The sequence below is a fragment of the Mesocricetus auratus genome, unplaced genomic scaffold, assembly GCF_017639785.1.
Source record: "Mesocricetus auratus isolate SY011 unplaced genomic scaffold, BCM_Maur_2.0 Super-Scaffold_100011, whole genome shotgun sequence".
Taxonomy (NCBI): Eukaryota; Metazoa; Chordata; class Mammalia; order Rodentia; family Cricetidae; genus Mesocricetus; species Mesocricetus auratus.
In genome coordinates, this window is record NW_024429195.1 from 58,356,794 (window position 1) to 58,500,972 (window position 144,179).

General features: G+C 43.9%; 2 protein-coding genes and 2 non-coding genes across 7 annotated transcripts; 1 reads left to right on the forward strand and 3 right to left on the reverse strand.

Annotated features, from left to right (window-relative positions):
* Positions 1-41,293: 41,293 nt before the first annotated feature.
* On the reverse strand, positions 41,294-45,332 carry Phlda1 (pleckstrin homology like domain family A member 1). The gene is made up of 2 exons (XM_005068065.3): positions 44,054-45,332; positions 41,294-43,674 (listed from the first exon to the last, which is right to left on the reverse strand). Exon 1 carries the CDS (start codon positions 45,302-45,304, stop codon positions 44,081-44,083), a length of 1,224 nt encoding a protein of 407 aa, XP_005068122.1. The 5' UTR covers positions 45,305-45,332; the 3' UTR covers positions 41,294-43,674; positions 44,054-44,080.
* Positions 45,333-51,988: 6,656 nt separating this feature from the next.
* Nap1l1 (nucleosome assembly protein 1 like 1) lies at positions 51,989-77,347 on the reverse strand. 4 transcript variants are annotated; one of them, XM_021225996.2, is made up of 16 exons: positions 77,220-77,347; positions 70,436-70,472; positions 66,532-66,617; positions 65,327-65,429; positions 59,476-59,617; positions 59,188-59,268; positions 58,606-58,734; positions 57,533-57,604; positions 56,942-57,081; positions 56,467-56,612; positions 56,354-56,373; positions 55,632-55,754; positions 55,179-55,208; positions 54,623-54,673; positions 53,934-54,005; positions 51,989-53,310 (listed from the first exon to the last, which is right to left on the reverse strand). In XM_021225996.2, the coding sequence occupies exons 2-15, from the start codon at positions 70,450-70,452 to the stop codon at positions 53,970-53,972; spliced, it is 1,176 nt and encodes a 391-aa protein (XP_021081655.1). In that variant the 5' UTR covers positions 70,453-70,472; positions 77,220-77,347; the 3' UTR covers positions 51,989-53,310; positions 53,934-53,969. The 4 variants fall into 4 exon arrangements, with proteins under 4 accessions (XP_021081655.1, XP_040610830.1, XP_012967350.1 ...); XM_040754896.1 differs by lacking the exon at positions 77,220-77,347 and adding an exon at positions 71,095-71,108 and having other exon boundaries at positions 51,989-54,005; XM_005068063.4 differs by lacking the exons at positions 51,989-53,310; positions 53,934-54,005; positions 54,623-54,673 and adding an exon at positions 54,854-54,949.
* LOC121143381 lies at positions 70,118-70,261 on the reverse strand. Its single transcript, XR_005880584.1, has one exon. It is a non-coding gene; the product is annotated as a small nucleolar RNA SNORA48 (small nucleolar RNA).
* Positions 77,348-109,660: 32,313 nt separating the features above from the next.
* LOC121143425 lies at positions 109,661-109,764 on the forward strand. Its single transcript, XR_005880614.1, has one exon. It is a non-coding gene; the product is annotated as a U6 spliceosomal RNA (small nuclear RNA).
* The last annotated feature ends 34,415 nt before the right edge of the window (positions 109,765-144,179 follow it).

The window sequence follows — 144,179 nt, forward strand, 5'->3', positions numbered from 1 at the left end:
GTGGCACGTGTATCTCCAAGTCCTGTCTCCGCCCCATCAATTTAGGTAGAACTCTGGGGTCCCAACTCTAGTGATTGCACGGCTCTACTGGGTCATGCTCTAATTCTTCACCTCCATTCACGGTGGAATGTCCGTATGCTTTCTGGGGCTCTCCTTAACCTGACCTGACATATGCAGACAAGTCTGGAAAAGGTGCCTGCCTTGGAGTAGCACACACTGTCCTCAGCCTGCACATCCCTCCTTGCCCCTGACTGCCTCTGAGGTTCCCAGTGCCTGGTACTTTATTCTTCGGAGAATAAGCACTGCTCTCCCCTTTCAGCCCACAGCTCTCCCCATGGGAGAGAAGAGATCCATTAGTCACCAGAGAGGGCTTTGTTTAACCCACTCTAAATCAACGTGCCTGTCACACCTGGGTAAATTCTGTTATCTGGGATGCTAGGAGAGTAATGGTTGCTGTTTCCACAGCAATCTTCCTTCCATTTTCATTTGTCCAGGCTCCAACTTTGAGCCACACACAAGACCTTAGCTCAAACTAACTGGCAGTCTCCTGGAGTCAGAGATCCGTGCCACAATCAGCTTCCTATCCAGGCACTGGTGTGGTGCCCCCGCACAAAAGTCACTGAGAAGGAAAAGGGCTTGGGCACAGAGCCTTCTTGACAGCCTGCCTGGCCACACCTTTGGCAAGCAATCCCCCCAAATGTGGGTATTTCCAGCCTGCTGCAAACTTACTGCCAGGCCCTGAAGCTATCTGAGAGCGGGACTCTGCCAGGCGAGGAAGACAACACTAAATAGGCCTTGCCTTTTGCGGCAACTGGGTACTAAAAATGTGATTTCACTCTTTATTTAGCCCAAGGTGTGTTTATTATTAGATTCTTGAGAAGTCTTGCCTTTCACGGTAGCCCATCCTTGTAGCTGTACTTTCAAGGTTCTCCGTAGCCACGATGGGGCTGGCACAGCCTTTATACATACACACAGGATGGTGGTTGGGATAATTATGCCACCTGTTTAAAATAAATAGGGGGGATATGAATTTGGAAAACACAGTCGGAAACAAGAATTTGGTGCTGGATTCCATTTAGTCCCTTGTCCTACTTATCTGGATATTTTAAAATAACAAAATACTAAAGAACAATTATTTCTTTTACCACCTAAACCTCAAATATACAGTTTAATAAGCCTGAGGCCATTGCTCATTACAGATGCTCAACATATATTGCAGTATTGCCAGGAGAACTATGACAGAAATACAGGTGGTCAGATTCCAAGACAGGAAGCGGCACCGTGAAGGATGACCATTCACTGGCACAGGTTGAGAAGACAGATCAGGCAGGAGTTCCGTCTTGGAATAAAAAGATCCAGGCTAATTCTGCTGGTGGTCAGGCACAAGCGTTAGACCACTCACCTCTTCATCTGGAGCTTGGTTTCCTCTGACAGGGTGGCCGGGGGATGCTTCCATTTCTAAAGGAGAGGCAACGCTGTCTTGGATCTATGAAAATGGTTCATGGCTCACCCTAGGTCAAGACACAAAGCCACAGCATTTTCCCAGTGACTTGGAGACGAAACTGACATCACAAGAAGCTAATTCGAGAATGTGCGTCCAGTGTCGATACCGCTGTGAGGATGGAGGTGACAGTGTCTGTTCTCAGGTTGGGCTCCATCACTCAGCAAAATCCACAGCATGGTCTTACTGTCAAGTTTTATATACAATTATCAGCATTATTATTATTTCTATTGATGACCAACACAGGCAACTTTTTTCATAGCACTTAAAATTACATAATTGTGTTTTCAAAGTTCATGAATTAAAAAAAAAGAAGGGTTGACAAGATGGCCCATCATGTGAAGGCACTTGCCACCAAGACTGAGGAGCTGAGTTCAGTCTCTGGATCCCACATGGTAGGAGAGAGCTGACTCCCCAGATTTGTCCTCTGACCTCCACGTGTGCATCATGGTATATAAGCATATATTTTACACACACACACACTCAATAAACAAACCTAGCAACTTCTTAAAAATAAAGACTCCAAAAATGAAACAAATTGTACTGTAAGGCCCTCAAAGGAGTAGGGGAGAAAGGAAAGGAAATGACGTATCTTGAGGCCCTTTATCCTAAAGATTCCCAAGTCAAAGCCAGTGTTTCAAGCATAAAAATGTGTGCATCCTAGGACCCACACGGAGGGCAGCCTTACATTGGTATGCACTGTTAAATACTGCCAGGGCCTAAGACAGCACCTGCCAATATACGCTTTAAGAAATGTTAATCAAAGGATGGCCACAGAAATTGTTTTCTCAGGAAGGAGATCAAGGGAGTATTTTTTCATGGAAAGGTAGCAATAATACAGTCATTTCCTCATGTCACATAGGTGCAGCCCAGCCTGGAGTAAGAAGGAGACAGAATCCTCCTGGCCTCTGTGGGTTGCTACCGGCCACTGTCGCCTGCTGCCTCCTCCGAAAATGCCCCTTAGCATTGTGCAGTCAGTCTCACTTGATGAATGGAAACTGCTGGCCCCGGTTCCTGGCCCTTGTGACAGGCTCAGTCTCATCCAGGTTCCACTTTTAGTGTGATGCAGATGTTACTCTCCTAAACTTAAGGACACAGACTGGGACAATTCATAATCGCCTCTGAAAATATGCTTGACGTGCTTGGTAAATACCACCTCCAGACACACTCCAAAATTAAATCCCTGCCTCGTTTGTTTCCTGAACACTTCTTCAACAGAGCAAAGCACAAAAGCCTTTCCTCTGCCTGCCATCCTCTCCTGGGGAAACACTGGCCACAGGAGCCACATGGGGGAATGCCACAGGGGTACGACCCACACAGAGGGCAGCCTTACATCGGGTCCGAGGTAGACAGGTGTTTTACCAACTTGAACTCCACTGTTGTTATCACGGTGATCTCACTTCGAACTACCTTCCTTGTTTCTTAATTAGATTTTCTTACATTCTGCTCAAAATGCAGAGCTACAGACAGTGGGCGCCAGGTCAGAGGCAGCCAGGCCTGTCAGAAAACACAGAAACTGGCCTGTGATCAAACACAGCACTTCAAAGACTGATGGTCTCCCCACCCACTCCTGCCCTCACCCCTGCAGGAAAGGAGTAAGGGAGAAAGGAAAGGAAATGACATATCTTGAGGCCCTTTATCCTAAAGATTCCCAAGTCACAGCCAGTGTTTCAAGCATAAAAATGTGTGGATCCTAGGACTTTCTACCAACAAACCCAAGAGCATATTTTCTGTCAAACAGAAATAAGAACTCCTGAAAAAGAATAAAAAGCAAAGTGGTTATGAAGGAACTCCAGGGTCCTCAGACAGATGACCACAGAGGAGCCTGGCTCCCTTCAGGGTGGTGTCACATGCCTTTAATCCCAGCACTGGAAGGCAGAGGCCAGCCTGGTCTACACAGCAAGTTCCAGGACAGTCAGGGCTACACAGAGAAATACTGTTTTGAAAAGAGGAGGGGGAGAGGAGAGGAGGCGGGAGAGGAAGAGGAGGAGGATGAAATGAAGAGGAAAGAGGGAGGAGGGGAAGGTGGTTAGATTTTGAGCTCTCCTTTGAACTCCTGGTGTCTGGTTTTGTCATCCTCTTATAGTTTCCGAAGCTCCCTGAGTGTCAGTGGCCTTGCTTACACAGCAGACAGCAAACCATGATCCCATAGCATTGTGGCATATCTATAAAATACTGTGAACTGTCTTCCCATACCAAATCTGCGTGGGCGAACGCAAAGCAAAGAAGTCACAGAAGTAAAGGTGACTAAGAACCAGGTCCTATGTCCTGTCTCACTTGCCCTCTCTTCCTAGTTCAGCAGAGAATACACCAGACCAAAGATCTAAACGCCCCTCCAGTGAGCTCCGGTGAAGAAAAAATACACAGAAATAGAAAGCAGGAAGTTGTGGGGAGTCCAGAAGTAGTAAATGGGCCCTTTTCACCACTAAGTTCTGCAGATTTTAGACACTACTTGCCACTGACATTAAAGAGAAGAGCTAGAATAAGAGTGTCTGAGTCTTCCTACCCAGAGTTATTTAACTCTCCTTGCAGCTTAGAAACCACAGAGCTCATGACAAGCTAGGACCACTCAAGTGTCTTGCTTGGACCCCTGCAAGTATCATGCCTGCCTCACCTCCTCGATGTCATCATTGTAAACGCATGTCTTAGCAGTAGTCCTGTTAGTTCATGGCTGGAGACATGGGTTAACAGTCCTGAGCAATTCTGAGATGAGGAAAGAACTCTACATACACACAGGGCTAGCCCCATGTCACCCCTGTGGTCATTACTTAACACAAATGAATTACACGGTGTAGCCCATAGAAGATAAGAGGTGCTATTGCTCTAAAAATAATAACAACCTGGAACACAGAGATGATAACAAAGGCAAGGAAGTGACAGCCACAAAAGTCAGGCTACGGATACCTCAAGGGGTGGCAGGGATGTGTCTGGAAGGCAAACAAGGGAAGGGCCTCTGGGCTGGCCCTGTTTCATTTCTTGATGGAGGGTGTTCACTTGGTAATTACGTCTTGTGTGTGCATTTCTGTTTTCTGTTTACATATTGGATTTCATAATTTTCAAAGACAAAAACAGTAGCCTCCCTTCATTGAGAAATATATAGATCTTAGCTCTAGTCATTCAAACATCACCTTCCTTAGTTGATATCTGCTTCCCCCATCCCCCACCCATACATTGTTATGTTATGTTATGTTCTGGAAGGTGGATTTCTGAGGAGCCATGACTACACTGCTCCTAATAGTTTAGTCTCAACAACATATTAGAGAATATTTTATTTCATATTGTGTGTATGTGTATCCACGTGCATGCATATGTGTTCCCGTGTTCACATGTGCACCTGTGTGCCTGTGGTGTGTGTGCATGTGTGTATGTGTGTGTATGCGTGTGTGTATGTGTATGTGTGTGTATGTGTGTGTGCCTCTGTGTGTGTGTGTGTGTGTAAGCCAATGTCATCCTCAGGTATCATTCTTCAGGTACCATGCACCTTCTTATCGTTTTCTAAGATTTATTTTAAATTATGTGAGCATATCTCTGCACAGGTGTGTTCATATGTAGGGTAGGTACCTGGAGAGACAGAGATAGGGTGTTAGATGTCCTGGAATTGAAGTTACAGCCAATTATAAACCACCCCAAGTCAGTGCTTAAATCCTCTGCAAGGGCAGTGCAGCTTTTAAGCACGGAGCTGTCTCTCCAGCCCCATCTTGTTTTATGAGACAGTTTCTCATTGGCCTGTAGCTTGCAGATTAGACTAGCCTGGCTCACCAGCTACTCCCAGGGATCACTCTTTCTCTGTCTCTTGGCACTGAGATTACAAGTATTAGCCAGACAGCACATTTGGCTTTCAGGGAGGGGGCAGTTTGAGACCGGGTTTTATCTGTAGCCCTGGTTGTCATGAAACTCACTCTGCAGACCAGGCTGGCCTTGAACTCAGAGATCCACCTGCCTCTGCCTCCCACTTGCTGGGTATAAAGGCATGCACCATCACTGCCCAGCCACATCTGGTTTTTTGTTTTGTTTTGCTTTGTTTTGTTGTTTTTTGAGACAGGGTTTCTTTCTTTGTGTAGCCTCGGCTGTCCTAGAACTCACTCAGTAAGCCAGGCTAGCCTTGAACTCAGATCTGACTGCCTCTGGCTCCCAAGTGCTGGGATCAAAGGCACGTGCCACCACTGCCAAGCCACATCTGGGCTTTCGTTGTTGCTGTTGCTTTGTAGGCTCTGGGGATTGGATTCGGGCCCTCATGCTTATGTGGCATGCGCTTGACTTATTGAGCTATTCCTCTAGCCCCTGGAAATTATTTTCACATGAGAGAATACTTGGGGTATATTTTACATGTCTGACAATTAATTCTGGAGTCAGAATCAAGGAGGCAACCCAAGATAATAAGAAACTTCTCCAAGCATGGAAGGCTGCCATCACAAATCAAAGAGAGGGGGCCCAGATGGGCTTATGAAACCATGGGAGGAAAAGACAAAGCAGCAAGGCGCTCATAAGAGCTCCGTTGTTCCGACTGAGGGCACAGTGGAGCCTTGGGGCTCGTGTAAAGGAGCCCCCCTCCCCCATATTTGGGCATCTGAGTGACTCATCTAGGCTGCAATCCACTGCGTGCAGCAAAAAGGAAATGAATCATAGAAGTCTCTGGCCTTCGCCCTTGTCATTCTGCACAGGGAAACCACCCACAGACGGTCTCCACAGTGCTGGAGAAGGGGCAGCCAAACGAGACACACGCAGAAATGATGTAAATTCATTGGCAGGGAGAGCTGGAGACTCAGGTCAGGAGAGACTAGCTCCGGGCTTGCAAACACAAACATTCATTTTATGATACAGAAAACAGAGCCTATATGCTGGCACGGACAACAGTTATGAGTTGCCCAGTGTCCTAATGACTCGTGCAGTAATCTGAACTTCTCACACTCCTAGCGGGGTGGGAATGGGGGCAGCACAGAGAACAGTGACCTTTCAATTTCCATCTCCCGGCTGGCATTTCGAGAATTTGCTTGGCTTGCTTAGAGGAAGTCCACTGAACTAACGCCAGCGCGCAAGTGGGAAGGCATCTGGCGGAGTGATTTACAGCCTCAGAAGATGGAATCCCAGGACCTTTCCTCCTTAAAGGCCAAGGGCTTCCAGTAGCCAGGCAGGGACACTAGTGCCATCTCAAGAGGAATCCAACGCGTGTGGCTTTGAACAAAAGCAGAATGTGTATGTCTTCCAGACGCTAATAGAAAAGCTAAATACAGATCGTCCAAAACCAGACCGAGAATAGACAGAGTGAAGACCGGAAGGACAATCTTTAAACTGTGGCTTCACCGCCTGTGTGCTCGCTTCCTGTGTGGCATGCTTACGTGAGTCCATGAGTCTGTGGCGGTGAAAGCGCTCTGCTTCACGCTTCAACTTAGAGAATGGCTAACGACATGCTGGAATTCAGAAGTCCTCCCTTCACCCCAAAGTTGATTTTTTTTTAAATGTAACATCTCATCTGGGTCTCCAAATGGCATCTCGGCTCCCTAAACTCCTTGGTATAAAAGACGACACTGTCCTTCGTATAAAGCAGCATGCTGTGTCTTCTTCCCTTCGCTAGGACTGGGTATACCTCGTGGTTACAGGAGCGGGAGTTGGGCATTCCTATGTCCCAATAGCTCAGTTCTCAGCTTTCTTCTGTGCTGGGAACAGCGGCACTGGCTATTAGATGATGCTCTGCCATTTCTCCAAAAGGAAGCCTGGAAACGGCCTTTGATACATCCCTCTTCTATCCCCACGGCCCTCTCTGAGTATTTCCGCCTTTCCTCTTACTCCTCTGGTAGCAGGCCACTTGCTTGAGACAGAAAGGAGAGAGTCGCTTCCAGTTAGGCAGGTAGCATACTGGTCTTCTTCCTCAATGTTTATTGCTGGTAATGGCAATTATTCAGTCTCCGGTCACGGTTCAGAATTACAGTATGTTCTTGTCAGCAACCAGAGGGACTGGTCCAGTTTCCCAGTGTTTCCCCTTAGCAGCGTCAGGAGTTCCTTGAATTTCTCTGAGATCTCAACTCAGGCAAATCAAGATTCATGACTTTTATGCACAAAAGAACCGCAGAACTAGCCAGTGCAAGGCAGAATTGAGGTTTAACAAAGATTATTTTATATTTTACTTTGGGTTTTGTTTTGCTGTTCGTCTGTTTGTTTTTTCAAGACAGGGTTTAGCTTTGACTGTCCTGGAACTCACTCAGTAGACCAAGCTGGCCTTGAACTCAGATCTGACTGCCTCTGGCTCCTGAGGCCTGGGATCAAAGGCACGTGCCACCACTGCCAAGCCACAGCTGGGCTTTTGTTGTTGTTGTTGATTCCCTCCCAATGACCTGATAAAATTACCCTGCCTGTCTTCTGCCATGCCTCCTTGGCTCACAGCTCAGTGACAATGGGGACTCAAGACCAGTAGCCCGCTCCTCTGCCCATGGCCCTCTACCCTACTCCTGTCAATGTTTTCTAATATGAAAATTGCCACTGGGGTGCTTGCTAATACATACAAAGCCTTGGGTTCCATTGCCAGCACTCTATACACAGGGTATGGTGGCACATACCTGCAACCCAAGTACTCAGGAGGTGGAGGCAGGAGGGATAGGAGGTCAAGGTCACCCTCGCCTGCATATTGAGTTCAGAACAAACTGGAGTATGTGAAACCCTGGATTGAAAAGAACAATTTTAAGTAATTCTCATCTATTCAACTTTTATTGGACACCAGGTCTTCTGCTGGTTTTTTTTGTTTGTTTGTTTGTTTTTGTTTTTACAAGCATCAGCCTTCCAAATCTCATGGTAATCATATTAGGTAAATACTATTTATTATCCCTCCTAATAGATGGGTAATCACGAGTTGCTCTTTACATAACTTGTCCCAAATCAGCCCCATTAGTGAAGAAACCAGAATTCAAGCCCAGGGCTATTCACCTTCAGACTCCAAGCTTTTAAGCACACACTGTGGGACCAACCCAGGGACTAGAAGCAGATGTGGTAGCCATGGGTTTGTATATTTGTTGCCACCTCCATTTCTGTCCCCTTTCCTTGTTTCTGAGTACATACTAATCATAGCAGAACGTAGATGGGACAAATAAAAGCCTTGTTCCCATTGTGAGAGCCAAAGTTACATTGTAAGTTTTAATCACTATGCCTAAGAGAGCCTTGAAACAAAAGTGCCTGTGTTCTGCAAGCCCCTTGCCCAAGGACAGATAGATAGCTCCTGAAATGCTATGGTTTTGGGGACATAACAAGCCACATGCTTTCATTCCCTAAACAAGTTTGTTTGACCCATTTGCACCTGGGCAGGAAGTACATAGGCGGGAAATACGTCAGGATGTATGCTTGCCCCTGATTAGACCTGATGGAAAATGTGAATTGTGAATTTGGCTTTCTTAAGTCCCTGAAAAAAAAAGTGACTAGGACCATTTCCTGGAAACCCAGGTATGGGCCTGGCCAGAGCCCATCTACTTGGCCAGTAATCAATTAAAGCTTGCTTCAGATTCGGCTTTAAACTGTGATAGTGGTCTTATTCTCGACCACCGGGATTAACAGCATGTCATCTATACATTTTAAAAAATTTTTCTTTTGTATAAACAATGAAAAAGGAAGAAAGACAGCAGCAAACATCCTAGCAGCTTCTAGCCTATTCCTTATTCCCCAATATGGGAAATGTGACCTTTGAGTGCAAATTGACCTTTCAAGCTTGACCAATAAACATCTCACCAAGCACACAGTGGGAGGGGCCAATTTAGCTCTGCTTCTCACTTAGAGTTCACCTTCTGATCTTCAGTTATGGACATAGTCAGGACAATGATGCCATCTCACACCAGCATTTCAACTTGAACAACCAGTGAACAGTGTTCCTAGCCGGCCCTAAAAGCTGCAACAGTCACCATCTAGAAAGCCCAAGGTACCAAACAGTCTGTGTTTAATAAGCACATGCTCTCCACAGTGGGGTGCTGCACAGGACAGCTGGCGTTTTTTTATTCAGGGTGTCATCGTATTCACTTCTGAACAGTTAGGGCTGGGTTACAACACAATGATTAGCATGGCACATTTCTGCAAGGAAGTTCCCCATATCCCATTCCCCATGCATAGAAAAGGAAAAATCCCTGAGATATCAGGAGGTGAAGAGCAGAGGGGGTCCTTCACTGAACACTCACGGGGCAACATGCCAAGGTAAGTCATGTGGCAGGCGTAAAGAAAAGTCTACTCTCTGATCCAGAATTATTACAAAAGCAGAACCAAGTGACTTGAGGCCCCTAGGCCTCCTACATTCAGATGGCTGGGTCAAGTGATCCCTTTCCAGATCAACACCAATGGGAGAGTCCTGAGGAACATTTGATAGTCTCGACACAGATTCTGATGGTGACTGTTACACATCTCACTCCCCTGGAGATCACAGACACCACAAAAGGACACCACAGCTTGTCCACATGAAGTTTCATCATTAGGAATGTTTACGATTTCCTCCTGAGTGAGACTGAAAACCCACAGACACACAGTGAGCGTTGAGCAACAAACCATTCTGAGCTGTGTCAGTAAGAGTCAGACTGACACGCGAAACAAATTTCACCATAGAACAAGTCATAAGAGATAAAACAGGTGGGGCGGTAAGGGTAGTAACCCAGCGAGAGAAGACCAAGGAGTGAGCAGCCCACACAGAACCTACAGAGGAGGAGAGAACACAGGCGCTTGACCGGAAATCAAGGAAGCTGTGGGGAAATTCGAAAGTGCCTGGAGGAGGTTTTAGTGGGCGGCAGAGACACACGGCTGACATCCTGCCCTCTGAGCTCTCAATGGAAGAACCAAGAGCCTCTCCGGACCCCGAGGAAGGGAGGGGTTCCTGGACCAGAAGGCCGTGTCCGGTAGCCTCAGGTAGGACCAGCCTCTCTGACATCACATCGCTGAGCCAACGGTGGTGATTGTACACAGTAACACGATGAAAAGGGTTTGTTTCACTTCTCCGTGGGAAGACTTTATTTTCTTCTGAGGTAATCTGTAGCGAAGGTAACTCCCGCGCTCTCGTTTTATGAGGAGACAGAGCAAGTACAACTTAACGTTGCCACACCACGCAAGAGTGGGGGAGGGGAAGGGCAGGGGTGGCATGGAGTGACCTGAAACCCTGGAGAGGTAGCATCCAGATCAGATCTTCCACAGACTGAGAGCTCTGGGGACCCGTCTGCCTTCAGAGACAAGAGAACAAGGAGCTGCCCCTCCTTGTCTCCCAAGTGGGCTCAGCCCTCAGTCTCCCCGTGCTGGATAAAGAACTTTACTTTCTTCCTCACGGCCTTACGTCACATCCCTCATCCTAACTTCCGTTTTCTTTTCAACGTGGATACAATGGTGGAATTTCTGGCTATTCTACTTAGAAAAACAAACAAAAAAGACCATGAATTTCCAGCTTGATGTTTCCACTTAGCTATTAAATATCTCTGACTTATGTCAAATGTGAACGTGTATTCTGATACTTTCCCACTATCACCAAATTGGAAGAAAAAAAAAAACAGCCCACTCAATCTGAAGCGCCCCCGTTTCATTGATCAGCAATTCCATCCTTCTCCAGACTCAACGCTTTGCTTATGGTACACACCCAGCCCACGAGAAAATGCAGCTGGTGCGCATTAGGATGTACCCGGACCGTCGCATCCTTTAGGATGTACCCAGACCTCCTACCCCCTCGCTATCTCTCTGGAATCGTTGCGATAGCCTCCTGCGTGATCTTCCTTGTGCACCACACACCACAGCAGAGCTAGTGCTGCTTCCAGACTGCAAGGGCCGGTCAGCTCAGACTCTCCAGTGATGTCAGCCAGGGGAGAAGCTCAAGTTCTTTCTTTAATTTTAGCTAAAAAGAACATGCTTATCTTGTACGTCTGTGCGCATGCTCCCCCACACATGTAGGAGTCCGAAATATCTTGCATGATGAGTTTCTTCCTCCCATCACATGGGTTGCAGGCATCAAAATGAGATCATCAGCTTGGGGGTGAGCATCTGTAACTACTGAGCCATCTCACCAGCCCTCATGTTCCCACTGTGGCCTAAAAGGCCCCCCACATTCACTCCACCGCTCTGGGCCCCTCCCACCTCATCTCTTTCCCTTTCCTGCTTCCTTCCTCCAGCCCAGCCATTTTCCTCCTTTCAATCCCCTACCTCTGTGAGATGTATCTAACTTTGCCAGGCTGAGGGGATAAGAACACAGACACCGTACATTTTTAGTGTGAACATGTTCTAAGTATTACATGATGCTTACGTTAACAATTCTGTATTGCTTATGGGAAATTCATCTTTAACTGGGCACCCTGTATTTTATCTGGCAAGACCTAGCCTCCCCCGACCTCTGGGCCTTTTGCACTAGACCTGTTTCTGCTTCGTGGAATGACCTTCTTACATTTATGTGATCTATCCTCTCATCTCCTCAAATCATCTGCTCCAACATCACCTTCTTGATGAAAAAAATAAACCAGATCCCCCTCTCTCTAAATATGTTTCTCCAATTATGTATGTGCTCTGGATCTTGGCCAGCCGAGGGGTAGAAGTAAACCCTGGAAGGGCAGGATTGGGTTTCTGTCCATCTGCTTTGTATGTTGCTATAAATCCTAGAGCTTTATATGATAGTAGCAAAACATCAGCGAAATGTTTGTTGAATGACTGACTGACTGACTGAATGGGAAAGGCAGCTGGAGCTTTTCATTAAATCTCTAATAACAAACTGCCCTGTTACATTATTTTAATCTGTAGTCTCGAACCATTTTGCAATGACTTTACAACAGAGTAGCTCCAGATGTCATTTTTGTTTACTGACAATAAGAATTGTCTCATTTGTTATTAATTTTTAATATCTTAAACCCAAAACTACATAAAAGGCATATAATTAACATACTTTAATGCTTTTTTATGTACAAAATACTTTCACTGCATGAATCTGTGATAAGGCCTCAGATTTCACAGACTCAGATCTGAGGGAAACAACTAGTTTTCACAATGGAAAAATGTGGGTCCCATGATAATAATTGTATTTGTGAAGACAGTAACGCTCAACTCAAAATAATTATGCAAAGTTCATAGGATATCCACCTTACTCCAAACATCCTCTTGAGCATCCGGCCGAGACAGTTGATATTGTGATAAACAGCCTGTGAAACAATCTGTAGAGGCTACAGATCTGTAGATGTCATATGTGTACATGTGTGTCTATCGGGTGTACATGGCTTTCAGAGACAAATTCCCTGCACTGCATCCTGAGTTAAGCAAACCCAATTAACTACTGAACCGATGATTTATGATCATTGGTCTGTCTGTATCTCTCAAAGCATGAGGGAAGTGTGCATTTCTCTGAGGTGTTTATATCAAAACCCAAGGGAGTGTTCAGACTGAGAAACTACAGACCTTATCTCTGGTCATATGCGGGGGAAGTTGAGACACTTAAATCATGCACATACTGTAAGCCAGAGTGTGTAAGTGCTCCTGGGGTGGACTCAGAACACAGCTGTGCCTCAGACCAGACCAGCAGTGTCTCGGCCTTGGCCTCAAAATGGAATCGCCCAGGGTGGTGATGATTTCTGATCCATTTGTAGCTCAGCTTCCAATACAGTTCATGGGGTGATGGGGTACTCTCAGACCCCCAGATTGTCTTTAAAGCTCCCCAGATGAGTCTAATGAACTCTAACCTGAAATTGCTATTTCTACGTCTAAAAACAAAAAGGAAAATTGCAGAGTGAGATAGCAATTTCCAGGTTTTAGGATAGATCTCTTCTCCAGAATACAGTCACATGGATGAGATTTGAAGGAGAAAAAAAAAAAAAAAGAACACCTCAGATTTTTATCTAAAACCAATGTGTACTATTTAAGGGGAAAAATAATCCGGCTTTAATATAAACAAAGAAAGCTTCAGTTCAGCTGCCCTGGGGAACTCCCCAGTTTAATGCAGCAGTGATTCTCACACAGAAACAATAAGTGACAATGTGAGCTTTATTCACACCAAACACACCAGTAGACTTCAAAGGAAAAAAATCAACATTTACAGTTTAATTACTATTTATTCTTCATATTCAAATCAGCTTTCTTTGACTCCCCTACCCCCACTCCACCAAAAGCTTGGAGGGGGATTTAATCATTTGATCTAATTTTTCCCCAAACAATAGAAAGTTATCATTATGACAACAACGCCGAACTAAAATAAGTAAACAGATGCTGAAGAAATTACATGAAGGATAATTGCTTTGGACATTTTTCAAAACCACTTGTAAGATAAAACAATTCGTTTTAGGGATAGTAATTTAGGGGTTAAAGGGACTAATTTATATTTCTCTAAAATTTAGTGTGTGTTCTCAAGCGTGTATGTGTGTGTGTGTGCGTACGTGTGTGTGTGTGTGTGTGTGTGTGTGTGTGTGTGCTCGAGAGCTCTCAAATTCCAACCTCTGAAGGCCACAGGACAACTTGCAGGAGTCGGCTATCTCCTCCCACTAAGGTTTCCAGGTTTGAACTCAGGTGGTCAGGATTTTATGGCAAATACTTGTACCTGCGGAGCCAGCCCACTGGCCATTCTGTTTTGTTTCACTGAGACAAGATTTCACTATGTGGCTTAGGCTGGCCAACCTCAAGCTCAGAATCCTCTTGCCTCTGCCTCCTATGTGCTGGGACCACAGGCATGTGCCTCTACGGGCACACACACCCCTTCGGGAGGAGTGGGGGATACTAAGTCTTCAAAGTCATAGCCCATTTCAATTCCAAGTTCTCTGCAGTTGCACATGGGGTGGCACTCCCATCGTAGACAGTGCCAATGATGTCTGTCTGGACACTCAGCTGCCTTCTCAGTACACCCTGGAGGTTAACGGCAGCGGTACCCAACACATACCTACCCCTGCAGAAATGCTTCACCTTTGTCAGTGATATTTGTTGGTCATGCCCACACAAGTCACTCTAACTTTGTTAATTGCGACATTTGAAAAATGCAAGCCCTGCCCCCACACTCATCTAAAAGAAGCCTTAGACCTTCTTGTGGTCATGATGCTTGGGGTGCATGACCCGTCATACAAGGCCCAAACGGTAGAGGTAGTCTCTTAAGCTATGCAAGGTATGCCATTGCAAACATTGATTTTACAACAATAGCAACACTTGAGTTGGTGCTCTTCTTTCAACAACCTACCCAACAGGACATGTTCACATTGAACCTAAGTCAACTTCCCGCAATGTCAAGAGGCAATCCAGGCAATCTTTATCTCAGCCCCTCTCCAGACTCTTTGACATTACTTTCCTTCTTAATCACCTTCAGCCATTGGTAAATACACTGCTTTCTCCAAATCAAACAGAAATCTCCCAGCTAGCAAGTCAGGCCAGCAGACTTGTAAGTGAAGGAAACATTATTTATGCCACAAGGCAGTACATCGTGACCCTCAACCCCAGCTTCCAAGAAAGCAAACCGAACAACCAGAAATGGTGTCAAGTTGATCGCAGAATGAATTTCAAGGACCCAGTTACCGGTCTTGTCATTTACCAAAAGCACTGGAGTGTAGTCATTGAGCGCTGTGCAAATACAGTCTCCTTCTGCACTAGGACTCCGTTCTCTACGCTGAGTGCTTGGCACTGTAAAGAAATTCTGCACATAACAGACCCTGATAAAATGGCATGAATCTAAGGCTCGAGCACTTCTCTTCCCTGAAGAAGGCAATTGCCACTAAGAAAGAAAGAAAAAAAGCAAAACCCCCAAAAACTTCTGTTTTGAAATCGCCAATGCACAGAAAACTAAAGTAAGAACCTTTGTGGATTTCTGAATCATAAACCCCAACTCTCTCCACTCAGTCTGTCCTCACATAATGCACAATTTACCTCACTACTTGTCCTCTCCCAACCCCGCCCTGCCAGGGCTTCCTCAACCACTCTTACCCCCTCCAGTCACCCCCCCACTACACACGCTTACCCCTGCCTGAATGGCCTTACCCATTGTCTTCTGCCCACCTGGAACTGTCCAGACCTCCATGGATTCCCGAAGCAAATACAGCTGCAAGTGCTGTGTTTTCACCCTCAGCACTTCCTGGCTTGGGTATGCTATGACTCTCAGTGTCCCTTTATCCACTACCACAGTGGCCACTGCTTCACTTGACCCTGAAACAGAATTTGCTAGAATAACCGAATGAAGAAAAAACTTTCTCTTTTCATCCATGCTTTTTGAGCAAGGAAGCTCTTTACTCCAAGAGACAATTTCACCAGCAAATTTTTTTAATATGTCTGGGTCTTAGGATTGTGATTATACACATACTTTGGGCATTTCTGAACATGCAGTCCGGGGGCCTTACACATAATCACACTGCTGTCCAACTGTCACCACCATCCATCTCAACTTTCCACCCTCACAAACTACAATTTGAACCCATTGGCTAGTACTCCACACTCCTCCCAGGTCCACTATCCTACAGAACCTTAGTTCTGTGGATCTGAGTGCCCGAGGGCATTCACATGGAATGATTCATGCAATTTTTGTCCTTTTGTCTGGCTGATTTCACTTAATATGTCTTTGGGGTTTATCCATATGGTAGCACATGTCAGAATTTCATTTCTTTTTAAACCTAAATAATACCCCAATGTATATGAATACCACATTCTGTGTATTCATTCAATCGCCACAGTTGAGTGGCTCCTACCTTTTGCCCGTTTTGAATATTACTGGGAATACTAGAGCATGAACATCCATTTTAGTCCCTGATTTCAGTTCTAAGGAATGGCTGTGGTGACTCTGTGTTTAATTTTTAAAGGGACTGGCATGCTTTTGTCATTGTGACCAAACTTTAATACATTTATAGTAACACATGCATTCATTTTTAGATTATAGAAAGACATAAAGAAGTTAAAACATGGGTGCTGACTCACTGATACCCTACTACTTTAAAGCAAGTCTTAAGTTCACTCAAAGTTACCAAGGGACGGTAAAAGCAGAACCTGACCATGAACTCTGAACTTACCTCAGAGCTTTGGGCTTTGGGGCCTTTGAGCTCCGAACAGTCTTGCATGCTTTTCTTTGGTCTCCATTCTCTCTTCCTTCCTTTCTTTCTCTTTTATTTTAAGAAAGCAACTTTGAGGCAAATTATCAAAAGGAATTCATTTGCCCTTTGAAGTTTCTGCTCAATAACCTCGGCTTCCCATCTCCCCGGGAGTCGGATAGGATTCCCAACATTTATTAAAACAAAAAATGTTGAGACGTTTCCATAGCAGCTTGCCATTGAGTGCTCATGAATGGGCCTTTTTAAACGTCGAGGAGTATTCTCTTTCCCTCCCTCCCCCCCGTTATCTGTCACTCTGATCAATCCTGCATCTGCCCACCATTAATTGAGTGCAATCTGAAATACTCGCCACACTGACTGTGTTCCGCTCAGCCTTGGTGCAGGAGGAAGGGGTGCTGATTAAATCACAGTTGGTACTCAGCTGGAACCTCAGAAGCCAAGTGAGGCAAAACACTAAAGCAATGGCCCCCAACCTTCCCTGCCACCTCTGACACAGTTCCTCAAGTTGTGGTGACCCCCAGCCATAAAACTATTTTTGTTGCTACCTCATAACTGTAATCTGGCTACCATTGTGGACCATAATTCACATATATGTGTTTTCCGATAGTCTTAGGTGACCCCTGTGAAAGGGTCGTTGGACCCCCAAAGGGGTCGCAATGTACAGGTTGAGAACCACTATACTAAAGCCATGTACAGGTTGAGAACCACTATACTAAAGCCATGCAAAGGCTTTCAGCACTCCCATCTCAAGTCACCTCTTCCTCAACTCACTTCAGTCATGAAGGTCATGTCACAACACACGGCTTGCAATTCCAGTCCATACTACTATTTCCTTATTTTGTGTGTTCGCATTGAGTCATCCCAGCTACAGTGTAAACTCATAGAAGACTCCAAATAGTGTGGGTTTTGGTTTTGGGTTTTTTGTTGTTGTTGTTGTTTGGTTGGTTTTTTGGGGGGTTGGTTTTTCAAGACAGAGTTTCTCTGTGTAGTTTTGCAGACCAGGCTGACCTGCAACTCACAGAGATCCACCTGCCTCTGCCTCTGCCTCCCAAGTGCTGGGACTAAAGGTGTGCACCACCACCACCACCACGCGGCCGATATTGTGGGATTTTATTCTTAGTTGTAGCATGACGCAGTATTCACTTGATGGTCCAGAGAAAATAGCTGCCGGGAGCTAGAGAGATGGCTCAAAGGTTAAGAGCACTGGCTGCTCAAGAGGACTGGGTTGAATTCCCAGCGCCTACATGGCTGCTCATTCCAATTGTAACCCCAGTTCCTGACACCCTCCTCGTGCCTCCATAGCAACCAAGCATGCATGCAGTGCACATACAGATATGCAGGGGAAAATACCCATGCACATAAAATAAAATTTAAACATAAAAATGGAAACTAGCTGTCTAACTCTTTGATGGCTTGAGGGTCATAATGGCTGGCATTGTGGCTGTGCCATAAGTCATTAAGCAACAGTCTCTCTCTCTCCCTTGGTTCAAATAAATCATACTTGAATTTCACACTTCCGTCAAGTCCTGACTCAGCCCAGCGTCTAGTGACGAAGCCAGGGCAAAGGTACGAATGCCTCATGTTCTCTTCTCCCTTCATTCTGTTGCAGTCTTGAAGCTATTAAGTAGATTGCACCCTGTCTTGAAATCGTCAAACAAAAAACCTGCAGAGGGAGAGGGGTTGACAGCGTCACCAGCAATTCTGCGGTGAGGGATTGGTCTTATGTGAAGAACAAGTCCTTTTTGATCCTGTTTCTACACAAGTCAAGCCAGAGGGAAACAGGAAATGTCCGAGAGGATGTGATTTCAGCACTGGGAATCTGAATGGGAACTGTACACATCTCATGGCAACATGCTTGCCCTCAGCTGGTGAGAAGCCCATCATAGAAAGTAGTTGGAATTCTACCCACAGGGGATAATGACAGAGGTGACAGCAGTGACAAAAGCACCACAGCCAAGCATTGCGCTAATACCATGCAATTTTTCTAAGTCTCTTATAAAACTTCTGCCGGTTAGTGATTATGTCGTCTGCTTTCTAAGTGAGGCTGTTTCAACTGACTATCATGCCAACATAATGTAGGATGATTTCCTGGAAAAATACACATGGCAATCTGACTCCTAAAGTAAAATTCAGCAAATACACATGCATGCATACACACACACACACACACTATATATATATATATATGTATATATGTATATATGTATATATAATCACACATGTGTATAATCATTGTTGGGGCATTTTCTCTTTCCAGCTTTTGCTTTTTCTTCAGGTGTTCTGTACAGTTTTATGTCAATTTGACACAAGCTAAAGTCATCTGAGATGAGGGACCCTCAATTAAGCAAATAGCATCATAAGATCAGGCCGCAGGCAAGACTGTATGGCATTTTCTTAATTAGTGACTGATGGGGGAGGGCCCAGCCATGGTGGGTGGTGCCATCCCTGGGCTAGTGGCCCTGGGTTCTATAAGAAAGCAGGCTGAGCAAGCCATGGGGGCCAAGCCAGTAAGCAACACTCCTCCATGGCCTCTGTGTCAGCTCCTGCCTCCAGGTTCCTATCTTGTTTGAATTCCTGTCCTGACTTCCTTTGATAATGAACAGTGATGTGGAAGGGTAAGCTAAATAAATCCTTTCCTCCCCAAGTTGCCTTGTTTGTGGTGTTTTATCACAGCAACATTAACCCTAACTAAGACATACGGGAAAAGTTGAGAGCCAGGTCACCCCTGCCCCGCACCCCCAAGCCTCTGCTTAATGGCATCCCAACAGTGCACATGAAGTACCATGAAAAATACCATCCAACTGAAGCAGGACTATATTATTCATGCAAATCATGTGCCTATTGTTTGGAACAACTGCTAAACCAACTGGGTCACCAGGAAAATAGGGACAAACTGAAAATCTACTGGCAAATTAGATTGTCCATCCTACTTCAAGTACCTCTACTAGCAGTGGTACTTGAAGAGAGTGGCCACCCATTTGAAGTACTGGATGAGTAAGGGATTCTCTAAAGCTAGGCCAGTTGTTATAATTTACAGATACTAAAAGGTTAGCTCTAGATACACAGTCCTACAAACAGGAATGATTTCAAAGAGATGTGTGAGGGCCAAGAAAATCAAGACACAGAATATTTGTAATCAAGGAAAACCTGTTCCCTATTTAGTTAATCTTGTCCCAACCTGGATCTATCCCTACAGTTTGTTTCTCCCAAATGTTCCACCAGAGCAATCAAATCTGTGGGCCCTGAGTCAGGTTTTTGTCAGTCACCCACACTGCCACAGGGGTCAGTGGTCCTCTGGTTTTGACTGAGAAGCAGTTTCAATGGCATTGTACTCTCTGTACATCTCTTCACCGGTGGCAAACATGGAGCCCCTCCACTTTCCAGTGATCAGGAATAGATGGAAACAGACACATGCAGGTTACGTAAGCAAACCTCGTAGTTCTTCTTTGGGTCATGTGGAACATCTGGTCTATGGGAAACTACCAACTGGGATTTCAAAGTATCTGCCCTTTCTTGCATTCACATAAGTAACAGGATGTTACTGTTCCAATAACTCTTGTTCTTGCTAGTACCAGAAAGTTGGTCTAATAGGCATCTTGCTACTGTTTCAACTTTCACATGCATAATGACTAATGATGTTGAATATCTCTTTGAATACTTATCTGCTGTCTGTAAATCATTGGAGGTAGATGTTAGTTTAAGCTTTTTCTTTTCTTTTTTTATTTTTCAGTTTAAATTTAGATTAGAAACAAGGCTGATTCACAAGTCAGTTCCAGGTCCCTCTCCCTTTCCCTCCCCTCCTCCCGTGCCCTCCCCCTAACCCTAGTTTAAGCTTTTAATCTATGTGTTATTGAGTGTTTTATTCGTTATCCTCTTGCATTATTGGGGGAAGAATGGTGTATGTGCAGTTGTTCACGTGCCATGGAGGTCAGGGATCCAATCCAGATCCTTAGCCTTGCAAAGCCAACACCTTTATTCCTGAGCCATCTCATCATTAACTACGAAGCAGGACTTCCAGATTTCAGTTTTCTAACAAAGTCCCTTTGTCCGACCCAGGATCTCATATTGCATTCACCGTGACTCCCTAGACTCCTGTGTTCCTCCATGCCCCTGCTTTTTCTGCCCTTGACACTTGAATAATACTGCAAAGTTATTTTGTCAGATATTCCCCAGTTTAGTTTAGTCTGTTTCCCTATGGCTAGAACTAGCCTATGTTGGATGAGACACACAGCAGAGATATGCCCTTCTCTGTTACAACAGCTCCTGGGTTTCGTTTGTTTGTTCGAGACAGGGATTCTCTGTGTAGCCCTAGCTGTCCTGAAACTCACTGTGTAGACCAGGCTGGCCTCAAACTCAGAGGTTCGCCTGCCTCCATCTCCCAAGTGTTGGGATTAAAGGGGTGCACCACCACCGCCCAACAATCGGCTCCATTTGCAAGATGCAGATTCTAAACTCACTAACGGCTACAGAGCGAGTGAGCAGCGACCCTTGCATGAGAACACAAGTTTGTTCTCTGCCAGTCGCTGCCTTTGCCCTGGAGCAGGACAAGAGAGAGCATTTAGCCCCGGGTTTTGTGGCAGCCAGCGTGGGAGACCTTGCAATGTCAGACAGACAAGTTGGGGCTCTATTCTGTGCGAATCCGGGAATATTTAAAAGATCTTGAGCTGGCGAATAAGAATTCAAAAGTGACGTTTGGAGGTGATTAACCTGCCCACAAATTTAAAAATGGGCTGGAAAAGGGATGGGCTGGTAGGGAGGAAACCAGGCAGGCTCTAATGAGGTGGTGTAAATGTGAGGTAACGGAGGCCAGTTTTCTTTCAGGTTTATAGGTGTGGCCGAGAGAGCGTTCACATCAGGACCAACATTAGTTTTGCTTTGTTTTTTAAGGATAATATTTGTGTTATATGACTCAGATTCTCTGCATTCAGGTTCAAGTATTTATATTTTCAATTTATTCCCTGGTCCCCACTCAGCACATTAATTAAGTGTAATCAGGTCTCAGTGTCTGTGAGGGTACGGTGTGGGGTCTCATCACAAGAACTCAATTTCCTTATGTAACTGTATATAACATTTGCACACGGCATACCCATAACCTGGGTTTACTTAAAATCAAACCTGTGCTCCTTATGCTTCACACTACAGTGTAAATGTTACTTGGGTTGTACTGTATCGTTTAGGAACCATAACAAGAAAAATAAGTACATCGAAATTACAGGCAAATTTTGCATATATTTTCAAGCTACGACTACTTGAGTCAATAGATGTGGTCATGGAATGCTAACTGAAACTGCAAACACGAGCGAATAGAAGGTCATGGCAGTCAGGAACTGGGCAACTCCTGCCAAGGACCCAATGTTTAATATTTTGGGATCTGCAGTTTCTGTTGTTAAAAGAAGTAATATAATTTGAAGGGACCAATACAAAAGAAAAAAAAGTGGGAATCCTTATCCAAAATTACTAAAAAATTAACACAGGAGATCGTTACACCAAGAACAGACCTTTTGAAACTTGGACTCTGTAGACCCACACAGGTCACACAAAAAAATGGATGGGCAGGTTGTCGGCAGCATTGAGCCGGGAGTGTTGTCTGCCAACCCCTCGAGCAGACCATCTGTTAGCATGTAGGCGTGTTCCCTACAGTTCAGAAAGCAAGGGGGAAGCCAATAAGCAATAGGGGGGAGGGAGCTCTGCAAAATAAGTTTGTTCATTTGCCAAACAAACCCAGCTCACCATCTTGCTTAGTGAATGGTTAAGTAAAAATTTGGGGGTGGGTATTGTTCTTCGTCCTTTTAAGACAGGGTCTCATGTAGCTCAAGGTGGTCTCAGAGTTATTATGTAACCAAGAATGACCTTGAATTCCTGATCCTCCTGCCTCCACCCTCCAAGAGTTGGGAATGCATGTGTGTAGCACCATACCTGGGGGCCAAGTAAATTTTTTAAAGTTGAAATTCATACTTAGTGCAAGAATATGGCTGGGTGGTGTTGAACGGCGAGACAAGCAGGGACATTAGACATCAAAGAACCTCCCACACCTCAGGGCCTCACTGGCACAAGCCTTACTCCAGATTTATCAGGTGTAGACAGTCACCTGACTTAAGTCTACTTCAAAGAGATCTGTAGCCTACGAAATTCCATAAGATCATACAAAAGATAAAGACAGTCCGGGGTGTTTGCAAAAGAAATCAGATAGATACGATATTCCAGCCTGTTCTAACAGAAATTAGGGACATGAAGCAGCATCCAGCTAGTCACATGTACCATCTCCCTTAAGTAGCACTCTAGCCATGCACCGAGTGTGTTACTGTCCAACGTCGTAGTCACTATCTCCTACTATGAAGAATTCCAGCCTCAGTCTGTCTCTACACTAACACAATTAGTACATTAAAAGAGAGGAAGAGAGAAGCATAATACAGATAAGTGCAATAATATTTAAACCAAGTACCCAACACATGGGTGCTCAAAATTATTAGCTCTGTTCTCTCTAATGATAAAAAGCTACACAAATCCAAGAATTTAAAGACAAACTTTAGTAGTTTATCACAGGAATCTTTTCTTTTTCTAAGGTTTCCTGGCATTTTCTTTTTTCTGGTCCTAATTGTTCTGGTGCCCATGGCCATGACTGTTCTAGAAAAACATATGCTGCACAGTTGTATATGTAAAACCTGATTGCCTCTAAATTAATAATAACAAGGAGGCAGTCCTCGGAGCTGTGGGGGAGCTGGGGCACACCACGGTCCCCCAACATTTGTAACAATTTATTTAGTCATTAATATCTTTAAGTCATCATATTAAAGATGCCTGCAGGGGAAGGACAATAAAACTCACCATGCACAGCCACTTGGGGCCATGGCCATGTGAGACCAAGTTGGTTTTTTTCCCCTTGATTCTTGGGCTCTGGGAATGTGGAATCCGTCCACGGCTTCAGGATCCCCGAGGGAAGACTTCGGAGACACACTGAGCAGCCTGGGGGCTGCCATATCCAGTTTGGACACCTCGTGCCAAACATGGGAAGTCACAGTGCAAATCCTTTCCCCCTACTGGTCCCTTCTCCTTACCCACCGAAAGTGTCGTGTTCGGGGTTGGAGAGATGGCCCCGTGGTTAAGAGCACTTGCTGTTCTTGCAGAGAACCCATGTTCAGTTCCCAGCACCCACGTGGTAGCTCACAACCGTCTGTAACTCTGTTTCCAAGGCATTTGACACCACCTTCTAGCCTCCTTGGGCACCATTCCTGAGTGTGGTACACAGACATCCATACACATAAAGGTAAATCTTTAAAAATTACCCTGTTCTTACACTCATCTTCTTTCCACTAGACTCTCCATCCATTTGCTTCAGCTCCTGATTCTCATATTGACGGGTACCTATAGGCCAAGCATTTTGACCACCTCAGTTAATCTTCAGGTAACCGGTGAAGTGTGCACTATTCTAACCCACTGTATGGAGGAAGGAATCTGACCTCAGAAAAAGTGAGTTATGACCTGCAATCATAACATAACCCTCCCTCCTCTTCCAGTCCTCTAGTTTACTGCTCTATTTGGCACTCAATCCACTATGATTTTATTAGAACATGTCTGTCTACCTCAACAGGTGTGAAGTGAATCTTCTAGATTGAGAGTGGAGTCTCTCTTACAGTGGTTGTCAGAGCTAACGAGGCAGTGGGCTAATCCACATCGCCAATTCTCATTGAGTTAATTCTCTTCAACTAAGTAAATACTTGGCTTGAATTTCATAAGTCGGTGGGAATCCTATAGTGTTTGGTGTTGGGGGGTCGGGAACCCAACCCTGACTTTAGCTATCTCCCCTAAGAATGGCTGTCTATAATCTAGACCAAGGGTTTCTTACAGCAATGAGTCAATAGTGAGGACTTGGTTGATGGACTTTGTAAGGAACAGCTTTCTAACCAATTGCCCTTTTTTCTATGTCAAAGAAAATAAGCACAATGGCACAGAGAGACATTGAAGTATTTCCCCCCAACAGCTGCCCTCTGCAGGGGTTAGCAGAGCCGCCTTCTCCAGTCATCAGTGTCCTCAGCCGCTGTCACGCCCCACCTGCCTTCTGTCCGAATCAGATGAAACTGAGTCACTTCCAGCCACACTGATGGGTCCCACTGTTCCGTGAATGCAGTTCAGTGAGTTACTGCAAGAATTTGTCTTTTAACACTTTTATCCTGTCTGACTGGGGAGCAAAGACCTAGTAATTGAATTTCGTGTAGTCCCCTGACAGGTTGGGAGCTAATAATAGGAAAGGCCTCTGCAAGACATCGCCGATCATATTTATTAGCTTATTATTTATTCATCAGGGCATTGGCTGTTTAATTCAAGTTCTTAATCACGAGTCCTATCAAAATTCATGGAAAGCAGAAATTATTCAATCAATGTTGGATGAAATGCATCAGTGGAAGACAAGGTGACAGAGCATAAACAGTGATCCACCGTCCCTCAAATACTCGAGTATTCATATGCACACACATGCAATACATGCATCCACACAGACACCAACCATACATGAGTATGTGTCCCCACACAATGCATGGATACACAGATATTCCAAAGCAGACACCATACACTCACATATATGTGCATGTATACACAAAAAATGATCACACAGTCACCACCACATACACACATGCATGGATATACACAGAAACCACAGCCACAAGTCACACACATCCATCGTCACATATGCAAATGTGAGTACATGCATATGACTACCTCCCTACATGTGAGCACACGCATTCCCCATAGCTTCCTAGGGGCCAGCTCAGGAATAATGTCTTGAGAGAAGTGGTCCCTGAGTTCTCCCTCAAGTCTCCCTCCGTCACTGGTTGGAGTGAGGCAGGGTTACCCACAACCTCTCTGGGGTCTCCAGGTGTCTCCTCCAGTCCCCATACTGTTCCAGACACCCAAGCACACATGTTGTATTTCAGCAGCTCCTCGATTCCCTCTGGTCACTGCTGGATGCTCTAGCCCTTCGTCTTCAATAAGACAGCATCACCCGGTCTACCCTCACCTCCGGTGAAGCCGTCTCTGGCAGGATGCGCAAAGTCACTGTAATTAACTGGGAGCTGCAGCATCCTTCGCAATAAAACCAGCGTGTCCCAAGTCAATAAAAAGCAGAACAATAACAGGTGGTATATTGGGCCCTTACCAGGTGTCAAGACTTTAATCCTTGCAGCAATTCATTAAGCTAGGCATTGATATTGTAGTGCCTTTGTTATAGATGACAAACTGTCTGGAGGCATTAAATTACTCACGGTGACACAGCAGGCAAGCTGGAACTAAAAATCTATGAAATCCGAAAGCAAAATAGGTACTCTTACTGCCAATGCAGCGGTTCTCCTGAGTATATCCTATTATCCATTAGATTAGAATATTGGATTCCAAGGACCCCATGAAGCCTGATTTTACCACAAGCCATGTTGGGCAAGTTATTTAACCTATCATCTCATCTTTAAAATTCAGATAACAACTAATTTGCAGATTCAGGTTAGGAATTAAAATAGTAAGATATATGAAGTTTCCTATTTCCACAGGGTCTAACATCACAAAGCAGTCAACAATGTCTCCCACACATTGTAGCCTTCATCCATTAATGAGATGTCAGGGAAAAATGCTTTCAATTCACATCTGTGTCCCAAGAAAAGAAGATCAGCCTGCTGGCCAAATCATCCCATTTAAAAACAAAGCAGGGCATTTCCACCCCAGAGACATCCCAGTTAGGCAGCTGTCTGCAGACTCACTCCGGAAAAGCTGGAGGGAAGCACACTGTCCATCTGTCCAGGCTGCCCCCTCCATGTTACCCAGTGGCACCTCAAAGACAGGCCCCCATTCAACGCGTCAGCCCTCCTCTTCTTGCTTAGATCGGGGACACTCTGTACAGAACATGATTGGCACATGGCACGTGCCGGGCTCACGGTTCTTGGTCCCTAGTAGATATGGTCCAGACATCAATGGTTTCCTTTCTGTCCAATCAGCACAGAATTCTAAAAATATAAAAATAATTTGTATTTGGGGTTACACATTCAGCATACCAGTACAATGCTTGCCTAGCATGCTTAAGGCCTTGAATTTAATCCCAATGATGACAAAAAAAAAAAAAGGAAGGGGGAAGATTGCAGTGTGTGTGTGTGTGTGTATGTGTGTGTGTGTATGTGTATGTGTGTGTGTGAGATGAGCCAAGATAATAAATAATTAAAACAGTTCCTATTGTTGAACTTCAATTACTTGATAATTGCTTTAAAGCAACTTTTAATCTAGCATACAAAGCCAGCTGTCTCAATTCTTAATATCCCTTTAAAAGCCTAGACAAGTCAGGCTTAACACCTGCTGGAATACGGTACCGTTGCTTGGCACAAGAATAGATTCCGTGTGAAATATAATGAGCAAATTTCAGGTAAGCAAATGCAAACGGACTGTCAGTCTGTTTAAATTCCCTTCCAGTGTGACATTCTTACTTAGTTTGACTGAAATGGTATAATACTCCACTGTATCATAAATTATGGCTTTAAAAAAATGGTTTCATAGAAGTAGTGAACATAAAATATTCACCTGTAGTCTTTTTTTATTCTTTTGGGGCCCACCACCCAAATCCCAAATACACACACACACACACACACACACACACACACACACACACACACACACACGGAGACTTATTCTAAGGAATGCCTGGCCTTAGCTTGGCCTGTTTCTACACTGCTTTTCTAATTTAAATTATCCCGTTTCTCTTTAACTACATTTTGCCTGGATTTTTCCTTTTCTTACTTCTGTGTATCTTTCTTTCACTCTTATTCCATCACTGGTTGTGTGACTGGTGTCCCCTGTCTTCTTTTCTCCATCCTCACCCCTCCTCTGTCTGGAAGCCCCACCTATCTTTTCTCCTGCCTCTGCTATTGGCCACTCAGCTCTTTATTAGACCAATCAAGTGTTTTACACAGGCAAAGTGCACAGCTTTACAGAGTTAAACAAATGCAACATGAAAGAATGCAACACATCTTTGCATCATTAAACAAATATTCCACAGCAAAAAAAAAAAAATGGATGTAGCACATCTTAAACTAATATTCCACAACATTAACTCAATGCCAAGCTTAGAGCAAGCACTCAGTAGCCAGGAGTTACTTATGGGTTTCAGGAGTACTGGAAGTGGTGGTAGGGCCCCCTGTGCCAACCACTAAACATATACATGGCATGCATGTACAATGTCAAAATAAGCTTTAGCCGTGGGTCAGGATTTGTGGTTTCTATTTTACAGAGGAGGAGACATGCAATGACATCAAGTCTGGTGTATCAGACCAGAGAGCTGAGTATTTGGAACTCGGGCTACCTAATGCCCAAGTTCACACATGCCTCACCCTGGGAGTCCAAGCTATGCTGAATTGGGTTAACTGGGAAATTAGCAAGGTCGCATCAGGACCCTGAGCACCAGGGATCTGCTTTCTGTGGATATAAAAGGAGACCTGTAACCTGGCCATCCAGACCTCTCCACCCCTTTGTCCCTCTTCCTCACATCCCTGCATCTCCCTTCTTGCCAACCCTGGATGATAATCTAGTTGAGAGATAGAGGACACTTGGGATGGGGAGTCAGGAGACTGGGACTCAACGCAGCCCCAAGTAAAGAACACGTGTGTTTCCTTGGTTCAACTTGCAAAGCCCTGGCACAAGAGATGCTATGAGTTGCCAAAAGCCGGGAGGGCATTTTCCTATTTGCTGAGACCGATGCTCATGCATATAGATCTCGATTCTTTGAAGTTTGATCTGCTTTGTTTACAATTATGCCCGAGTCATTAGCCAGCAGGGACTTTGGGAGTAGAATGTTCTGGGAATACTTCCTGTCAGGTTTTTCCCAGCCCCTCTGGAATGCCTCTGAGATCCACTTTGTATCTCTGGGGTGGTCTGATGTGCCCAAAGGGACTTTGCCTTTATCCTCGAAAGGGTTCCCAGCAATCAGCCTCAAAAATAACTGAGGGCTTAGCAAGACCTTACTGAAACAGTGTCTGATTTAGCTTAAAAAACACAAGTCTGGCCTGGTTTCTATGAGTTACTCGTAAAGATTTATTTTGCTTCTTGCTTGTCAAGTTATATGTCAGTGTTTGTGCTTATTTTGTAAACTCTGGGAATCGGGCTAGGGCCGTAAGATGTCTCTATCTGGGGAGCCTTTAAGCATCTGAGGAGAAATAGCAAAAGGTATAAATCCTGAGGGACAGACATGGGAAGCTCACCACTGAACCAAGAGGAGGCAGATCCTGCCTTAGCTTCTCAGAAGAGGAGGTGAGAAAGGACTAGAGTTAATTACTAGAGTGCCTGAGGCAAGAGCTGTTGAGACCAGGCCCTGTGTAGGAATCCATACTGAAGGATACTTTAAGACAGGGTCTCAATGAATACAGTCAAGCCCAAAGGAAGCCTCTGTGGGAGACGCTGAACTTCAAAGCCCTCAGGGGTTACAAAAGCGTCAAACAGACACCTCTATCCAGGACTCAGTAGCAGTCAAGGCTGATAACAAAGATTTGATTAAAAAGACAGGAAGGTCAAGCAAGGAGGGGGAGAGAGGGGGGATAGAAGAGACTTATGGGAAGGGACAGCTCAAACTAAGGGGTTTCTGAGGGGTTGTATGGAAACCTGATACAGTAGAAGTTTCTTAAAATATGTGCATGTGTGAAGGTGATCCGAATGAAATTGCCAAATCTTGGGGAAGACAGGGCACCAACTGGGCATCTCTCATCACCAAATGAAACTTCCAATATGGGGAATGGGTTGCATAATAATCAATTTTTGACCAGCCGGCTCCCAGGGGAATCCAGACGATTACCAAGGCTATTGGTGGCTCTCCACAAACTCCCCCAGCTGCTCCCTCTCCATGTGTGTGTGTGTGTGTGTGTGTGTGTGTGTGTGTGTGTGTTCCTACCTTTCTCTCATCCAGGTCCAGTCTGTTACTTTCTCTTTCTGCTCTGGACTCTTCCACACTCTCCCTCTCCCTGTCTCTCATATCTATAATAAAAATCTTCCCCTTAGCCACACTATGGAGAGAGACCATGTTGTCAGTTTATGCAATAATGTTAAGTAGGAACATTTTTTTTAAAACCTTGTAGGTCCTTTGCATATATATTATAGCTTCCAGGTTTTATGCGTTCATGGGATTCCCGTGTGTGTAAATGGGTGTGTCTCTGCATCTATACGAATTCCTGGTGCTTTTTCTTTGGCTCTTTTCCTTGTTTGGTTGTTTTGTCCTATTCTGACTTGGTTTTGTTTTATCTTATTTTATTAATATTCTTAGATTCCTAACAGTAGACAGAGGGAGGGTGGAGCTCAATAGGAGGGAAGGTGGACAGAAACGGGGAGGAATAGGGGGAGGGGGGATGTAATCAGATTATATATTGCATGGAAAAAAATCTTTTTGTTTGTTTTCCGAGACAGTGTTTCTCTGTGTAACAGTCCTGGCTGTCCTGGAACTCATTGAGATCCACCTGCCTCTGCCTCCCAAGTGCTGGGTGTGCCATCACCGACAGGCAAAAAAAAAAAATCTATTTTCAATAAAAGAACAAGTGGCAAGTGAGTGGACTCTTGAGCCTCAGCTTCTGAGGTTTTTTTTTTTTTGGTTTTTGGTTTTTGTTTTTTTTAGCTCTTTCTGCTCATGTAGGTGCAGAGGTCGCCCTCATCCATGGGCTGGGCAGTCCTGCATCTGTTGGTCACAGGCAGCTTGCTTCACTGGTTTCTCTCAATTAGAAATGCCAGTAAGGGGCACTGGGATGGGGAGATATGTTCCTGAATTCCCCAGGCAGCGCCCTTGAAGAATGGAGTCCATTTCGCTCCTTATAAAGGCATGTGCTCTTCTCCAATGAATGGCAAATGAACCCAGTGTTCCTGTTTTCCCACTTGGTTTGCATCGTTCATGGGAAAGGCTGCTTTGTCAGAGGTTCTCAAAGTATTTGTGAAGTAGCGGTCTGGGAATGGGGCTCAGTGGTCTGAGAACCGGGCTCAGCAGCCTCCAAGATGTCCCGTAGCTCCACACTTGGCACCCATCCCCTCCCATTCTGCTCCCAAGGGGCTGGGAGCCTGTCAGCCCTCTATCTGGAAAAGCAGGGTACCCGGGGCTGCTTTAGCTGTCTCCATAGATGTTTTATGGTGTCACTACCTTCTGCTCCCGGGCGACCTCTGTAAGTTTCTACATTCTCTGCAACACAAGAGAGCAGACCTATCTGAAGGGCCTGGAGTGCTGGGGAAGACGTTAACCGTGTTGCTGAAGTTTCTTGATTATTCTCTCAACTGTTACCGTCTCTGGCTCCACACCGAAGTAAAAGCACGCACAGCTCATGGAATCTTCAGCTAATAGGAGATCCAACTGCAACCCACGGTATGCCTAAATTCAGTCATTTAGAAGCACCTGTTTTTCACTCTGGGCCGCAGTGTGGGAAATAATTCTAGACCACATTAGAATGTTTCAGCTTCACTGGTTTGCATTCTATTGCTGTGATAAAACGTGACCAAAAGCAGCTCTGAGAAGAAAGGGTATGTTTGGCTCGCTCATCCCAACCACAGTGCATCACGAAGGGGAGTAAGGGCAGAGAGAGACCCAAGGCAGAAGCTGATGCAGACGCCATGGAGGAGTGCTACCTACTTACCGGCTAGCTCGATTCCTTTCTTATACACCACTGGACCCCAGTGGACTGGACCCTTCCACATCAATCACTAAGCAAGAAAATGCCTTACAGACTTGCCCAAACTTATGAAGCGTTAATAATAAGAACCAAAGGAAAGTCAGGTAGGCGGTAGTGACACACGCCTTTAATCCCAGCACTCAGGGAGGCAGAAGCAGGTGGATCTTTGTGAGTTCAAGGCCAGCCTAGTCTGTAGAGCGAGTTCCAGGACAGCCAGAGCTACACAGAAAAACCTTGTTGGCTCTAAAAACTAGAAAATAAAAAAGAAGAGCCAATATTTAGAGTTCTATTCTCCCTGGTTTTTGTTTTATAGTACACTTTGTTTTGTTAATGTGTGGAAGGGACAAATAATTTTTGTTACTGTGTTTTTTAAAAAATAAAATGTCATCTTTATGCAGAAAAAATAATGTATAGAATAAAATCATGAGGAGTCTGGCAAAACAGACTGGAAACACCAACAGTCGCACCCTGTCAAATGTCTTTAGCAGCCTTATAATTACTGTCACCTTCCTTTATGGAACATTCACTAGGAGCAGACTAAGCATTGTGTTGCTTTGTTTGAAGTCATCTCCAAGACAGCTGCTGCTGAGCGGTACGATTACCTTGTCTCTCACTGGGGGTCTAGGATCCAGGCAGCCATCATCTAAGGGACAGCAGCTTTTCCAAGTCAAATCAAATCACAGCAAACATCTCTTAAGGAATTCATGTCTGTAAAAAATAAAATAAAATACACAAATGCTCTACTGAATCTGGTTGTTTCCTTTCCAGTAACTCTTGTGAGGGGAGAAATGTTGAATTCTTTCTAATGGCATTACTGAGGTCTAATGGATGCATTAAAATCCATTCGTGTTCGGCACATACAACTGGACAATTGTAGAGTAAATGCTTCATGACCCTGTCCTCTAGAGCAGACACCACTGCTAGACAGTAATTACTAGAAATCAGTTGTTTAGAAACCACTACCTAGTCCGTTGTTAGAACCAAAACCTTTAGAGGTAGCTTCCATCCTAGGAAAAGATTTGTTTTTTCCTCTGACAAAAGGGCAACGTCACGGATGCTTCGGAAAGCAGGAGTTGAGGAAGTCTTCAGGAAAGTTCCTTCCTCTCTGTCTCCTTCCCAGGCCTTTGGTGACCCTGTCCTTCCTCTGCAGCTGGAGGGTGACTGAGTCCTCCCACCCACCTTGCAGCTCAGGAACTTCCAATCGCACTCTTCCTACGTCCGTCCCTCTTTTTAATTCTCAAATGCACGTTGTCTCTCATCCAGCTCTATGTGCTAATTTCTAGCTGGTGAACTCAAAATAAAAATAGGCAGTTTACAGACCTACCTATGAGGACATGGAAATAACAGTGGACTGCATTTCAGGGACTAAAGGAAAACTAGGCCAAAAATACTTCAGACCTTGCATAAGAAAGGATTTTAATAGAGCAAACTTTTGAAAAATAAATAAAAATAGGGGCTTTACGTATCAAGTTAAATGCATATGACTAAGACTGTCCCCAATTATGCCTCTGACACAGCCATCAGCTGGTTGAGGACACTGACAACTAGCTACTCTCACAAAAGCTGTCCCACAGACCTATTTTACAGTCATTTGGTTGCGTTGGCTATTCTGTGTGAAAGCCACATTGAAATCAAAGTGTTTTCCCAGGCTCTTGGCGTGCCCGGGTCAAGAACACTGACAATCTGCTGTCACAGAGAAAACCTGTCAGCATTGCCCCCTGTCACAAGGCCCAGTCATCACTCCAACAAGAACAAGCAGGCAACCTGCTGCCTTGTGACAAGTGCTGTGACTCTTGGGGAGGGAGCCAAGAGCGATGAATGAAACCCCAGGAAAGGTCATTGTTTGCCAGAGGAAATATGGCATCGCCTGCAGCACATACATAATTCTGAATCAAAAAGTGGGTTACTGCAAACCCAAGGACAATACACTTCCCGGGGACCCATCTCCGAGTTCTGAACTCTGCTCTAGCTTGAGCCCTTCAGTCAAAGGAGAGAGGAAATATTTGGGGTTATTAATGTTTTAGGTAGGGGAGTTGTTTTGTTTTTTAAGTTTTTTTCCTCCCCCCTCCCTCTCCCCTCCCTTCCTTCCTTCCCTAATTCAGTTAAAGACAGGGCCTCACTATATAGCCCCAGCTGACCTCAAACTCACAGATTCTCCTGCTTCCGGCTCCTGAGTGCATAGGCTGCAGCACCCAGCTGAGGAAAGTGTTTCTGAAGATTAACTTTGGTGCTATGTGCACGGACGGCATTCATCTAGCTCTTCAGAAGGGGCCGCCGCAAGAGCTGTCATGGAGATCTTATAGGTGCCCTTAGAGCTATGAGGCTCAACAAACCTTTTTTTTGTCGGAGGGTGTAGCTCAGGGGTAGAGTGTTTTCCTAGCACTCTCAGTTAAATCACAGCCACCAAAACTAAACACAAAAATAAGCAAAACCTGAAAGCCCCCTATCAGGCACCATTTTTCCCAACCCCCAGAGAAGCAAGGAAATCTGGTCAGCTCCCTCCTCAAGTAACAGAGTAAACAAAGCACAATAATGATTTTTAAACCCCACACATAATTCCAAGACCTCAGGGTGACTAACAACACTGAAACAGTCCATGAATGTTTTATAAGGCATAAGATAAAATAAATTCCAAATGGCCTTCTAAGCAAATTGTTTTCAATGAAAAAAAATTAAAGAATATAGTCTAAAAAATCACATTTAAAACATGTCTATTGGCCCAGCAGTGGTAGTTCGCGCCTTTAATCCCACCACTTGGGAGGCAAAGGCAGGCAGATCTCTGAATTCAAAGGCCTACACAGAGAAAGCCTGCCTCAGAAAACCAAAAGTAACTAGCTAAACAAAGAAAATATGTCTATCCTAAAAATATGCTTTTGATTTCTTTTGTGAATTGGCCCCATGTCTGAGGTTTTTTTCACCCTGGGAGATTATATTTGAAATGATTGAATCACCACAAAAGCTGTAGAGTTAAAGAGATTGTTTTTCAATATTTATAAAGACCTTGAAGGCTTCATGAAATTAAAATAAAAATCCACACTCTGGAGGGAAAATTCTTTTTGATGAATCTTTATCTGCATGCTGAAAATGAATCTAAAAGCTTTGAGTGATTCTGTGGAAGAATAATTGTGGAAGAATACTCGCCATCAGGACCAGTGACACGCTCAGAATATAGGTTCTTACCTTGCAACTTTAGTGACCCAAGCTCAACCCCTGAAATGCCCATGAAGGTGGAGGAAGAGATTTGACACTAGGAAGTTGCAAGCACACACACACACACACACACACACACATTACACACACACACACACACACACACACATTAATTTTTAAAAACTCGCCTTCAATTTACATAAATTTTCCCTCCATCCTTACAGAGTTGAACAGCTGAAAGACCATATGTGAGAGCCAAGAGGGTTTCGTTCCAGTGCATGTCCTGTCTGACTTGAACTGCTGCTCTGCATGGGTAACAGGTACCTCGATGCTTCATTTCCTCCTCTGTAAAGGAACATGGGCTGGATGATGCTTTGTCTCAACTCCCAAAATGTCATTATGGTTCTTACTTCAAACTCAGCACTTATTCGGGTCAAGGAAAGGTAACAACTGCCTAACATTTTATATTAAAAACAAGATAAATATAAACCAGGGTCCACCTGTAGAGACCATCATGAAACTCAGGCCACCCAGTAGTTCCCTGACACTAGTCACAGGCATCCGAAATTTCATGTAAACCTCTGGCAATAGTTACCATCACTCTACTCTATAAGCCTGTATGCTGTAGGAAGTACCACATTCATTCTCAAAGCTACAATACAACTCGGATAGTAATAGCCACCTTTGTAGGTCTCCTTTGTCGTTAGTATCTAAGTGTGAGTCACAGAATCATTCTGCTACTGAGAAGAGCCATTCCCTCCAGCAAGTCTTGAAATTTCACCACCGGAAATTACATGAGACCTGCACCTAATGAATGTTTAGAGTCAATAGCACCAACCCTCAAAGCAGGGTGCTTAGACCTATGAAGAAGGCAGCTCTTTCCAGTGCTGTCCCGAGCTCTAAGATGCAAATTGCACACCATAAAGTTGGCCTGCCTACTTTCTGGGCCATGAAAATTACTGGGAGGAAAGGTAGGGGGAAAATAACATTACACCCAACACACACACACACACACACACACACACACACACACACACACCACACGCGTGAGCCCCAAAGTGTATAGATTTAGGGTCACTTGGAAGAATATTTACTACCTGTAGTCAACATTTATAGAATGCACAGAGAGAGCCAGACACAGAGACGCAGAGAGACAAAGACACAGAGGGAGGCTTCTTTGGCCTAAGTGAATCATGAAGTCCGTCTGCCCTTCTGAGGTAATGAGTCAGCCCTGGCAGGAGCCACACTCCTGACTAACTGGCTAGAAGCTGCAAAACTCAGACTATACAGTGAATGAACCACCGCTTCAGCAGAACTGACCTGAATGAACCACCAGCTTTAGGAGAAAGCCAGCAGAGGACAGTGACATCATAAAAACTTGAAAACTTGGAGACGCCTTTCCTGTTTCTTTCTAAGTGCTAGCTGAATGATGGGGGAAATGTCTTTCTGTATATGTTTCTCTTATTGACTCATGAATAAAATACTGTTGGCCAATAAGGCAGGAAGGTAGGTGGGGCTAGGAGGAGGAGAATTCTGGGAAAGATAGGCACACAGCCTGCCACAGAGTCGCTGGAGGAGTAACGCCATGCTGGGCATTACCGGGTAAGCCACAGCCTCGTGGAAACACATAGATTGATAGAAATGGGTTAATAATTAAGACAGAGCTAGCCAATAAGAAGCCCTAATCATCAGCCAACAGTTTCATAATTAATATAGCATCTGTGTGTTCATTTGGGGCTGAAAGGTGGTGGCAGAACCAGGCTGCCGGGACAAAGAACCTCTCGTTACCCCTAAATAACTGTCTGGTGGCTCTGGAAGCACAGGATGTCTGCTCTTAAGGATAGAGGGATAGATTGACACCCTCTATTGTAAATGACTTTGGCAGGGCTTGTGAGCACACAACATGATCGCACTGGCTATTTTTTCAAGTTTCCATTTCTGGAGTCAAACTAAACACAAAATGCTTCAGGTGAATGGTCCCGCAGGGATCACACTTTTTCTGTTACAGAAGCAGTGAATCTGACTTTATCTGGGGACAGCACAGCGGAATTTTTGTCCTCAGGTCCCCACTCACTTTGTAGGTGAGTAAGGCTCAAGTTCCACGGCACCCATGCCACAACCCTAACTTCCACGGCCTTCCTCTGTTGGTGAAATAAGCAAAACTACCCTGCTGAAAAGACACGGACTGCGGGCAGCTTGGCCCCTCATCCTTGGCATGACCCACTTAAAAAAGAGGAAGGGCTTATTTGGCTTGTGTGTCAGTCCCCAGTAGCCTGGTCTCTCCACTTTTGGACCTGTTCACATAGCATCTGGGAAGCAGGAGCCAGAGAGAGGAGGGGTCAGGGCAGGAAAGTGTTCTGCTGTGAAGGGCACGCCTGCGCAGTATAGAAGAACTATCAGCATATTTAGGATCTAGCTACCAGCTGTGAAAACCAAAAATGCCTCCAAACATTGCTGAGTGTTTCCTGCAGAACAAAAACCATTCCAAGTTAAGACTAACCCTTTCAAGGTCAAGCCTACCACAATGTTACAGACTCCTTTCCCAGAACCACAGCCTATGTACAGAAAGCTAGTGATGGGTGTGACAGACTCGGTCACACATGGGATTCCTTGAGAATCCCAGGCTCTGAGACTACGATATGTCACCCAGAAATCGGGTGGGAGGCACAGGATTTTTGAGAAGAACAAGGGAAGCAGGATTAGGCAGAGTTGAACGACAGTGCCAACTCACTGCAGAGAGAGGCCCCAGCCAGTTCCACATGGGGACCTGGGGTTAGACGGCCCTTCAGAGCTGGGTTGACTGGAGACGACGGGGCCTTGCCCTATTTCCTTCCCCATACACTGCTATCTAGACACGGGCGACACCCAGGGAGGGTGTATGTTCTCAAGGAAGGTGACATTCCATGAGGGCAGTTCCGGGGAGCATGACAGCTGCAAACACTGTAGTGTCGGCCTCTGTCTAACTGGCCATCTGGGTGGAGTCCAGCAGTCATAGAAATGGGTGTCATTGATTATATAACCGTGGACTGTAAAACACATAAGTACATAGATGAAGGGTGGAAAACAATATCAAAATAGGCATTCCGCTGATAGCGCTGCGGAAGGTGAGGAGGCGGTTCAGGACTTCCCATGATGAGCCAGGCGCCTTCATGGTAGAAGAGCAGAGCTGACGTCTACAAACTGTCCACTGACCTCCGGTGCCTGCTGTGTGCACTGCCTCTGCATAATAAGCAAATAAATGTAATAAAATTTAAAATATAGCACTCTGAATAATTGATCTTTCTCTTGTTTTCAAAGTCCGATGTGACGGTTTACACCTGCACTCCCAGCGTGTCAGAGGACAAGACAAGAATTGCAGATTCAAGGCCAGTCTGGGCTACATGGTGAGGTCCTGTCTCCACAACGGAATGTTACTTACGTTTTCATCATTTTTCCTGCCGTTACATGAAAAGTGCTACGACCTCAAGAAATGTAGCTCATGGTTTCATAATACTTCATTACATATTCTCATGGCTGTATCAAGTCCAACCCCGTGCTACCTGGCCTTAAATACAGGAAACTCCCTTTTGTAGAAATGCTAGGCAGTTAAAGCACTTTAAACACACAAAAAAAAATCTCTGTAACTCTCAGGTAAGCACTTTATTAAGTCCATTTTACAGAAAATTTGGTTGAGTCAAGTTCTATATAGTAGGTAAATGGCAGAACTAAGGCTTGAATCCATGACTCCCCAATCCTAGCTCACACCAACCCTGTTTGATAACCTATATCCATCTATTTCAAGTAACCTTCAGGTTTCTTCTCCAGATCACTAATGTACCTTCTGATTCAAGTTCTTAGGAAAAACAGTAGAAAAAGCTGCCAGTGTTAAGACTATGCTATGGGAGTTTAAAAATGCCTTTGGAGATCTACTTGAAAGGTTTTTGGTATTTAAAAGCATTTAGATGCCAATGGAGATTGGAGGCCTTCAGCTGTCAACTCCAAACATGATGCTTTTAAAGGTACCTATTTGAAGGATGACTTCCTAGTCAAAGCTTTATTCTTCCTAGAAATGTAAGGCTCAAAGACATAAATTGCTTTCGAGATAATTCCCTAGGCACCAGGAAATTATCTGGGGAAAAAATAAATTCAGCTCAAATTCATTAGCACTTTCCTCCATTTCTCCTCTTAAGTAGAAATACAGTTTATTGAGAAAGAATGCACACAACCCCCCCCAGGACCCCACCCCCAGAACTGGAGTGGGCTAGCGAGGCCAGGGTAAAGCCCCAAAACCTAATTAGCATTTGGAAAGTTAATTATTTCACCAAAAGATGAATGAATTTCTAGATTCAAACTTCTCAATCTTTAAAAAAAATATCTAATCTTAACCTCACTCTTTCATCCAAGGATGATTGTGGCTTTTATAAGCCAAACTCTTCGGAGGCCGTGTCACACAGGAACTCTGTTGCCCCATGTACATGCCAGGCACTAAGGCCTTCCAAGACGCATGCCATCTCAAGATAATTAATTTGAAAGGGAAAGCACTTTCCAAGCATGAAAAATAACTCCTCTCTACACATTCACACAAATTCTGACCATGTTCTTAGGTTCACAACCCAGTTGGTACAACAAGACCGTGCTTGCTTTAGGAAACCTGGTATTTCCATGTTTCGAAAACTTGAATTACATGGCAGGCCACAGAAAGGTAACCATCAGTAGAGTTATCTTTAAAAAAGACCTGCTTCCCCACTGCCCACCAGTCACTATCTGGCTGGTTTCTTGGCACTGAGGAGGACACGTCTAAAGTTGAGATCCTTCCTCTGATGGAGAAAAAAGCCTGCTAAAGTGATCAAACCTTGGACTTTGTATATGTCAGTCCGATAATCTACCACTGGCTTCCACTTCCAGGCCTAAGTATGCCCTCCATGCCCTCTTTTCTCTTTGGTGAATAACTTGCTGACAAAGTCTCAGATATCTTTGGCACCCAATCTTGTACATTGGTTGCATATTCAAACTGCAGATAAAAAAAAAAGTCACTTTTCAGAACTAGGTCAAGAATTTAAAAATTAGAGCTGTTTGTGTAGCTCAGTTGGGAAAGTGCAAGGCCCTGCGTTAGTTCTCCAGCACTGAATAAACGGTAGTGCACACCTGTGATCCCAGCACCCAGAAGTGAAAACAAAAGATCCAGAAGTTCAAGGTCATCCTTGGGTACATATCAAATGTGGGGCCAGCCTGGACTATGTGAGCCTCCGGTCTCAGTATCTAGAGCAGTGGTTCTCAACTTTCCCAATGCTGCAACCCTTTAATACAGTTCCTCATGTTGTGGTGACCCCCAAACACAAAATTATTTTTGTTGCTACTTCATAACTCTAATTTTGCTACTGTTATCAATCATAATGAAAATGTCTGTGTTTTCCAATGATCTTAGGTGACTCCGATGAAAGGGTGATTGGGTTGAGAACCACTGATCTAGATCTATCATTCCCCCACTTAAAATTTATTCTGCTGGGGGTATTTCTTCATTGAGAAAAACCCAAGTAGCTTGACAGTAACATGAAAAGAAATAAACCAGCGCTCACAGGCTGCACTATCAGCGGTGGAATCGCTCAATGTCCATTCAAATCTCAGATCCTTTCAGCCCTGCTCTAAGTACGGTTTGTTAACACCTTCCTCAAATAAATCACATCCCCCTCCCTGAGGATAGAAACAAATGATGCACAAATGATGCATTTGAAACACAGGCTGACCGTACTTACTCTGTATCAGATTTAAAATCAGGACTTCAGAGAGAAAAAAATGAGCTAACACAGACAAGGCCTTCCCAATTTCAGCCGGCCTTGCTGACATTGTGTACATCCAGAGGAAACTCCTTTAAAATGCTCTGCTTTAGCCAGGAGGTGGTGGCTCACGCCTTTAATCCCAGGACTCGGGATGCAGAGGCAGGGGATTTCTGTGAGTCAAAGCCGCCCTGGTCTGCAGAGTGAGTTCTAGGACAACCTCCAAAGCAATACAGAGAAACCCTGTCTTGAAAAACCAAAACAACAACAACAACAACAACAACAACAAAAACATGCGCTGCTGCTTTCCTTTTCCTTTTAACCATCAGTGGGAAAAATATATGAATTGAAACAAGAAAGCCAATTTGATTCGTCCAGGATTAGAGAGTCCTTGTTTGATAAAGTTGGGCCTTGGGAAAGCACCTCATGCACATTTATTCTTTGCCTTCGGGACACAGCAGATCCAAATGGATTTCTCCTGAAAAAGGACAACTAAGGAAGGTCTTGGCACCCAGCCCGGCATGTCTCAGGAAACCTGAGAGCAAATAAAGGCAACACTTAGTGAGGCCAGAGAGACCACCTCCTGCGTGCTGAGGGTTTACCATCCTTCCCTCCAGCTGAGTTACTGGGCTGACTGTGCTGGAGGTGACTGCCAACACAAATTCAAGGACAAGGGTTCAATTTCCAGATGGAACACTCCTTTTCGTTTTTCAGTTTTTTATATTTTGTTGGTTTCCAGGGTGGGTTTCTTTTTCTTTTTTTCTTTTTTTCAAGGCAAGGTTTCTCTGTGTAGCTTTGAAGCCTGTCCTGAAATTCCCTTTGTAGACCAGGCTGGCCCCAAACTCACTGAGATCCACCTGTCTCTGCCTCCGGAGTGAGTGCTGGGATTAAAGGCATTGGATATCTTTTTTAATTGAACTTCCAGGCAGGTTTCCCATGCCTCAGGTGACGTGTATCATTTTCTTCCCAGGTAGAATGAAGCCATCAAGTGCACTTGTGTTTTGTTGAGCATGCTTGGTCCCCCTCTCCTCAGGAAAAAAGGGACTAATTTCAGAGTATTAAAACAATTTAAAGAAGCTGGATGTGGTAGCGCACACCTTTAGTCCCAGCACTCAAAAGGCAGAGGCAAGTGGATCTCTGTGAGTTTGAGGCCAGCCTGATCTACAGAGGGAGTTCCAGGATAGCCAGGGCTACACAGAGAAACCCTTTCTTGAAACACAAAATGAAACCCATTTAAAGAAACTTACTTTCCCAATCTTTGAGATTTCACAGTTTAATGTCAAGAGAAACTTTTGGAGCATGTCATTGCAGATACAAGAGACCACAGTTCTGTTGATCCTATATCAAGAGCCATGGCTATTGTAAGAAAGAAAATATTCTAGCAACCAAGATGGGGCCTGGGCATGTTTTCTTGTTTTTGGTTTTTCAATGAGATGACCTAGTTTTATATATGTAATCCAACAAGAGACATGTCTTTAAAAACAAAAAAAAACAAACAAACAAAAAAGCTACATCAATCTTAATGTTCACCTCATTTGAGATGGGCTTTATATGCTGACGATACATAAATTAGAAGGAAGTACCGCAGCTGGAAAGAGCTGTGGGTTAACTGGGTTATGTGATCTGCATGTATAAACTACAGTACTACCTGGGGGCATGCTATCCAAACACAGAATTAGCTCCAAGGAAGGCAAATCAAGCCTGGAATACATGTCAAGATGGTCTCTCAGGGCTGTCCTACATACACAGTGCGATTTACACCTTTGGCAGAACATTTTCACAACTACAGATTAGACAGCCCTGAAAGCAGAACTGTCAGGTTTTCCCCCTGGGAGTTCCAATTTTCCCCTGCAACTTTTCTACTAAATTATGACTTTCAGATGGCAGCATTCACCTCACCAAATCTTCTTTCTGTCCTCAGTTCTGAGAAACAGCATTCCAATGTGGATGCTGGAAAAACACTGACCAAGACACTGTGAAAAGGTCAGGGCAAGAGACCAGTTAGCAGAGCTGGACAGCTAGGAAGTGATTTTCAGCCCCGAGAGACTTCGGGGCTGCGCTGCTTTTGTAGATCTTACTCATCTCTTGAATTTTACACAGAGGAGGCCTTGTTCTACCTTTCAAAGCACATCCTCTCCCTTTACCCTCTCAGCAGCCTGAATGAGGAGTCGTGAAAATGAGCGTTTGTTTTCTTACTGACAAATCTAGAAGCTATAGTTCTCAAGCTTCCTAATGTTGCAATCCTTTATTTAACACAGTTCCTCCTGCAGTGGTAACCCCCCCAACCACAAAATTATTTTCACTGCTACTTCATTACTCTGATTTTGCTACTACTGTGAATCATAATGTAAATATCTGATATGGAGGATGTCTGATGTGCCACCCCTGCAAATGGCCAGTCAACCCCAAGGGGTCACCATCCGCAGGTTGAGAACCATCCACCTAGAGCGTGCCCAGTCCTTCCTTCTTGACTGAACTAAACAATCTGACCTAATACATGGAAGGTCTGGATTTCTCCGGGCCATAAAGAGAAAAGAGTTGACATCTCTGCTCAGGATTATTTTCAAGATGAGGAATGTTATGACTCCTAGTCCTTTGGTGTATTCACAAATCATTTTCAGTGTGTATCCATGACACGGTAAAAGGCTAAGAAAATGAGGCTCAAGCCAAGTAGACAGAGCTCTTGGTGAAAGGTATGGCATTCTGAACAGGGGTAGAAATGCCTCAAGTTAAGTGGCAACCTCCTACATTTATAAATAAAAACATGGGTGCTTTACCAATTACAATGAAAACGGCTTTCTTGGTGCTAGGATTGAATCCCAGAGGCCTGTCACTCTACCAGAGTCCAGCTCTCATTCCATAAAGATTCGTTAAACTTTCTAACACAGTCGCTACAAGTTCCGATTACCACATTACCAAGCCAGTCGCCGTGCCCCCTCAGGCAGTATTTAAATATTTTGACATCCAGTTTCATTCCTACTGTTTCCTTTTTAGAAAAGCATGGTCTTAACTATCAGGTTCTCATAATTATACATTCTGACCCTTTAGCTTAAAAAAAAAAGAAGAAAAGGAAAAGAACCTTCCATACAAACTACACATCTATGAAAGAGACCTAAACAAGTAAAAGTAATGTCAGAATTTAATTTCAACCTCTTCAAATACAATGAAAGAGTCGACTTTCTGAGAACGCCCTAAGGATAAGGAGTCAATTTTTAGTGTTCGCCCCTCCACCACCCTTTTTCTTTTCCAAGATTAGGGCTTACCAGGAAATAGGCTTTTGAAAATAAAATTTCATGGGGGTGGGGGATGGCCTACATTCAGAAATGTCTTAGAATAGGCATAAAAAACTAATAAATAATCATAAACCAAAATACATTAAAATAAAATTACAGTACATAAATTGCTCCTACAAGGTCCATTACGTTAGACGATCCTTTCAAAGGTTCATAAATAAAGTCGTCTTGACTCAAAATCGCTTCCTGCACGGTGATGAAGATTATGCAGAAAACTAAGAGGAACCGCAAGGCGGGAGATGTCCACAAACTACTTGTGCTGGCGCGGGAGGGGGAGGCTGTTGTTTTGGATCCAAGTGAACACAATAGCAATGCATTTGTCCCACTTTCCGAAGTCCTCGAAACCTGGAAAGAAAGGACACAGAATGAAATGGGTGGCTCAGAAGTCAAGACCCAGTTCCCTCCCTGGCAGTCCAAAGGGCAGAGTGTCCAGAAAGCAGACACACAGTTAATTAGTACGAGGGTATGCGGCACTGAGCAGGGGCGATCGCGGTGGTGGGAAGGTGGTCCATCCACCGTGCCCAGCTCCCTGGCCGAGCTCCTGTCCTTCCCTTCCCGCATGGCCTATACTAGCTCCAGTTTGCCCATCTTCTTGCCACCTTTCCAGAAACTTGCAAGGATTTTTCATTTTGCCTCGAGAGCGGAACCGGTGAACAGGCTTTCCTCCAGTTCCCAACAACCATGCTGACACGTTTCTAGGTGTCCCAAGTTGCCAGGACCTTACCTTGAGTGGCCCTGGGTGCCGCCCTCTTCAGGCAGAGTTGGAGGTGCTGCGGAGAAGCCGGTGGCCGTGCGGCACGGAGTGAGGAGGCTGGTGCGCGTGTTGGAGTTGATGTGGATGGTGCGGATGCGGGTGCGGGTGTGCGTGAGGGTGAGGGTGAGGATGAGGATGCGGATGCGGATGTGGGTAGGAGTGGAGCTGTTGGGGCTGAGGCTTGGGCTGCGGTTGAGGCTTGGGCTGCGGTTGAGGCTGCATCTGCGGTTGAGGCTGGATCTGCGGCTGGGGCTGGGGCTGGGACTGGGGCTGGGGCTGGAGCTGGGGCTGGGGCTGGGGCTGGATCTGCTGCGGAGGTTGCTGCTGGACCAGGTGCTGCTGCTTCTGCCGCGTAGACTTGACTGCCAGTATGGCCTGACGGTTTTTGTACTGCACCATCTGCAACGTGATCTCCGCGTTCCAGCCCTGGTCCTGGGGGCACCGAAAGTCGATCTCTTTGCCCTCCGCCATCACCACAGTGAAGTACATGTACTTGCCCTTGCGCTCCACGCAGTCTACAGTCTTCATATTGGAAAAGTGCAATTCCTTGAGCTTGACTGGCGGCTCAAGCCCGGCGACGGTGGGACCACTAGGTTGGGACGGTTCAGCTGTGCCCTGCCCGGGCTGCTGCTGCTGCTGTTGATGTTGCAGCTGCTTGGGCGGGATGAGCAGCAGCCCTTCCTCGGTGAGGATGCAGCACTTTTTCTTCCAGAGCTGCAGCAGCCCGTCGCTGCGCTTCTCCAGCACTCCTTCCTTCAGCGCCTTGCAGCCGCTGCTCTCCAGCATCCTTCCGGCATAAGGGGTGCTGCTGCTCGGCTCGGCCTTTCGGCTTCCAGACGCCCGGGCTGGGGGCAGCAGCAACAGCCGTGCGCCGTCCTCACCCCAGCGGCTTCCGCGGCCGCCCGCCCGGAGAGCGCAGAGGAAGCTGACTCGCAGGAGGCAGAGCGGTGGTGGCGGCGGCGGTGGCGGCTCGGGATCCCGGCAGAGGGACAGCCGCGTCCTGACGCGCCACAAGATCCCGGAGCCGTGAGCAGGCTGCTCTCTGCCGTCCTCCCACGAGCGCTCACTGAAGGGCACTGGCCGGGCCCCCTCGCGGCGCTTTTCAATGGGCCACCCTCCCCACCCCCGAGTGACACCCAGCGGAAAAGGCGGCTCCTGGCGCCCGCGCCGCGGGGGAAAACCCAGCTCCGAGAGGCGCTCGGCAGCCGGCGTCCGCCTCATTAACTTGGGGCCTTCCCAGAGCCCGCCGAGGACACGCCCCCGCCCTGGCTCCGCCCCTGCTGCCCCCCCCGCTCCCCTGGGCGCTCTGGCTCCGCCCCAGGTATCCACGCCCCCTGTCCTGGCTCCGCCCTCTCTCCGCGCTCCGGCTCCGCCCCCGCCGCCCACGGCCTTCCGCGCTGACTCTGAGCTCCGGAAACGCCTGGCGGCCGGCTCCACGCGGTCGGTCGCCGAGGTCGCCGCGACTGCCAGGCGACAAATGCCTACGCCCAGAGGGCGCCGAAGGGCCATCCCTACGACCCCGCCTTTCCTTGGCGGGTGGGCTCTCCGCTGCCGGCCGTGCCTGGGGAGCAAGCCCTAGGATTAGCGCCGGGCGGGTTCGGCGGTGTGACTTTCCGAAGCTGTGTCAACAACTCAGGGAACGAAGCCCAAGAGTGCTTCGTATTTTTCTCAGTCACTAAAACAGTAACGCTACCGGTTTGATGTAGTGGCCGGGAAAGAAGAGTGGACTCACTCCAGGTATAATCTTTTCCCACCCCGGGCACAGGCAATAGCCAGATTCACCTCCCCTGCCCGCCAAGTTGTCAGGCTTTTTATGTGCTTTGTATGTATGTACGCACGCACGCATGCATGCATACATGTGGACGAAAATCATTAGTCAGCCGATTCCCTGGTGCTGGAATTTAGGTCGTGAGCCCTGCGGGTTCTGGGAATTGAACCAGTGTCCTCTACAAGTGGTGCTCTAACAGCGGAACCATCCACCTGTCTGGTCCCTTGGGCTTCCTTCCGGATCGAACCTTGCCCTCGGCATCAGTAGCAGCGTAGTTGCCAGTATTACAGCACACATAAGCCTCGGCAGGAGTCGTACAAACACTATTGGAACCTCCCATTTTTGTATTAAACACTTCAGAGATGCCGCTTCCTGGTAAGGCAGAAGAAAAGGCAGAGATCTATCCTTTGTTTACTTTCACCATAAGGGTAGGACGGAATAGTGGGGCTGGTCAGACAGGGCTGCTGCCATGCCACAGGAATCAAGAACACAAGCGAAGATAAAGTACTCCTTTGTGCACCATGCTAAGAAATCAAAACCTAATTTGAATTTCTAGCAGTAATGCCTTAACAGGATTCCAACCTTCCAAAGCACAATGGCTGATCAGATGGGCCAGTTCCAAACCAATCTTGGGTCCTAAATAGCTGTATTTCAGGGCCTTTCAATACTTTTTCTTGTAGACCAGGTTGGTCTCGAACTCAGAGATCTGCCTGCCTCTTATTCAATAAAAAATTAGAACTGCATAAATATTTCTAACGCAATTACACAGACAATATCTGTGTATATGAATAGATTTGTAATTCTGACTACTAAACTTGTTTTTCCCCTGCCTCTGTAGAACAAGTGAGCATTACAGTTCCTACACCAGAGGTTCAGCATTTTAGCAGAATGGCGCCCTCTTGTTATCTGTAAAGAACACTTCCAATCTATAATTAAGTCCCTGAAGCCAGGTGTGTTTGACAAAAACATGAAAACAAACCAGACTCAGTTTACTAGAATATAAAACACTCCCTACATTACTTCCAAATACATCCACCTAATTCTGACTAGACTTTCATAAACGTACACTAGCTGCAATGAACTTAATTATTGGAAATTTAAGTTTCAGAACTTTGTAGATTGAAATTCTGCTGTTTATTTCAAGAGTCATATTATCAACCTCACGGGCTATAGCGGTCTTTTTTCTTTGAAGTTAATGTCCCAGAGATAATCAAGCAATCATTAAATGGATAAAATGACTCCTTGGACATAGTTTACTAAAGGCTTATGGCACAATAGCTCTTGTCTAGATGCCCGAGCTATGGGACTACACTTTAGTCGAAATCTCTACTTAGGACACTCATTTAAGGACTCCAAGTATCCTACCTAAATGTCACCCAAACAGTTCCAGTCAGGGGAGGGATGGAGGGATGGGTGGGTGGGTGGATGAATGCATCACCGCCTTGTATACTGATCTGTAAGTGGTCTGGACAGCACAAATATTCAGAGGTGTCCACAACGGTGGGATGTGGACTACTGCTCCAAAGTCGTGCTCTGCCATAAACTCAGACATGCTTTCCAGTTTCCTGTGTACGTCAGTATGCCTCTAAAGTATTTAGATGTGCTGTAAAGACTGCAAATGTGTTAAGCACACGTGCCTTGTACCGATCTTACCCCTATCAACACCTAGCTATCACATTTAGTCAGACCCCATTTTATCCAAACAACCTCTGGAGCTTATTACCCCACCATCCTGACCCCGGGAACTACCCTCTGGGCAACTCCCCAATTTTAAACAAGTCTTGCAGTTACTTTCAGTTTTGCTCACACCACCACCTCAGTATAGCCTTGTCACTCTGAATCTGGAATCAGCACAGCTACCTTAATTTTTCCTACGGTACGCACTACCTTCCAGCAGTGATGAGTTCACTGTGCCCATCGTTAGTTTTCTTTACTGGAAATGTGTCAAGGCATGTTCACAGGGCACGGTGCTGCACACCTTTAACAGCTGTAAAGATGGTGTCTCGAAGTAAAACTCCAAGATGTCACACCACATGCACGTGGTGTTTTCAAAGTGAACTGTAACGAACGCTAAGCTGGCTCTTGGGAGACAGGCTCCAAATCTACAGACCCTGACAACACGGTCAGGGGTAAGGGTGCTGGCCTCAAGCTATTGTACCTACTGGTGCCACCTCTACCACAAGCACACCAAGACAAGCATTATCTTTAACCTTAGTGTATAAAACAAATTGCCCCAGCCATATTTCTCAGCCATTTCCTAATTTAAGAGGAAAAAACTCACAATTCTTAAATTTACAATTTCTAAGTCAATTTTCAAATCTACTTCTCATGCTTTTTGCACTATTAGCTGGTGAACTGATGCCCCCTAGTGACCACCTAGCATAGCACAGCTGAATGCCGCGCTTCAGTTAAGGGCTATAATTGCAACTTCACCTTACAGTACCTAATTGAAGGTCTAGGATTGCTCCTAGCACACCACAGAGCACTGTAAGGAACAAACAGTGCACCCACCTTTCCCCCCCCCACACACTCCTTTTCTTAGGCTGGGCACGGGACTAGGGCCTTGTAAAGGCACAGCAGACACCATCTAGACCTGGTCCTCCCATTACTAGGGAATAGGAAAACGACCTTTAATTACCCTCTAACCCTCACTGCAATTCCTAACTCAACACCTACCTGCACCTGACCTTTAGTTTCCACTCCTTCCACGGTGTGAATGTGTGTGTGTATGTGTGTGTTAAGTGCTAGTGCAGCCCAGAAGGGACCATCCATACCAACTGGAATGTTAACTCCACCCACGCTGAAGGCTCACTTCACTGCCTCTCCAAAGCAGCCTACATTTTCCCTGAGCTTTGAGCTTACTCCCGTCAAAGTGCACCCTTTTAATTCCAGGACTCCTGGAGGGACGCAGGCAGATCTGTGAGTGAACCAGCCTGGTCTACAGTGTGGTCCACATAGTAACTTTCTAAATAAAGATAAAAGTAGTAGTTAATCTCACCAGATACCCAAGGTTTAATAGATTCTATTTCACTAGATACACAAGGAGCTGTTTAAGTCTTCAATCTAAATGACAATTGTCATTGTAAATTCTTTTCAAATTAATACCATCAGATTCTGCTCTAAATGGCAAGCATGTGTCTAAACAACCAACCTCCCCATAATGCTGGAAACACCATATACTGAGTTCCAAACCACACCCCAAGACACATAGGCATCTAAGACAGGCTTAAAGTCCAGGAGCCCAGTCCAACAGCAGGCTGAAGACAGAATAGTAAAACTGACTTCATTTTCCTTATCGTCTTTGGGTACTACCAAACCAAAGAAAACGCAAAGAAGCAGGTTTTCTAAAGTTAGCTGATTTTGAAATTGAGGATAGCAACCATGAAAAACTTTCAGGAGTGCCATTGGTTTGGCTTTATTACCCAGTCTATTAGCATTTATGCTTACTTAGGCACCCGTTACTTAGAAGACTTTTGAAAGCACTAAGTAAACATTTAAAAGTCACATCTTGTTTTACATGTACATTGCTGTTTGTTTTTCAAGACAAGGTTTCTCAGTGTAGCCCTGGCTTTCCTGGAATTCACTTTGTAAATTGGGCTGGCCACCAACTCCCAGGAACCCAGGCATGCACCACCACCACCCTGCAAACTGGGATGGTTGTTTTCAAGGTGGGGATTCTGTGTAGCCATGGCCGTCCTGGAACTAACTCTATGCCAGCCTGGAACTACACATCCACCTGCCTCTCCCTAAGGGCTAGGATTAAATGGGTGGTCACCAGCATCCAGCTATTTTTCTTAATACAGGCCCATGGTCGAGGTTTAATCATGTCACCCACTTATGAATTATTCGTATACCTGGGCATTAAAAACTTTCTGGTGTGACTGCATTACTTCGGAGCTGGTTACCAGGATTGCAGTTTTAATTTTTAAAAAAATCTTTCCCATTTCATTCATATTATCCCTAAAGAGGTACTAAACTAGATGCCTCACCAACTACTACTTATTGGGGAGGGTGAGGGGGATCAGCTGTTCTACCTTTCCTATTAAAAATCCTTAAGTCAACCCAATAAAGTTGACCCACCACCGGGGCTGCTTTTTTGTTTCATTTGTTTTTTATGATACGCTTATGAGTGATGTCTGTATGGCTGGTTCCTGAATCTCCCTTGAACAGCAGTTATGTAAGTCACCAGAGTAGAAAGTGAACCCAGGTCTTCTGCAGTCCACCCCCATCACTTTTGAGAAGCCAGGGAGACCTAGGAGCCTAGAATTTACATATAAAACCAAGAGCACATAGGCACTACCAAACCCGAGATGTAATGAGAATACTTTCATATTAGGAAAATACAGCTAGCCATTACAGCACACCATGCTCAACTTTGTCAAGTGCTTCAGGAAAAAAAACAAAGACTGTATGCAAATGAGAACACAAAATGTCAGGAAAATGTCAAAGGAATCTATTAACTTCAAAGCCAGGGAGACTATCTCAAATTCTTTCTAAGCTGGAATTTACAGCCTCTATTTGCTAAGTCTCCTTGTGCAGCGTGGGCTCAAAATCCCTGAGTTACAGGGCAGTCTAGCAGTCACACGCGACCTACCACTTTTCTGCTGCACTCCCACTCGGATCTTTGACCTCCCCAATCTCCTATTGAGCCTCGAGCCTTCCCTCGCCTGTCACAGTCCGTGCCCCATCCTCACAATCCCAGCCCCAAGTTTTTATCCTGGCAGAAACTATTTTACCAACCCACAGCCATAAATAAACCTGCTGGGCTTGTCACTTGCATTTTTGATTAGTCGTTCCCAATTCCTTTTCAGTTCAGTTAAAAATGTAGTTTGAAAGCACTGCCTGTATTTTAAGCGCTTAACCATGAGCTTTATTTGAAATTTAAAGTCTATTAATGACTCACTTCCTGTTAAGTTTCCACATTGTTGTGCCCAATTTCTCTTTTGATATTAATTTGTCAAAATTCTAGATAAGATGTCAACATGAAAACAGGCACACAGCACGTGTTTTAAAAAAATCAGGAGAATTGATGCAAGCATCTTGAATTTCTACACCAAGTTTCATTTTTCTAAAAATGTGTACCTAATGAACCTTAGTCTAAGAACTTGCTTTGTTTTTAATCCAGGTTATAGTTTAACGTCTGGATTTATAAACCAGTACATATAACATCTGTTAATATCAGAATTACTTTGCCACTGCCAGATACATGTAGTTTTAGAAATGTGGTTTTAAGTGATTACCAAACACTGTTAAAACAAAATTGAGTTTATAATTATCAAGGATATATACAATGCAGATTAGAAGAAAACTGGAGATACATCTGTTTTCCAAAGTCCTTATAAATTATGCTTCTTCTGAATTATATATTCCATAAAGTCAAAACTAAGGCTAAAGGTCTTATTAGACTAACCAGTAAAAAATTAACTATAATCTTAATGCAAGCTTAGACTTAATTTCTGCACATCAAGAGTTTTCATTAACAGTTCATTTGTCATTAGTTTTTAAAGGTAATAGCCTGCAACTCAAATGACCCCAAATTCATACTGTCTTACCAACAGTAACATATTTTTAATTCAGCAACCTCAAAGCTTTTTAATCACCCAACATCTTAGCTAAACTAAGCATGAACTGAGGATCTCCCAAAGCTGATGTCTCCTTATGTGAATTTGTGAGGTAAGAGTTAGGAATCCCATTTTTCTGTTACCAAACCCCCACATTCCCTGACAGAAGTTACTACTGCTCCAGACAATGGAGGAAACTGAAGGGGCAGCTCAACCACCAGCAGAGACTGCTCTCTACCTATCAGATCTGAAAGATCATTGTCTTCCAAATTACTTTCTCAAAAGTTTGTACAGAATTGTACAGGGCTTACATCATGTCTTGGAGGGAAAATAATGAGAACATCTTGATACACCACATGAGTGGGATAGTTTAAGTACTGAGATTGAAAATCTGAAATGTCCAGAAAAAAAAAAAACATAGACAATGAGAAATAAGCAATGGAATTTCTTCTGCTCTTTGCATCACAAACATGGCTAAGGTTATCTTAAAATTAATTTTAACAGGCCACACAACAGCAGCTCTCCAATCTTCAAAGAAATCATGTTTAGTTGTAAAAACTTCAAATATCACCAGTGTATTTTATAAAATTAGATCCAATTTTATTGAGGATTTCAAATTACACATTTCAAACTTCTAGAATGGAGTAGAACCATTTGGGGGGCAACCAAATGTCATAATGAACACTGACGTCCACATGTCCGTCCACAAAGCACATTCCCAGTGTACAGGAACCACCAGCTACCTGATCACTTTGGCAATAGCTACTTCCTAAAGGAGGGAGGGAAAGACTGTGCTAGTTAAGCTCACTGAAAGGAGTCTATCTTTAAGTTACAAACTTTAATGGTCAAGAAAACAAGCTTGTGTTTAGATGAACTGTGATTACAGAAAATAGCATAATCATCTAAGAGAAAGCAATCAATCATTTTCAAAATAAAGGAAATACTATAACAGGTTAAGGATTTCCAGTAGTTAAATCTTAGGAAGAGGTTAAGATGTGTTCACATCCTAAGACCTCAACACTAAAATTTCACAAAAAGAAAAAAAAAATCTCAATGTAAAATAAATTTTATTAACAGCAGGAATGATAGACTGTCTGCCAAGCACAATCCATTTAATATACCCTGTGAAGAAAAGTTCCTTCCCCAAACGAACAGTAATTAGCCTGAGGTATTTTAAAAGTGGCTCTGCTCTCAGCATCTAAAACTTAGGTCACCCTCCCTCTGCAATGGCCTCATTACCATTATGGGGTTTATTAAAATGTGGTCACTTCAAACGCCTGAAAGGGGGGGACACTAAAAAGACAGTCTTTAAATTAATTCTCCAGTTTAATTATCCAAGCTCTTAAGTGTGAATATAATGCTGAACATCACACTTGTGGTACAGAGGCCTGATTTTTTTTGAGCATTTATAGTAAGACTAAGAAAGTTTGTGAGATTTACTCCAATATGCCTGTGAGGTAGTTAAATTAACAGTACTACCCATTCCTAATTGTCCACAGTAAACAGAAGCATGGCTGAGGGACACACTACTCATCTTTGGACACTAAGCATTAGAATAAACAGACGTCAAAGATACTTAGTTCTAAACAAATGGAATTTAACCTTTCTGTTTAAAAAAACAAGTATCGCACATTATTTGTTACTCCTTTTTAAAAGCACACGCCTATTACCTCTTGCAAAGTTGCTCACTATGGAAAACTAGGCATCCCTGAACTCAAGCTAACCCTCCGCAACAGCCTCAATCAGTACAAACTGAGACATCACCCTGTGAGGGCTAAAACTGTATGAAGTTTTTATTTTAGGCTATAAAACAAAAGTAGGCAAACAAACAAGAGAAAAACTCAAAATAGATTCAAATGATGTAATTCCATCCTTTCCAGGAAAGCAGAAGGTAGGCCCTACCATAAAGAAAAGATTTAATTAATGGAGGTTAATTTTCAAAGTACATTTAAATACTATCAGATTAACTTCTGAAAAAAATAAAAAAACCCTAGGGTTTTTTCATCTTGCTATGATAACTAATAACCATGAGTTGACTTCTGTTACAATTATGTCATCTGAAATAGAAAACTCCCTTAGTAATCTGTTACTAGGTTTGATCTTACTGGAAATTCTTAGCCACAATTTTCCTTTCTCCAACGTGTCAGTCACTGAATCGCCTAACATAATGGATGCCATTAGAGGATACAGGCCGACTTCAACCTGCTCTACCAGCTGCAAATAATTTTGGTTCTTGAGGAAAGAAACAGCTACAGCAAACAACGTGTTCAACAGTTGATTTCCGTACTTGTATTCCAACAGGTACATGACAAACCATCCACAAGAACCAAACTGCGGCATCAATAACATGCACTAGAGAGGATTTCTGCATTCAACACATCTGACAGAACTAGAGTTAGGATGCTAGGCAGAACGGATTGGTCTTTCAAATAGCAATTTCCTTTCCTTTAAAAACTTACTGATTCTACCAAGAAAATACAAGACATAGGCTGTAAGCAATGAGTCGTATTTAGGCTATTACAGGGTAGGCCGTCCTCAAGGCCACAGACATCCTGCTTCACTGCTGCTTGCACTCTGCTGGGTTCTGATCCTTCTGTTAAAGGAAAACAACAGGTCAATCTATCTTCTACCTACTTTACATTACTCAAATAATTAATTAGCACAGTATTTCAAGTCTTATAAGATTATGTTAAGAACAAGTGATATGGGATAGTGACAAATTAATGTTAACAAATCAGTGAAGTATACAATAAAGCTTTGGCTGAGATAAATTTTAAAGCTACCAACATGTTGGGCATTTATTTCCAAAGCTATTCTGTTTATATTTAGCTACCTTCTACTATTTCACAGCATGTGGTTGATAAATGAAATAAAGCAAATCCTAAATTTCAAATGAACCCTGCAAATTATTACAGACCCAAGGAGAAGTAGCTTCTATTAACCCTAAAATTCACAAGAACTGCATATACTACAACACTTTTTAGGGACTAAATAACAGTAATGATGGCTGGGAGAATCCAACACACAGCACTACTCTTGAATCCAAACAAAGCACTCCTGAACTCAGATCTCCTTTATTACTCACTCTCCTTTGGGTGGAAACAACCCGAGCAACACAGTTCTAATCCTTAAAAAGTCAAACCCCAAATGATGAGCAATGAAAGGCAACTCTTACTGCAAAAGGAAAGAAACAACACTGGCTTCGCTCACCTTGGGGTCATAGTCAGGGTCATTTTCCTCATCTCCTTCTTCTTCCCCTTCCTATATTAAAGTTCAAAATGCATCCATGAAGTAGGTACATATTAGGAAAAATTGGCTCATAATTTATGGAAATTTTAGGACAAGTTACTCTAAGGGTCAACAGACTTTCATGATTACACAGTTTGTTGATAATACAATTTAATTTGAAAGCTTCTAACATGAAAAATTTCCCAACACAACTTGAGACATCCAGACAGGTTTTATTGAAAAGATTTACTGCAGCCAACGTTGGAAAAGTTTACTGCAGCTTTTGACTTCTTCAAAGAGCTGATAACCCTGCAGCAGAACAAAATTATTTGAAATAAAAAAAAAAAATGTTGCTGAGTTTTGCAATTTATTTATTGAAACCTTATACATACATTGTTTGGCTGTAGAATTCTAAAATCGTATTTTCCAAAATTTATCCCAAATCACAGAATGATTATAGCAAAGGAATACATTAATCATTCAATGTGCTCCTCAATGTGTTATACAGTGAATTATTTGCTCATTTGGTAAACATTACCTCATCAGCTTCTTCCCCTTCTTCATCATACTGAAAAGAGAAAGACAAGCACAAGTGTGAATGAGTAACAAGTATTTTATCAGGTGGCACCTTCATCGCTGTGAAGTTAAAAAAAGCAACTAGAAAAATTCCCCAGCTCTGTGCTAGCTCTCGCCCAATCATTTAAGACTTCAAAGGATCTATACTGCCTATATAAACATGACCATTCTAGTTGCTTCATGCATCAAAATAGATCCAATGGTAACCAAGTTTCATCAACTCAATAATAAAATAAACGTAAGTGTAAAAGAATCCAAATATCCTAAAGACTTTTAATGATTAGTGGAATTACCATACCAATGTCTTTTATGTCCTACTTCTTTTGTTTTTCACAAAACTCTAACCCGTTTCTTAGCATGTTGACCATGGTACCCTCCACCAACAATGCACGGCAGGATTCATACTCATACTCACATCATCGTCATCATCTTCAATAGCCTCTCCCGTAAAGTACAACACTGATCTTGGGATTATCCGCTCCCGTAAAAAGTGACCAATTTCAAAGTCTGCAGCCAGTATGGCTTCGGCATCATCATCCTAAGAAGAAAATTGTCGTGAGACTTAACCTTGTTCTCCCATCACTTAAGAACAAACTTCTATACATGTAGATCAAGGGCTGGCTGTGCCAGCAGGCCAACATATACACAAAGAAAAAATCACACTAAATAAAAAAATAGAACTACTTATTACATAGGACGTTTGGTAAAGAGTAAGAGGCAAAAGCAACATTGCTACATGAGGGCAATTTTCTGTTGGAAATAATGAAAACGGCTGGTAAGATAGCTCAGCAGGTAAGACTCAATGGTTAACAGCACTGGCTGCTCTTGGGTTCAGTTCTCAGGATCCACAAAGCCGTGCACAACCAGTTCAAGCGGAGCCTATGTCCTCTTCTGACCCAGGAAGCTGTCAGTCACACAAATGGAACACATACACTGGAAAACTCATACACATAAAGCAGTAACAAGGAATCTTCAGCAGGCATGGCGGTACACGCCTTTAATCCCAGCACCTGGGAAACAGGCAGTGGATCTGTGAGACCAAGGCCAGTCTGATGCAAATAATTGAGTTCTAGGCCAGCCATATTGTAATTTAAGGTCTAGCTCTTTATTGTATACTAAAGTGAATAAACAACTTACCAGGTCTCCATTCTCAGGAACTGCAAAAATAAGAAAAGAAATCCAAATGTGAAAAAAAAAATAAAGTTTACACAAACAACCATGGATACAACCAAAACTAAGACACTGCTTACCTTCAGGAGGGGCAAAAAAATTAAAGAAAGAATCATTGGAAACTGTTTTAGTCACAGTTCGAACTGTCCCACGTCCCTTGTGTTTCTGCTTCTTTTTAATGGTTTTCAAAGTAACATTCTTTCCTTTTTTCCAATCTATCTGGCACCTTAGGAAACAAAGTATATACATTTTATGATATTTTAACATATATGACTGCTAATGTCAAACTAAAATTGTAGAGGACAATTGGCTTAAATAGCAGGAAAACTTTCTAAAAGTTTAAAATCTATATATTTACAACAGCGATAACACATGCTCTAAAGTAAATACTATATTCTTTCCCAGATATACAGGTATTATAGCTAGACCCAGAGGAAAAAACGGCAAATATGCAATGTCTGGCAATGTACCAATCTAACAGGATACACAAAGGGAATGAAATACTGTAAGCTCTGCCTACAATTAAACACAAACACAGCAGTACGATTAACTCACCCTGTACAACCCATAATCTCTGGTCCATCAAAAGAGAAGGGATCAGAATCATCTGGTTCTGACCTCATCCTGTACGTCTTTGTTAACACTTCATTAGTGAAATATTCATTGGGTTCAAAGTGAAATTCTAAGATAAAACTCTTAAGAGAAAACAAAGTGAGGCATTAGTGAACAGTCTGCCTGTGGATTGCAAGCATGCATCGCAGTCCAATGTTGACCTCATGCTGAAATACAGCCTAACAAGAACAGAAGAGAAACCCTAGTGTTCCCTTCTTCCCATCTCCTTACAGACCCTCACCTCAACACACGCAAAGACTACCTTTATTCATAGCTCTGCCCACAGTTGGCACAGGGGGAGTTATTACCTCATCTCTCTCCACTGAGGCCCTGTAGCTCCCACCTACCTCAAGTCCTTCCAGACACTCTTAACACACCGTCACCTTATTATTCTATCCACTAATGTCTAGGATCAATTAACTGCATACAATCACAACCACTCAAACCAAACAAGCACATTTAGGGAACACTAACTCGATTATCTTCTGTTTAAACTTATCTATAAACAGTACAAAAGTAGAAGTTTTTTTTTACCATAGGTTGGCCAGCATCTGAGAACTTCACTTTAATGTCTTTCAAGTGCTTCAGAATAGGTTCATCATGTTCCTTCAAATTAAAATAAAACTTATTATCTAATTTGGCATATCAGGGTCAATGTTCTGTCACTAATGACTAAAGGCAGTGTCTGTTCAGTGAAATTTTGTGTAGAAATTATGAACCATAAAACTTCACCAGATTGCCTGCGGTGGTGGCACACGCCTTTAACCCTAGCACTCGGGAGGCAGAGGCCGGTGATCTCTGTGAGTTGGAGACCAAGCTTGGTCACCCGAGCAAGTTCCAGGACAGGCTCCAAAACAGTAGAGAAACCCTGTCTCGAAAAAAACAAAAAAAAACTTCACCAGATTATAGCTTATGAAGCTATCTCATGCTGACTGACCAATTCTTTACAAATGTTTCCTGATTTTATCTGCTGTCTCTTCAAACTGTCCCCTTCTACTCTGGTAAAGCAGAAATGCAGTGTGCACTCACTGTTGACCCTCAGCAATCACAAGATAGGGAGGGCAATCAGTACAACAGAAGGCAACGGCTCAAGAGGCGGGAGGCAGTTTCCCAAATGTTAACATCTCTGCTGCTTTCCAGGTAATAAGATGTTTGTGAATGAGTTACATAGTTGGTTTTTGTTGAGACAGTTTCTCTGTAGAGCTTTGAAACCTGTCCTGGAACTCACTCTGTAGACCAGGCTGGCTTTGCGATCCACCTGCCTCTGCCTCCCACATACTAGGACTAAAGGCATGTGCTCCCCCCAACCCCCTACTCCACACATAGCTTTATATTTAAAGGTGTAAATTTCCCCTAGATTAACAAATTTCAAGCTGAAAAAAATGTAAGGCAATATAAATGAAACACCGATATTTTCTCAACAACCCTACACACCTTGATACAAAAGCACAGAAAAACAGGAAGGCATAGTAAATTATGAGAAAGAACCAATGGTTAATGTTCTATTTCATTACTAAAGTTTTAAAATGTTTCGATTAACCAGAGCCAAACTTTCTATGTAAAACTATAAATAAGTCAACTGATGGATTTTTTCTGAATTAAATTACCTGAACCATATCACTGAGCAAATCAACATTCTTAAAAACTGTCAACCAAAACTCAGGAATTCCTTTAGGGTCTTCTTTTTCTTCATCCTTTTTCTCGTCTTCAATCTTGGCCTTCTCTTTCAATTCCTCCTTGAAAAATGACAGCAAACATAGAAAACGTTAAGAACCACCAGGCAGATCAAGGGCTGTAGGTACATCGGAAGCAGAACGAGCACACAAGCGTAACTGTCCAATGTTCAGCCCGACACTTCCCGCCAGAATGGACTGACTGACTCCTCTCTAAAAGCAGCACCGCCTGTCACTGCTGTGGCCCTAGACTTGTCACAGCCGTTGTTCTTCACCAGTTACCATGAAGTTCAAAGGAGACTACACAGAAAGAAAGCCCAGACCACTACAAAAGCAGACAATGGCTCATCCACATTATTTACACTCCCCCCCCAAAGACATTTCCCAGGCATGAGAACCCAGACCAGAACTTCAACTTTTATAGAATAAACGTTACACGCCATCAATAGACGCACTTCTGAGAGCTCCTTATGATCCTATCACTTCAAAGTACAGGAAAATATCATTGATACTAACCGAAATTTCTTCCTCCTCATCTGGTTTCCATTCACATTCTTCTTCTGTAGGTTCATAAATTGCATTAATGATCTCAAATCGCTAAAATTAAAACAGAAAAAAAAAAACTTGTGTAAGAACATTAGCACCTAAGCTTAAAACTATTGCTTTCTGGTTAAGGGCTCCCACCACAACTTTCTAAATAGTTATTGATGGCTTCACAAATACGCATGCCCTTCAGATATCTAAATATCAGACATTATAAGTTTGCTTTCCCAAGTTAGTTTAAAGAGTAGTATAAGCAATTACCTTATCAAATAAAGGCTGATAGAGAACAGCATATTTCCTTTCAAGATCATGAACTTCCTCGTAGAACTTGGCTTCTATCTGTGCACATTTAACTTGAAGGTTTTTGAGGGCGTTCACCCGTCTTTTGACTACTTTAGGCAGGCTGAAATTTTAGAAACCAGTTACATAAAAATCATACAAAAACACAAGTCACATGTTATTCACATTTAATATGAAACATAAAAATTTCTTAGTTGAAGCAAGGAATATAAAAGCAATTAAGAGTAAATCAATAGAAAAATCAAAACTACAGACTCTCAATTACAATTATGCAAGAGTGCATAAGAAGTTAGAACCATCATTCTAACACAAAGTAATTATTTTATTTGTGTAGACTCCTACCTCATCTGTATTAAGTAGGCCAAAAAAGAACACATATGGACTTTAGAGGAATGAGAGCTTTCCACTTTCTACATTTGGAACTTACATTAAGAACATTATGGAGAATATGCAATTTTCAGACCACCTGTTTAGTGTGTTCATTATTTAAATCACAAACAAATACATGAACTCTCCCTTCTAGCTTCATTCAAAGTTCAGTCAAGTAAGGCACACTTAAAATCTTAGAAAAATCGGTGGATTTCTCCAGAATGGAGTAGAAGGTAGAGAACCAGCTCCCATACACTGTGGGGGTGAGTGTGTGCTGAAAGAGAAAACAGGAGAAGGGAGAGCATCACACCACCTCAGAGTGAGGCAGGAAGCAGCATGGGCTGCTCTGCCAGTTACTGCCTTATCCCAATATAAACCCTGGAATACTAGAGCACGCCACAAAACTCTCAGGAAAGCAGGCACGCACAGCTCTGCAGTCAGCTTTAAAGCTGTCTCTCTCATTAGTATACATACAATAAACTCAACCATGGGGAGGAGCAAGCTGATGACAAGGTAAGAAACTTTCCATTCTGCTCTTCCCTTGGACAACTACAGCGGTCTTCCTAGTCAACAATATTGAAGACAAGATTTCAAAGGAAAGTCAGTAAATTTATACCAATCTTCAAAGCTAAACACCGTTCGCAACAGAAAAAAATTTAGTCTGAAGAAATGACTTCACAATGTTGGTCAAGAAAAATGTACATTGGGTACATTAGGCTTTTCCAAGAGGTAAAGCGTATTGTTTAAAGCAATTTAATGAAAAGGTCCAATACTACTACATAAGGTATGATATTAAATTGAACCATTGTTATGAAGGAGAAAACAGTATTTAAAGCAGTACACATCTTTAAAATATCGAGTAAGCTATACAATAGAAACAGCTGTTTACAAGCCAGTGAAGTTAAGGACACAGGACGGACTAGCTACGAAACAAAGGAAGACACAATAAAAGGTAGCTCCAGTCAGTCAAAATGTGATTTCACCCTCAGGACACATAAAGCTAAAGCCCACAACTGCTTGTAACTCCAGATTCAAAGGGATCCCACACCTGAATCCCATAAGGGCATTCATACACATATATGCATGTATGTACATAACACAAACGGAAAAATGCTGTCCTTGGTCTGGAGTGACACATGCCTATGGTCCCAGAACTTGGCTGTCAAGAAGCTACATAGAAGCCTGAGGCCAGATTAATGCTAGAAAAAAGTATAGCCAGAGAAACTACAAAATACAAGAGTACAGACACGCACAGCCACTGATTTAAAATTCAGTCTACAGTGGGAACTGGAACCCATGTTTTTCACATATCCTTTCTAGAACTTTCAGACCAAGTAAACTGCACAGAAATAAATAGATAGCTCAAGGAATACAATTTTGCTGAGCTATTATGGTGGGGTGCTTTCTTCCCTCTCATGTAGGGAGAGCTGTGCAGATAAATCACAACACTGGGATAGCTCTTGCACTTCTGCGTGCTGTCCTCTATTAAATCAGGGTAATCAGGGTTCCATCATTTGAGTACCAAATGCCTTACCTGCTATCTTGACGCGCCCCCTCCTGGTCAGTATTTGCAGAATAGTTACAAAAACAAGAGGGCTAAAAAACTGGCTCAGTGATTAACAGTGTTTACCGTTCTTAGAGGTGACCCAAGTTCATTTCTGAGAACCCATGTTGAACTGCTCACAGCCATCTGGTAACTCTAATCCAGGCTTTATAGTTCTTTTCTGGCCTCCCTGGGCAACCACATATGCACATAAATAAGAAAATAAATCTTTAAGAAAAAGAATGCTAAGGCCATGAAGGACAGATTAAACGAAGAGGCAAAGCAAGTATACAACATGGCCAGAGACAAGTGAGAGAGAGCAGCCACAGAAAACACTCGAAAGAAATTCTAAGTAAAATTAAAGAAAGCAGGCACTCAGAAGGCAGAGGCAGGTGAATCTGAGTTCAAGGCCAGAAAGTTCCAGGACAGCCAGGGCTACACAGAAACCCTGTCGCAAAACACTGAAAAAAAAAAAAGAGGTTCTTAGAAACATTATTATTTTAAGTCTAAACTACATTCTACAAAACAGCAAACCAAAAATTGACACCAAAAAAAAAAAAAAAAAAAAAAAACCACTGCAGAGGATGTAAGGGTAACAGACACTCCTTATCGGGAGTGTAAATTTGTACAGCTGTTGTGGTTGGACATCAGTATGGTGATTGCTCAGAAAATTAGGAATCAACCTACCTCAAAGACCCTGCAATACCACTTTTGGGCATATAGCCAAATGAGGCACACTTCACCCTACAATGACATTTGCTCAACTGTGTTCATAAGAACATTATCTATGCTCATAAGAGCAAAGACGGAACTTGGAAATAACCTAGATGCCCCCTCAACCAAAGAATGGATAAAATGTGGTGCATGCCTTTAATCCCAGCACCCGGGAGGCAGAGGCAGGCTGATCTCTGAGGTCAAAAGAAACCAGCCTGTCTACAAGACCTATTCCAGGAAAGCCCCCAAAGCCAGAGAAGCAAAAAAAAAAAAAGGAAGGATAGTACATTTTGCAACCAACAAGGCAAACATAATATGTACTCGCTCTTAAGTGGATACCAGACATAAAGCAAATGATACCCAGCCTACAATCCACACCCCAGAGAAGCTAGAACCCACCTGCAGAAACAAATCGAAGCAGATGCAGAAATCCACAACTAACCAATGGGCCAAGCTCCTGGTTTACAATCAGTAATATGAACAAAGGAGTCAAGACCATGATGGGGAAACCCACAGAAACAGCTGGCCCCAGATAGATAGTGAGCGATCACTGACTCAGGTCTGACAAATGGGGAACCTGCATAGGACAATGCAGCAACTGGGGCAATGAAACCACTGGCAGCGGGTCCAAGATCTAACACTAATGCACAAACTGACTATAGAGATACTTTGGTCAGCCTAGACATGGGGGAGGGGGTGCCTTGGTCATGCCAAGATGATGGAACAGACTTAGTAGACTTCCTAGGGGAGGCTAACCCTCTGAGGAGCAGATAGGGCGGGAAGGGGGTGGAGAACTGGGATGGGAATGTAAAAAAAAATTAAGAAAACTTGGACAAACCAAATTAGATTTTAAAATAAAATGGTAGCCGGGTATCCTAGCACACTCCTTTATTACCAGTGCTTGGGAAGCAATGGCAGGCAAGATCTCTGCTGTCAACTCTAGGTCAGCCTGAAGGAAGGCTACCAGAAAGGAAAGGAGGGGGAGAGAAGGCTAAACAAGACCAGGATTATGTTGCCAGCTTCCCATAGTGGCCAAAAAGGCTTTAAACCAAACCCTCTTCTGACCTCCACAGCCATCAGGCACACAATCTCAAGCAATAAACTCATATACATACAATTATTTAAAAAGTAGCTCCAAACTCCCCAAAAGCATTTAACTTCAAATTCAAAAGTATGTGCACAGTTTTAGTTACTTTCTACCTTAAAGAAGTTGCTGCAGAAAACTGAGAATAAAAGAAACACTCCTGGGCTGGAGAGATGGGCTCAGTAGTTAAGATCACTGGCTGTTCGTCCATAGCTCTTCCTGAATTCAATTCCCAGCAACCACATGGTGGTTCACAGCCATCTATAATGGCTCTCTTCGGGCATGCCCTCTTCGGGCATGTAGACAGAGTACTCATACATAAAAAGACCAAATACATAAATATAATTTATTAAAAAAAAGAAACATTCCTGCTCATTGTTAAGCAAGTGAAATCTTAGTTCACAACTATTAACAACCCATGGAAGTTTCTTTGTACACAAAAGTATATACACACATACATACATAAGCTTATTTCACAAATAAGTGATGTAACATACTAATTGTTTATTCCTAGGTGATGGGACTAGTTTGACTTCAAATATACTGTTGAAAGGGAAGCAATACTACTGGATACATTGTTAATTTTAAAAAACACAGTATTTCTCCATATAATCAGGAATACAATATAAAATACTATTTCACAACAGGAATATCACATAGGTGATACAGAAATGAAATAACCTATATTCTAAGAAAACCACAAAACTGAAATATAACATGTGCTTACTACAAATACAAGTATATGGATGCGATGGCACTAAAGATACATGGCTTTGTTAATCTATGAGTTTCGCTGGAACTGGCAGCAAACATTCTGAGTTAAATTGAGAACCCTGCTAAACATGTGGGATGGACGTGTAGGCAGGTTAGCTTCATGACTGTATTTCTCCATGGGACAGAATGGAAGGAAGCACCCTGTCAGTTAGACAAAGACAAAAGAATGTCTTGACCAACGTGAAGACTGCTTAAGAGTTCAGATTATGGAAGCAACTCAGGGTCTCAGAGGTTAACAACACATACTATGAAGCAATAGCTGCTAAATGTGTCAAAAGACAAAAATAGACCAGTAAAACCAAAGTATTCCATTCACAGACAAATTCAACTATGTAAAAGAACTTCCTATGATAACCAGGTGGTACATGTATAAATGGAAAATAGTAAGTTAAGGCATGGATGTTTACCTGTAGTAGACCAAGAAGGAAATTAAAGGGCCCAAGAAAAGAGTTCCTAACAATTTGAATCCACAAGTCATCAGCACAAAATAAAACACCATCCATTTTGCTAACACAAAAAATTAAGGATTTGTTTCTGAAGAACTCTATAAATAGGATATTTTTTGCAATAAAAGGAGAAATATATAAGAATTTCTATAAAATATGACAGTAACCTCAGTAAAATGGAAAAAAGGTACAAATGGACTACCCAAGGCTCACACATTTGCTGAAAAGCAGCTCCAAATTTACTGTAGAAATGCAATCAAAACAAGATCATACCTTCTAGGCTGGTTGAAAAGAAAATCTACAAAAAGCTGGATACCAAATTTTGGCAGACATGTAAGATAAAGCCACCGTCAGATTAAACATCCCTGGAAAGAAATCTCAGCACTTATAGAAATCTAGCTACAAGTCCTAAAGATTGTTTGCTAAGTAGGAATTCTACCAAAACAGCCCAAAGAAATTCTTACAGTCCCTAAGGGGAGATACAGAACAATGGGTGCCATCCCAGTCCGAAGAAGCAGGCAACAGAATAGCAGACACAACCAAGGGACCATTCCAATAGCAGAATAGTAAACACGGGCCTTGAAATCAGAAAGCTGAATGATGCAGCACATGAGATAACCCATATTTTTAAAAAAGACAAAAGAAACCTGTATTTCTAATTCTGCACATTTCTTAACAAACTTACTAAGCAAGTCATAAGAAATGACTAGGATCAGTTTACTTCCTGCAGACTTGAAGCAAGTCAAGACTCAACCTAATCAGAGCTCTATATTCTTATATCCACAAAACTACAGACATTAGTGTTCCATGATCACAGGTAAACTCCAATGGCTTTTTATAGAAAGATAAACAGGAGGGTAGAAAAAAAGAAGGAACTTGTACCTTTCAATGTATCCTGTTGGTGTGTCTACCAGACCATCCAGTCTTTCCTGAAGGGCTGCAAGAATCTGAGGATTTTGCATCATCTGAACAGTCAGCTGACGCGCTTTTAAAAAGAAAGGGGGCATTGAAAGAGTGATTTGTGAAACCATTTCTGCTATTTCTACTGAACACCAATCATCAAGTCTTTGCTAACAGGCCCATAAAATGCTGTTATGAGGAGTAGAAATGTGTAGGGTAAACTCAGGAAAACCCAGCACTTACAAAAGTTTGGGTTTCTAGTGATATTTACCTCACTGGATTTCTCCAGGCTATTATCACAAGCACAACGGACAAATCCTCTCTAATCCTGATATCTTACATTTCACCACCATGCACTTGGGGAAGCTAAAAGCTTTGTCCTACCGAAGACTCGACAAGTGACCCAAAAGGAGACAACACTTACCAGGAAATACTAAGTATACTTTAGGCCAGAGAAAAGTGAAGGTGCTATCTGAATGTTTGTGTTAGATGCTTTTATTTTAAGTACATTTAGTTTTTGAGAGTATAACAAAATCATTCAGTTACAGTCTTGGAGACCAATTTGCTTTTAATAATAATACAGTAACTAGATGATACACAGCTGTAATAACAAGCATTTAATAACATCAATTAAAGCAACTGAAAATTTTTCAGAAAGAAGGCTTAACTCAGTATTTTCATTAACAAAAATTCATCTGGCTAAAAGTGAAAAAGTGAATCACTGGTTACTTGAGCACTCCTGGAACATCTACCCACCCCATCAGTACTACTGCACAAATTCCTCGAGGTAAGCTTTCATTGATCCCACATACATTTAATGTAATAAATGCTGATGTTTAAGAGAGTAAATTGTTTTAAAGATAAGACACAGAACACCTTCTATGTATTTAAATAGTAAACATAGTTTAGAAGCATTGCCAAATAACTCCCACTTCCACCTCCCTAAGTATGACATAGCTGGATGCTTTCTAATTCCAGCAATGGGAGCGAAACATCAATGAGTTATCACAATTATCTCTTCCTTGCTTACTGCTTCATCTCTTACACAAACAGTTAACTAAACTCAAGGAATTGGTCAGGAGATAAAGGACAATGGACAAGGTCCAGAAAGGGGGGACAGTTCCTATTACTCTCCTCTAGGACACACGCCAGCAACTGTTGACTCCTAAAGTAATTTAAAAGAATACCTTTGATTTTTGTTTCTTCACCCATTTCTTCTTCTTCTACTTCTTCAACGTCATCCAAATCTTGATCAAGTTCAGACTGTTCTTTGCTACAATGTCATAGCATCACACCATTGTTTAAATATATGAATTACAAAACAAAATTAGAGAAACTTGTATCGACTTTCTAATAAATATGGTTCTTTCTAAGGACAGAAATTCTAAAGTAGTTCTGTTTCCTAACTGCAATATGCAGACAGGTACTAGCTGAAGTATTTCACACCTCCACTTAAAACCATCTAGCCAAAAACAAGTTTCAAGCTTTACAAATGCAGTTTGGTAGGTTTGTGAGGTCAGGTAGCATGTTTTCAAACTTGGATTCAATGACGGCATCCTTGCATCTCTGTAATGAAGAGTGCTACCATTATTTTACAGGGCTGCAAAATACCAAGATGAAATCCGTTTCCTTGCTGGTAACTATGACCATGTTTTGGCAATGACGTACATTGGCTTCTTTGTACATTTTTTTCACGTAGCCTACCCAGGCACCTAACTTGCTCTGTAGCTGAAGAAGGCGGCTTTGGAAACTTGATCCTCCATAGTGCTGATCCTCCACAGTGCTAAGACTACAGGCTACACCACCATGCCCAATTGTTGGGTTGTTTTTGTTTTCTTTTTGTTGTTAATTTTTTTTTGTTTCAGTTTATTTATGAGACAGGTTCCCTGTGTTAAGTCCAGGCTGTTCTGGAACTTGCTCTATAGACCAGAGTGCCCTCCAAGTGCTGGGATTACAGGGTGTACACTACCACCATCTGGCTTGTTTTTGAGATGGGATGTTTGTCACCCAGAGCCCTGGCTCTGGCAGTGAGATCTGATAAAACATGTTATTTAAAGCTTTAAGAATCCTTATAAAATGGTAGATAGGCAGAAAACCTTTTTGAGTTTGACCCATCCTTCTGTTCTGAAGCTATAGAGACTTCCCAGAAAATATAGGTAACCACACTAAGGATGAAGATGTTAGTTGAAAAGTAGAAAGAAAGAAAGAAAGAAAGAAAGAAAGAAAGAAAGAAAGAAAGAAAGAAGATAAAGAACTTAAAAAGGACAACCGTGGCATATGTCTTTAATTCCAGCACTTGGGAGGCAGAGGAAGGCGGATGAATCTTCGAGTTGAGGCCAGCCTGGTCTACAGAGTGAGTTCCAGGACAGCCAGGATTATGCTTGGGGGGGAGGGGACCTGTTATCTCTGGTTATGAACACTTTACTTCACAGTAAAAGTGAAGAAATGTTTAGACTTTTGAGCCAACACCTTGCTTAAATCTTAGCCACAACAGTTCCATTAGGAGAAACATGACGTCTTTCTCATCATCTTGGAAACATCAGCAAAACCCTACTCTGTGGGCATAACATTCCATAGAGAGGGTAGAATTAACAATTTTCCTAATTTTGGTTTGGTTTTGACAAGGTTTTGCCATGTGTAACAACAGGGCAATTTATAAACTCTATCTTCCAACTGCAACCTGCAAGTACGAAAGTATAGGAAAGTCTATGATCCCATCAACAACAGCCAGAAACTCAGGACCAATTCCAGGATCTGATACTTAGGATCGTTTGTGCATGCATACAGAGCCAGAGGCTGCTATTAACACACACACCGCCACTCCTTTATTTATTACTGAACAAGTCTTTAAAGACATGTCACAAACTTTATCATATGGCCAAATCTAACTTACTTCTATGTTTCTAGAAATACCGCAAATTTGTATTAGAACAGATATACTAAAACAGCAAAGGTACTGCAAGCAGTCTCAAGGCTCAAAGCAACTAAAAACACTCACTCCTAGGTCTTTCTCAGTTTACTGCCTTACTTTGAGGGGTCCCTTCTCTCACCTTCCCAGGGATACCAAACAGCCATATAGAATTAAATAGTAGGGGGGAGAAATCAAGCTGTTAATCAATTTGTGGTTTAACTGTTTACAAAATGATGGCTACTAAGCTAAGATAGCAGATTAATGGCATCTAATTTTAATTCTTCCAAAGCCAACTTAAAACAAAGGATAAACATTATTTAAGGGGTTAAGACTAAATGTCAAGGAAAAGAGAACAAGATTCAGAACAGAAGGGAGCCAAGATCAAGAGAAGCTAAAGCAATAGATTTGAGAATACAAACAGAAAAATAAAGTTCTACATCTGTCCAGAAGGAGCAAAGAGACAGAGATTAAAAACCAGAAGACCACTCCCAAGATACATCTAACAAGAACTACAGAAAGAGAAGAGGCAAGCCAATGAACAAAATAAATAAAAAATATGCCTTAGAACTGATAGCCACTGGATTAGATGGACAGACTCAAAGGGTCCACTCCTTAATGGCAAAACTAAAACCAAATTAAAGAAACTTTTACAATGCATGTGACCAAAGAACTGTGGCTTTGAATTTCAACATCACACTGGAGACAAAGTAACAACAGAGCAGGAGCTTAAAAACTGGATTAAAATGTTCATAGAATTGTATACCCTAACTATCAAGCATAAAGAACAGTAATTTTCAGTCATGCTACATATCACAGTAATATACTTCCATGTACTCTTCTAAAGAGAGCAAGCATATGTAAAAACACAGGCGAAATAGTCATACATATTTGTATGTGTTGCCCTTACAAGTTGTATTCCCCCACTCCTTATTATCTAAAGTCAATGGCAATCTTAATCACAAGTGTTGCATTGTAACTACTGTGACCCGGTAACGCTGTCAAATTAAACATGATTAATCCTATGTAACCTATCCCATTCTCCCTGACCATAGTCTTAGAAGATATGCACCCACATTAGATACACATGAAAGCTTGCTGACACCATGTTTCAAGTTGTCAGAACCTGTCTATAAACCTTATAGAGTCTCAGAAAAGTTTAGCAACTATGCTTTCAGTACATAATCAGTTCTTAAAAATTCAACTGTTGTTGAAGAGACAGCAAAGTGGCAGAGCATGACCTAGCATGTGTGAAATCCTAAATTCAAATCCTAGTATGGTGCCACCTGCTTCCCCAAACCAACATTAACATTCTAAAGAAAGCAAAGGAATGAATGAAAACAAAACTACTTACAACTTTTGGTAAAAAGATGGAGAATGCAATTGAGACAGGCCAAAAAGGAAGATTCTAACAGCGTCTTCCCACTTTTGATTGTATGCTGTTTCACATGTTCCAGTGTTAACTGGAAAATGTTGAGAAATATATACATGCTAAAAATTCTACCAAGTATTTATGATCTACTACCATGCTCAGCACTTCTTTTTTGGTTTCTCTTTGTAGCAGCCTTGGCTGTCCTGGAACTCACTCTGTAGACCAGGCTGGCCTCAAACTCAGATCTGCCGGCCTCTGCCTCCTGAGTGATTGCTGGGATTAAAGATGTGTACCACCACTGCCTGGTACTCACTACTTTAAGGCTAAACACTGACATATGGTTTACTGTATCTTTTCCTTGCTTTCTTGGAAACAGGTTCTCACTATGTAGTTCTTGGTTATCCTAGAACTTACCCTGTAGGTCAAGCTGGCCTCCAATTCACAAAGATTTGCCTGCCTGCCTCCAAATGCTACACCTGGCTTTTTTTCTTTTTAATGTGCCCTAGGCATGAAACAGCTTTGGCCACCAAGCAGGCATCAAGCTAGGATGAACAAAGGGCTACTATCTGCTCTGCCCCTGACTGATATAAGAACACCACCACCAACAAGGTGTCTCTTTGCCCATTGCCAGGGGGCAGTTTACTGAATGAGTGATTATAGATAATGTATTTTAGATGAGATACCCAACTTTCAACAGAGCAGGTACCAAAGGGTATCAGCAACAGACATTTTTATAATATACAATTTGTACTGCTACTAATTACATCACAATACAAAGTCTCTATAAAGAAGTGAAATATCTACCACTTACTTGTCAATGTCTGCCATCTTATAAGAACTCCAAGTATCTAAGAGAAAAAAAGAAATCAGCATTAAAAACAAGCACGTGTTAAGAAAAAAAATCATGGTACCTTTAACCCCAGCACTCATGGCAGAGAGATCTGAGTTTGAGGCCAGTCTGATTTACAGGTGAGCTCTAGGCTTGAACCCCCCCCCCAAAAAAATCATGGAATATACAAAGACTCCGCTATAAAAAACAATTTTCAGAGGCTAGGGTTTTGTAATTTCATAGACAAAAGTACATTTACTACAATTATAGAATATTAGTTATCTTTATTCAAACAATGATAATGGATGCTTTTTACTTAGCCCCCTTAGAATCATTCTGTTATTTGTTTTCCAACAGTCTTGGTTGTCCTGGAACTCGCTTTACAGACCAGGCTGGCCTCAAACCCAGGCCTGCCTCTGTCTCCTCGCTAGTGCTGATATTAAATGTGTGCTGCCACCACCCAACATTTTCTTTTCTAAAGACAGGCTTTCATCATGTAACTCTTGATGGTCTGGAACTCACATCATAGACTAGGCTAGCCTCAACACAGAGATCTATGTGCCTCTAACTCCCCAGTGCTGGGACTAGAGATATCCACTTTGTATCTTAATCTACGCTTTTTAACAGTATTTCAGAATGACCTTTATGTATTGTGTCTGCACCATGTCATAGGTGGAAGTCAAGGAAAATTTACAGGCTGGTTCTCACTTTCTGCCATGTTGGTCCTGGGGATGAAATTGAGGTCATCAGGCTTGGCAGCAGACACTTTACCCAGTAAGCTATCACTATTATTTTAACTCCAATTCATTTCAAAAAGCAAAACTTTGCTTAACTACAGCCCTTCCTATGACTCTAGAAGTCTTTGAAAAACTGCATCTTTCAGCTATTTTTATGCAAACTGGTCCCAAATAATGCATTAGTATTACTGAGAGACAGAGGCAAGCCTGAGCTAAATAGAAGACAGCCATCCTCTTATGTTCCTCTCGATATCTGGAAGCTTCTAAAGGTAGCCCACTGAAACAGGGTTTGGATGAAGAGAGAACAGCAACTGAAAGCCAACACTACAGCAGTACAACAGCACAGTTTAGTTCTCCGTCATGTATAACCGCTCAGATCAGCAGGACAGTCTTGTTCTGTGTGACCACTCAGAAGCCTTCCATTATGTATACCGTCTTTGGAACAGTTTCCCTGCACTGAAGACTCAGCCACCAACACCTACACGATTATCACTAGAAAAAGAACCTAGAGATGGCACTGGGAATGCCTTAAATGTTCACACTGTATTAGCAAGAACTTAGCAAAACACATCTCATTGGATTGAGTATGTGAGTCCACGTGTATGAATGGTGCTGAGGAATCTGAACTCATTCACGGCTCTCACTGAGCAACAAGTACTGTTTTTAATCCATAATCGCTCCAGTCTTTCCCATTTGCTTTATGCAGTGTATATTAGTACTTTAATTTTCTCTAGCAACAGCTAGTGCTTATAAAATGTTTAAGCAATTATGAATACTAATTTAAAACTATCAAGAACATTGATTCTTTATCTCTAGTAAAATACAACTGAGACTATTTTATATATATATATATATATACATACATACATATATCTTTCATTGCAGGGGAAACTAGAATGAACACATGTTCTTATACCTGGGTTAAGCTACTTGTCTAGAAAATAATTTGGCCACTAAGCTACTACACTCCCAGTTCCCTAAATAAGAACTTTGTACAAAGGCACAAGAAACAATGAAAACAATAGGGATAAGTGAGAATTTTCCTTAAAACAAAACAGGGTTTCAACATGTAGCCCAGGCTGGCCTTAAACTATGCAGTCTAGGAGTCTCCAACTCTTAGATCTTACACCTCACTCTTGAATGCTAGAATAAACATAAACCTAACAACATTTTTCACTATTTTGTTTCCAATATGCACCAACATAATTGAATAACATCTTACAACTTGCTGGATTAAATAAATACCCCATCTAGTAAACCCTGTAACTGTTACCTGACATCCAGAAAGTTCTCAAACAAACTGTTTTACCAAGGCATTCTCAATTAGCACAGACAGGGTCAATGTTTTTGCAAATAGGTTAAGATGATGTGACAGTTAAGAGCACACCCCACAAGGGATACCGACTGTAACAGCTGGTATTGTTAACTTGGCAGGATCTGGAATCACCTAAGGTCAAGCCTCTCAGCATGCTTGTAACAATTATGACATCAATCGAAGTGGGAAAACCCTGTATGTACACAGCTCCATTCTATGTGCTAGGGTCTCACACTAAGGAAAGTTACTGGAGTGCTATAGCCTTCATCTCTCTAACCAGCTGATTCAAGCTCCTATCACCCACCATGACTTCCTCACCACAACGGACTACTGAACTTGAACTATGAACCAAAAGGCACCCTTCCCTAAGTTGCTTCTTGATGCTATCAGAGCAACAAAGAGTACCTTGCAGATATTTAGCAACTCAAAACAACTTTTGTGTAAATCTGAAAGTTAGAAAAGGACCTAAATATAGGCAAAGCAGATGATTGGAGGCATGCACGCAATATATATATCTCCATGCAATCTCACTAGACTATTCTGTTACATATACCATACCCTTAAGTAGAATGAAAGTGATTCCAGGTTTATAGTCTACGAAAGATGTAGGGCAAATAGTTGTATCTAAAAAGATTTGTTTTTCATATGGTACCACTCACTATATTGTTCAGGATGTGCTCAAACTGCTAAGCTAAATTGATTCCCCTGCCTCAGATACCCTAGTGCTAACAGGTGTACACCACAATATCCAGCTAAATATTTCCACCATCATTGGAGCAGTAAAACAAAATACAATCCTAACCAAAGTGTTTTATCAAACTTTCCTACCATGAGGGGAAAGCTTGCAGTTTAAAGTGTAACTCAATATTGCACACATCATCTCAATGGGAAAAGATGCTGGTTTCTAAGTGAAGTCTTCCACACAAGTAGAAGGGAGGCAAAACAAAACAAAAACCCTGACTGCACAAAAAAACTGATCATTACGGTCTTGGAGAGCTAGCAGCCAGATATCCAGCACCTACTACCAACTTACCTTCTGGTGGATCATTTTCTGGAAAAATTCCCATGCTATCAATCAGCATGCTTCCTCCTTAGAAATCAGTGACTTATGATGAAGCAGGCAGTCACTTGAAATGTGTATGCTTTAATGAGACACCAGGAAACTCAATGACTGGACCTCTCTCTCAGACCATGCCCACCCCAGAATTTCAGATGGGGCTGTTCTCTTGGAGCACTCTTCTTCATCAGTCCAGGGAGCAGCACCAGATGTGGCTTCAACAAGAGTCTCAGTTTAAACAGCAACCCCCCCCACTCCTTCATTCTAGTGATACCAATTCAAGTTCCAACTGGCCTGTCCATGCATTAAACTCCCAAGCAAAATGGACTACTTGAGAACCTCACCTTCAGTCCGAAAGCTCTCCATATGGAGAGGACTATCATCTAACCCAACCGCAGAGGTTCATGTACAAGGATTGGCATTTGGCAAAACTCCTCACTTACTAGTAACAAGCTATATTCAACTTGCATTTTTATGTGCATGTGACATACATAGCTTACATACACAAAGGCTTCTAAGCAGACACTATTTAATTACACACAAGCCAATTCCATATTGGAACAAAAATCACCCGACTACACTTGCTTTTCCCCCCACAGCAAAATCTAGGACAGTGCTTTTGAATTCCACACTGATGTCCAGTGTTTCAAGTCAGACAACAGTCTTTAAAACCCAATATATGCTGGGCGGTGGTAGCACACCTTTAATCCCAGCACTCAGGAGGCAGAGGCAGGCAGATGTGGAGGCCACCTGGTCTACAGAGCTTCAGAACAGCCAGGACTAAAGAAAGAAACCCTGTCTCAAAAAACAAAACAAAACAAAAAAAACCAATATACAGTCAGGTGATGGTGACTCATGCCTTTAATTCCAGCAGAGGAAGGAGGATGAATTCAACGTCAGCCTGGTCTACAGAGTTCCAGGATAACCAGAGCTATGTAGAGAAATCCTTTTTGGAAAAAAAAAAATAACAAAATAAAACCTCACCAATATAAAGGGGCTAGAGAGATGGCTTACTGTCTAATTGTACTTGTTTTCCCTGCAGAGACCAGGAACCCACTTGGCAGCTCACACTAGGATCTGACACTCTCTTCGAACCTTTACAGGTACCAGGAAAGCAGAGTGTACAGCCATACATGTGAGCAAAATACTCACACACATAAAAGCAAACTAAAGAAAAAAAAAAAGAACCCAACCTGATCATTGTAAAATCCTGAGTAAAGTCTTCCACACAAGTAGAGGGGAGGCAAAACAAAACAAAAGCATCTGTTTTCTAGTTAACATGTTAGTGCTACTAGTTAACTACTACTAGTTAAAACGTTAGTACTGCCACCTAAGCCTTGTTTCAAAGAGAAAGCTAATACTACCTGACAGCATTACATAAACAAGTACATGAATGAATGATTGCAATGATGGAATCTAAACAACCCCACGCCTTTAATTTCAGCATTCCACTGGCAGAGGCAGGTGGATGTGAGTTCAAGGGCCACCTCCCCTACACAGCAAGAGGTATGTAAGAAATGAACCTGTCTTTAAAAAAAAAAAGGCCTCACAGTAATCAGTGTCTGTTTGTAACCTTTGTTTCTATAAGAATGGGTGTTCTGCCTACATGTATGTCTGTACATCCTTGTGCTGGGAATGAACCCAGGTCAGGTGCTGGAAATTGAACGCAGGTTCTCTGGGAAAAACCAGTGCCCTTAACCCAAACCAGCCCCTGTAGCATCCATTCTCTTTATTCTAAAGAAATTATAGTTCCTTTTCCATTGTAAATAAAAAATAAAAATGTGAAAAACTTTTCAAGTTAAAATAATTGTCCAAATACATTTTTAGCAATGAAAGGCAGAGTGGCTATCCCAAGGTCTAGCATTTACTTATAACCCAACAAAATTAGCAATGTATTCTGACACCTTCAGGTCTTGTAAGTCGCATTCCCCCTCTTTCAAGCCCCCCTTCGGTCACCTTAGGCCAATACAAACAAGCAAATAATAAAATAAGCTATAGAATTTTAGTCACATTAGCTCTGACAAGAGTGTTATATTTTTTATCTCATGAAAGGAAAGGTCAATAGTAAACTATTGCCAACTATAGGGCCCAAGACTAAAAACAAAACAGGTATTTTGTAACAGATAAAACTGACTACACATTATGTTGAGGAGGCTTTAACTTTTATTTAATAATCTAAATGCTGACTTGTAAATAACAATTAGTTAAGTCAAGATTTTATGACAGGTGTCTAAGTCCCTACTAATGCTAAGTTAAATCCTTCAAATCCAGATTTGGAATTAATATAGCATAGTTTAAATCTGGGGCCTGTACCTCAACTGTAAACAAACTTGAGAGACAAGACCACCGAAAATCCCGTTTACCTGCAGTCAGTTTTAAATAACTGTTTTAGGTTTTCCCCTCACGCAACCAAAATATCTTTGGATATTAGTTTGAAAAGATGTTCTGATGCTAACTACTTTCAAAATATAGCAAACTCGGGGTTGGCTCTCATGAAACCAGGGTAGTCAGTATTGTCTTTAAAACGTTGTCTTTTCAGAATTTTGAGACAGGCGATGGTCTGAGACAGGGAGTCCTTGAAGGCAGCCCGTGCCTGGTTCACCCTTTGATTCTGGACGTCTAGTCCCCCCGACCAGACCTGTCTCCTCCCTCCCCCTTCATGGCCACTCCCGAGTCCTCCACATGAATGTGGCGCACTGAGCATTGCCCAGTATCCGTATATATTAATGCCTTGCTCCATCTCGTACCCCTAGTGAGAATTCTGGGAAGTTCCGCAAGGGAAAACTACGCTGTTGGTCTAGTAGAATGGAAGCCGTATGCTACCCCCACCCCCGCACCCAACAAGTCAAGTCTCCGCTTCATCTTAGGACCATTCGGAGGTTTAAGGAGAGACCTAACAGCAAGTTCTCTGAGCGCCACACAAATAAGACCCCGGGGCCAAGGTTCCCAGCGAAGTTCTAACTGTTCCTGTGAGACACAAAACAACTTCTCGTTTAAAAAACAACAAAAAAAAGCTACGCTAAATGCTTTGCACGTGTTAACCCTTAACAAGCCCGGCCGCGCAGGCCCCCCCCCGCCGCCATCCTCCCCGGGTCATCCCCACACCCCGCCACCGGCATCCTCCCATCCGCTAGCACAGTCTCCTCCGGGGAAGCGCGGGAGCCCTCGGGGCTGGTCCTCGTCGCGACCCTCTTTGCCTACAGGTTTCGAGGAAGCCCGGGCCGGAGGGGGTCTCCCGCCGTCCGCAGCGCGTCCCCACGTGCCCGGCTCCCGAGCGCGGGAGGCCGCGGCCTGCGCAGCCCCCTCCCTCCCTCCTCCCCTTCCCCGCGGGCGGAACTCGCGGCCACCGTTCTCTCCATCCCCCCCACCCCACCCCCGGCCCCGCGGCCTGCTCGTGCTGCTCCTCTCGGGGAGGGGACGACGACGACACCGAGGCAGCGGCGGGCCGGGTGGCCCGGGGCGGGCCATGCGCTCCGCGGCGTGGCCTCCTCATCCTCCCGCTCCTCCTCCACGCTGCCGCGGCCTCGCTGTCCCGCGCGCCCCGCAGCCGGCGGCGCCCCCCGGGGTCCCTCAGGCCGCACGGCCTCGGACGGACACCCCGACACATACGCACGCACACCCCGCAGGCCCCGAGCCCTCCCCGGTCCCAGCCGTTACCGTTCCAGGAGGCTCAGACGCGGAGCCGGGCGGCCGGAGCTGCGCAGGCAGTGACTCAGGGCGGCGGCGGCGGCGACGACGGCGGCGGCAGCGGCGGGAGGAGCGGGAGGCGGCGCCGAGAGCAGATGGCGCTAAAAGAGACCCGAGAGCCCGCCGCTCGCGCTCATATACAATTAGCGTCAGCACGTAGGGCCGCTCCGCCGCCCTCCTCCCCCCGCCCCCTGGCCTCGGCGTCGCCTAGCAACGGCAGCGGGAGGCGGGCCCGGCCCGTGTTGCCTAGTAACAGAGCCGTCCTTTACTTCCCCACCACCACCACCTCGGAGCCCTAGGCTTCCCGCCAGAGTGGGTCCTCTGCTCGCTGCGCACGCACCGTGCGGTCTCCTCTACCCTCTGCGGTAGGGTGGATACCCAAACTCACCGCGACGATCCTGGCTCTCCTTGCGCGCTAGGTTAGGGACAGCAGCCTGGTCGCTGGCTTGCTGTGTCCCGGCTCGGATTCCCGTCAGCGTCGACGCCTGATTCCTGCAACTCTTTCCTCCTCTCGTCTGAAACCGTTTTCCCACCCCGGCTAAGAACCACACAGCTCTTTCCTCGGGGACACGGCAGCGGCATCTTCAGCAGATTTTGCTTCTGAGTCAAGGGGCCTCCATGCCTTCTACCGTGTTCCGCATCATGTTTACCTGATGTGCAATCCTTCATTTCTGCTTTAGTTGACTTGATGGGCTTTATAATGCTTTTAAATTCTTAAAATGCTCTATAATGACAACAACCGGTGTATCAATTTGTCATCTTCCTGAAAATACAACCTGTATAAAACCCTTAAGCTTGTGAAACCATGCCGCTCTTTTTCATTTGCCTACAACTCACCTGTTAACTGTGTTTGGTGTTTGCTTTTTATTCGTTTGGGTTTTAGACAGGGCTGCACTGTGTAACCCATGCTGGTATCAAGACTTAAATCTTCCAGAGTGTGGGTATGTGCCACAAAACAGTTGTGCTCCAGGTGTCGTCTGACCTTCCTCACCCTTTAGGGTGAAAGGTCCAATCTGTGTCTATAATACTAAGGCACTGTCTGCATTTTACATCCCTTTCTCCCACAAGCCTACATGGAGTATTCTGGCCACTACACATCATAGGATAGGGAAACATTGGAAATACAATCAGAATAGGAAAACGTCTTTGGAAATACAATCAGGCATGGAAGAAGAGCCTGGTAAAACCTAATATGCTCATATAACAGACTATGTGCTATGACTATTTTAATGAAGTGTAACTACTTTTCAAGTTATGTCAGTGTTGGGGCCTGTGGATGTAGCTCATTTGGTAAGTGGGCCTGCCTAGTGTGCATGAAGCCCTGGGTTCAAATCCCAGCGGCACATAAACTGTGTGTCATGTCATACTTCTGTAGCAAATTTCCAGAGCTGGAGGCAGCAGGATAAGTACTGTAGGGTCATGGAGAGTTCCAGGCCAACATGGAATACCTAAGGCCCTATCTCAAAAAAAGAAAGAAATCACTGTTAATTTCGAACATGATAACTATCAGTAGAAGGCACACAAAAGTTCTTTGGGGGAAAGTGGAATGTGGTATCACACACCAGTTAAGTCAGAGCTCAGGAGATTTTGAATTCTAGTGTAGCCTGACCACTTACCCTATCTCAAAGCTAAACAAAGCTTTTGGAATCTTAAGATTTTTTTAAAATGTGAGACCTTTCCTTTATAATATATTTACAACATAAATATAATATTTACATTATAATTCATATTGTACTTATATAATTTATATTATAAGTCTTATAGTTCCAGAAACTTCAAAATGTCTGTAGTCTCCTACTGGAGTCCTCACATACAGCAACCAGCACTTCCATTTTAGAGGGTGACATTATTTTTCTTTTCCTTTTTTTTTTTTTCCGAGACAGGGTTTCTCTGTATTGTTTTGGAGCCTGTCCTGGAACGCACTCTGTAGACCAGAAAGGCTTCTAACTCACAGAGATCCACCTGCCTCTGCCTCCCGAGTGCTGGAATTAAAAGTGTGGGCCACCAACTCCCGGTGAGGATGACATCTTTAAAAGCTTACATTTATTTATGTGTATGTGCGTGCCTTTGAGCGTATGCTTGCAAATGCACATGTTCCGGTCAGAAGACAATGGAGTCAGCTCTCTCCTACCACGCGGTCCCAGGGATCTAACTTCGGTCATCAGGCTTGGGGCTAAACACCTTTACACCCTGAGCCATCCCAGGGGTTGGAGGTTTTTCTTTGGCGCTCACTAACCATAGTGAGATGAATTATTTTTCTAGCTGGATAGACATGCTTCTATTTACTCACTTGGTTGGGTACTTCATGTGTGCTTCTTTGCTTTGTTTGGTATTGAAATGATGTGTTCTCACTGTGTGTGTAAAGCAGATGAGCAAATTGTAAGTTCCCACTGACCTAAGACCTGTCTCAGGCCCAGTGGAGGCAAAGCCAGACTTCCTATGCAGACTGTCTAGCACCACAGCCTGCACGTATAGTCTCTCCAGTTAAATGCCTAGGATGGAGTTTTATGGGTTGAGGAATTCATTTCCAGGGAGACAGTATGCCAACAGTTCTACAACTCAGTGGGAATGCTCCCTGTGCAGGAGAGGTCATCAGGGGAGGCTTTGAAGAAGTGACATTGAAAACAGTCTCAAAGGGGGAGACTCATGTTCCCGGCTGGGCATGCCTTTAATCCCCGCACTTGGGATGCAGAGGCAAGTGGATCTCTGTGAGTTCAAGGCCAGCCTGGTATACAGATCAAGTTCCAGGGCAGGCTCCAAAGCTACACAGAGAAACCCGTCTGGAAACACACACATACACACACATACACACACACACACCCACACACAGACCAAGAAAACGTGTGCTGTCCAGTAGAACTGACCCCGTTGACCCTGAGGATGTGAGAGTGGGAGAGTTGACCCCCCTCCACATCTGCCATTGTGTGAGGGAAAGATTCCCTCCCCCCTCCCTCTCCCCTCCCCCTCACCTCCTGCAGCAAGTGGGAGAACTGGCCTCGTACCTCCACTGGGCAGCACAATAGAAAGCTGGGGGGGGTTGCAGGGAGGGGAGACACAACACAGATGAGCTGGACCCAAGAAGGTGATTGATCATGGGAGAGCTGGTCCCGCCCCTCATCTGCCATACAATGGTGTGGATGAGGGACCCCCCCATCATCTGTGGCAGGTGATGAGATCATGGGAGGGGAAAACCTGGTCCTGCCGCTCACCGGCTGCAACATAGTAGAGCTGACACCATGGGTGGGGAGCAGGTGAGCTGGCCCTTCTACACATCTGTCATGTAGCAGCATGGAAGAGGAAGAGATGCCCCTCCCTTGCCCCTTGCCTCAACCTGTTTCAGACATGAGCGCTTGCCCGGGAGTCATGAGAGAGGGAGAGCCGGCCTTGGCCCTCACCAGCCGCAGCACTTGGAAGAGCGGGCCCTGCACCTCGCCTGGGCAACACAGTATTGCTGGCCCTGAGAGCAAGAGAACCGGCCCCACCCCCTTGCAGCCTGTGGCATTGGGGGAGCCCGCCAGGGCAGCGCTGGAGAGCTCAGTCTGGCAGTGAGAATGAGAGAGAGAGCTGGCATGTCAGACTGACCATCCCAGCTACCACCAAGGCTTGGGACCAGGACTATGAGCTGATCCCACCCCAATATCCATCCCATCTCTGCACTGCTGGAGCACATGAAGGGACTGGTCCTTCAGATCCAAAGCTGCAGTATCTCCATGACACAGGGCAACAACAGGATATCCAAGAGGAGTCCCAGTGAGGGCCCAGTATCAGTTTAGCAGAAGCCAGAAGCAGCAAGCCAGACCAAGGACTCACTGCAATGAACAAGGACTAAAGGGTTTATTGTGTGACTACAGCTTCCATGATGAGGTTTTCTTTTTTCTTTTTCTTTTTTCTTTTTTTTTTTGGCGGGGTTGCAAGGGCAGAGGGCAGATACAAAGGGACAGGGAAATGAATGGGATAAGGCTACATGACATGAAGTCCACAAAGAATCAATTAAAAATTTGTGTTTTTAAAAAAGCGTGTTTGACCATGTATGGTTTAAATATTACTTCTTAGCAGTGAAAAAATAAATACCTTTACAGATTGTATACAATCAGTATTATATTCTTCATTGTAAAATTCTGGCAAAATTTTCTTTGGATGCTATAAATGACTTGATAAAATGTCAAAAATCATAACATTTTCTTCATTACTTCCCAAAACTAAGTTATGCCAACTTAATCAACGTCAACACTTTTTTGGGGTGGGGAGTTGAGGCAGGGTTTCTCTGTGTAGCTGTCTTGGCTATCCTAGAACTCAGAGACCAGGCTGGCCTCAAATTCAGAGATCCACGTACCTCTGCCTCCCAAGTGCTGGGATTAAAGGCATGGGTCACCACTGCCCAGCAACATCAACACTGTTAAGGAATTCCTGGAATTGGTGGTTTACTCCCTCAGCCTTTATGACTCTCACATCATGATGACCATTGGCATGGCAATATTATTCTTTTCTTCTTAGAGTTGACCTTTTCATCATAGCTCCAATATCTTGAAATTCTTATACCTATTTCTATTTGTCCTTGCTAGAACCCTCCAACTCTTCCACCTTGTCTTCAAGCCAAGAAACTCTGTCCTCTCCCTCGTCACCCTCATGGTGAGGTTTTCCATTGAGCTTCAGGTTCTCTTTGTTTGGTTTTTCTTCAATGCTCTGTGCACTGAATTCCTCTTTCATATTTTGTATCAGCTTCATTCAGCTGTTCTTGGGCAAGTCGTTCAGGGGTTTTATTTTCTTTGTGGATTTCTTTGAAGATACAATTACTCTTTCTAGGTCTTTGGGATCTTTATCTAATTCACTCTCACTGAAGGCAATTGCTGTGGGATTAGTAACTTTTGGAGCAATTAGGTAGCTTTGGCTTTTCATGTCTCCTATATCACTGTGTTGAGATTTACTCGGCTGAGGTTATTTCATTGTTTGGATATTTTTTAAAAATCAGCTATATTCTTCCAGCTGAAATATTTGTAGGGAGTGGGAAGTAGGAGAGATTAGACAAGGAATTAGTATTAGAGCAACTTTGAAAAAAAGTAAGCTGGGTGGGGCAGTGGTGACACACACCTTGAGTCCCAGCACTCGGGAGGCAGAGGCAGGTGGATCTCTGTGAGTTCAAGACCAGGCTGGCCTACAAGAGTGTGTTCCAAGACAGCTTCCAAAGCCACAGAGAAACCCTGTCTCTAAAAACCAAAAAAAGAAAGAAGAAGAAAAGAAAAGAAATAAGCTGGTAAATAATAACCAGCAGGGGAAAGAAAGTCAGGACACTATTACAGGCCATAGATTTAAGAAACTTATTTTATTTTATGTGTATGGGTGTTTCTCTGCATGTATATCTGTGTCTGGTGCACATAAAAGCCACATGAGGGCATTGGATCTCCTGGAACTGGAGTCTTAGATGGTTGTGTACTGCCCTGTGGGTGCTGGGAACCAAACTCAGGTCCTCTAGAGGAGCAGTAAGTTCTCTGAACTACTGAGCCAATTCCCCAGACCACTTTTTGAGATGGTTGGGGCTGTGGAAATATATGAAGCATAAAGAAAAGAGGACAAAGAGAGGAAGAACAGAGCTTAGAATTCGAGGAGAGGCACATGAATTGTGTGTAAGAGAAGACTAGATAAAGAAACCCAGAGAACAATCCTAAAAGGGAACCAAGTAAATGAGTGATGAATGTTTCCTGGGGAGACAAGCACACACACCATCTACTGGTTTCAGAAAGGGACCTCACGACAACCCAAGGCAGTAGTTGCGTCAAAGTCCAATTTGGTGAAGCAATGGGTTTTTTTTCCACTGTGGTTACTAACAGGAGTATAGGTGAAGGGTTATGAAAGAAGAGCAGGGATGACCCCTGCCTTGAAGCAAAGCCTTCAGAAGGCACTGCTGTGCTTCTTAGCCCGGGTGGGAAATGGGTTCAGAGGAGAGGAGCAGGAAAAGTTGCAGGAATTAGGCCTGAAACTCACAGAGATCCACTTGCCTCTGCCCTTGGAATACAGTGAATAAAGGAATGAGCTAAGTTTGGTCTTGGTGGCCCAATCTCTTCAGTTTTCTTCACTATGTTCTGGTGAGACAAACTGATGGCAGAAATATCTTCCTTTTTTTTTTTTTTTACATAGAATATATATTCTATGTGCTATGTTCTCTACGGGCTTTTGTTATTAAACATGCTACCACAAAACTGGCTCTTAAGCTACACATTTTCTCACTCTTTTGCATCTAAGATGGACTTCTTAAGAGGCCCTAAATATCATGTGTTTTGCACATAATGCTTTTCAGATTATGGCCTTTGAGAACTTGCACAAAAGCTGGGTGTGGTGGCAGATAGGCTTTCCTGATGGGCAGGAGGCTGGGAGAGTTAAACCTAGTGGGAGGCCAAGTCAGGAGGATGTAAGTTGAAGACTGACCTGGGCTACATATCGGGTTACATGACAATCAGGGCCCTGTCTAGGAAGGGAGGGATGGAGGGAGGGAGGGGAGAGGGAGGGAGGGAGGGAGAGAGAGAAAAAGAGGAAGAAGACCCAAAGAAGAAAAAAAAAATCATGTGGTCACCTTGTGGTTAAGGAGGGCTTTTTCCAAGACAGGGTTTCCCTATTATTTTGGAGCTTGACCTGGAACTCACTCTGTAGACTAGGCTGGCCTTGAACTCACAGAGATCTGCCTGGGAGACAGTATTTTTAAAGAAATCTCTTCTTCATGGTTTAAGGATATTTCCCTTTAACAAGTCTTTCTCTGTCCCACAAGCCATCTCCCAAATAATGGCATGGAGACTTCTTATTAATTATGAAAGCTCAGCCTATAACTTAGGCGTGTTCCAAAGTAGCTCTTATATTAATTCCACTTATATTAATCTATATTCTACCACTGATGTTTTACCTGTACATAATCTGTGTGAGGGTATCAGATCCCCTGGAGCTGGAATTACAAACAGTTGTGAGCTTTCATGTGGGTGCTGGGAATTGAATCCTGGTTCCCTGGAAGAGCAGTCAATGCTCTTAACTACTGAGCCATCTCTCCAGGCCCTTCTCTTGACTTTCATGGTGTATTTGATCATAGCCTTCAGGGAGATCTCTCCTCCCATGTATGTATATGTGGAAGAAGGACAGTGGTATTCTCCAACTTACGATGGTTCTCACTCACATATTTGCAAGGATACAGAAGCCATATACATTCTGTAAAAACTATACTTTGAATTTTGGATCTTGATCTTTACTTTCCTATGCGAATGATGTGCATAATGGTACTCTTGTCTTGATGTTGGGCGGCTAAGGCTGTCAGTGAGTTAGGTGTATGGACTGCATCTTTGACTTACAATATTTACAGCTATTGACACACACAAGGATGTGTGGTAACCCTGTTATAAGTTAAGGAGTGCTAATATTGTCAACGGGGTGTTACTGGGGGGAAACACAGAGACAGGCAGAGACAGGGAGACAGAGAGATTGAAAGGGAGCAGGGAGGACTCCAGATCCAGCAGGTCCACTCTGGATAAATAAGAAGGAGGTCTAGCACAGAGTTGGGTGGGGAAGTCTCAAGAGGTGCTGACTTGGCAGTGTCCACACATATTCTTCTTGGCCTTCAGAAACAGGGATTGCCAGGCATTTCTTTGTGTCCTCCACTCCCATCCCCTTCCCACAAACATTCACACTACTCTACGGGACCTGGGGTGGAGAAACTCACCATGGGCAATCCCAAAGCAGTCCCGTTAAATAACCTAGATGCTGGGGGAGGAATGAGAATCCTGGGATGGGCCGTGTGGGTAACGGGCACACGGGAAGACCTGGGAGAAGAGACGGAAACACCAGGGCCTGCTTCAGTAAGGGATTCAAGTCCCAAAGAGAACGTGCGGAGTTGTGGAGAGAAAGGGGGAGGCAGACTGGATCTAAGGGTGAATTGGGATGGCCGCCTACGTCATTTATTAAAAAGGAATATATCTTTTGTACTCAATAGTTTAGCCACAGGCAAGATTGAAAGCATACTCAGTGATTCAGGGATGGGAAGCAGTCATTAACTTCATTATAGCATCTTTCCTGAGACAAAAGTGGTTAAGTTCTGCAAGTATCTAAATGCCTATTGGTCTAGAAGGTTCAGTAACTCCACCAGGCACCTTCTTATGTCAAGCAAGGCTCACAGTTCCTCCTGCTAGAGATAAGAATGGCTGCTTTAGCAAGCAGGAACTTTTCTCAAGCCCCCAGGGAATGGAGACCCTTATACAAATGCCTAATCTGAGCAAAAGGACTTCTTCTGGGACCAGACACTTTATCACAACTTAAAAGCAATTTTCATTCCCCAAGGGGTATGATACATCATTTGCACTGAGCTGTTCCCTAATTGTGTCCCTTTGTGTCTTAGTCTTACCCTATGGGCCTGTTCCCCTCATACACACCCAAAAGGGAGGGTCCTGATGTCTTCCTCTTTCCCCATTCTGATTTCTCTACACTTATTAACTGGACACTTGCCTTTAATGGTCTCAGGCTCTGGATTGTAGATGGTTCATCCTTGGAATCAGGTGTGTCTAGTAAATCTCTAACTTTCCGTCCTAGGTGTAATTAGAAGGGCACAATGGGATTCCTGGATCTGCAGTGGTGGGAATTTTTTCCCAGAGAATTATCTTGTTTGAAGAGGTTGCTGTTTTACACATTTTCATCCTTCAAAGTGCACACAAAAATTTCCCAAAGGGAAAGGAATCACACAAGGTAAGAACCATTAGAGCAGTGGTGGCACATGCCTTTAATCCTAGAACCGGGGAGGCAGAGGCAGGTGGATCTCTGTGAGTTCGAGGCCAGCCTGGCCTACAGAGCGTGTTCCAGGACAGCCTCCAAAGCAAAAACAAAACAAACAAACAAACAAAAGGTGCTGGAGAAGTGTGGTCTGCAATGTCAAAATGCTGGAACTTTGTCAATCAGCAATGATCGCCATCAAATCCACACCAGGGAAAGATGAACAGGGCAGCAGTTCTCAACTTGGAGGTCAAGACCCCTTTGGGGTCCAATGCCAGATATCCTGAGTATCAGATATTACAATTCGCAACAGTTGTTATAGTACAGTGTGAGAGGGACCTTGGTGGGAAGTTCCACAGGTGAGGGACAGACACACCGTGCCGACAGAGGTTATGTGGGAGGTTTTACTGGGGGAAGGTCATGGAGAGAGGGGAGAGAGAAAAAGAGAGAGACAAAGACCTGCCTGCCTTTTGAGAAGAGTGAGGGGGGGGCAGAAGTGGGCAGAGCTTGTCTCTTAAAGGGGCCTTTTGCTCTTGTATACAGACTACGAAGTGACATTGGCAGTAACCTGGCCAGCTCAGGGTCCTATGGCTGGGGGTCACCACAACATAAAGAACTGTATTAATGGGTTGCAGCATAGAACCCCTGCATTAGAATGACCAACAAAGCCCTTAGTGGGCACCAAGCCACACCTATTACTGAGCCTGACAAACATACAGAATCCACATCGGATTGCAGAGAGCACAAATACAGAATTTAAGACACTTCATTATTTTCAACATTAGTTACATGTTAAATAATAATATTTTGTATACCAAGGATTGAAAGAAACACCTTACAATTTGGGTTTTGCTGTTTATGCTTCCTTTTTAATAAAAATATGGAGAGTAAGAAATTTGAAATTACATCCACACCCACATTACTATTGGGCAGTCCAGGTTCAAGTTCTGGGGGTCCTGTAAGATAGAGACCACAAGCCAAACCCAGTCCAGTGATTATCTTTTTTTTGTTGTTGTTGTTTTTGTTTTTACGAGACAGGGTTTCTCTGTATTGTTTTGGAGGCTGTCGGTCCAGCCCAGCCTCAAACTCACAGAGATCCACCTGCCTCTGCCTCCCAAGTGCTGGGATTAAAGGCATGAGCCACCACCACCCGGTTCTTTCTTTTCTTTTTAATAAGTTATTGAAATGCATTCTATGTGCACTGGTGTGAAGGTGTCAGACCTCCCTGAAACCACAGTTACAGACTGGTGTGAGCTGCCATGTGGATGCTGAAAATTGAACCCAGGTCCAGCCCCACAATCTCTCTCTCTCTCTCTCTCTCTCTCTCTCTCTCTCTCTCTCTCTCTCTCTCTCTCTCTCTCTCTCTCTCTCTCTCTCTCTCTCTCTCCTTCCCCCCTTCCTCTTTTCTTTCCTTTTCCAGATGGGGTCTCTATACAAAGCCCCAGCTGTCCTAAAACTCATTATGCACAGCAAGGTAGCCTCAAACCCAGAGAGATCTATCTGTCTGCCTCTTCCTCCCAAGTACTGCAATTAAAAATGTGGGACACTAGTCCCAGCTTTGCAATCTCTAAGTTTTGAGGCTATGAGAATCTTTTTTTGGGGGGGAGGGAGCTGGTTTTTTGAGACAGGGTTTCTCTGTGGCTTTGGAGCCTGTCCTGGAACTTGCTTTGTAGACCAGGCTGCTCTTGAACTCACAGAGATTTGATTGCCTCTGTCTCCCAAGTACTGAAATCAAAGGCATGCGCCACCACTACCCAGTGGCTATGAGAATCTTTACTTTTAATATATGCTTTAAAATGATTCTCCCTCGAACTTTTAGTGATGTCAACTTTTGATGAAGCCTGTAATATGCTGGTTTTAATGGGATGTAAAGGGAAGTAAAGCCAAGTCATGAGAAAATGTTGAGACCCCCATTCTTTAGTGCAGATGTAACCCTTCTTTCTCAAGGAACTGTGGTGGAAGTCAACATCAAAGTGTCTCTGTCTGTGTGGTATGTGTGTATATATGTGTTTGGGGAGAGGGGAGAAGCCTGTTTGAACTGAAAATAATAGGAAGGGACCCATGCTGACAGAAGTTCAAAGCGAAAATCTCTGAAAGCAAACTTTCCATTCTTTGTAGCTCGAGGCCCTGGTGCGGTTGGTAAATATGAATGGATGTGGGGGATGTAATCTTCCCTACAGAGTTGCCCTCCCTCCACAGAAGGGGTCTCCTGGGCTTGTATATGCTAGCAGTCCTTCGTAAGGACTGCGACCCTTGTCTGAGTGGCTTACTCAATTCAAAGCCCATGCCAATATCCAAGAAACGTCTTACTGTGTTCTTTCATAAGCAAAGTGCAGAGCAACTTAGAGAGTAAAAATGTAGAAAGGGTCTTTTTTTTTTTTTTAATGGCAATGCTTTAGACACCTGGAATAGAAGTAGTAAAGAAGGGGACAATTTCGTTTGGGTTTTTTGTTTGTTTTGGTCCTAAATCTTATCCAGCAAAAGTAGATTTAGGGAGGTTGTGCGGTAATTACTGAGTCTTCTGTCACTGGTCACTCCCTTTCATCCGTCTTTCTGACTTTTGAGAGGCCTGGATTTATAAAGACAGCAGGTGTTATGTTGGTGGTTTGTCCTATTTTGCCCCAGATTCTAACTTCCTAACTTCATTCTTTGCTCTACTAGCCTATTGTGGAAGACTGTTTCTGCTTCTCCACTGTACCGGAGGGCCATTGCTAATTCTTATTTAACTGTCAGTATTGTGAGCTTTTTTGGTAGTTCTTTCTCTGATATTGGAACTTGATGTTTCTTATATTCTCTTATGTGGTTCAGGGAGTTTTCCTTTCTGAGGTTGGGTTATTACTATTATTTGCATAGTGTGTGTGTGTGTGTGTGTGTGTCCATTGCTATTGAACTGCACTAAGTCACCACTCCCACTTTATAGATGATGAAATTAAGAATGGATTATTTGCCCAAGGTCACAAAAGCTATTAACTGTGAGTCTTGTTCAAGATACCAGAAGTGGCTCATATATAGGAGACATTAGTAATGCTTTCACTGATGGCTGTAGGTTGAATGAAGGTGTAGGCTGTAGATAGAGTTCAGTGTCACTTGTTTAGCATGTACAAGACCATAGGTTCAATCCTCAGTAATACACACACACACACACACACACACACACACAAATGCACACACACCAGCTATGGTGACAACACCTATAATCTTAAGTACCCAAGAGGCTGAGGCAGGAGGATTGTGAGTCTGATGCTAACTAGGTAGACAATAATGAATTCTTGACTCAGAAAAAAAAAAGGTTCAAAGAGATTTGGAATTCTACAGAAGAGTTTAAAAATCTGTTCCCTAGAAGCCAAATTATTTGAGGCAGGTACATTCCATCAGCAACCCCGAACTTCATTTTTCTCATTTGCATTTTGAAAATAATACCTCCCTCATGGGACAATTGCGTAGATTTAATGAGAAGAGCTAAGAGTACTTACAAGAGACCGTGGTAACAACATTATTTTTGGAAAGAGAGCCTGTTCTCAGCTGTCAGATCAAAGTTACCTTTGAAATGACATTTTTCAGGAGGAATTAAAGCAGTCTAAATTTCCACAGGGTGCTGGATAAGCCATTTCCTTCAATGGTACTACCTTGGGGGGGGTCTTTGCATTTTATCAGGGACTAGGAACCATCCCAGATTGGCATCCAGATAATTTAACCATTCTAGAAGGCTACTGTGCAATAAAATTATCCACAACTGTAGGGGTGAGCCCACAATACTGTCCACACCCCCTTTTGGGGCATGGACAAGGGTATGGGCACAGGTGAGGATAAAAGGAAGGGAAAAGAAAACCTCACTCTCTCTCGGAAGCCTGCCATGCCTGTGATCATCCAGCTTGTGTGTAAGTTCTTTCTCTGGTGAATAAATATATTAATTCCCATATTACATTGACCTCCTTCATCAGCTGGGGGGGGCGTGGACAGTATTGTGGGTTCACCCCTACACACAACAATGAAAGTGCTCTATTTATACTGTCCAATATGGTAGTCATTAGACACCAGTGGCTCACTAATATTTGAAATGTAGCTAGTATGGTCAAAGACCTGAAGCTAATTCCAACTTTATTAATTTTATCTGATTTAAATGTGAAAGTTATGATTGTTATGAAGTTACACAATAGGCAACCAAAAAAAGTTCTAAATAAACTAATCAATCAATTACATCTGAAGCAAACAAATACCCTCCAGGCATCAATGTAGGTGGAGTATTCTGTCCCACCAGTCAGCTCCCAAATAACCACACAGAGACTTATTATTAATTATTAATTCTTGGCTGATAGCTTAGGCTTGTTACTAACCAGCCCTTACAGCTTAAATTAACCCATATTTCTTCTTATCTATGTTCTACTATGTGGCTTGGTACATTTCTTCAATACAGCAAGTTCATCTTGCTGCTTCCCACACTTCCTGATGACACTGCCCTTCCTTCATCCCTGCACTGTCCCCCTGTTCACAAGTCCAACCTAATCTTTTCCTGCCTAGCTGTTGACCACTTAGCTCTTTATTAAACCAATGAGAGCAACATATCTTCATAGTGTACAAAAAGATTATTCTACAACACATTAGGATTTCAGTTCCTGTTGCAAATACTAAACATGAAACAAATTGCTTCGCTGTTTATTCTGAGCTATTTAAGCTCAGCGAGGAAGGTATCTAGGTGTGCTCTGTTTTGGCTGCCCCTGCAGAACAGGGTTTTCTGTGTAGGCTTGGAGCCTGTCTTGAAACTCACTCTGTAGACCAGGCTGGTCTCGAACTCACAGAGATCTGCTTGTCTCTGCCTCCCGAGTGCTGGTATCAAAGGCTTGGGCCACCACCACCACCTGGCCTGCAAAATGTTTTCTTAAACTTCTGAGGTCAAAAGATAAAATGGTTCTGTAGGTACAGTCACTAGATTTTTTATTTGGTCCTTTTAGATCCCCCTAGTTGTACTTCAGTATTAGCTAATGGTCCTTGATATCTATTAATGGGTACATTTTATCTAGAGAAGTGGTTCTCACCTTCCTAATGGCTGTGAGCCTTTAAAACCGTTCCTCATGTTGTGCTGACCCCAACCCATTAAATTATTTCCATGCTACTTCATTACTGCAATTTTGCTACTTTGGTTTTTTTTGGGGGGGGAGGGTGGGGCGGTTCAAGACAGGGTTTCTCTGTGGCTTTGGAGGCTGTCCTGGAACTTGCTTTGTAGACCAGGCTGGTCTTGAACTCACAGAGATCTGCCTGCCTCTGCCTCCCAAGTGCTAGGATTAAAGGTGTGTATCACCACTGCCCAGCCAACAATTTTACTACTGTTAAGAATCATAATGTAAATATCTGTGTTTTCCAATGGTCTTAGGTGACACCTGTGAAAGGGTCATTTGACCCCGAGGGATTATGACTCGAAGGCTGAGAACAGAATCAAAATTGTGATGATATGTTATTTATGATTTACTAAAGGTTGCCTGAAGAACAGAAAAGCAAAGTAGTGGGCCACTAGCTCTTACCACTACCTCAGGCTGGATGGGCTGATCCTGCTGCCTCTCCTCAGTGTGGCTGGAGAATGAATGCTCTGTACTGAGACATTGCTCCTGTCTTACATACATCCCTACTATTGGGATTAATGGTGTGAGCTATAATTCTCTTTTAGACTGATTCACTCTTGTGTAGATCTGAGTGGCCTTGGACTCACAGAGATCTGTCGACCTCTTAATCCTGAGTCCTAGGATTAAAGGTGTATACCACCTCCTCTTAGCTTTTGGCTGCTGGGATTAAAGGTATGTATCACCACTGCCTGATCTCTATAGCTTGAGGCTGACTTTGCTTTTCTGAATCCTCAGGCAAGCTTTAATAAATAATAAATAATATATGACTACACAAAATCACAGTTCTGGTCATTTCTACTAGTGCCTCTTCTTGTTCTCCCTACCGGTCACTAGAACAGCCGTCATATAGCCTGTGTGCTTTTCTTTGAGCATTAGCTGCCAATAAATTGCCAAATTTATTGCTTGGCTATCACAATGAACTTATCTCTGGTACCCAGTGATACCGTTTGTTTGTTCAATGGTGCGATTATTTTATTATAAGGTTGGATGTGTGCCAGGGACTGCAAGATGAGGGTGAGGTACAAGGCAGTATAGAACAGGCAGAGTTCCTTAGATGATTCTAGAGGGAGACACAGAGAACTATGTGGTGACAAGAGTCATAAATGGTAAATCAGTAGTGCTATCTTGCTGGGTGGTAGTCCTGGCTTAATGCGCCATTAAATAAGAAGACACCCTGGAGGGCAAACTGTAGATTTGCCCAGCAATTCCATGCATCCATAGTTCATTGCATATAATGTCATATACGTACATGGGGAAAAAGCATAAAATTAAATAAGAGGCATAAGTATGTCCTAGGAACACCTATGTTTTCTTTCAGCAGAATTCTAATTTTTAAGAGACCTCAGAAAAACATACAAAGCAGTTTTAGTATAATGATAACAGAAACTGAGTTGAAATGTCCTTGGTTTTGACATCTACGTTATTAATTCAGAGAAGACAAAACTGCTAGGTTCTAGCCTTCTATTTAGAAGACTGACAAGCTGACAAGCAAAAATTAGTCCTTGTGAGATGATTTTTTTTTTGAGACAAGGTTTCTTTGTGTAATAGGTCTGGTGTTCTGGAACTTGTTTTGTAGACCAGGCTGGCTTCGAACTCATAGAGATCCACCTGCTTCTGACTCAGGAAGTCTGGGATTAAAGGTATGTGCCAAAGATGATTAATTCTTACATCAGGAAATTACACCTAAAATATGACCAAGAAAAACCTACACTTCCTGTCTTCAAAGGCTCAAGTTCATTGTCCTGAACAGGAGAACGAAAACCATTAGGGTGTTCTTAGTCTACAAATCAGAATTGGCTGAAACCAGTCTGAAGACTTTGTTTTCAACTTTGAGTTGCCCTCAAAGGAGATATATGGGGAGTACATTTTCCTGTGGGTTAGCCAGAAATCAGCTGGCACGGGCAGCGGGCAGTCACACTAAGAAACGGCTAAGTAGGAGACCTCTGTTCCCCTCAAGTTCACACGATGGCAATTTAAACTTCAAATTTGTATCCTGATGATTTAGGGGGATGAGACTTCTGGGATATAATGAGATGAGGTCGTGGAGTAGCAGCATCAGTGGCTTTAAAAGAGGAAGACAGAGGTTGTGGAGCCCTTTCTTCTAGACACGACACGGCCATTATACTCTGGGACTCTTAGAAGCTATGATTAGCTACATAAGACCTGTACAAACTCCAATCTCCTGGCAACATTTCCTTATAGGGGAAGGGGGAGAGAGGCTATAAGGCATCTTGAAGGTGTATAGGTAGTCAAAGGCTGCTATGAGGAAGGCGTTCATGAAGCCCATCCCTCTCTAATATTGCTATGTGATGACCTCTATTATATTACAATGCAGATCCGGGCAGATGCAGGACCCGTCTTCTTGGACATCCTAACTGCCAAATCTATAAGCCAAATAAGTTTATTTTCTTTATAAATGACCTGGTCTTGGGTATTCTGTTACAGCCACAGATAGCATCCTAAGCCTTGCCTACCTCTTCCTTTATGTTCTGTAGAATTGCAGGGAAGCTCTGTGTGTGTTGATGTTTCTCTCGTGTTCAGAAGTGGAGAAGGGAAGATGACGCAAGAATCAAAACAGCTTTGAGGTACGGCTTCCCAGGACTGACTGCAGAAAGAGCCGACCGAGCCTTCTGCTCAGTTGCCAGGAGCTTCTCATGTCTGCCCTTCCCTGAAATATCACCAGAAATGCATTTGATTTAGGAAACATCTCCTTGAAAATAAAAGCACATGTGGAAAATTCCTTCCTACCACCTGAGATCGATGTCCCTGAGGCAATGACAGTTTGGGAGTGGAGAGGCTGGAAGGGAAGGGACTTTGGAGGAGGGTTCACTTTCGATAGTAACCTGGCCAGGAGCAGAGAACACAGGTCTACACAGGAGGCAGTTGGGATCACACGCCTTTAACCCCAGCACTGGGGAGGTGGAGACAGGAGTGATATGGCGGGCTGAGAACGGAATATAAGGAGGAGGAGACAGGAACTTGGGGGCATTTGCCTCTGAGGAATCATGGAGACAGGATTGCCATTTAAGCTTGGTGGAGGTAAGAGCTCCTGGATTGGCTGCTTTGCTTTTCTGACCTTTAGCTATCTCTGGGTTTTTATTATTCGTGTTACAGTTCACAGTTAATATACTGGCATCAACTCAAGTGGTAAGAGCAAAACTGTCTAAGGCTTCTGCACCCCCACTGAGTCTCCCCAAATTAGGGTTTCCTCTTCACTTCTAGGCTCCATTTTTTTTTCACTTGCAAAGAATCATTTTGCATCATGAAACTCCATACAGCAAAGACAGAAGGAAAGATGAGCTGGAGAGACAGCCCGGCTGTTCAGGGACTTGCCGCTCTTGCAGAGGACCTGGGTTCAGTTCTCAGCACCCACATGGCAGTTTAGAGCTTTCATAACTCCAGCTCCAGGGGATTCAACACCCTGCTCTGGCCTCTGCGGGCACTGCACACACTTGCGGCATGCAGATTTTAAAGTCTTTTAAAAAGATGTTATGTGAAGAACAAGCAACCTGGAAACATAGTTACTAGCGACTGTAAATTCCAAAGAGACAGACACTGTGCAAGGAATTTTCAAGAGGGTGCCTGCACTCAGAGCAAGGAGGTAAGAATCGCATATTCAGATGGAGCACTTACGTCCAGAGACTGGGAGCTTTGTGTTCACAGTCATTAGCTAACAAGGCATGAACCCAGGAAAATCCACCAACGCCAATGCGATTCTGAATGGAACCAGGAAGAAATGATGACTGCCCACAAAATAAAAGCGCAAGGTGTGTGTCACTAACCCACTTGGGGTGGTGGCCACTAGTGGGTTTGACGACACAGCTGATTCAGCTGTTACAATTGCTTTCAACATTAAAGAGAGCAGAAATGAATAGATCAATCATGCCTCAGGCCAGTGTGCTAGCCACAGGACTCTAAAAATAAACAAACGTCACTGTGGAGAGCTTTAGAAGAGAAATCTATCTGCTAAAAAAGGACACATTGGCCCTTTATGTTTTTCCAAAGTCATGACTGAGTGACGAGGGCAATTCAAATGTCTCAGAAATGAACTGCTTGTATTTTGATGCCCTGGCAATTTGGGGGTTTAATTTTTTTTTCCTAAAAAGAGAAACATCGGAAGCTTCCTATTTTGTAATGTCTCAAACTTCGCCTGCTTATCTACATAAAAGATGAGTATCCCATTCCTGGAGGTGTAGAGGGGAGGGTTCCCCAAGGGGCTGGCTTGGAGACATATGGCCTTTGAAATTATTTGATAAACAGCTTCAGTTCTTGGAAAGATTGAGGCCAAGTAGGAAATGGGAGTTGACCACCGGAGACAGACAGCAAAGGCTTTTAGAAACCGCAGCTGGGGGTGGAAACAGCTTTGGGGTGAGTTAGAGGATAAGCATTTGCCCCAGGGATCGGGGTAGGGGGTATTTGTAGTTGCTTTCTATTTATGACCATAGATACTGAATCTTCATTCATGCTACCAATGGGAACTTTCCTTTCAATTTTCTTTATTTTTAGTTTAGCAAGTGAATTAGCGTAAAACGCTTATTGGTAGATGTAGCAAGGTGCCTGAAATTGCCATGTGAATGATGAAAGAAGTAACTGGCTTAGAGGGGAGCTCTCTTGGTTTTAGGGTTACTCTACTCCTGCCCACAGACACTTACTCTGTGCTGTATACTAGAGACTAGGCTGGTCCGTGGCCTTCTGGGAAATTCTTTCTATGTGACCCATCTCCCCATAGGAATGTTGGCATTACAGATGTCCACCAACATATCTGGCACACCTGGCTTTTGTACGTGGGTTTGGGGATGGAACTCAGGTCATCATGTTGCACAGCAAGATAAGTTATCCAACTGAGCCAACTGGCCAGCCTTTCCTCCCTCCCCCTTTTATTTTATTTTTTTGCCATGTTATGGAGAAGTTTTGACCCTCCAAAATGATGAGGCAAAAAACAAGCAAAAACTTTATTTGGTAGCCCCAGGTATTTTATTCTACCAATGCAAAATAGCTAGTACACTGGGTTATACTGTTTACCCATGGGCACCGCCTATTCAGCTGACAATGTAGGCTGACTATTTTCCTGTGCAAATCATAGAGTATAATTCTTTTGGTGTGGAGCTACGTGTTGTGGACAAAACTCAGGGCCTCATACACGTTAGGCAAGTGCTTTACCATCAACGCTATACCATCAGCCCTTATAAAGCATCATGAGGCACACACAGAGCTGTTTTCATAACATTGAAAAGTTATATAGTTGTGCAAACATGGACAGAACTGGAACTCATCATATCAAGCAAAATAGGCCAGACTCAGAAGGACAAGTTCCTATGAGTCCTATGCTTTCTATGATATCTACATTGTTTTATAAGCTCTGACTTCCTCATTGGGGATTATATCCTGAGAAATAGAGGATACATTCAGTGTTGTCATCTGGTGCCTCCGTTCCTACAGTCTTTCCACATCCTGTGAGTGTATCTGCAGCACCAGCCTTGGCCTCTCTCTATAAACTCTCTCTCGTGCTCTCTTCGCAACTGTGAAAATGGGCCTGCTGGTCAAACACAGACACCTGAAGTATACAGATCATGGAGTCAAGCAAGAGCCAGAAGTACAGTGGGCTGTAATGACCGTGTTTATGGAATTGTGTGGGCGGACGACTGTAGCAAGAGGGGGCTAATACTAAAGGGGGCACACTTGCAGGCCAGCTGCACGCACCACAGAGACACCTGCAGGTCAGCATAGCCAGAATGCTGTGTTTGTTTGTTCGTTTTTGGAAACAGGATTTCTCTGTGTAACAGCCCTAGCTGTCCTGTAACTCACTTTGTAGACCAGGATGGCCTCGAACTCACTGTCTCTGCTTCCCCAGTGCTGGGATTAAAGGCATGTACCACTACCATCCAGCAAAATACTGTATTTTTATCATGATTACTTGGTTTCATTCATCTTTTTCACACACACGCATGCACGCACGCACACCTAAGAAAAGAACGAGTATTTACGGGTAAAGCAATGTTCTTTTCATTTACTCAGCTTTTTCCTATACTTGCCTACAAGTTATTGAGGTTTTTTTTTTATCTAGTATGAATAAGAAAAGGCTGTTTGCTTAACAATAAAAACAGATCGTCAAAGTTTGACTGCCTCCTTTGCCCTTTGCTGTTGTCATTCTCATTTCCTTGAGGAAAATCTCAGTTAAGAAGCAGTTCTCAGCTCTGGAGGCCTTCCTCACTCTGGGCCCTGCCAATGTATTCAGGTGGCCATTCAGATTCTGGGAAACTGGCAACAATTGGATGTTTTAATGGAGGTAGTTACTTCCTGTATCTCTTTCTTCCCCACCTTGCCCTCAGTCACATTTCTCCTGCCTGGTGTGTTCCCTGACAGGGCCTCGGACATCTCAGAGCTGAGGTGGCAGGGCACGCTCGTGAGTGCACATCTGTGGGTCTCATCAGTTTTATGCAGGTATGTCATCATTAGCTGATCTTCTGTAAGTGTCTCCTGAACTCCTCTCTCACTGGGCTGACTTGGAAGTATGGTGACAAGCGTGCAAAGCCAGAGGTCTCTCGGAGTAAGAAGACCTTCAAGCAGCCGGCATGGATTGAATGTGAAACGGTCCTCACAGGCTTCATGGGTGAACATTTGGTCCCCAGATGGTGGCATTGATTTAGAAGATTATGAAATCTTTTGGACTTGGTGGGGAAGGCTGGCTGGCATATTTAGGGCCAAAAGGTGGGGCCTTGAGGCTTGTAGGCCACTTACACTTCCAGCTAAGCTTTCTGTTTCTTGATCAATGCCATTCGACAAGCCGCTTCCACCTGTTGTCAGGGCCACCGCTCCTGCCACCACAGCTGCAAGACACTCTGGCCTCCGTACCTTCCAGACTATGGAGGGCTACATCCCATTGGCCATGAGCTGGGTGATTCATTCCTCCTTTAGATCTTTCTGTCAGGGATTATACTGAACCAAACTGAAAGGAATTAGGTAGAACTGGAGGAACATTCTGGAAGCAAGACTGAATTAAGTTGCTAATTTTCTGTAGGAAGCCATAAGCAAAATCATTATGTTACAAAGACCCTCAAATGGCATACAAGTAGAAGTATATGCCAAAAAATCAGGAAATTAACTGATAAAAGTAATGTTGATTGCCTGGGTTTTGTGACATTAATTGCTATTTAAAACTATATTTGTTACCATCTCCTATTGAGGTGAACAGTGTTTTGTAAATTAATATAAAAAAGAGGATAACTAAACTACCCAGACATATGGGAAACTGCACATAGAAAATAAGACATGATGCACATCAAACAATCACTTATGAAGAATAATTCACTCTCTTTAGGGACAAGGTTGAGATATTCCTTGTTCAAGGAGACTGTCCCCTGTGCACATTTACTTTCTGTATTTCCATAAATATTTAGCTTTTTAACTTTTCTTCTGTGAGTGAATTTTTGGGGTTAAATTATGCACAGATATTTAGCTTAAATTTGGTATAGTTGTCTTTTTGTGTGCCTAGACACACTAACGTCAACTTGTGCGATGGATATGATGAGAGACTATACCAACTTGTTGCTTGGTCATCTGTTAAAGACGCATTGTGGGCTCTACAGTAGGATGAGGGAATAGCGACAGAGACAGAGGTGTAAAGATGTGAAGAAAAATAGCCTTTAATCCCAGATATTGGGAGGCAGAGGCAGGTGGATCTCTGCGAGTTCAAGCCCAGCCCGGTCTACAGAGTGAGTTCCAGGATAGCCAGGACAATTTCACAGAGAAACCCTGTTTCAAAAAGCAAAAACAAAAAAGAAGGTGTAAAGAACAAACAGCAGCCGTTGTTGGGTTGGGGGTCTATCTAGATGGTAGTCAGGAAGACTAATTACATGTCTTAAGAATTCAATTAAGCTCTGAAGGATAAAACAAAATCACATTGAGAAAAGGAAGAGTCTTTGGGGCAAAATGTGCTGTTGAGGCGTGGTTGAGCGTCTTGTGTTTGTGTAAAAGGAAGCTGAGTAGAAAGGACACAGCAGAGAATCGGAAGTAGAGTAGGCTCCCGTCCTGAAAGACTTTGTGGGAAGGCTTTGAGTAGAGCACGACACACATACTTGTAAACCAAATTATGTGGTTCTTTGAACACAGGGAAACTTAATTTGCACATATACTTTTAATTTAATGAATCTGTGACACCACTCAAGATTCTTGGACTCTATGTCATGGACGTAAGAGTCAGTGAGACATGCATCCGCTTAGATGGATTCACAGATACGACAGTGATGATCTCAAGAGTAACTGGTGCTCACAAGCGGTAATACCAATGACAGTCAGCTGTGCCAGAATTCCAGAATAAGTAAACAGTATCAGCTACTGTGAGCATCCTTTAACTGTGACATGTGCACTGAATGCTCAAACAACCCTGCCTGGATACCTACAGGGCTAAAAACCAGTATTACATAGTTCCTATGCTACCATCTAAAGATTCCTTAGGTCTCTTCATTCATAGCATTAATTCAAAATGAAACAATAAACTGCACTTCAGAAGTTCTACCCACAGAATCGTGAAGCAATATTTTCTCCTGAATATATACTCAATAAAAATTTCCCCCCAATTTTACATTAAAGTCAGTGATCATAATATTAGACATAATTTTAAATCAGTTTCCCTTAAGCAAGAAATTAGTCATTTTAGAATTTGAAAATGTTTCTATTATGATCTATCACATAGGTTAAAAATATAATGGTGACGTTAGTCGGTACTGAAATCATTTTCCAGGCTAAGTTCTGGTTTCTTACCTCATTTGAAGTAAATGCTTTGCTAACTTATTAATCTGAAGGAAGTGTACCTTTGGAGGTGGTTTGAAAAGAGTTTCTCTATTTATAGCTCTCAAATGGTGGTAATACAAGGATGTGTCATACTTACCCAGTATTAGCATATGCAAAATGCAGATCACTCAATAATTTATCTAATTTTCTTTTAGCCAGATTCTTGCCTTCAGAAGGTCTAACCGGCTTCCTTCTTTGCCTTGGCTCTGATTCATGCTGAGTTCTGTGGCAGGTTCTAATTTTTATAATGCAGAATAAGTTTAAGCCAGAAGGCAGGTTGCCAGATATTCCCAAGGAAAGTTTTAAAGTGGAATGAAGTAGCACTATTCATTGTGCTCCTTGGAAACAGAGGAAATTTCCATGGATAAACATTTGTGTTGTTTCCCTCTTCAGCCAAGACCTTCCCAGAAGCGACGCCATCAGTGATGCTGTCTCTCTAGCTAGACACTGCAAAGACAGCGCGGTCATCAGCAGAAATGTACAGGCCCCACACTTGGATCGCGGCAAGCTCTAGCCTGCGGCGATGTTCGGCGGCATTTCCCAGCCAAATGCAACTCCCCTCTCCCGTATTTGACTCTTCAATACTTAGCAGCAGTTGGGTTCTGATGCCAAATGTGCAAACCTCAGGGCGCCCACTCCAAGCAGTTATCCTACTCTAGGTCTCCAAATTCACTTCCGAAACCAGTCCTGGGTAGGCAAGGAGTTAGTTAGATACACATACCCGGGGAAAACAGTAGCTGGGATCCCTGGCAGCCACAAAGCCCCTTTACAGTTAAACACACTTGAAGCTACATTTAGGATGTTTCGTTTACATTGGAAACTGAGGCATGATGGGGATGTTCTTTTGTATATATGTTTCTCTTTACTGGTTGATGAATAAAACACTGATTGGTCGGAAGCCTGGCAGGAAGCATAGGCGGGGCTACCAGACCAGGACAAGGCAGCGGGAGAGGAAGGCAGAGAGAGGCCAGGGAGAGAGACACTGTGCTGCCGAAGGAGTAACATGCCGGATTAGGGGTAAGCCACAGCCTCGTGGCAATGCATAGATTAATAGAAATGGGTTAATAAGACAGAGATAGCCAATAAGAAGCTTAAGCTATTGGCCAAACAGTTTGCAAATTGATATACGTCTTTGTGTGTTTATTTGGGGCTAAACGGCCACCATGTACACTAATGAAGAGTCTGTACCCACGGAAGACCTGGTGTCATAGGGCCATGTGCCATGTGCACTGTTGCTCAGTAGCCTTCTGTTTTATGGAGATTGTGGAAAGAAATACCTAAAAGGAGGCATGGCTCACCATGATTTGAGATAGGAGATACTCTATCTCATGAATATGCCATCTGCCTCATGAATATTCATATCTTCTTTAAAATTCATGACTCAGGGCTGGGGAGATGGCTCCCCACTTAAGAACACTTGCTGTTTCTCCTAAGGACTAAGTTTGGCTCCCAGAAGTAGGGCAGTCCACAACTGCCTATAACTCCAGCTTCAGGGAATCCAACGCTTTCCTGTAGGCCTTATTTGGTACACGCACGTGTACAAGCACACACCTAAAAATAAATCTTGAGGAAAAATAAAATAAAATCCCCAACACAGAACTACTGTGGCTGTTCTTTGCCTTGAGGCAATCCACTCCAAACTTTCTTTGGAGTACTGGCTCTGTCTAGATTTGCTAAATAAACTTCTATTCCAACTGTCGGTGTCTCTTGACTGAAATCTCTCTTTCAAGAAGACAAGAAGTGAGAGAACCCCAACAATAATAATACCTACCTGAGTATAGCCTGGACCCCACAGATTAAGGGGCTGGTCTAACTAAATTGCCCCCACTTCAAAGGCCAAATCCAAGTTATAGCACCAGTGCTTTTGACTCTCCAGCAATAACCTGAAATTCCTGTGGTCTTCCCTCCAGTGTTCATATTTGCTAGAATGGTTCACAGAAGTCACACAACCAAGGTTACCTGTTTGGAGTTTGCCATTAAAAAATATACAACTCAGGAAGAGTCAGATGCACGTTTGAGGCAAGAGCTTGGAGCTTTCATGGGCCTCTCCAGGTGTAAATGTCATAGCAAAAGCAAAGATACTCAAAGAAAGAGACATCATGCCTTTCCCTTTGCCTAGCAGACTATTGAAACGATGGACTTCAAGAAATTGGAGTTTCCTAAGTGGATCCATGCTAGAAAGAAAAGATTGCTGTCTTGGTGCCAGTCACAGGAGGATCTCATCTCTTAGGAACAGATTTCCCTGGGTCAGTGAGATGGGTCAGCAGGCGAGCAAAGGTCCTGGGCAAAAACAGCTATAACCTGAGTTCAAATCCTGGAACTCATGTAGAGATGGAAGGAGAGAGATGACTCCTTGAAGTTGTCCTCTGACCTCCACAATGTGCTGTGGCATACACACGATAATAGTAATAAATAAAAAAAAGTGTTTTAAAAAGGAATACATTACACACAGTTCTGACCATTTCCCAGGAAACCTTGCAGGACAGACTGGAGCCACAATGACTATGGGATTGCCTTGACCAAGACTCTCTAGGTTCTGGATATTTCTTGCCTTCTGTTTAAACCTAACCTGTGTCAGGACCGGGAAGGTGGACTTGGGGGGTGTGACATGGCCTCCTTGTTGTTCCTCTTCCCCTTCTCTGCTTCTCAATATCAATTGTCTCTTTATGGGGTGTTGAGTAGGGGGTGGCTGAGCCTAGCTTGTTAGGTCAGCCAGAGCCCAGGTAGCGACTCTGAAGGCACCAACCTCACGGACAGACATGCTGCTCTGCCCAGAACCTCTTTGTGTTAAGCACCCTGAAAGCTCTCTGCTTGTGTGGATGTCAGATGACAACTTTGAAGAGCTGGTTCTCTCTTTCTTCCATGTGGGTTCCAGGGATTGAACTCAGGGTGCCAGCCTTGGCTGCCGGAACACTCAGCTATCTAACTTGCACTTCAAATTATTTTTATGAAGGCAATATAAAATACATATCTCACAGTGTCTATAAGAGATAAGGAAGCTGTAAGCTAATTTTAAATGAATTAGTTTCATTTCCTCTTGCTATGAGATAATGTCATGACAAAAGCAACTTAGAGCAAAGGGGTTTATTTTAGCTTATGGTTCTGGGTTACGGTCTATCATAGCAGGGAGACCAAAAGTGGGCAGGACTTGAAGCAGCTGCTCATGCCACAGACACAGTCAAGAGCAGAGTAAATGAAGGCATGTATATTAATGCTCAGTGTTCTCTCTCCATTCAAATACAACCCAGGATGCCCTCCTGAGGAAATGGTGCCACCCACAGTGGGCTGGTATTCCCACTTCAAAGAAAATAACCAAGGTACACCCCCCACATGCACGCCCCCAGGACAGCCTAATCTATTCAGTTGACAAATTCAACTAACCATTGCACTCTCAATACTGAGTAACTATAAATTAGAAGATTGCAACAGCAATTCATAACCACAAAGGATTTTTGTACACACAGTTCAACTCTAGAAAATCAAGTAATATTTGCTGTCTATCATACTGTCCTAGTTGGTATTTTAATGCTGTAAAGAGATACCACGACCAAGGGCAACTTGTTTAAAAACAAAACACGTAACTGGGGCCTGGCTTACAGTTTCAGAGGGTCAGTCCACGATCATCATGGCAGGAGGCAACGCCGCAGGCAGGCCTGCAGATCATGGCTACAAAAGCATGTGGAGAGGCTAACTGTTCATGTAGACCTGGGAGCACAGAGACTGAGCCAGGAAATTGCCAGAGATAACAGACCCCCCAAGAACCCACTCTGAGGGATCTACTTTCAACAGCTAGGCATACCTTCCAAGGCTTCAAAAACCTTGCATAATAGCACAACCAGCTGGAAACGAAATATTCAAAGCATGAGATTGTGGGACATTTGAGATTAAACCTTAACACATGTGAAAGTGATTCACCAAGAGTTAAGCGCCAAGAAATAACTGAAAAGATCCAAACTATAGGCAGACTCCATTAACCCCTGCTTCGGGAAGGAATGGCCTCATACAGTCCACTCTACAAATCAGGGCAGCCTCAGGGCTAGCCTGGTGCTACCAAGAGGATTAAGACAAAATGGAGACAGTGTGTGGCTTCTAAAACTAGGTCAGCAGAAGACATTGCATCTTTTGTCCTGCTCTGAGGGAGCCAGCCAATAGCCTGTGGGACTACTCAGCAACCACATGAGGAGGTCTCTAGAAGAGGAACAGAGGGCCTTGGTCCACTTGCCAGTCATGCTAGTGAGCTGGTTTGAAGTCAATAAAGCCTTCAGATGGCTGCAACCCCGCCACACCTGATCGCAGACTCAGGCACTTCTAGCCTTGATTCTCTGCTAAGATGAGACGCCAGGGCTAGGGGGATGGTGGCTAGTTACTGACGTTCCAGCCCAATGAGTTTAGAGGTGATTCCTCATACTGAAAGGGATAAATAATACAGAGATAGCTTTGAAAAGGGCACCAAACTTACACAGTTACAATGAGATTCATCTGAGCCTCCAAGAAACTGGTGGTTTTGTGCTATTTAAATATCCCAGGTCAGAGAAAAGAACACTTTTTATGGAATGAACATAACCTTCCTATCCAAGGCAGACTAATGTGGGGCCCAGACAATCAGAACACAGAGAGACAGAAAGGCATTGAAACTATCAATCCAGCCCTTAGGTTGGCTCAGGTATGACTATTCATGCATGCACTCTAATTAAAGCACTTATAAACTTGATCAAACGATGCATTAAAACAACAAAGCATGATTACATAGATTGTGATTGAATTTATCCATAGTAAAATTTACCTCTATAATCTATTACATAGCATATTCAGAAGGCAGACTTGGTAATTGTCTCAATGGATATTTCAAAATCATTTGATACTGGGCTGCCTAGGTGATCTAGGCGATTCTGATCTTTAAACAGAAAGAGTGGCAGGAGAGCAGTTGTCACAGCACATTAGGATGTGTCACAAAGTCCACAACATTCACTTAGAGCAAACTGACTAGTGAACGTCCGGTTGCCTGGAGAGACATTAACGTTCGAGTTAATGGACAGACAACAGTTTAATTACTGACAAATAGAAACTACTAGCCTGGCTTGATGGTACTCGTGAGGTGGAGTTAGGAGACTCTGGAGTTTGGGGTCATCACTGGCTATGTGGTGAATCCCAGGCAAGGCCTGAACTCCTTGCCTTACATGAGACTCTCTCTTTCAAAATCAAAACAGAAACTACTATCACCACCGTGGTGGATTGGATGCAAAATGCTCCCTATATAGAGGCCATGTGGCTGCACACTTGATCGGCTGGTAGTGATTTGGATAGGCTGTTGAACCTGTAGAACAGGAGCCTCACCAGAGGAAGTAGGTCCCGGGGGGAGAGCCTTGAGGTTTTATACCGGCTCTCACTTCCTGTTTGCTTTCTGCTTTTTTAGTATGGGCACTGTGTGTGTAGGCATTTTGGACGGATTGGATGGGATAGGTATCCTGGAGCTCGGGAGTCACAGAATACTGAGTGTTACACAGCTCAGATGGAAAGGTGTCCTGGAGCTCGGGAGCCAAGAACTACCACAGGTTGTAGTAAGCTTAGCAGCTTACAGCCTTGCCTCAGGGAAGGGCTTCCCCAGTGTATTGGCTCCGCTCTGGCAGGACAGGGTCTTTCAGCTGGGGATGTTCGCCCAGTGTAGCAGTTTTGCTCTGCAGAAGGTTTCTTGGGTGAAGTTGCAACAGTTCAGCACTGCTCCCGGAGAGTAGAGAGTGGAGAGCGGAGAGAGGAGTGTAACAACTCCTCTCTGCCAAGGGAAGGTTTCCCCAGCAAAAGTGTTACAGCCCTGCTCTCTCTGCTCTGCCCAGGGTCATCTCTGCTCCCCCGCTGCCACAAAAGAAGATCTTCACCCAAAGCTCATCCAAGGGGTTTATTGGGAGGGAAGAATCCAGGAAGTGGCTGTCCTCTGCCACAGTGGCAGAGGACAGACAGCCTGGTAGGGAGAACAGACAGAAGCGGAACAGACACAGGGGTTATATAGGGCTTCGAGGGTGGGGATTGGTCAGATTTTAATGCTGAGATCAGATTGGCTAGAGCTCTGCTCCAGGATTGGTTGGTTTTCTGCACAGGATTAGGGTCAGATTTGGCTCTGGTTTCAGGGCCGACGTGTATTTCTTTCTCTGATCCTTTTTAGCCCTTTGGCTCCAATTTTAGGGCCAGGGTGCATTTCTTTCACTGACTCTGATTCCAGGGACAAAATGTGTTTCTTTGAGACTGGTTTCAGGGTCAGAGTACATTTCTTTGGTTCTGATTGCAGGGCCAAAGTGTGTTTCTTTGGCTCTGCTCAGGGTGTTTTTCTTTGACTGGTGCCTTTTCCCTACAGTGTGGCCACTCAGGAGGCCACCATGCTTTCTCTACCTGATATCACATCTTCACTCACAGGAAGGACTGCATCCCCCTTGAAACTGTAAGCCTAGAGAAGCCCTCTCTGAAGGACATGCACGTGGTATGTATTAGCAACCTGTCTGGTTGCTGTGGTAAAACACCCCGAGAAAAGCTCTCAGCTTGAAGCACAAGAGCTTCAAGTCGCATCATTTCTATGATCAGGAAGCAGAGTGATGCATGCTGGGACTTAGTCACATTTTTCTGTGTATTCAGCCTGGCGTTTAGGCTGGGTCTTCCCCACAGGTAACCTAATCTAACAATCCCTCACAGATACCACCAGAAGCCTGTTTCTAGACCTTGTCAAGATGACAAGGAGGGTTGACCATCACACACAAGGGGATGAGTTATGTGTGATTTATACATGAGGCTAAAATAGTCCCGCCTCCCCATGATTCTGAGCTCCTCCCAGATAGGCCAAGAAGCTCCAGCTTTCAGGAACTGTAAAATCATGTTTATGAAGCATCAGGCTCCAGGAAAGAAATGTCAGGTTGGTTTATAAAGCTTATGGGAGAAGAAGAGTCTTATTTCTCATGGTTCATATTTGGAAGCAGGAGACCTTGGTTCATCCTTAATTTCCATTGTCTTCAAAGAGAATTCAGGGCAAACTATCTCTTTGTCTTCTATATCATTAGACAAAAGATGTCAAGTGTAGGTGCTCACATCTCCAAGTCAACAATGTAATATAGTGCTTTTAAAGGGCTACTGTAGGGCCCAGAGAGCTCAGTGGTCAAGAGCTGCTCTTCCAGAGGACCAGGTTCAGTTCACAGCATCCAAATGGTGGCTCAAAACAATCTGTAAATCCAGTCCCAGGGGGATCTGATACGCTCTTCTGACTTCTGTGGGCACTGTATACATGTAGTATATACACATAGACACAGACAAAATGCCCCCCACACACATATTTTTGATGAAAAATAAAACAAAGGACTAATGCATATTGATCCTAGCTTCTAGATGAAACTGGATAAAACAGAGCCCAGGCGATAGGCATTATCTAGAATGCTATGAGTCAGACCTCATGTCCAATCTCCAAAGTGAATTCACCGTGTTCCTGCTTCTTTGGGGCACTGGCAAAAATATTAAAGATAACTTACAAGCAAAAAAATTGAATTTTTCAATTTGGCAAAGTTTTTTCACTCATGAATTATTAATCACACTATCTAAAAATATTTTTCATCCAAGAGCTCCAAAGCATTAAGCAATATAATTCTGCTTTCTCTTCAGACTGGCCTGTCTCAGTGGTTAAAGAACAGTCAGTAGGCTGACTACTTACTCCTCACATACAGAAGCGAAGGCATTGCTGTCTATCACCATAGAAAACTTGAAGATGGTATTTGAAAACACGATGATATCAAAACCTTTTCAAAGAAAATTTTCTGAAAGATAGATGCCCAGGCATCATTCAACCCTGGTGAGAATGTAGACCAATGGTCTGTACCCATTAGGGGAGACAAGGGTGATTACATTCTTTGGTCTTTGAGGGATTTATTATATTCAAATCTACAGAGTGTTTTGGGACACGAAATTTGAGTCTCTTGAAACTTTAAATATGCTACATGCAGTGGTTTAAATGAGAATGTACCCCAAAGGCTTAGATGTTTAAATAGTTGGTCTCCAGTTGGTATAGATGTTTGGGATGCTTAGGAGGTGTGGCTTTGCTGGAGTAAATATGTCACTGGGGGACTTGGAGAATTCTCTTTCTCTTTATGTCCTGCTTGTCACTCAGGCAGCTCTTCCTGCTGCCACAGTCACCTGCCATGATGGACATTATCTCTTTGGAACCACAAGACCAAATACGCTTTTCACAAGTTGCCTTGTTCATGGTGTTTTTGTTTTTTCACAGCAATGCTTTAAAATGCTATTTTAGGATTTGCCTTTTTGTCCTTGAGACAGAGTTTCTCTACATATGCCTGGCTGTCCTGGAACTCAGAGATCAGCCTGCCTCTGCCTCCTTAGTGCTGGGATTAAAGCCATGAGCCACCACACCAAGCCATTTTGCTTTTCTAAAACAGGGTCTCCCTATGTCATCCTAGCTGGCCTGGACTTTACTGGGTAGACCAGATGGTCTCAGACTTGCTGTGTTCCTCCTGTCTCTGTCTCCAGAAAGCTGGGCTTGTAGGCATGTGCTTCTACACCAGGTGAAATATGCTGCAGCTAGCTGACCTTCAAGTCACAGAGCATTGTCAGCCTTAGGTTGTTTACCAAGAAGTGCCAGAGAAAAAAGAAAACTGTTTGTTCAGCAAAACACTCTAGACTACAAAAAAATGAGAGGAAATACTGAGAATAAACAGCACATCATTTTTATCTATGGGATAGGAAGTTTTTATTTATGGGAAGGAAGTTTTAGTGGGAGAAGGAAAGGGAGAGAGAGGAGAGAGAAGACAGATAAGAAGAGAGAGACAGAGGGGGGCTGTCTCACATTGACTTCCTCCCTCTCTTTCTCCCTCTCCTTTCTCTAGAAATTCTCAGTGTTCTTCCAATGAGCTACAGCCCCAGCTCTAACCTCAACTTGCTATGTGAACAAGGATGACCTTGAAGTCCAGGCCCTTCTGTCTCCAATTACAGGTGCAGGGGATATGGATTTATACCACCATATCTGGCCTTAGAACCTGCTTTTAAACAATTAGAAAATAAAATGATAGTAAAAAAGAAAGAACAGATTTCAAGATTCTTACTGACATTTATATTACTAAGGCCAGAACCCTTGTGGTGGTTTGAATGAGAACAGCCTTCATATGCTTATATATTTACCTGCTCAGTCCCCAGTAGAGGAACTATTTGGTAAGGATTAGGAGGTGTGGCCGTGCTGGAATAGATATGTCCTTATTGGAGGAGGTATGTCATGGGGGGGGGGGAGAGGGGAGAGGGAAAGATAGATTTTGAGGTTTCAAAAGCCTACTCCTGGCCCAGTGTCTTCCTCTATGTGTCTGATGCCTGCAGATCAGGATGTAAAGCTCACAGCCACTGCTCCAGTATGTCTGTCTGCCTGCTGCTTACCTATGGTGATATCTTGCTTGTACAAATAAAGCCTGAGTTTGGTTGCATTAAGGACAAACAGGAGATTTCCTTATAATGCCCTTGGCTTGTTGCCAAGTGATAGAAAAATCTTTTCTCAATCCTTTGCTATTGACATGGTGTTTCTATGAAATTCTGAAGCCTTTAGCACATTTCCTATCAATAGTTGATCAATTTCATCTTTACCTTGTGGTAGAGGGCCTGGCAGACCTGTATGGGATCAGATGTCTGTTATACATATGGGATGATTCCTGTCCCTGATTATGTCTTGCAACTGAATAAATAATAAAGTCAATTCTGCATCATCTGGTAGAAATTCTGCGGTTTCAATATGTAAAACAACTCTTTCTGGTGCTTGCTTTCTGCAGCACATGTACTGAAATTGGGATGATACAGAGAAGATTAGCTCCCCGTGCAAGGATAACACCCAAATTTGTGAAGTGTTTCATAATTTTAAAGAAAACAAACATTTCTGACATTAATGCCAAAAAAAACCCCACAACTCTTTCTGCATACTCTGAATCAGTAACTATGTTGAGAGGTTCTTTGTGATGCATTAACAATCCCCCCCACCATGATGATAATGGACTAAACCTTTAAAACTGTACTCAAGCCCTAGTTAAGTGTTTCCTTTTGTAACAATTGCTTTGGTTATGATGTCTCTAAATAGCAATAGAACAGTAACTAAGACAAACCCTAATATAAGGATAATTTTGTTTAAGGAAATAAAGACTTTTCCCCCCAGAGACCTGATTTACTCTTAATGGGAAAGATTGAGATAGTAGATCTAAACTGAATTGGATATAAAACTATTGGGGATTTTCTTTTTTCTAGAAATACCCTATGGCTGGGAGAATCAACTGGAGCATATGAAAGATTTCAGAGACTGTACTCAGTGTGAACCTACTGCTTACCCCAATCCAGAGTTGGAGCTGATTGCCAGGGGCTAGCACTCTGTTCACTAGAAGCTGCAGTGAGGTGGCTTATCCATGGCACACGGTTGCATAAGGGAAGGAAAGATGGCCAATAAAAGTCAGAGTGACATTGCCATAATAATGAGAAACATTATTTACGTGGATGGTAAAATACAGCCAGCCACAAAGCTCTGAATTGTGCTAGGGCTAGAGAACACATTGGCTACTTGGAACTGTCAGCTTGATACAACCTAGAATCATCTAGATTGTGAGAGAGTCTCAAAGGGGGGACTCTCTGGATTAGGCTGGCCTTTGGACTATCCTGAATATGTTGATATAGGAGGACCCACCCACTATGGGCGGTACCACTCCCTAGGCAGGGGATGGTGCTAGGAGCAGAGGAAGTGAGTGGAGCACTAGCTTGTATTGCTCTGGGTTTCTGGTTGTGGAAGAAATGTGACCAACTTCCTCAACTCCTGTATCTGTGACTTCTCTAATATGAGGGACTGTTACCTGAAACTGGAGTAGAAATAAACCCTTAGTGCCCTAAATTGCCTTTGTTGGGGTCCTTAAACACAGCAACAGGAAATGAAAATGAGTCAGTGGACAAGGACAACATTAATGCAAAAGGCTTTATCACCATAGCGTATGAAATATAGGATTTGGCACACAACGGACAAATCTATATTGAACGAGAAACTTTGTAATGGTATTTTCTAGCCATCCATTTTGTCATAGTAATTGTAATTTTATCTTAAAGAGAGGATCAACAATAGGGTATCAGTATATCAAAAATCACATGTCAAATAATAACCATTTTTCTTGGTTTCTGAGACAGCATCACCCTGGGCTTCACCTTGCCAGAGCTGATCTTGAACTCCTGTTCCTCCTGGCACCAGGAGGGACAGCAGGTGTGTGCTCCCACACCTCGAATGTGGCCCCTTCCTTTCCTTCCTCCCACCCCAGTTTTCTTACTCTCTTTATCGTGGGTGTGTTCATGTACGTGAGTGTAGATGCGTGGATGCCACAGTAACTAGAGATGTCACAGGATAAACTCACTCACGTCCATGCCTTCCGCTTTGAGACAGGGTCTCCTGTCATTTACCGTAGGGCATGCCAGGCCAGAGGGCCCGTGAGCATCTAGAGAGTCTCCTCTCTTTGCTTCCCATTTTGACAAGTGCTGGGATTTCAAATTAGTGCTATTGTGTCTGGCTTTTTGTGGGTTCTAGGGATGGAAATTCAGGTCCTGATTGTAGAATAAGCACATTCCCCACTGAGCTATATCTCCAGGCTCTCCTTACTGTTTTTTTTTCTTTTTTAACTTTTGTGTTTATTTTTACTTACATTATTCAGCAGGGTGCCTTTAAAAATGTCTTTCTACATGAAAGGTAAATATGTTTAGAGAAAGCAAAAAGAATTTTCTATCTCCATGTACAGGCTTCTTTTTAAATCTCTTGCTCTCTTGCTTTCATATCTTTCCCTATTTTCTGGAGACTCAACTAAGCTCTGCATGGGTAAGAAAGCAACTGTTGGGAAAAGATAACCTGCACCTAGTTACCATGGCAAAAGGCTCCGTGAAATTAGATGCATATGCACTGGATGTTGGTAGACTTTAAGACGGGAAAACGGGGTGTTTGGTACATGTGTTATCTCCTTCTGTGATGACATAGCTTCCCGAGCATCTCTAGGCCCTACAGCTTCTCTGCTCACAGTGTTTCCAGTAGTGTAAGTAAGAAAGACACAAGAATGTGGTTCCGGTTCTACAGACAGAATTCTCCCCATCTGGTGCTCTTCAGAAATCAGAGTTCAAGGCAAGGTGAATGAGGAAGTAACTTTAGCTGGTGGACCTTTCTAGAGCTCAAGCCAGGCCGAGATCTCTGCTTGAAGAAGGAACCGTTGCAATCCAAAGAGTCAGGGTGTGTGCTCCTGGGGCTACAGCACAGATACAGGGGAGGTACAGAGGAGGTGCAGGGGGAGGCTATGCTTTACTAGTGGTTTCCCAACAGTCAGGATCACCTGGGGGAGTGTTTAAGACGCTGCCTCCTGGGTCTGCTCCCTGTGACCCGAGTGGGCTCTGGAATTGGGCGGCAGTGAATCTGTGCCCAGCACTGTTGAGCACAGGTATTATTTTGAGCCTGCTTATTATTTTGGATGCTTGTGTTTGAGCCATCATTTCAGCACTATTCTTATTCATTCAGCCATCCTACTCCTTAGGTTCTGGACTATTTTCATAGGTGAGGAAGCTGAGGCTGAGAGTTTAAATAAGCTGGCCTACTCAGACTTAGATCTGCTTCAGGAACCTTCTTAATCCCTATATTTTTTTTCAATCTGGATATGTAATAATGCAGATATACCCAAACTATAAGTTTTATTATTCCTATTCAGCAAAAATTCAGGTGCATGCAAATTTTGTTCTAGTTTCATTCTCAAAGAAGATAAACACACACACACAGTCTCAATACATACTCTAGGATGACCTTGAAACACTGACCTTTCTGCCTCAGGCTCTCCCAGGTTTAGGATTACAGGTGTGGGTGACCATAGCCAGTTAAGCTGTTGAATTATACTTGACTCATCCCTAGCAGAAATAATAACATTTTGCCTCATTGAAAACAATGGCTTCCTACTTTCTACTGACAAGAATGCCTAGGTTTTAGATTCTAAGCCAAGGTCTCCAGGATTTTGGATATATATGCCTTAGGAAATTCAGAGAATCAAAATTTGGGAGACCCTGGAATGGTCTATGTAGAAGGATATTTAACACCAAAGTCTGATGGGAAGGGGAGCCACATTTTCCTCAAAACCATAGTTTTGTGTTACCAAGGTCAGAAATATTGGCTTATCCTTTAAGTTTTTCTTCCATAGGAAGTCTTTTCACACAAGTGAAATATTTTAATCTTAGAAAACCAATTATGCCGTTTGCTCAACAAAACTATTATGGTTTGTACAGGCAGGCTTCTGGAAAAGCCAACTCTTGGGAAGTTGGTGGTTTAGAATGCCAGCTCTTACAGATGATACACTTAGACTAAAACACAGACATATCTTAGACAATGTTAAAAATAAGAGTGTGTCTGAAATTCACGTATCGCATGCCTCCGTGCACTTCCTGAACCCACCCGAAGCTGACTCCAGTTTCCATCCTGGCTGTAGAAGTGGCGCACTCCCTTTCCTAAAGAGACTGGGCTCCTACCTCCATCAGGCAGACGCCCTCATCAGGAATCTGTGTCAGCAGCAGTCTCTGTCCTTCCTCCTTCTAGGAGCTCTGGGCCCTTTTTCAATAACGGTTGTCCGCCCTCTCCACACGTGCCCCAGGCACAGAGTTAGTATTATCTTTAATAAGGCTCAGCAGATTCATGGAACTGGTCAGAGGTGAAGCTGAGTCAAAAGTTGGACCACACAATGATTTTTGATGTTTTCTTTCTTACTTTCCATTAATACACCAATGACTGAAAATACCTCAATCTGAGGAAGCCACTAATTTTTTGTGTGGCTGAATATGCATGTTTACATGAACACATTCGTGTGGTTATGTGTGCATATGGCAATCTTTGGTCTTTTTAAAATTTTATTTATTTTTATTTCATGTGCATTGGTGTTTTTGCCTGCATGTATGTCTATGTGAGGGTGTTGGATCTCCTGGAACTGAAGTTACAGACAGTTATGAGCTGTCATGTGGGTGCTGGGGATTGAACCCAGATCCTCTGCAAGAACAGTCAGTGCCCTTAACTGCTGAGCCCTCTCCCCAGCCCCAATCTTGGGTCTCTTAATGCTTTGGTACTCAATGAGTAGGCCAGGCTGGCTGGCCAGTGGGTCCCAGGGATCTGCCTGTCTCTGCCTCCCCAGTTTTGGGATTGTAAGCATGAGCCACCACTGGTAGCTTTTGTGTCTGTTTTAGTGTATGTTTGAAGGATCAAACTCAGGTCCTCATGTCTGTAGCAATCACTACAGAGATGTTTCCCCAGCCTAGCAGACAGTGGTTCCGAGAAGCCTGACCACGGATGCAGCATTAACGCTTACAGCCCCTTTCTGTTCCCCTTGGTTATGATGAAGTTGTGCTGGAGTTCACTGGTCCTCACCTCAGCTTTTCCTTACCCACAACCCCGGCTTCCCCAGACAGCCTGCCTGAACAGGAAGTTCTCTCTCCCTGTCAGACAATCAAATGACAACAGACGCCAGCTATCAGGCGCCGTTGCTTTTGGCAGAGGCTTGTGAGTGGATGTTAAAGAAACACCTGCCTTTCTGAAATGCAATGTCTAGGTGCCTAGATTGGCATCTAGAACGAAGCTTCAACGGTAGCACGTAACAAGTTGTTGCGTGAATTCACTGTATGCTTCAGCTTCCGTCTTGTTTCGGAAGAGCCCAGGAGAGAGAAAGGAAGTGTTAAAACACAGCATTGCCGCTGGAGTAATGGCTCAGTGGTTAAGAGCTCTTCCAGTAGTGCCAGGCTCAGCCTACACGTGGCAGCGCACAGTCATCTGTAACTCCAGTTCCTGAGCAACTTATGTCCTTTCCCGGCCTCCAGGGGCACTTCATGAATGCGGTGCACAGATATACACTCGGGATGCAGGACAACACCATACACCAAACAGGGATTGGGAGGGAGACTCGTAGTTACATCCATCAGCTCACTAAGCTCTTATTTATTTATTTGCTTATTTATTTATTTGAGACAAGGCTTTTCTTTGTAGCTTTGGAGCCTGTCCTGAAACTCACTTTGTAGACCAGGCTGGTCTGGAACCTGTAGATCCGCCTGATTCTGCCTTCCGAGTGCTGAGATTAAAGGCGTGTGCCACCACAACCTGGCTGCACTAAGCTTATATAGGGAGCACTACGCATGATAGATTCTGCAGAAAAACAAGATCCAGAGTGTGAGGTATGGAGCCCCATGACCCTTCCACACCAGAGCTCTCGTTTCTTAACTTGCTCTTTGCAAATTTCAGGCTTGGCAAAGCACTTAGTTTAGTGGTGTATGTCCAATGCTAACACATTAGGTTTCAGAGAAGGAATTGGAGGCCTCTGCTGGGCGATGACTTGCCGAAGGTCACAGCAGCTGTCAGTCATAGAGATGAAGAAAGAACTCAAGTCTCAATTTCTTAGGTCAGTATTCTTTGGGATGCTGTCTCTGTACTTAAGTTAGGCAACGTTTTTCATTCACAAGCTACTGTACACAGTTTCCAATTTTTCTGATACAAAGTGGAAGGCAGGGAAATGAAAGTTATTGTTTTGCATTTGCACAATTGCTCCAGTGGATTTGGGTTCTGGCTTGACCGAGGCTGCCTTTCACAAGGCAGGAAAATGTAGTTGCTCAGCCCAGTAAGTGCTCAGTTCTGTTCTGTTTTCCTGTTTGTAGAGAAGTAGAAAGCAAACGTAGAACATCATATTGATGATTGGGTAACCGCTCTGCTTGGGCAGAGAAAAAGCCCTGCTTAATATTTACATCTGAAATCCCTCCACTAAAATAAATTTGGGGGGGAAAATGAAGGTAGATCTCAGAGCAGTTAGCATTTATATGGGGGCATAGCTGGAGCTAATTATACATTCATCAAAGGACCCATGTTGCCTGCAAATCCAGGCTCACAGATGCGATGAGAAGTATGGAAGCGCTTTAGGAAAGCAACGAACCGTTTTGAGTCTTAAAAAGACCACAGTGCCAAGGGATACTAGGGAACTCACCGTCTCTCCTTTCAGCAGTAAAGCAACAGTACCAAGAACTTCAGTTGGTCCTGCAATTCCCTGCCTCCCACTCAGGAGCTCCTTCTAATTAGGGCAGTATGCCCACTGCTTAATTAAACTCCATCTCAGAGCAGCTTCAGATCTGACAGGGACGAATAATTGCCCAAGCACTCCTTCCTTTGCCAGGCCTGTATGTAACATGGCTGCAGTTAACAAAAATTGGCACTAACCAGCAACGGGATCATGAAGGGCTTTGGATACTGGGTAAAGCACATTTGGCGATGCTGCAGTGTGGAATGTGCATAGGGTATGAGCTTAGGGTGCTCCACCAGCATCCTGGGTGATGTGTGTTGAGCTACTCCGTGTGAGAAGGCAGTCACATGGTATTCAGCGCTCATGTGTTTGCAATAGTTTCTAGGTCCTCCCGTGATTCGCCCAGACTGTGTCTTCATTTGCAGTTCAAGAAGAAAAATACGTAAGCTTGGTGGGGGTGGGGGAAGACTGGGGTGGGGATACCCATGTTCACCACTCAGCTTCCATGACTAGTTATCTTGCTGGCTGAAAACTGGGTCCTTTGTCATCTTATCTGCAAAGTAGGTGGTGGAAAGGAAAGATAAAGGATTTTGGAAGAACTCTAACTTTGGCTTATTTTATTGCTAAAACCTACCTCCATTAATTGGGTTGTTCAAGTTGCCCACACACCAAACCCCAGTGGGTTCTAGAATGATGAGGTGTCTTCGGTCTGTTACCCCTCAGAAGAGTAGAGTGGCTTGGCTCTACGACCAGGGATGGGGCTACAGTAAAGGCTAAACCCTGTGCCATAAGAACCAGAGATCTGGCTGCTACAACTTAAACAATGCAGTTGCTCTTGATATAAAAAAGTACCCACTGAAGGAAATTCAGGGCTGGACCATGACATTTTAAAGCAGCTTTATGAGGAAGGTCCATTGTGTGTGACAATAACCCTCAAGCATACCTCCTAATTTAATATGACTGCTGGGATGCCAAACACTGCACCTCTATTCCAAGAACAAGAAGAAACAGCACTTCTTTTGACTAGGAAATGTTCTTTCTCTGGGCATGCTTTGCTACGAGGATGAAAGGGGAGATGGGTGCCAGGCAGCCTACCAGCTGGCTCTGTCGCAGTCAGGGTCTTGGCTGGACTCCTTGGTTGAAGGTCACTTCCCTCGCCCTGTGCATCCTTCTCCTAGCATGAGGTAAGCACCCATAGACTAAGACAAAAGCCTGTTTCCCACACACTGAGCCTGGAAGGGAACTGCGTGTTTCAGAGGACCCTGCAGACCATCTTCCCGAGGAAGTCACCAAAAGTCTCCTTGTGGATGCTGTTATGAAAAAGTGGTATTTTAAAAAATTCCTATACGTATTTTCAATTTGGTCTAGGAAATAAACTAATAACTGTCTTCCCTAAGACACCCCCAAACTGTTTTTTAATGGCTTCCTTGCTATAAATAAGTTGCAGTGCTTAGCAACCAAGAACAGAAGGGAGACATATAAAGCTCTTTCTTTTTAAAATAGTAGCCCTACCCAGAGCTTGCATTAGGTAAAGGGACCTCACCTCCTGACACTGCATTTCTTTGTATTTAAGAAATGCTGTGTTTCTCCTTGGTCTTGGTTTGTTCTTTAGACCCTTTTAGTTTGTCCGCATAATGTAAACAGCCTAAAATGCGTGTGGATTTTAAGAAATTAAGATCAGTACATAGAAGAAATACTGCCTTGGTTAGGGTTTCTACTGCTGCAAGTTGGGGAGAAGGGTTTATTCAGCTTACACTTGTACATCGCTGCTCATCATCAAAGGAAGTCAGAACAGGAACTCAAGCAGGGCAGGATCCTGGAGGCAGGAGCTGATGCAGGCCATGAAGGGATGCAGCTTATGGGTTTGCTCTCATGGCTTGCTCAGCCTGCTTTCTTATAGAACCCAGGACCATCTGCCCAGGGATGACTCCACCCACCATGGGCTGGACCCTCCCCCAGAGATCACTAACTGAGAAAATGCCTTACAGCTGGATCTCATGGAGACATTTCCTCAGCTCAGGCTCCTTCTTCTCTGATGACTCTAGCTTGTGTCACGTTGACATAAAACCAGTCAGTCAACTGTCTCTAAGCAGTTGAAGGCTAAAGTCAAATATGGAGCTGCAACTCAGACATTCAGGGTCTGCGCCATGTTTGCCCAGATGCACACTTCCCGCCTCTGCTGGTTAATTTTCGCTATGAACTTCATTAGGCCACAGTACCCAGATAACTGATCATATGAAAAACCTAGATGTGGGCTGAGGAGATGGCTCTGGGGAAGAGTACTTGTTCTGCAAACTTGAGGACCTGAGTTCAAGCCCCCAGCACCCATGGAAAAATCAGGCTTAACTGTGCATGCCTGTAACCCTAGCACTGGAGAGCAGACACAGACAGAACCTCAGAGCTCTCTGGTCAGCCAACCTAGCTGAAACAGTGAGTTTCAGGTCAGTGAAAAACACTGCCTCAAGGGAATCAGGTAACAATGCAAAGGGATAAGGGAAGACTCCAGATATCCTGCTTTGGCTTTGGCCTCTGTGTAGTTGCATGCACACACACACACACACACACACACACACACACACACACACACACACACACACCAAGTCTAGATGTTACTGAGATCATTTTCCTTTTAAAAACTTTTTAGTTAGTTGCACTGAGGATGCTAGGCAAGGGTTGTACTGCTGAGTTGTATCCCCATCTTTGGTTGTTTTGGTTTGGTTTTTGAAGATACGGTTTCTCTGTGTAGCTCTGGCTGTCCTGGAACTCACTCTGTAGACCAGACTGCCCTCATATCACAGAGATCTGCCTGCCTCTGCCTCCGCCTCCGCCTCCGCCTCCGCCTCCGCCTCCGCCTCCGCCTCCGCCTCCGCCTCCGCCTCCGCCTCCGCCTCCGCCTCCGCCTCCGCCTCCGCCTCCGCCTCTGCCTCTGCCTCCCTGAGTGCTGGAATTAAAGACATGTGCCCCCATTGCCCGGGTCTTTGGTTGTTTTTAGATTTATTTATTTAAATTTGTATATTTGTATGTCTGTGTGGAGGTATGGCACATGACTGTATGTGTCCCAGGAGGCCAGGAGAGGGTATTGGACACCCGCCCCCAGATATAGGAGGTTGTGAGCTGCCTAATGTGGGTGCTAGGAATTAGACTGAGGTCCTCTGTAGGACGGTGCATGCTCTTGACCTCTAGGCCATCTTTCCCAGCCATCTTTTAGAAGAGGCGAGTAACATTTGAAACAATAAATAAAGCATAATTAGGCAACAACCGGCCGATCTGTCACAGCAGAGGGTCTTATCCAATCAGCTGAAAGTCTTATGGGAAAAGTCCAGTTCATCCAAAGATTAAGGTATCCTGCTCCAGGCTGTCTTCAGATGGACCACAGCATCAACTCTTGCACAGGCATCTGGCCCGCCCACCCACTTAGATTCTGAACTCACAGCCTCCATGAGTGAGCAGATTAACACACACACACACACACACACACTCTCTCTCTCTCTCTCTTAAACCTTATATATCCTATGCAGAGAATATATACTAACTCCATATATCCTTTATATAGGCATGTATCTGTATGCATGTGTATATTATACTATGTGCATTTATGTATGTCTTATCATAGCCGAATACACTGAGCCTCTCATTTCTGCACTCCATCTATCCATGAGTGACTGGTAAGGACTGTGTGGTCGAGAGTGGTAAAAATGTAAGAGTGAAGTGGAATCGTAGTCCCTTGGTTCCGTCCTCTGACAACCCTCATCCTCTCCAGCTCTCGTAGCCACCTCTGTAAAATGGCCAATGTGGACTCTTTGGAGGACTAAATGGTCTCCACAGTCATGACAACAATTGAACAAACCCACTTTCAGGGACACATGCTAACCCATGTAAGTACAGATTCCCAGTCTGTGTCCCCCGCTGTCTGAGGGGCAGACAGAGGGAACTGAGGCATGCAGGTGAGGAGCACTCCTGAGTTCACAAGTCGGAAGGCAGATGGAGAACCTCAACAAGCCCCCGCTGCCTCCATGGCCCACGCAGAGATGCTTGGTCTGGCACGCAGCAGATGATCAATGGTAATTGCCCTCCACTTTCCCCTTGCAGCACCCCCTTGTCTAATTACTCAGCACTTTCTCTGCTACCGTTGGAGCCAGTGACAGCAACCCAGTTCATTTTATAGCCGTGGTGCCCTCTGGAATCTGCCCCAGTGTGATCCATTGTGCTGCTTCCTTAGCGAGAACTTAAAAGCAATGGCTGCGGATTCCACTGCAGCACTCAGGGCTGACTATCCACACGTCCTGACAGCCACCAAGGCGTGGGGTGGGTGGGGGTAGGGGTGAGGGTGGGGGTGCTGCCCAAGGCCACCATCCACACCCTGTTGAATTTATCCTCAGAGCCAGCTGCAAGTGCGTGAGCTTGAACACATACCTTGCTGCCTTCATATTAATGTGACACCTTAGAAATGTGAAGGAAGAGGGTGGCTGAATCCCTACCCTGGTTTTGTGCTGGTTTACAGGGTGGACCTTGATGTTTATACTGTTTTTCATGGTGCAAGCCCTAAGAGGCAACCCAAAAACCAGCCGCTCTATGCCTTATTTGAAACCTTCTTGCTTATTTGAAATCACTGAAGACATCTATTCCATTAGCACCAAGAGTGCCCTTATGCATTTTTAAATGGCTCTCTGGCAAGCCTGAAAATGGTTTCATGGCTGGCGATAGACGCTGTGTCTGCAGTTGGTATTCAAATGGGAAGTATACTTACAATATTGTTAACCCTCCATGGACTTGGCTCACTCGAACACGGATGCTGACTTGGTGACTGTAGGGGAGGAACTTTTGAGACTCCTTAGTAGTTGGCCCAGCACACACTATATTCATACTTGGGCTTTGGTCAATTAAAAGTAATTAAGTTTGAGAACGTTCTACAAAACCCTTTTTAAGCTCAAGGTGATGACTTCAAGGCTTCAATGTGCCAAGGTAAGTATTATCATCTTAAAATTTGAGCTGTTTCTGTAAAAGATGTTTTAAGAGTCACATTTCAGATTTTAGAAATTAATTTTTTTCACAGTGTGAGGTAGTGAATGATGCTTGGTATTAGTTACTGGTTAGTTGCTGTGATGAGATAACCTGATGGAAGCCATTGAAGGGAAGGGGTTTGTTGTGGCTCACAGTTCCAGGGGATCCAGTCCATCACAGCCCAGAAAGCATGGCAACAGGGACCAGAGAAAGCTGGTCACATGCCCCCACAGTCTTGGAAGCAGAGAGACAGCAGTAAGTAGGGCCAAGCAATAAAAGCTTAAAGCCCACCCACAGTGACCCACTTCCTCCAGTGAGGATGTTCTACACCCTAAAAGTTTCACAACTTTGCCAATCACCACCAGCCTGTAGGGACCAAGAATTCAAACAATTGAGTCTACAGATGACATTTCACATTCAAACCACATTAAACCGTACCTATGCACATAATGTATGGCACAGGTATTAAGTCACAAAGAGCACACCTCTTCCCCATCTGCCCTCTGGTCCATGATTGTATTCTTTTTCATGCTTGCACATGCTATCTCCTTGGCTTGCAATGATGTTCTTTTTCTTTGTGCTCCTATTCCTACATTTTACAAACAACACCCAGATCAAATGCTGCCTCCTTTAGGATGTCTCCCTCTATGAGACAGGGCCTCATATTGTCCAGATTGGCCTCAAACTCACTATATGGTTGAGGATGACTTTGAACTTCTGATCCTCCTGCCTTCACCTCCCAAGGGGTAACGGAAGGGCACTACCATGCTGTTTATGCAGCACTGCGGCTCTGTGCACGCTAGACAAGCACCCTATGAACTCAGCCCCAGGAAGCCTCTCTTGATTTCCTGACACAACTTATTGAACTCCTATATCCTCCTTCGGAATCTCATTCTGTAGCATAATCTGGCTTTGAATTTGCAGCAACTTTCCTGCCTCTGCCTCCCAAGTACTGAGATTAGAGATGTGTGCCACCTCACTCAACTGTATGTCTTATAATTTCCCCCAAAGCATACAATTCCAAACACATCCATCTCGAGTGAAGTCCATAGCTGCAACAAGGACGAGATGTCTACAGACGTCTGATGGGATGTTTTAGAGACAAAATCGTCTTCCAGGATTCTGTTTTTCCCCAGTAGCCAGATGGCAAGACTCGCATATCTTGAGGATGATTTGGGAAGTGTTGGATCAGAGGGGAAAAAAAACCAAACCACTCTTCATGCAATTAGCCTCAGAGCTCTGCTGCCATGCTGTGACTGGCATTCCATCTGTGGTCATAAGTATGTCTTACAGGCACGCTGGTTCTTCCTGGGGCCACGGGACAGCTACTGCCCTCCTTCTCCACGCCCACTGTAAAGTTTTGACTAGAGCATAGGACGAAAATAGAAAAATCCATACATGAATTGAGTGTATACCTTGATGAGTTTCTTAACGGTGAATGTCTGAAAGCATCCAGTCCCTGGAGGGTGAAACACTGCTTTACTGATGCCCTGGATGTTGCCCCCAAGGTGATCCAGCTATTCCCTGGCCCCTAAGCAATCATCTTGTACTCTTCTGACACCTGTTTATATTTTTGCCAGTTTGGGGCTTTGCACAAATTTAATCACCCATGATGTACTTTTATTGTGTTCCTGGCTTATTCTGCTCACTGATTAGATTTATATAGTTTATTCTATGGCTACAGACAGCTGCAGATAGTTCATTCTTGGGCACTATTAAATTTTATGACAATACCACAGTTTGGGAATACATTCTTCTTACGGTTCGGGTATGGGTTGAATTTTTTCCTACAGAGTTTTATTGATGGAAACCTGGTCATCATGGGGAAATATTAAAGAGTGGAGACTAAAGCCAGGAGTGGAAGGGAACATCTTTAATTCCAGAACTAAGGTAGGAAGAAAGGAAGTTTAAGGCCAGCCTGGGCTACATAGCAAGATCATTTGTTTAAAACCAACAAACCAACCACTCACCCACCCACTACTAACAACTAAAAGTAAATTAGACATCCCTATGGAAGGGATGGAGAGGTTCTTATGGGGCCCCTGGGTATCTTAGAAAAGCCAGTTATTGTTGTTGTTGTTTTGTTTTTAAAATTTTCAGCCTGACCCTTGTATTGGGCCTTTGGCCCCTGAACAATACCATGTACCCTGAGGTCCTCCCCATCAGCTGAGCTGATCCCCTTGAATCCCAGAACTGTGATAAATAAACGTCTTTAGTTTATGAAGCTCCCAAATCCTAGATTTTTTTTCTAGTTGTAAAGAACACACTAAAATAATTCTACTATTGATTGGCATTTGGTAGTTTTCTAGTCTGACTAGTAGAAATTGTATTAATTAAAAATACCTTAAACATGTTTATTTGTGTATATATAGGTTTACCTTTTTGGTAGATTTTGCCAGATTACACACAAACACTCACACACATTATAATTGTACTCATTTCCATTTAGATGTAGGTTCATGAATCTGCTTCCTTCACCTTATTCAGATACTATTAGATAATGTAAAATAATTCCTGAATATCTTTAATTCAAGATTTCTGAACTCTAGGCTAACAGAGAAGCATTAGAAGTGGCTCTCAACAAAAATCTCAGTAAATGTAGCCATTTCTCTGTAATTTCAACGCCACCCCAGTCTTTTAAAAATACCCTTTCATTCCAGTTCCATCATGCTCGATTCACTTAGACAGGTTTTTAACTCAGAACAAGACAAGTAGGTCTTAGCTTCCCTCTGATTTGTCCCCTAAAATACATGCAATTTATATTTTTGAATGTTAATATTCCATAGTCCCAAATAAAATTACAATGTGTCAAAGGAAGCCTGTAGGGGCCTTACTCACCAGTCTATGTCTGAGCAGAAGAAGTAGCCAAGGGCGTTCACAAGGTGCTTACTTCTTCCCTGAAAGTTGGGTAGGCCTCTGTGCTTACACACACACACACACACACACACACACACACACACACACACACACACACACACACACAAAGACTAGTCCGACCAAGGGCTCAGCATCCTGGAAAGAGTCCAGTATGGGTGTATTCAACACATTTTCTCATGAATCAGATCAATTTCCAAAAGGAAAGGTGAAGACAAACCAAGTAATAAATGGCCTAACATTTATTCAGAGCAATGATGCAAACCTATAATCACAGTACGATAAAAGGACAAAAAAGTCAGGATCATCAGGAGTTCAAGGTCACCCTGAGATACATGAGAGAGACCCTGTCTCAAAAAACCCAAAATAACAAAGAAAATGAGTTTGTGTACACATGTGTGTGCATGTGTGTGTGTGTGTGTATACACGTATGTGAGTGTGTGTAGTCCTAGGGATTGAGTGTAAGGCCTCATAGATGGCAGGGGAATGCACTGTCTGTCATTGGATGTTATATTTGTAGCCTCAAAACAACTAACTTTTATTATCCATTTCTCACATACACCAAACACTGACAAGTTTACCTTTGCTACTTTGTATAAATGTGTCATGCAGTCCTTAGGATGATCTTGTTCCTATTATAGTGAGGAAACTAAGGTGAATCTGCAGGCAGACATCATTCCTGCTGGAGCAGGACTAGCTGCTGACTTGGACAGAGCAGAGGCTCAAAGCAGCAGATTAACTGACAAGATGCACACAGGTGGCTTTCTCCTGGAAACCAGGTGCGAAGTTAGCAAATGCAACCAACTCATGGAGAGTAGATAGATCTCCTCGAGGGGCACAGTTTGGGTTGGTAGAACATCTCAAAGGAACCCAAAGATGGCTTCAAGGATGTTATCTATCATCTTTATAGTATCTATAATGACCACGATACCCTATAGGGTACCAATGTTCTCCCCTGGAGTCAAGCAAGAGCCAGAGTTGCCAAGGCTTTTGGCTACACACATCCTGTAAGCAGACTGCAGAGGAATTCTCTGATACCTCCTAGAAATGCACAGCTCTCTGCAGGTCTGACCTTCAGTAATCGAAGGAGTGTGTATACCTCTGAGATTGCCCTTTGAGTTATAACTGGCGGGATAGAGGTCATAGCCAAAGAGACCCTTGTTCTTCTTCTTCCCAGAAGCAGAAGAAAACATCACTGGAAAGATGATGAATGCAAGCTGGTCTCAAGTGGCACACGGTGCTGGCTGATGCTTCTCTACTCTGGAGCATCCTGCTGTATTTACTGACAGGTCAATGAGCACCGCACCAGGGTCATGCCTGGTGCCCTAGTTAGGATTACTGTTGCTGTAATAAAACGCCATCACTGAAAGCAAGTTGGAGACTTTATTTGGCTTATGATTCCACATCATAGTTCATCGTTGACAGGAGTCAGGGCAGGAACTCAAGCAGGGCAGGAACTTGAAGGCAGGAGCTGATGCAGAAGCCATGGAAAGGTCTCCTCCTGCTCTAGTTCCTAGTTTCTCTTCTCCAGAACCTAGATTTCTCCTCCTACTTATTCTCTCTGCCCTGCTAGCCCCACCTATCCTTTCTTCTGCTTAGCTATTGGCCGTTCAGCTCTTTACTAGACCAACCAGGTGCCAAGGTGAAAGAAATGCGACACATCCTTACATCGTTAAACAAAGGCAGCAGAAACAAAAGTAACACACCTCTACACAGTTAAAGCAATACTCTGCAGCACAAACAATGTACCACATATTTGTCCAGTTAAAATAATATTCCACAACAAAAGAGTTTGCACCTTCCCTTTGGGCACCAAGCGCATTTTTTTTCCACGGTTCACTTTCCCATCTCCTCAGTCTGACTCTTGTAAATACAGACGAGGAAGTAGCAGTGGAGGATGGGTGTGAGGGAAATAGTGGCCAAGAGAGGCAGGGAGGAAGCAGAAGTGTTAAGGACAAACAGGACCAAACTGCGAGTGAGAGATGGATTTGGACCCGGCATGTCAGTAATCCCAGCAGGCAGATCTGGGAGCTGGAGGCCACAGAGCAAGCTCCAGGCCAGCCGGGACGACAGAGCAAAACCCTGTCTCAAAAGCAAAATGAAACAAAATAGACCTAGTGGTTAAATAATGTTTAAATGTATGGATTAAATTAAAAATAAGTAATTTAAGATTTAAATGTTCATTCTTTTGAGAATCAGATTTGAAAAGGGACACAGAAAAATTGAAGCCAGCAAAATAAAAACAATTTACAAGCAGTGCTAGCTATTTCAAATTAAAATTAGCAGATGGTATACGCAGAATAAAATAAATATTTAAGTTTAAGTTAAAAAAAACCTGAGGGCTAGTGAAATAAGAGATGAAAGCTTTAGAAGGGAAAATTGTTAAACTAAGATGGAGCAAAAATCAAAATGATACAAAGGGGGCAAGAGAAGTAAAGTAAATGTGAAAGAAAGAAAAACAGTGTGTGTGTGTGTGTGTGTGTGTGTGTGTGTGTGTGTGTGTGTGTTAGAAGGAGATTTGTAAAAACAAAACTTCAAAACAAGAATCTGACCAGCCAGGCCAGGCAAATACAACCAAGAATGAGGAATTTCTTTGGATAGCAAGGATTTTCTCATTTAAACAGAAAAAAACCAAACATAATTCTGAAGTACTTTACTGGAGTAAGATTCTTAATGGTTATGGATTCATGGATCCATCCATCCCTTCACTGATGCCCACAAATACGTATTTTGCTAAGACCTAGACATTCAGTGGGGTGAGGCAGAAAGAGGACCTCACTGAAGTTTCTGTCTGGTGGCAGTGGAAGGAAACAGACATTAAAAAGCCACAACAAAGGCAAATCATTAACTACAAGTCCTAGTAACTTACTAAGAGAAAACCCCTGGGTGTCACTGCGTCTCTGACATGCTTTAAGGTTGTGTGTCTGCCAGGGAGGCCCAATGGCTGCGTGGGTACCTGAGCGTCAGCGAAACCTCTCTCTGAACCAGTAGGCACTGAGATGGGAAGGATACAGGAATCAAAGGGGACAAAGCAGAGACAGACAGACAGACAGACAGCCAGACAGACAGACAGCCAGACAGGCAGGCTTTGGCTGGTCCGAGGAACTAGAAGGAGAACCATGACTGGAACAGACAGTGCTCACCAGGGAGAAGTGAGAGATGCGATTGAAGAGAAAGGTTTGGGGGTGGCTTTGTCTCCCACGTGTTACAGGCTTCATCTCCAGGGTGGCCCTACGGAGGGTGAGGCACTTTTAGGAGCTGCGGACCAGCAGAAGGCTTACGAGTCACAGGGTCTCTGTTCTCATGAGTGATCAAACAGAAGGCCGTGTCTCATAGGAGTGAACTGGAAGAATAAATTAGTTGTTAGTGTGAGGTTGTGATAAGTCAAGGCCTCCTCTTCGCTGGGTCTCCTCTGCCTGTGGTCATTTATCTCCATTTTTCTCCTGAGTTGTGATGCAGGCAAAGGGGCCCTCACCAGGTTCTAGCACAGGGCCGTTTAGACTTCCTGCCACAAAAGCCATGAGCCAAATAAACCTCTTTACTGGTATCCAGTCATAGGCACTTCATTAAAGCAACGCAAAACTTACTGTACCAAAATGAGAGGTTTTGTTTTTAACCCTAGAAATAATGGAAAGCATTCATGTGCTTATTTCATGGCTTTTAAGAAAACTACAAAGTGCTTAACACACACACTATCTGTTTACTTCTGGTGGGGGAGGTTTCTTTTTCCTTGGAGATCACATCTATCTTGAGCATCTATTCCTAAAAATGATGATACAGTGAAGAATTACTCATTTCGTTTTTTTATGATTTATTTATTTACTCTGTATACATCTTTCTGTCTGCAGCATATATTCCTGCAGGTCAGAAGAGGGCATTAGATCGCATTACAGATGGTTGTGAGTCACCATGTGGTTGCTGGGAATCGAACTCAGGACCTCTGGAAGATTAGCAAATTCTCTTAACCTCAGAGCCATGTCTCCAGCCCAAATTACTCATTTCTTAAAGATTTATTTTTAATTATATATGCATATAAGTGCTCGTGTCCACAAAGGCCAGAAGGGAGTTTTGAGTTCCTTGGAAGAGTCATCATAGGTGTTTGGAAATCACCTAATGTGGGCACTGGGAACAGAGGTGGAGTCCTCTGCCAACTACTGAGCCATCTCTCTGGCCTCGAGAATAACTGTTCAAATGAATTAATACCAAGCAATTTTAGTAGTGTGCTGACTGAAATCCACAAGAGTGACTGTCTCCTCGGTCGAGTGCTTCTGTCCTAGCTGCTCATGAAAATGGCAGGTGTCAGATGTCCCCACCCAGGGCTCGTGCTTTCTGGAGCATAGCTGTTCACCTCCTGAAGCATGGGTCATCCCATGGTAACAGCTGGATGTCGTGTCTGGTTATCTGTGACACACTGACAGTGGATAAAGGTTCGATTTTTTGTTTTTTTAATAATTTATTTTTGCGCCGGTCGGTGGTGGTGCACGCCTTTAATCCCAGCACTCGGGAGGCAGAGGCAGGCAGATCCCTGTGAGTTCGAGGCCGGGCTGGACCAATAGCCTCCAAAACAATACAGAGAAACCCTGTCTCGTAAAAAACAAAAAAAAAATTATTTTTGCTTTATTTGCATTGGTGTTGTGACTACCTGTGTATCAGTGTGAGGGTGTCTGATCTTGGAGTTACACAGTTCTTAGCTTCCAGGTGAGCACTGGAAATTGAACCTGGGTCCTCTGGAAGAGCTGACAGTGCTCCTAACCACTGAGCCATCTCTCCAGTCCTGCTTTTTTATTTTTTAAACTATATGTACACAGGCCCTGGCCTTTTCTCCTGAAGAACAAATACATGCGACGTTAACTACTTTCCCACCGATTGCCTTTTCTAGTCTCAGAACAACCTCACTCACACTCAGAGTTTTCTTTCCCAAGCGGTGGTGGCATGTGTAGTCTTCAGCACCTGGGGCAAATCACTCCACACCCCAGGTTGTATAAGACAAAGCTATCTTTAGCAGGAGCCATACAATCTTGAGGAGTAAGAATCCTTCGCTTGAGGGTTTTTTCCCCTGTAGTTTCAAAATTCACAATGCAAAGTGAAGACTTCCGGTTTTAAAAGTATTTTTTCTAAATCTAGTAAACGGTGGGTCACGCGCAACTAAAATGTGCAGGTAGCCAGCAGAAACACCACACTGTGCATCTTGCCTTCTTTATCACTGCTTCCAAATTTACATACAAACAAACAAACAAAAGATTCAAAGGATGGAAGGTCAGAAACCAGTCAGTCAAATCCGTCTTCATTATTTTTCAAGTCACTATGCTGGGGCCGTTTATTTTTAGTCTACTTTTTTTTTAAGTTCTGTTACTCTGCTTATTGATTCAATATTTTGAGGTACTGGGAATTGAAAAAATAACCCCACCCATGTTAGGCAAACACGCTACCGCTGAACTACATTCTGAACTCAAAACCAGTTGTGTACGTGAAGGGAAGCATAGTACTGCAGGGCCTTGGGGACTTACACACAGCTAAAGCAAACTCAGACAATTCCAAGCTCTCTGCCTGGTGCCCCCACCAGCTTCTTTACTTGGATTCTGCACGAGGCTTGGGGGGGGGGAGGTGCAGATGTGGAGGGCAGAGAGGGTAGAGCGTGGGCAGTGTCTGTGCAACGGGGTTCCTCTGACCTTCACAGGAAGCACAGTGTTCACTAAAGGATAAGGATTAAATGTGCTAAATGGAAGCCTGTGTACATTTATTTAAACTCTACAGCAACAGTCTAAAACAGTGGTTCTCAACGTGGGGGTCACGACGCCTTTGGGGTCGAATGACCTTTCATAGGGGTTGCCTCAGATCATCAGAAAGCACAGATATCTTCAGCATTGTGACTCATAACAGCAGCAACATTACAGTTATGAGGTAGCAACGAAGATGATTTTATGGTTGGGGGTCACCACAGGACAAGGAACTGCATTAAAGGCTTGCAGCATTGTGATGGTTGAGAACCACTGGTTTAAAACTCCAACCAACTAAATATTAGGGTGTGTGTAGAATTTAAACCTGACTTTGTTTGGAATTGCTGGCGTGTGATAATAAACAGCACACTGATGTTTTGAATTCATTGTTCAAATAATCTCCATATGAAATCTTCTCCAGCACGGCAGTACTCCTCCATTGCCTGAACTTAAACTTGATCCTTCATACGCCACTGCTCCGACGAAACTGCAAACCAAAGCTGACCGTCATCAGCAATGCCCCGTGTTGATTAAGAAACCAGGAACTTCTCTAATTTCTCCTCTGGGCTTTAAGAATAGTTCTGGGGTTGGATGTGGCTCGTGACTAACATTCACAAAGCCAGGGCTTTAAACCCAGGATTTAATTCCTGCACTGCATTAAAATGGGCATGGTGGTACCTGCTTGTAATCCCAGCACTGGGAAGGTTGGAGGCAAGAGGATCAAGGGTTCAAGGCTAGCCTCAAGTGCAAAGCAAGTTTGCGTCCAGGCTGGGTTAAGTGAGATCCTGCCAAAAAACCAAATCCTGCCAACCAACCAAATAAACAAACAAAAACTAAGGAGATGTTTGTAGGGAGACAGCTTAGGTTCCTGTACCGCTGACCACGCCCCAATGGGCGTGGTCACAGGTATATAGAAGGGACAGGGGATAAAGAGCTGAGGGAAAGGAGATGAACTCTCATTTAGGGTTCTGGTGCAGTCTTGGAGAGCAGCAAGTGCTGACCTTGGGTTCTCGGCTTCTCAAGTAAGTGACTTCTCCCTAAATAAGCATCATATGACATCCCTATTCTGTGTAGGCTAATCTACCTCAATAGATGTTCAAGTCCTTCCTTGGCTACACAGTGTCCAAGGCCATCCTGGTTATATAAAACCTTGCCTCAAAACAAACAAAAAATTAATTGTTTTTCAAAATAACAAACTTTGGGAAATAACAGAAACCCTCTAATAACCCTCATTTTTAGAGCCAGTGAGATGGCTCAGTTGGTGAAGGCACCTGCTGCCAAGCCTGATGACCTGAGTTCAATCCCTGAAGCCCACACAAATGAAGGAGAGAAGTGGTTCTCACAAGCTGTCCTCTGACCCCTACATGTGAACTTGTGCATGCATGTGTATGAACCACGTGAGTGTACATACACACACATGCACACATACACACTAAATAAATGCGGTGAAAATGCTTTTTTTTAAGCATTTGACAAATATTCTCACATACTATCCACCTATTTCTCAGGGAAAACCCCCTGAAGGTTAACTGCAAACTCAAAGATTTTGTGGGTTTGACAAGTCTTTCATGTCTTTGCTGTGTATCAAACCAGCTGACCTGGAAAAAGGAAGAATAGTTATGGCTTCTTCTCTCAAAAGCTTCCACTATAGCCATAAAAACTGGTTTTGTTTACTTTTATGCCCTACCTCTTCCCTCTCTTTTATGAAACAAGGTCTCACTCACTCTTTGTCCCAGGTTAGCCTAGCCTGGAAATCTCTATGTGGCCCAGGCTGGCCCCTAACTCCCAGAAATCCTCCTTTCTCATCTCTCAGGTGCTGCGGTTATGGTCTGAGCTGCCTTATTCAGCTGAATTTAGAGACTTTCTGGACTTCTAAATAAAAAGCATTTGTGATCAGCCTGACAGATTCAGGGAAGGCAGAGCTCTTGGGAGCCACCACTCTCAAGAACAACCAGAGAAAGTCTACTCCACAGGATATAGTAGGATGCCACAACCATGTAGGCTGATTCTGCTTCCAGAGCTCAACTATGGACTTGCAAAATATGATCACTTCCTATCGTGTTAGAGTCTTGCTCAAGACTGCAGAAACTTCCAGTCAGGTTACTTTGTCAGAAAAGTCAGAGAATTTGCTATGTGTATTGACATAAATGTACAGCAACGATTTCATATCCAGGTGAATGTCAATTTTACCTGATTTTACCCCCTTGTGAGGAATGGAAAGTCTATATAAAAAGAATCTTCCAGTGCTCATTGGGAACTAGCAGCCACAGCACTGTGATCAATTTTGTGAGGTGCTTAGAATATTACTATTGGAATCACAAAAAAAAAACATGAAGCACATCTACCTTGCCCCGAACCCTTGAAGCCAGAGATTTTAAACAATTACATCACCAGAAAACATTAGGTGTATTGTAAGTGTCAAACAGCGCTGACTTTAGAAACCTGAAAACGAGGAAGACGGTCACTCCGATCTAAGAGCCTTTTATCTTCATCCAAGTACAAGCTGTTTTAGTTCATGAAAGGAGCCATGTGCTAAATGCTCTGCACTAAAACACAAAACCATTAATGGCCGAGGGAACCAAAGGCCCATTTACAACGAGGCAAAACCCCTGACTCAAGCCAGTGTGCTGAAAGGAGGGAAACAACCCAAAGGCCAGAAGAAAGCAATGCTTCATGAGAAGCTACAGAACAAAAGAATGCACAGTTTGACCACCGGGATCTAAACCAAGGGGGAAGGAGTTGAAAGAAACCCGTTTCCCATCCCAGCATGAAAGGTCTATAGTAAAATGTTCAGAAATCCTTGGGTTTTCTGAAATTACAAAAGTAAGCTTGGCTATCTGAAGGTCTTAAAGAGCCAGGGTCCTGGTGCACTTTCTGCTAAACACCAAACCTAAAGCAACTTGAGGATGGAGGGGCAGGGGTGAGGCAGACGGGCACTAGTTCATCTTACACTCCATCGTGGAGGGAAGCCAAGGCAGGCAGCTGAAGCCGAAACCATGCTTACTGGCTTGCAGAGTTACCGTCCTTATACAACCCAGGCCCACCTGCCTAGGGAGGGATGGCACAGACCACGGTGTCCTAGGCCCTCCCACTTCACTTGGCAATTAAGAAAATGCCCCATAGGTGTGGCCACAGTCCGATCTGATCTGGGCTGATTCTTCAGTTAAGGGTGCCTTTTCACAGGTGACTTGAGGTTTGTGTCAGCTATTTAACTGCAGATAAGGGGCTGGAGAGATGGCCCGGCAAAGAGAGTGTTCACTGAGGAGAACATGAGGGCGTGAGTGCAGTCCCCTGGCAGCCTTGTTAGCTAGCCAGCCTTGCTGTCTCAGGCAGCTCCAGGTTCAGGAAGAGCTCCTGTTTCAAAACAGAAGGCAGAAAACAGTAGAGGAGGTCAGCTGATGCCCTCCAGCCTCCATACATAGTGGTACACAATATATGTGCCTGCCAACACACACACACACACACACACACACACACACACACACACACACACACATGCACGCACCCACGGGAGTCTAAAACTTCTCTCCTTTCTGTCTCTAGGGCAGTGGTTCTCAACCTTCCTAACGTTGTGACCTTTTAATACAGTTCCTCATGGTATGGTGACCCTCCCAATCATAACATTATTTTTGTTGCTACTTCATAACTGCAATTTTGTTACTGTTATGAACTGTAATGTAAGTTGTTTTGGAGATAGAGGTTTGCCACAGGGGGTGGAGACCGATAGGTTAAGAGAGCAGTTGCTCTGGTAAAAGCCATTACTATTCAGGAAAGCTGGGCAGAAACACTTCCAAGGTCCAATAGTCATGGTTTATTTTCTTGTGTACAGAGGAAAGATAGTCAGTTTTATCTCTATTCTTTTTCAACAGCACTCAGAAATGTTGGGAGGTTCGATGAAGACTTTTAGCTTAGTGTAATAGTCTCAGCTGAAGTCTCTCAACTGGGGGGAAATGTATTATTAGTTAGATATACTACCTAAAATGTGTCCCTACTGCTCAAACTGTTATATCCATAAGCTATCCTGTACCTTCTGAACCAGTCACAGATATTTTATGTCCAGGCTTTCATGAGTCTGGCTTTCTAGACAGTGTCCTTTGTTTTCTCTGTGTTATAAGGGGCTTTATGAGCAGAGCAATGGTGGCTCATGCCTTTAATTCCAGCACTTGGGAGGCAGAAGTGTGTGGATCTCCATGATCCACCAGTCTGGTCTACAGAGCGAGTTCCAGGACAGCCAGAGCTATATAGAGAAACCCTATCTCAAAAAACAAAACAAGCAAACAAAGGGGGAAGGGCTTTATGAACATGAACAATAAGCTGTTTCACATCTGTGGTGTATCTATATCCATTCATTTATTTAAATCTGGAGACAGTTCCCTGTGTGGAATCTTTTTCCTAATGTAGAGAAGGTAATGTAACAAGCTCAACATTTTGCTCTCAGGGTCCATTTAGGTTATATTGTTGCTTTGAGACAGAATTCAGTATGTAGATTTGTCTGGCCTGGAACTCCATATGTAGATAAGGCCAGCCTCAGATTTAGAGAGATCCACCTGACCCTGCCTCCCAAGTGTTGGATTAAAGGTGTGAGCCACCATGACCCACGCTGTATAGTTTTCTTAAATTTATTTTTGTGTGTATGAGTGTTTTGCCTATATGTCCTTTTTTTTTATAGAGGGGAGGGCAGGATTTGAAACAGGGTTTCTCTGTGGCTTCGGAGGCTGTCCTGGAACCAGCTCTTGTAGACCAGGCTGGTCTCAAACTCACAGAGATCCTCCTGAGTGCTGGGATTAAAGGCCTGCGCCACCACCTCCCCTACATGTCCTTTTCGTACATGCTTATGCACTGTGTATGCAGTGTCTATGGAGGCCCGAGGAGAGTGCTGGATTCCCCACAACCGGAGTTACAGATGGCTGTGAGCTGTCATATGTGTACTGGGAACTGAACCCAGGTCCTCTGAAAGAGCAGTCAGTGTTCTTAACTGCTGAACCACGTCTTCAGGCCTCATAGTTTTAAATGGATACTCTTACTCTATTTTCAAAATGACAGTCCCAAATTCATCACTTGGCACACTCTTTCTGTACTGGTTACCATTTTACATTGTGTGCTGGCATGATAAAAGACAAGTGTCGGGTTCTCAGGTGGCCAAGTTTCAACGGCCAAAGATTCAGAAGACTGTCTGGGCAGGCCAATACTTTGCATCACATCCAGAAAGTCTCATTTGGCACTGACGGGAAAACAGAATCTGGACGCAGCAGCCATCTTCGAGTTCTCCTGCAGGTCTTAAAGGGTCTTGCTGAAGGGAAGAGTTTAATTGCTTTGCCTATAAGGGGGATGCCACAAAGTACATCTACCCTTTGGAAGTTCCCATCACAACGCCTTCCACATGGGGCTTCTTGGAAGACAGTAATAGAGTTCAGCTTTACATGACCTTGCAGAATTAGATGTGATGTAAGCAGTGGTACTGTACATAGCCTTTAGCAGGGGGCTGGAAAATATTGGTCATTATCATGTACCTGCATTTCACATAGTAACTGACTCATCTTTCTCCTGATTTAACTCATCTTGCTCTAGAGACTGGCAAGTTGCAAGCCATAGGCGGCCATCTGAGAAGGTTACCTTTAAAGATATTTCAGTGAAAGTTGGAGCTGTAGGTGCAGACACAAGTTCTTCACATCCGGGCAGACTCAGTGCCCACTGAAAGCAGGGGCTAACCATACTTTTTTTTAAACCTGCTGCCAAGCCGAAGAATGTTCATAATTACCCCTTTGTTCTGTTCGGCTTTGGTATTTATAAATATGAGAAAAGGCATAGGGAAGATAGGGTAAAGTCATGATTTTAAAATCCGTGAAGCTTGTTGGTGACAGAAAAATCTCTTCAGGTGGGTAGGATGGCTGCCAATGGAGCTTGGGCAAGGAACACAGTCACAGGCATGATGACTGAGCCTGAGACAAACCCTGCTCTTGAAGATATCCAGCATTCCCAACCACCCGCCACCCCCCTCCCCCCCACCCCTGCTCAAGCCCTAGGACCCAAGCAAGGAGGAATTTACAGAGCCCAAGTAACTCTGAAATGAGCCATCACCTCCTACACCAGCTCTGACTCCAGGTCCCAAGAATAGCAATGAGATGGAGTGCAAGGATGATCCTTGGACTTCGGATCTGCTGCCTGACTTCTCTCCCAATGCGAGTCCTGCCTTGCTCTAAGCAGTGCCCCACCGTCCAAATTAGGACCAGGATCCTCCCCCCTGATGCCTAGCCATGTGGATGAGACCTTGCTACCTAGTCATGACAAAGCTCTCTGATGTCATCCGTGGTTTGGTACAAGACTGTGGGTCTTTGTTTCTTCCTCACTTGAACCCTGCCTCTTGGGGTCTGTTGTACTCACTAAAGCTGTATTTTATCAGCCTGGCTGAAAGCTCTTCCCAAGGATGGCTCAACTCTGGGTCAGGGAGTACTCACAGGTCCCTGATCCTTTAAACTTTTCTTGCCAGTGCTTACCAAGGGTCTGTTTTTAAAAAAGCTTCTTAAATTTATCACTAACTGTAGGACTCTGGACAAATCCCAGTGCTTGATTAGCCACAAGCCAAGTGACCTAGAGGGACCAAGTGGGTAAGACAGAGCCATCAAAGTAGCTTGATAGGAACCCAGAGCAACCACACAAACCAGGAAAGTAAAAGTGAACTGTAAGAGTGGGGAGGGGAATTGCAGGATACAGGTGATATGAAATCAGAAATGGCATGATGGAGAGGGAGCTCTAGATGGGGGAGGAAGGAAGGAGGCCAGAACACAAGGATGAGGGACGAGGGACAAATCACACTAAGGCTGTTAGAGAAAGACCCAAAGAATCATATTAGCTTATATTTACCTAAAATTATACATATGTATTATATATGATAAATACATCTCTCTCTTACACACACACACACACACACACACACACACACACATAAAGTTAAGTCACTTGATCTGACGACACTCACCACAAGAATAACAGACTAATAGAAACTCCAGAACCTCCTTTTGAATGGTTGGTCACAGTAGTTCAATTGACTCCCTAAACAATATAGATTATTAATGGCACTCTTGTTGCCTCTCAGGGGTTGAAGCTGGACCCCTGTTGTTGAAGGCACACTTAGGACACGGGACTTGGATGTTTCGAGCTGAATCTGACCTGAGAGCCTCTTTGTTGAGGTCTAGCTTCCATGGTTCTAGAAATTACTATTCAAGCTGTCAAGTGAAGGACACAGTTAAAGAGTTCTACCCAGCTGCAACACCTATGAACTCTGGCAGTGACTGGCATGGCAGATATGCAGAAAAGTGCAATAGTGGTCCTCACATGCCAGTGGTGACCAACCGCAGTCTAATTGGACTCAAGGCTCACTCAACAGGAGGCAGATCATGCCTGGTATTGGAAACTTACTCAGCTTCCTGGGCCTAGTGAGGTCACATTCCTTAGAAGAAAAATCTACTACCACCCAGTGCCATGTTCTAAACCATATCCCATGGCTACCACCTCTCATCAAAGAAGGCTTTCGGTACAGCAAATGGAGACAGTCTTAATTAGGGTTATTATTATTGTGATGAGACACTACGGCCAAAGTAACTTTGGCAGAAAAGGATTTCTTTGGCTTATGTGTCCACATTGTAGTCACCACTGAAGGAAGTCAAGACAGGAACTCAAAGCAGGACAGGAACCTGGAGGCAGAAACTCATGCAGAGGCCATGGAGGGGTGTGGTTACTGGCTTGCTCCTCATGGCTTGCTCAGCCTGCTTTCTTATAAACCCCAGGGCCACCAGCCCGGGGATGGCACCACCCACTATACACTGAGCCTTTTCTTATGGATCACTAATTAAGAAAATGCCCCACAGGTTTGCCTACAGCCTGATCTCACAGCCATTTTAGTTTAGGTTCCCTCATCTCCGCTAACTTTAGCTTGTGTCAAGCTGACATAAAACTATCCAGCAGAGACCATCCCAGAAGTCTCCTGCACACAACGCAGAGGTGAACAGATGCATCTACATCATAGCTCCCCAGTCTGTAACTCAAGGAATTTCTCAGCTGAGGAGACAGAAAGACCGTAAGAGCCAGAATACCGGGGAATCTGCTGTGAAGGTCTCTTTTAGAAATGACTTCATAAACAAGACGGGAACAATGGAAATAGCAATGGACATATCATGTGGGTTTCCAGTCCTGAGACAAAGAATTACTGGTGACTAATGACTGCTGGGAGAAGGAGTAGCCTCTCTTTGGGATGATCCCCCTTACTGGTTGTTCAGTGCAGAGTGGTCAATCCTGAAACCGACACACAAACAACAAAAGCAGACTCAGCAGGCTATGTTTATGTCTATTTGTGCACACGCATCTGTATGTGTGTAACAGCAATAATCCAGATAAAGAGGTATCAACGAGAGTGGGGGTATGTTGGCAAGGGCTTATGGGAGGGTCGCTGGGAGGTGCTGGAAGGGGAAAGGAAGGGCGGAAGTGATGTAATTCTATTTCCATTTCAACTAAAAACATATTTTTAAAACTGGCTGGGTATACGACACCGAAAACTACATTGTCATTGTCATTTAACCTTAGACAGTTACTCTCCTAGGAGACTGTGGACCTTCTAGCTCTCTGTCTTCAGGCTTTTTGTTTGTTTGTTTTGAGAAGCTAGAAAGCCAGCATGGAGAAAGATGTGTCTCTCCTTAAGATGAAGCATACAATTCAGTTTAAAGGATGCATACATTTATAAGGAAACTTTCCTTTATTTCCTTTCTAAATGTACTCTCTTAGGAAACGTGACACTTGAAGGACTTTTATATGTACAACTTCGTAAATAAAGGGAAACTTCTTATAACACCCCCCTTTCCACAGCTCATCTCTGCCAACCACTCCGAACATGAACCACTGGTCCTTTCTTTAGTGAAGGATGGTGCATGTCCTCAATACAACTGGCTCCTGTCTGGTTTCCCATACATGTGTGGGACTCCGGTGTGCACGTGTGCTCTTGGTGGAATGAAGATGTTCCAAGGAGGTGCTCAAACCCTTCAACTATGAGACCGTGCTGGGAAGAAGAAAAGCCTGCGCCCTGGGGCTGGTCAGAGGAGACCTGCCTCCCAGGAGGATATTTCAGAGTTCTGTCCCCCCTTGCCCTCTATTTAAACCTACATCTTATGGACCGGGTGTGGTGTCACTTGACCTCTTGGTCCCTCATTTCAATGTGGCCATGTTGAACGAATCTCCTCTCTCTCTTATTATTATTAATCTGTTTAATTGGCACAGTGAGGATGAGTGTCCAAGCTTGGCTGGTTAGATTGTCTGTGCTTACATTCTGACCCTAATGCCTCCAGGACCATGTATTTAATTATAATCACCTCTCTTCTATTGATCTGTGTTATGTAAATTTAATGCATAGATCAACCAGAAAACCTAGAAGGGCTGTAGAAACTCTTGCCTTCCCTCACATAGACGTTCATCCCAGAGAATAAGGATGAGAAGCGCAGGGACAAGGGCCCTGTCTTACAATTTGTATGTGACTGAAAATGTTAAGTTTCTAAAAATACGACTGCCTCACAGCTAGAAGTGATCGACACTGAAAGCAGCCGGAGACTTTTCTTTTTTATTGACAAAAGAAGTTTGCCTTGACTGCATAGGATTTGAAGTGATGGAAGGAAACAAAAATAATGATGGGGCACGTTCTGTGGGCGCGCTCGCACAGCTGTACAGTTACATAAGTACAGAGCGGCAGCACCTTCCCGGAGACAAGCCCTGAGCTAATTCTGTCAGCCGCATCCGTGGTCCCCGCTCCCCGGATAAAAATGTCTGCTGGGTGAAGATCTGAAACAGCCGGTTCTGGAACTTTCCAACTGGCAAAGTGCCAGGTGACTCAGAGCCATGTAATGCAATCAGACGAGTCACATCATCTGTGTGGACTGTGGGGCTATGCGGTCTTGAAAGTGGTGGTCACCCTTAAAAACAAAAGCAAAAACAAAACTCTCCTCCAAGCACCCACGGAGCACTGGAAGTTCAAAAGACATGGAACTCAGGCACCAATAGTACGACCTGCGGTGTTCTCATGCAGGGGAGGGAAAGAGTCTAAGAGAGGACATGGCTAAAAGTGCTTTCTTGACCAGGAACCTCTCAGCCTCTCTGATGCATTTGGAATCTCTTGAGGTATCTCAAAAACATCATGTCTCACTTCTGAGAGGCTCAGGTTTATTGTCCTGAGTTCCTGCCTAGGCACGAAGACCATTTTTTTAAGTGCACACACACACACACACACACACACACACACACACACACACACGCATGCACGCACGCACACACATCACACAAACATACCACAACATCTATACACACCACATACCATGCACACACATGATACATACACCATATACATACATTAAGGCTTTTTTGGCGGGAGGGCATTGCTTGCCTACTGTATCAGTTAAATTTACAAGTAGGATTAGGATGAAAATCAGATTTTTTTCCATTTTGTATCATTATGCACATTAATGCACTTTAAAAGTGGTCTATATCACATTTCCTGCCTGCCACCTTAAAAGCAGTCTTTTCCACTTCTGTTCCCAAAGCTTTCTTCCTTTAGGCAAGTGGTATTCTCAGTGGTGATAGGCTGTCCCGCCTACTTGGTCCACTCGTTCACCCTTGAATTCGCTACTTGTGATCTGCTGGTTGATTCTCTTACAGTTGAGTGTCACACTGCAGACAATGGTGTGTGATGTCAGAACTCTGAACACAAAGAACATGTTGATTTCCTTATTGACAAATTGAATAGCTTGCTTCCTGTTTCAATTTTCTTTGAGTGAAGTTTAGTTATCGTTGACATCTTAGCATGTGACAAAAACTGAAGCTGGTGTCTCGGGCAGTCCCTCTTCACATCCTTCCAGAACCCCTCTTGCTGCATCCCACCATCCCCCTTCATGAGGTACCACTTCATCTCACAGAGAGGCCAGGGTGAGCATAGCTCATCTCTCTGCCTTTAAATCCCACCCCCACCCCAAGTTCTTTATTCCTTACTTACATGTTCACCTCTGGCCTGCACCTACCTATATGCAGAGCCAAGAGGCCCGGGATCTTTTGTTCATCACAGGACACCACAGTTCCTCTGAGGACAAAGTCTCCTCACCTCAGAACAACGGGAGACTGACAATGACAGAGGTGAGTCCTGATAGGCAGGTGGCCATGCGCAGCTGTGCTGGTTTTCCGAAGCTGTGATAGGACACCTGACTCAGGGCCATGTGGCAGCTGGACTCCCTCTCTAGCTCCACGGCTCCCTTTCACCTTAGGCTCGGGCGAGCCTAGGAAATGGAGGTTATATTGCTGAGTTAAGGAAACTGTCACGAGTGCAAAAGGAATAAAGAAGCTGTGTGCTGTGGGTATGGACCCTCAGAAACTAGGTGGCACTTCCTAGAGACCCCAGACCTTGAGGTTTGTCCCAGTTTCTAGAGACAGCAGTTCACATGGGGAAAGCAGGCCCCACCTTAGGTATTTCAAACAGACAGGCCGTGAGCACACAGCACCCACCCTGCCGTCTCCTCCAGCATGCCTGGGCCTTCGCTGTCCCGTCCTCCCCACAGTAATGTCAACCCCCATTCCTGGGAGAGCTGGAGTTCTCATGCTTCAGACCCCCTCTGTCCAGCTTAGATTTTGTGTCAATCAAAGCTAATCCCTGAAGGGGAACTGTCACTTCCACTCAGACATGTCTTGCCAAGAGTGCCAACGTGACCGTGACTGCTGGGTCTTTCCCTAAGCACTTCTGAAGCCTGGTCACAAAGGCGTACGTTTTTGAGAGTGGGGAGGGGGGGCAGGAATTCTAGCAGAGCGATGAACCTATTTGCCTTCTCTGGGCTTTACCTGCTCAGTGCTAGTCTGCAATCTGGGAATAAGCCTGAGACACAGAAGGAGATGAGCCATGCAGGAGGCCGCAACAGCCCCTACTCCTGGGTCTCAGTCCAAAACATGAAGTCTACACAGACTCAAAGGGTCTCACTGAATGCCACCTTGTCACCCAAAGCTCCTCACATCCTCCCTCCCAAGGAGGATGCAGGAACTAAACCCGTCCTTCTGAAAACCTCTCCAGAATGTCAGTTTTTTGTTTGTTTGCTTTGGTACGTCTAGAGCTCCCTACTATCTTGAATCTCCTACAGTTTTTACATGTAAACCATGATATTGTGAGTGATACACAGTTGAAAGGTGGGATGAAGGTAAAAAGTATGAGAATAATATTTTTCAGGGCTATCTGTGGCTTTAACGTATTCTTTAAGGTATAGCTCCCATGTTAGAGCATTTGCCTAGCACGCACAAGACCCTGGGTGTGTGCGTGTGTGTGTGTGTGTGTGTGTGTGTGTGTGTGTGTGTGTGTGCTGAATAGTCCTTAAAGGCAAGACAAGACAGAATACAACATACCTAAGCAGGACCTGGTAGCACCTGCCTGTGATCCTAGCACTAAAGAGGCTGAAAGAAGGAGATTGAGAGCCCTTAGCTACATGGTGAGACCAACAAGAGCATGTAAAAACTGTAGCAAAGTTATGTGATCACTGTTCCCTAAGGCTACATCAGAGAGTGGGTAGATGGCATTTGTGACAGTATCCCTTCAAACTCTCTAAGTAGCCCAGGTATCCTCCACAGAAAGGATTACTCCCCTAGCACCAACCCATTTGCCAACTCTCTGGGCACAGCTGCACATCTGATGTATGTATTTATGACACGAGTGACCCAGACATCTGCAGACCCCACAGGCTAACTGCTCAGTCCCATACAATCGCCTTTCACTTCCATGTCAAAGGTTCCAGATCATCACGTGTCTCTCTGATCAGCTGGCTATCACTGGAGGGACCCTTTCCTTTTATTAAATAATTTGCCATTATTATTGATGGAATAAATTATTTTATCTACTGATGTATTATAAAGGACATAATAGCCAGGCATGGCAGCATATGAGTTTAATCCCGGCACTCAGTAGGGGAAAGTAGGAGGGCCTCTGTGAGTTCAAGGCTAGCTTTGTCTACATAGCAAGTTTTAGGTCAGCCAGGGCTATATATTGAGATCCTGTCTCAAAACCACAGAGAAAACAAAAACAACATGCTAAAAAGATGCAGATGAATAATTAGATCAAGAAGTACATAGAGGGAGGTTTAAAGAAACTCCAAGAATAGTGGTTTCTGTCCCTTGGGAGTTAGTGGCCATCGCCCTCTTGGCAGCTGGATGTGACCAGCAACCCAGAAACTGTGGACCCATCTTTTGAGAGTTTTTATGGTGTCCCCACCATGTGGTTATTACCATCTCCAATGCCTATTACCTTCCCAAAGGGAGAGGCAGGTATCTGACTGACAATTCCAAGTTCCTTCTAATCATGCTTGGTCCTTTTGGTAGGCCACCCCCATCCTGAAGCTGTTTAAAAGCCCACCAACAGTCACTTCATCGGAACAAATGATGTTCTACTACTCAGGAAGTCCCAAGAGATTTAAGAGCACAAAATCAGGAGTCAGAAGTAGAGACTTAATATTAGAACACAAAATGCTCCCAGCATCTTTATCACTCAGGACGTAAAGAGTTTCAGGGTGCTCTGTCATGAACTAGGGGCTGAGACCAAATATATATACATAAAAAAACATACACGTGTATATCTACATCACATATATAGCTATTTAATATTATATATCTCTGTCTATCTATCTATCCATCCATCCATCCATCCAGGCATCACACCCTGCATTATGATTCTGAATGGGGTTCTGTGTCTGTTCTTGGCAGTTCTTCTGATTTTTTTCTGTGCCATTTCTCCCTGAAGCAGCAGGAGGGATTTTTGTAAAAAGACTTCACAAGACTTTCCTGATAGAGTTGCTTTGAGTTCCTGTTGTCAGCACTGATTATCTTAAACTTACCTCTCGACCTACTTTATTTCCTTTTTCTTGATTTTTAAAAATTCCAATAACAAACAACCTTTTCCCTTTTCCCCTTCTGTCTTACCTTCTCATTTTCATAGTGGACTTATGGAAGTCATCATGGGTAGCCTTTGTGAGTGACATGCAGTTGGGCTGAGCTGTTATCCGATGGCTGAGAGAGAGCTTTGGAGTGTGGGGGTGGCTACACACACCCGGGCCAGCCTCTCCACATCCACTCTGCTCAGGAAAGAAAGTGACCAGCAAGGAAGGAAGAGGCTGGGTACCAGGGAGAGACACAGAAAGATAGAGTCTGCCAAAACAGTAAATGTTGATTCTGAAGCATGGAATAGAAACAAGAAGAGAGCAAAACATAGTAGACACAGTAGCAAAGACAGCAGAAACTCTGTACTAGGAAATCCCAATCAGCCACATATTATGGGACAGCAGATTTTCGCAACTCAAGAGTCTGTGGGATAGATAGCAGACTCACTTAGATTCAGGAAGGGCTGTTTGGGGCTGAATAGGAACACCGCTAAGTTACTAGTTACTTTAGCCCCTATGCTAGTTTCCCAACAAATAGTCATAGACTTGGTATTTTCTTTTATATTTAGTTTATAGTTTTGGTAACAGGGTTTCACATGATGGCCTAGATAGAATTCACTGTGTAGCTCTGGCTAGCCTTGAATTCATGGGGTCCTCCTGCATCAGAGTCCCGAATGCGGGGATGGCAGGCATTCGCCACCACCTCTGGTGCAGAGCTACTGATGTAAAA

Bases quoted from the DNA above. Each gene is read 5' to 3' on its own strand.
- Phlda1 (XM_005068065.3), bottom strand. From the start codon at position 45,304: ATGAGGCGGACGCCGGCTGCCGAGCGCCTCTCGGAGCTGGGTTTTCCC.
- Nap1l1 (XM_021225996.2), bottom strand. The intron at 65,430-66,531 runs GTATTCTTTTAA...TCTTTTTAAAAG, and splicing joins TGAAGAAACAAAAATCAAAG to CGCGTCAGCTGACTGTTCAG. The intron at 55,755-56,353 runs GTAAGTTGTTTA...TTTTCTTCTTAG, and splicing joins TTCCTGAGAATGGAGACCTG to GATGATGATGCCGAAGCCAT.